Raw genomic sequence first — 124279 nt, forward strand, 5'->3', positions numbered from 1 at the left:
CGGCGGTGTGCGAGAGAGCGAGTTTGACGACAATTTGCGTTCGTATTCAAATACTTGCACTGCGTATGCGCGTGTGTGTATTTGAACCGGTCCTGGACCTCCCCTAGGTCGACTCAGCCTAAAATAAGTACCTGGTGCGGTTGTGTAAACATCGCTACTAGGGATACAAAGGCGACCGGGCGTGGTGTTGGCCACCCACCCCCTCGTGTGCCGTGCCGGCATTCATAGGGGCTCGCTAACAGCACTTGCTCCAACAGTCTGTTAAGGCTAAACTGGGGGATCTTTGTCTTTGTGTTGGGGAGTGGTGGTGTAGCGGTTAGCGCTCTGTTCGATTCGAGTTCCATTCCTGCTCACGGCCAACACCGGTGACGATTCGTCTGAACCGATCCTGGGCATCCCCTAGGTCGACTCAGCCTCAAATGAGTAAACCTGGTGTTTCGCACGTCGACCGTGAATGTGTGTACGGCACACTTATTGGGCGTGGTTTCTGGCCACCTCGTGTGCCGTGTCGGCCTTCACAGGTGCTACTCGCTAACAGCACTCGCCCCAACAGTCTGTTAAGGCTATATGGGGGGATATTTGTCTTTGTGTGTGTGTGTGTTCCCGTTCAATGCCAAAGACCAACACACCAGTCAGTGACGATTATAATCTGAACCAGCCGTGGGCCTGCCCTAGGTCGACTCAGCCTTAAATGAGTACATGGTTTTGGTGTGTAAAAACATCACCGGGGAGACAAAGGCGACCGGGCGTGATGGTTGGCAAAAACCACCCCTTCGTGGTTCGCTTGCAGCATTCGTGGGTGTTCGCTATCAGCACTTGCCCCAAAAATTTGTTACAGGACACGTGGGATCTTTGTCTTTGTATTACTTTATCGGTTGCGATTTCTCTATGTGGCCAATACCAGCGGATCATGTGAAAACCCATTTGAAATGAGCGAGGATATCAAATGATTCGCTCGCATTGGCCGTGTAAATGAGTCGGAACTACCAAAGATTGGCTACCTTGGGTGGGAGCAGTCCCTACTCTGGTTGCCACCTGTTAGCGGGCAGCTTTTAAGGCGCTTACCACCAGTGGTGGAAATTCCATATTCACATGGTGAGGACCTGTTCATCCATAATTGAACAGGGTAATAATAAATCTGTTTGTTGAAACAGAAAAAAAATACGAATGAAAAACAAAATTACTCGAAAGACGACCATGTAAATAGTTATTGAATTATTTTCATATCTTGTTTCATTCCACTGCTGGATGAAGGCCTCCCTCCCACACCGTGTTGGTGATAAGGTCTGTTTGACCATACTTCACCACGCTGGTCTGTGCAGGTTGAAGGGAGGCCGGCAAGACTAGTTCAGATATCGCCACTGATGTTAGCCGTGACCGGGAATCGAACTCAGGTCTCCAGGTTCATAATTAACGCTAACCACTGCGCCACCACTCTCCTATACAAAGGATAGGCAATTTACATTGGTAACAATTGTGATTTGAAGCCCGCGGGTTGTAAGGCCAAACAATGAACCGATCACAGATCTCCGATGTATCTTCAGGGTGTACCGCGTGTTTTTCGGCATGATGTCCGACGTTTCGCTCCGCGTGTTGGGGGCCTCTTCGAGAACTAAACTCATTTCGGTTGAATCCAAGTACAACCCGTGAACGCACCGGAGAGCTACAGAGGGCAATAGCGAAAGCCCCCCGGCACCCGTAAAGAAGACTAACGAGAAGGCAATACGACCCCTTCCTGTATTTCGCCTCTCCACATTCAAAAACAAAGCATTTTTTTTTACACAATCCCATCGTCCGCACGGCCTTCTGCGAGTGCATCGCTTTTCAGCAGCATTGCTTCAGTGCAAGCAAACTAACTCCGGAACGGTTTCGGCAAGCGGGTGTCTCTCTCATCGTCAGCAGCAGCGCAAGTCATGCTCGCGACTAAATCGTGCAATGCCGGTGGCCTGCCAGATGCTGATAAGGCAAGGACCCTCTCCGTGAGATGTACTTGTAATGAATCGATCAAGTCAGACGGAGTGAGACCCACTCCATCCACCAACGCTGACAGGAGGCCCCCTTTGTCTGGGCCACGCAAGGGGGGGAATTACCCGCCACTGGCCCACGATCCCAGTTAATGTTTTACGGGGCGATCAGTGGCCAACTTCCTAAACGGTGGGCCCCTGTGATGGTGCCGCGGGTCCCCCTCGGCGGTTAATGATCCACTCGCCTGCGTTTTGTGCGCCGAGGTGATCGGACAAGCCGAGACAAGAACTTCTGAAACGAAATTGTTGCGCCAATATCCGACAGCGTGTCCGCCTCCTCACAACGAAGTGGGGGGGGGGGGGGTGGCATCAATTTGTGAATGGACAGAGGGACATGGGGAGATGCTGAGAGGACGGTGGAAGAGGAGGGGGGTGGAGGTGGTTGGATGAAGGAGCTGGTTGGGACACGGGTGGTTGATTTGGTGAGATGTCTCTTCACCTTGATGGGTTGTCTTTTTTTTTAAGATGTTGGCTCATCAGTATCTGGAGGAGACAGTCAGTGAATGCACGTGGGACGTTTGAAGAGCGTGGTCGCGACGTGGGCGCTTCCTGCCCGCATCTCTTTGATGAGGGAGATGGATACAGAGAGAGAGAGTGGGGACATGGGTGAGGAGGATATTTGGGCGACGCACGGTGAATCGTGAATGCTTTTTAGGAACTCCCATGGTAGCCACCGGCGATGTTGTGAGACGGAGGCAGATTGTTCGTGGTTGTTTTGTTATTGTTATTTTGTCTGTGTGCCAATCTACTGTTGGATGAGGATCTCACGAACCCGTGGCGAGAGGGTGACCATAATTCACCACGCTGGTAATATGCGTTGGTGAAAGGGGAGAGGGAGCGCATAGGACGATAGAGCATAGGAGTACGGTACAACTGTGGATTGTAGTGAACTGCCCACAACACAGCCTCGCAGCAGCAGCAGCCTATAACCATGCTTTTTATCCAATCCTAGCACGAGGCAGGCTCAAATCTACTTAGATCTGAGATCCGACGAGATCATCCCAAATCCGATCCCCATTATTTTGCAGAATGTCGATTTAAAAAATAGTCGAAGTGATTTCCTGCTGAACGACTAATGAGGCGGTGCTCATCTTTCGTTTAGAACCCTCAACCAGTGATGGAAATTCCGCATTCCTATGACAGGGGTAAGTATATCCATATGACAACCAGTTGACTTTTGCACAAAATGGTACTTATTTTATTTACCCCGAAGGAATGATGGACCGAGTCAATCCATTACCAGGATTTGAAATAATTCCAATTGTGCTGTTATCTATTTTATGTTAAGAAAACGTTTACATTTGGAACTTCTCCGAGACCTGACACAAAACGTCGGACATCGTGCAGAATAACACACAACCCAAAAACTGCTGGTTTGTGGAGAGAACGACCAACTTTATGCAGCCTTTCTATGAAGTGATCGTCATTCTTTTTACCATTCCACGTCGGAAGATGATGGTGGGCTGACAGCGTGTGGACCTGAAACGGAACGTCGGACATCGTGCCGAACGACGCATGGCACAACCCAGAGGTCGGCAACCTGCGGCTCCGGAGCAGCATGTGGCTCTTTTAAGGACCGCTTCGTGACCGTTACTTACCAAGGAACCACCGTTCTCGTGTTCACGTGCACTGCGGCTCTTTAAATATTGAGAGTTTTTTTACCGAATTCGAAAAAACAATGACTCTGCTTGCTATTTTGGTTGCCGACCCCCTGGTACAACCCAGAGCCACCAGAGCAGTACAAGAGGCTGTGGAAGCAGTAGTTTTGTATTTCGGGTAGAGAGAGAGAGAGTCGTTGTGAGCGATGGCAAGTTTAATATGCAGAAATTAAACAATCTCAAGCGGCGATTGCACACTAAGACACGTTTTGGCACTTTCATGAGCACGGCGCAAAGAGACGAAGCTTGCTAACGAAGCCGGACAAGCCACGAAACGCAGCAACCACAGCGCGTGAGCACACGTCCGCTCCCCACTTGAGGGAGAGCCGGTGGAACCCTGACCTGGCCAAGCCGCAACAACAACAACAACGCAGATCACACTTCTCTCGCGAGTATCATCAGCGCAGTGGGGCGATGAGCAATAAACGTCGCTGGGTTCTCACACTCCAAAACATATATTTAAAATTCAGGTGGTTTAGAGACAATTCAAAGTTTCATACACACATCTTGAATTATTATTACAGTATCATCTTTGCCCGTGATACATCTACTGCTGAATGAAGGCCTTTCAAAGCCGGTGTTATTACTTGCGTTCCTGCGATGTTATCAATCATTCCGTCAACTGCACACGAACTGATTTCATCTCCACGGTGAATTATATTATCGGTGAATTTGAGTCGGCATGAACGGCTGCTGCTCGAATATTATATAGGCAGCCCATGAGACTTTTTCAGGCAGTCTGGATGCATGTTCAGGCTGTCTGCCGAATGGGATTGTGCTTTATGGCAGTTGTAAAGGGTTTTCTTTTTTTTAAGTAACTGTGATTGTCCTTTACTTGCATTAAGAGTTCAGATCTTATAGGCAAGAGCCATCATATGCATGCAAGTATTGTGGATGCACTGTTTCAGAAGGCCCATACGTCCATGGACTAAACATTATTTTATTTTTTTAAGTGCTGAAGACTCCCATTTCATATTTCTCACAGTATTATTATAATACATTTATTTACCATAATCCACCACGACAGCGTGTTATATATTTCCATTACATGCGGCTGTGTATAAATTTATGGGGAAAAATGTGCACGATTTATTTGGATTTTTTTCAATTGTTGGAGCATATTTCATTTAGTAGCCAGGTGAGACTCAGAACTCACCACATTCGCCATTAACACTGCCTTATAGAAACAAATATATAGTAGCCTGACGTTTCAGACACTGGCCCTTCTTCAGAGCAGAGAGAGAGGGAAGATATATTGATCCGACTGTTCGATTATTTGCTCAGTTTCACCGTAATCACAAACAAACAAAAACAATGTAATCCATCAGCCTAGTGGCTTTCTGGAACAATGTTTACACAGTCTTCCTGGAGTCCTCTCGCCTGCAACACCAGGCAACCCAGCAGTAATTGTTCAACAGGTCACATTCGGCTGATGAGACCCAAAGAGTAAAAAAAAAACCTGCCCAAAGTTTCCCTGCTTATGGACAAAAATGTGGTTTTAATTACATTTGTAAGCATTGAAACCGCCCTGTACACGTGTAACGTTGGCTCGACGTTGGGCCACCGGTTCCAACCACATACCGACGTTGGCCCAACGTTCCATGTTTACTGGGCAACTCTTGGCTGTTGACGTATTAATCATGACATCTAGATCGGGGGTCAGCAAACAACATAACAAGAAGAGACATTATTTTCGAATTCGGTAAAGCAACGCAATATTTCAGGAGCCGCCGATGCACGTGAATACGAGACGATGGGTCCCTAATAAATAACTGTCACGAAGCAGTCCTTTACAGAGCCGCACGCGGCTGCGGATCCGCTGGGTTGCCGACCCCTGGCCTAGATGTTATCATGGCCGTAGCCGTTGATGCCACCACTACCACCACCACCACCACCGCCGCCGCCACCACCAACCCCTCGTTGCCATCGCTTCCCTACCCTCCCGCCAGCTCGCGCGGGCAGCGGCTGGCTAAGGGGGGCCCAACGTCGACCCAACGGTTCACAAACCACGCGCACAACGTTTGTCGTGCTGACTTGGGCACCACCTCGGCAAGAGGGTGATCCTGGAGGCGGCCCGCGCAGCGTGTGTCCGCGGTCGTCCCGGAGTGTTTTCCGAGTGACCGCGGACACACGGGTACGGCGGTTGGCACTCTCGAACGGCACAACAAATGTTGAGTCCCGATTTTTCGCACGAGTTTATGTTTGCGTTGGAGCACCCTGTGCTGTAAGTGCGCGAGTGTGTGTGTGCGTTGGTTGCATTCCCCTTTGAGCACATACTATTTAATACATTTTTTTTATTTGCACGCCACGTAAGCCACTACCACTGCAGACACTGCGATGTAAAGTGCTTGAGTGTGCGATGGAGTAAAACACTGGATGCGTTTCTTTTACATTCAATACGGAAATACGTCTCTATGTATATATGCATAAATCATGAGTTACGCTTTTCAAGGGACGGTCATTAGTTATGAGGATGAGACGGTGGCATTATTGGCAGGACGATTCAATATGGGGTATTCCAGTGGTTTACCAAATTCACGTGTTAAATTTAGTCCAGATTTAGTTTTTATGATTCTATGTAGCTACTTAACATGGCTTGCTGTCGCCCAATAAACGGGCAGACTATTCGCCTCCTTCGCATATCCATCATACACACAGTCGTCTGATTGTGACATACACCGTCTCAGAAGCAGAATCAGGCTTGCCTGAAGCACTGCCAGTGGCGACGTTTATACAGTGAGGGAAAAAAGTATTTGATCCCCTGCTGAATTTGTACGTTTGCCCACTGAGAAAGAAATGATCAGTCTATAATTTTAAGGGGTACGTTTATTTGAACAGTGAGAGACAGAATAACAACAACAAAATCCAGAAAAACGCATGTCAAAAATGTTATGAATTGATTTGCATTTTAAAGAGGGAAGTAAGTATTTGACGACCCCCCCCCCCCCCCTCAAGCAGAAAGATTTCTGGCTCCCAGGTGTCTTTTATACAGGTAACGAGCTGAGATTAGGAGCACACTCTTAAAGGGAGTGCTCCTAATCTCAGCTTGTTACCTGAATAAAAGACACCTGTCCGCAGAAGCAATCAATCAATCAGATTCCAAACTCTCTACCATGGCCAAGACCAAAGAGCTCTCCAAGGATGTCAGGGACAAGATTGTAGACCTACACAAGGCTGGAATGGGCTACAAGACCATTGCCAAGCAGCTTGGTGAGAAGGTGACAACAGTTGGTGCGATTATTCGCAAATGGAAGATACACAAAAGAACTATCAATCTCCCTCGGCCTGGGGCTCCATACAAGATCTCACCTCGTGGAGTTGCAATGATCATGAGAACGGTGAGGAATCAGCCCAGAACTACACGGGAGGATCGTGTCAATGCTCTCAAGGCAGCTGAGACCATAGTCACCAAGAAAACAATTGGTAACACACTACGCCGTGAAGGACTGAAATCCTGCAGCGCCCGCAAGGTCCCCCTGCTCAAGAAAGCACATGTACATGCCCGTCTGAAGTTTGCCAATGAACATCTGAATGATTCAGAGAACACCTGGGTGAAAGTGTTGTGGTCAGATGAGACCAAAATGGAGCTCTTTGGCATCAACTCAACTCGCCGTGTTTGGAGGAGGAGGAATGCTGCCTATGACCCCAAGAACACCATCCCCACCGTCAAACATGGAGGTGGAAACATTATGCTTTGGGGGTGTTTTTCTGCTAAGGGGACAGGACAACTTCACCATATCAAAGGGACGATGGACGGGGCCATGTACCGTCAAATCTTGGGTGAGAACCTCCTTCCCTCAGCTAGGGCATTGAAAATGGGTCATGGATGGGTATTCCAGCATGACAATGACCCAAAACACATGGCTAAGGCAACAAAGGAGTGGCTCAAGAAGAAGCACATTAAGGTCCTGGAGTGGCCTAGCCAGTCTCCAGACCTTAATCCCATAGAAAATCTGTGGAGGGAGCTGAAGGTTCGAGTTGCCAAACGTCAGCCTCGAAACCTTAATGACTTGGAGAAGATCTGCAAAGAGGAGTGGGACAAAATCCCTCCTGAGATGTGTGCAAACCTGGTGGCCAACTACAAGAAACGTCTGACCTCTGTGATTGCCAACAAGGGTTTTGCCATCAAGTACTAAGTCATGTTTTGCAGATGGGTCAAATACTTATTTCCCTCATTAAAATGCAAATCAATTCATAACATTTTTGACATGCGTTTTTCTGGACTTTTGTGTTGTTATTCTGTCTCTCACTGTTCAAATAAACCTACCATTAAATGTATAGACTGATCATTTCTTTGTCAGCGGGCAAACGTACAAAATCAGCAGGGGATCAAATACTTTTTTCCCTCACTGTATGCAAGGACTCTCTCTCTCTGTTAGATATGCGTCCTATTTTTATACAAAACTACGAAATGCAACACAAAAATAGTATCGCCTGTAGTGAATAGGAGCGCCTCTGATGGCTAACGGGTTGGGCATGAACATATCACTCACAGCGTCAACAAATTGAAAAACACAGATGTCTTACACACGCGATTCGATGCGTGCATCCTGACCTTAAGAACCAATATCAAATTTCGATTTAAAGCTTTCGTGACTGCAAGGATTCATCCTCTTTGGTTCTTTCGGTAAAGTCACGTAGAATGAGAATAAAATAATAAATTGATAAAATAAAATAACACAATAAAATTCTCACGACGTTTCGGCCACAACACAAGCAGCCTTCACCTGATGAAGAATGAGAATAAAATAATTGATAAAATAAAATAAAATCACGACGTTTCAGCCACAACACAAGCGGCCTTCATCAGGTGAAGGCTACTTGTGTTGTGGCCGAAACGTCGTGAGCATTTTATTGTTATTTTATTTTATCAATTTATTATTTTATTCTCATTCTACATGACTTTACCGAAAGAACCAAAGAAGATGAACCAATATTAAACGATGCGCATCGATCCACCCCGAATTCAAAATAAGTCAGGATCATTTAATGTTCGAATTGACCTGTGTGTATTTAACACAGCATCAGCTCCATCATGATTAAGCAAAACTAAAATCTGCGGCAATCATCATTATGCTTGTTTATCCCTTGAAAGTCTCAATGCGTCTCCGGAGTCGGGGTTGAATGTTGCCAAGTTTCCACAGTACGGGGCGATGTTGCTGCTGTGCGGAATCCCAATTGAGTCATTTGCAGTGGACAATTTCCAGCACTGAAATATTTCAGAATTTTTAGTTTTTTTTGGTTTGTTTGCCGTGAGAAGAACCGGGTGAACACGAAGGCAACCCATGCGGAAGAGGGACACGATACGCAAACTTCACCACAAAAAGGTACCCGTGACGGGGATCGAACTCAGGCCCTTCTTGCTGATCAATTGACCACTGAGTGAAGGCTGCCACTACATCTATCAATGAAAGAACAAAACAATATATTATTCTCAAAACTTTCTGACCACTCCGAATTACAACACGCACACATATAAATTACAAACAAAACTCACACCTAGTTTTAAAGACTGAACACTATTTTGGCATTTGCAAAACATCTGAGGCACAATGTGTGAACGTTTGTTTTCTGTTTTAGAACAAACAAAATACTGGAGCAATAATAATACTGTAAACATAATAACAATATTAATAACATTCGTACGTGGAATTTGCTTGGATGCCATGTTTGAGATGGTAACAGTTGCCATGGTTGCAGGAAGAGCAAAGGCTCCTGGGTAATGACGCATAAAGGTGATGAGACTACAAAGCACCTTTGATTTCGCGTGACACCAGTTGACACGGTAACATGCACGGCACGGGTTCACACACATACCACCAATCGGCAGGCTCCTATCATACATTGGGCCAACGTTGGTCCAACGTTCATCCAAATGTTCCAACCATGCGCCAACGCTGGCCCAACATTAGTCCAAAGGTTCCAACCACATGCCAACGTTGGCCCAACGTTAGTCCAAAGGTTCCAACCACATGCCAACGTTGGCCCAACGTTAGTCCAAAAGTTCCTACCACATGCCAACGTTGGCCCAACGTTAGTCCAAAGGTTCCAACCACATGCCAACGTTGGCCCAACATTAGTCCAAAGGTTCCTACCACATGCCAACGTTGGCCCAACGTTAGTCTAAAGGTTCCAACCACATGCCAACGTTGGCTCAACGTTAGTCCAAAGGTTCCCACCACATGCCAACGTTGGCCCAATGTTAGTCTAAAGGTTCCAACCACATGCCAACGTTGGTTTAAACGTTGGCGAGTTGGTCGCGACGGCTTTTATTTTAAACGAATTCGCATTTTGCGAGATGGACGTCATGGTTCTTCTCTCGCGATTGATGATTTCCTCCCCGCTCCCCCCCCCCCCCCCCTTAGGAATTGTGTTCCGTGCTTCCTCGATGCCCTCAGCCATAGTCCGCCTTGATGTGCAACACGTTGGCCAGTTCTGGCCTTTTCTTCAGTGCCTGTGCAGTTCAAACACAAGAGAATCGTGGTCACACACAAAACAAAAAATCATGACAAAATCAAATAATCCACGATAAAGGTTTTTTTGTGTCGTTAAATCCACCAACCACCTGACACAGTCAATTAGTAAGGTTTGTCACATCAACAAAACGTGCTAATTAGTTACTACTTCAGCACACCGGTTGTGTGTTGGAGAGTAAACTCACAACATTAAAAAATTCGAGTACGACGTTTAGCTGGTGATTGCAACGAGCTTCATCAGGCGATGAGCCAGAATTGTGAAAACCTACGTGTTAAACTTAAGTAAAATAATTGATACGAATTATGATTAAATGACGGTACAAAACACACACGATAAAAAAAAATAAACTCCGTTCCTATAACAGTGCACCACATACTTGACGGGTGCAGGTTTCATGTTCGCGCGCTAGAAAATCGGCCTTATTATCACGATGTACATATCGAAAACGAATCTTCAAACGCTACAAAAAAACGACCCTAACAGCGACTGGCAGGCAGGCAGGCAAGCAAAAAAACCAACCACGGGAATAAAAGGCGGCGCTCACAACAAAGAGGGCGGGGCCGCTGGCGAGGGAGCCTGCCGCAAAAAAAAACGACGGTTCAATTTCCCTGAGCAGCAAATGTCTTGAGCCGGCTGTCATGTCCCCGCTTGATCTCTGAGCAATTACGCTTCGTCCGTCTCCGCGCCTGCCCCCTCGTGCTGGGAGGGGCGGCTGGGGGTGGGGCTGGGGGGGCAGTGGGGGGTTGCGAGGGATCCCTGCCCGACATAGTCTCGCCAACGCAACGAGCCTTCCCCCGGCGAGCCCACCACCCATCGGGGCCCGCGGGTGACGGATTGAGATTAAACAGACTGCGACGAGCGGCGTATTCCATCTCGCCTCCCCTTAGCGGCTGTCGCTCCCCCCCCCCCCCCCCTTTCTCTCCGAGTGACGCTCCCCGTGTCTCCACCCCCCCCCCCCTCCCGTCCAGATTCGCACACACTCGCGCTTTGTCACGTTGGGCGTCGTCAGGTTTGTGAAGCGCCTCCCACTGCCCGTCGCTGTTGGCCCCGCTCGTGCGATCGTAGCGAGGCGTAGCCCCCACTTTGTTGCGCTGATTTATTGTTTCCTACGGCCGCTGCTGCCCGTCCCCGAGCCTCACGCTGCTCCGCACCGGCCCACGTGGTTCCTATCTCAGCCCATCAACCTGGTTTGGGATTTTAAACTTAATGTTATTTTGTCAATTCCCCCTAATTTCATACCGATTGCGCTACGGGACGTGGCGTCACGGGGCCAAGGAACCGATGAGATCTCTCGGCGAACAGCCCACGGAAGCGGCTATGACAGAGAACGCCGGCTGGCGTATGTTGCCGTGGTGGCCACACTGACACGAGCCGGAACGCTCGAGAGCGCGTGTGCTGGGGTTTTGTAAGCGGGCGCCACCTGCAGCTTGTCCATGAGCTCCCTGTAGAGCCTCTGGCTCTCCGGGTCGTCGGCGTCGGTGAAGTAGTCGGATATCCCAACGTGAACCAGCACCGACTTGAGCGAAGGACAACACTCTGTGTGGAAGAGAGCGACGTGGGGGGGGGGAGGGGGGGAGTACAAAGGGGCCAGCTTTGCCCATCACGGCCTGTGGTGGTGACGAGTGCCCGGTTTCTTTCCCGGCCAGGTCCGTCCGGAGGTCGATGACGACCCCACCGAAAATATCTCCACATCCAGAATGCCGCATCAAGCCTCACAGTGGCCATGGCCTCTGCTACTTAGCCACGTGCAACCACACCACACGCGCACCGCACATTCAAACACGCACCGCACACTCAAACACGCACCGCACACTCAAACACACACCGCACATTCAAACACACACCGCACATTCAAACACACACCGCACATTCAAACACACACTGCACACTCAAACACATACCGCACAATCAAAGATACGATCCGGAAAAATTATCGGCCGTAAAATAATGCCCTGGCGATGATCTACAGCTCATTAATACTCTGGCTCTCAATGATTTATCCGACCCTGAGACGGGACAGATTGCCACGATTCAGGGTCCCAAGTGGATTTCAAAGTTGATTGTTTCGTCTCATTTTAACCGTTTCTTTCTATTTCACACTCTCTCTCGTTTGTTCTGTTGCCTTCGCCCCTTTCGGATGCGCTTCTGCAGCTATCTGGAACGCTCTTCCTTGCGATATTCGAGCTGCTTTTTGTGTGTTAGTTTGTTGTTCTTCCCCCACACCTCCGATTAGCACGGTTGGCTACGTACGGTGCAAAAGAAGTTCAACATACGTACTGTGCTGTACTGTATGTTCATTATTCCAAGTGTCACATATTGGCATTTTGTTCGTGACGAACATTTCCAAACATAATCTCGATTACTGGAGTGGGGAACGTGGGTCAGGGATCCTGTCGGTATTGATCAGGGTTGTGACGGTGCAGGGTGGGAGGGGATCGTCGTTAATCGTGCTTCATGGATCAGAGATCAGCAATCATGGATCGCTGCAGTGGGGATCAGGAATCGTGGATCGCGAATCATGCAATGGGGATTGGGGGGGGGGGGGGGGATCAGTGAGGGGGATCATTAGGGAATAGCGGAGCGGGGAGCGGGGGCAGGAAGCGCGTCGGTACCGGAGAAGTGCAGGAGTGCGCGCGGTGTGACGGGCGTGAAGACGAGCGCCAGCACCTCAAGGCAGCGCAGGCCGGGCGGCTCGCACAGCGCCGCCGCTCCCTCCTGGCTCAGCTCCAGCACGCGGTCCAGCTCCAGCCCCCGCAGCTCGCGGCAGCTACGCACTGGGTGGAGGGGGTGGGGGGAGCGGAGGGGGTGGGGGGGTGGAGGGGGTGGGGGGGGGTGGCGGGCAAAGACGACGAGTGGAGGGGGGCGATGAGGGTTGGGGAGAGCGAGGGATGAACGAGGTGTGTGTGCGTGCGTACCTTGTATGTGATGTGATGTGCACATGCATGTGGGTGTGTGTGTGTGTGCATAGGTGTGTATACGTGTGTGTGTGTGTGAATGAGTGCATGTGTGTGCAGCGCTACGAACCTGGCGACCCGAGTTCGATTCCCACTCACGGTCACCACCGGTGATAATTATCTGAACCGGTCATGGGCTTCTCCTAGCTCGACTCAGCCTCAAATCAATACCTGGTACGGTGTGTAACCATCGGCACTAGGGAGACAAAGGAGGCCGGGCGTGGTGCTGGCCACCCCGTCGTGTGCCGTGACGCCCTTCATAGGTGCTCGCTAACAGCTCTTGATATACAGTCTGTTAAGTCTATAGGGCGATCTTGTTGTGTGTAAGTGTATATATGTGTGTGTGTGTGAAAAAGCGGTAGAGTAGTGGTTAACACACCGCTACCGACCCATCGATCCAAGTTTGATTCCCGCTCACAAACAATAACAGTGGCGAATATTTGAACCGGTTTCGGATCTCCCCAGGGTCGACTCAACCTCAAATGAGTACCCAGCGCAGTCTGTAAACATCAGCATGGGGAAGACAAAGGCGGCCGGGCATAGTGCTGGTCACCCGCCAGTACTTGCCCCAACAGTCTGTTTGAAGGATAAACGTGGGATCTTTGTCTTTGCGTGTTTGTGTGATAAGTGGTGGTGGTGGAGCGGCTGGATCTTTACACACTCCAGCTAAGATCCGCAGCCACGGCAAAAACGTCAGCGGCGCCCCCCTCCTCTCCCGCAGCTACCACTTCGTCTCAACTCCCACAGCCACGCGACGCGTTCTGCCCAATCACGCGCAGCTGTCGTGCCAGCTCGTCTCAATCGGAGTGCCGTCGCCACGTCGGACCACGCAATCGTTGCGCCCGATCAAATCTAGGAATACAAAATGTTTTGTTTTTTTTAATCAAGCAACGCAACCAGAGCACAGCTCGCTCTTGAGTGCTCACCGAGAGCAGCCAGGCCCTGGATGTCACAGCCACGACCTCCGATCCCCAGCGCTCGCAGGTTGGGCCAGCAGCGACCGATCATCTGGAGGCAGCCGTTGTCGAAAAGCTCCTCCTGGGCGCTGGCACGTGGAGAGCAGCCGGGGACGAGTTGTGTGCTGTGAGCGTGGGCCGTGCACGGCGCGTGCCTCGTGCCGTGCCGTGCGTGCGTGCGTGCGCGGTACATTTGAGCGTGTTTATCGAGCGTGTGTGCGGCGTAGGTGTGCGAATTACGTGTACGTGCCGGTGGTGTGTGTTTATAAGCATTATGTGTGCGCGTGCGTGGTGCGGTGTGTGTTTGAGCGCGCAGTGTGTGAGTGTGCGGTGCGGTGTGTGTTTGAGCGTGCGGTGCGGTGTGTGTTTGAATGTGCGGTGTGTGTTTGAGCGTGCAGTGTGTGAGTGTGCGGTGCGGTGTGTGTTGAAGCGTGCGGTGCGGTGTGTGTTTGAATGTGCGGTGCGTGTTTGAGTGTGCGGTGCGGTGTGTGTTTAAGCGCGTGGTGCGGTGTGTGTTTGAGCGTGCGGTGCGGTGTGTGTTTGAATGTGCGGTGCGTGTTTGAGCGTGCGGTGCGGTGTGTGTTTATGCACGTGGTGCGGTGTGTGTTTGAATGTGCGGTGCGTGTGTGAGCGTGCGGTGCGGTGCGTGTTTAAGCACGTGGTGCGGTGTGTGTTTGAATGTGCGGTGCGTGTTTGAGCGTGCGGTGCGGTGCGTGTTTAAGCACGTGGTGCGGTGTGTGTTTGAATGTGCGGCGCGTGTTCGAGAGTGCGGTGCGCGTGTGGTGCGGTTTTCCCCCGTGTGCCTTGTCTCTCTTCACCATGGGTAGCCGGGTGCCACCTGCAGGGAGACGACATCCGGGCAGCCGGCGCTCAGCGACCACAGCCCCTGGGCACTCACGGGGTCCGTGCTGCTCCTGCAAAAAGCACACGGGCGCCGGTGTCGTGAGCACGCATTCGCGTTCCAACTTCCACGCTTATTTTGTTTAACGAGGTGGGGAACTCGAGAGACCAGGACAGAGTCACCATTCGTATGCATGTACGTATGTGCGCAGTCGACTGCGCTAATCGGAGGTGCGGGGAAGGACAAGGAATTTGCAGGAGGGAATTGGGTCGTCAACGTGGCAAGAGCAACAGCGCATAAAGAGAAGTCCCAATATAGTGAAGCGAATAGAAATCAGAGCAAAAACAACCGGTTTCGAAGGCAGTGGACAAGCACGCATCACTATGAAATAAAATACGTTGCAATGGAAATATTTATTTGGCTGTGGCCTGGTGGGTCAGAGGTCAGAGGGCTGAGCCAGCACCACCGAGCACTAGGATTCATGCTGGCTGCCTGCTGGCTGGCAGGACGTCACGTCCGCAGGGAGGGTGGGAGGGTCACATCCAAAGAATGTGTGGGCTGCTAGTTAACATTGAGAAAGTCGCTAAAGTTACCAGCACACCAGCAGGTACACCTCGATAGCACTGGTGGCTCGTACGTTAATACAGCGATGGCGCTATCATGTTACGAGGTGGCGCTCCTGAAATGCTATTTCAAGTCCTTTATTGTCGTGAGTGAAGTTTAAAACGCACGTGGAGTAGAGGAGACCAGGTGGCTCACAGGTCAGAGTGCTGAGAACCTGGGTTTTAACCCAGGATTTGGCCGCGTTCTAATTTGTAGCGAGATGATGGTCTCAACCCAGCCACCGGTGACTCGCAATCAAGACCAATGGACTCGTATTGACACACCCAATAGGCTAACACAAAGACCCACAGACTCACAAAGTCCTCATAGACCCACACAAGGACTTACAGACTTCCAGAGATACAGAGAAGCATAGGCTCGCAAAAAACCCATACGGTCATCTCGAGCCCTGGGAGATGACTTAACAGAACTAGTTCTGAAATTCCTCCAACTACCCATACGCGCATTCCTTGTTCATATAAAATTAACAGAGCTGGAATAAGCTAAGATAAATAAGCAACTAATTTAGGTTTTTTTGTTGTTGTTGCGTGTGTGTAATCATCGGTATCTGGGCAGAGGCTATCAACTTGAGAAACCGGTTGAAATCACTGGCGGCTTTTAAACCCGGATTCGAATATCCAAATATCTTAGCCGTGCCGGCTCAGTGCTCCGACAGGGCCATTATAAAGCCCCGCCACCCCGAGCCACGTTCATGCCACCACAGAGGCATGTGGCGTGGTTGGCATGGACCCTACGGTAAAAGGATTGAAATTGTGGACCCATCCTCCTGCCCTCCAATTTACACCTCCCCCGCCCCTTCGTTGCCCCTCCGAGCCGTGGGGGGGGGGGCAGTTGCACCGCCTGCGCACTCCATCGCCGCCAAGCCCAACCAACCGCCTTGGGCTGCGGTCGACGATTTCCACTGCGACGAGCCGCGTGGGTCCTGGCCAACGGGAAGTGAAACCACGGCGGTGATGTGCTGCCCTCTAGTGGTCACGTGCCAATGGCCCCAGGGGGTGCAGGCGAGGTGACTTCTAAATGTGCGAAATTATATCGTACATGGAGAGTCGTGTGCGGTGAATAATCATGTATGAATCTGTTAAAATATATAAAAAATGTAAATCCATATGGTAACTTAGAACGATATCAAACACCTTTCTAAAGTCACTGATCGTAAACGATGTTGGTTTCCGAGAGCAAGCAGCGAGCACGAACTGATTACGTCACGCAACGCAGAGCTTCCGTTGATTTTTGTATTCGCATGTAGTTACTCGCGAGTTAGGATACCTCACGGAATGGACAATTGGTTAAAATGTTGATGTTCATTATTCATACATTTATTTCTCAGAACCACGTTGGGTTAGGCAAGGGGCGGTACTCGGTTGAAACAAGATTCAACAAGGGGCGGTACAGTAGCCAAATAAAAGACTGAGAACCAAGTGGTCTGAACTTTATCTTGTGTCCAATTTTCAGCTTTCTAGCCCATGTGGAACATCGTGAATGTTGACATCAACTCGCCCAGTCAACTCCCATCATTATCACGCATGTGCTGCTCATGTCCATAGCTCATTTATAGAATGCAGCAGCAGTCATGATCAATCTACTGCTGGATGAAATCCTCCCAAAGCCATTGCCATGTGGATGTGGATCAGCCCTTTAATCAATCCACTGCTGTACGGGATTAGGGGGTTGTACGTATGTTGAACTTCTTTCGCATCATACGTGGCCAACAATGCTAATCTGAGGTGCGGGGGAAGGACAACAAACTAAACACGAAAAGCAGTTCTAAAGAAATGAGTTTTCAACCTAGATTATTTAAAAGTGCATAGCTCCAGTGGCTTCCAAATATCTGTAGGAAAGAGCATTTCAGATGGCGGCAGAAGAAGTGCATCTTAATGTAATGCCAGTTGGCAGAAAGTTGATAGCAAGTGTGACGTGATAGCTATTGTTATTATTTTACCAGGTAATCTCGCTAGGATGTTATCGGAAAGGTATGGGTGGGGGCGGGGCTTAAACATTCTTAGTGGTCCTTGGGAATTTGAACATTTCTAATTGGTACCATTCAAGGTGGCCAATGCTATCAAATGTTTTGTTGAATATTTTTTTCTCTCGATCGCAAATCTGCGCGATAGCAAAATCTGCGTGGTAGCTTTGTATGAGATGAATGTCTTTAAATGGCACCAGAGTATGTCGATAGAGAAGCGAGTTCGGAAACAAACAACAAGAATTTGATATGAAACAAATACGGATATTCAGTTTGTCTTCCAAACTCAATGTGTATGCTAAGCTCACTGCCCATGGTGAACACTGCCCATGGTGAACACTACCGATGGTGGACACTGCCCATGATAAACAATGCCTATGGTGGACACTGCCCATGGGGGACACTGTGGTAGCATTAGCCACTACAGGTGACACCAACCAACCTGTTTGGCTCGTGGCATATAGGGCCCCCAATGGGTGAGCCCCACTGCTACACATTGACCTTTGACTTCCGGCCATGAGAGATGCTCCCGAACCTCCCTCGACCTCCTATCCCCCCCCCTCGCCCCTTCCCCTCCGATGACGAAGGAAACGCGAGTGGGCTCGGTGACGCACGCACACAGGTCGTAGAGACGAGGCACTCTCTGGAGAATAGATCCCCTGCCCGGCCGCCGCGGGCCTCTCCGCACACACCCACAAGGCGTGCGCCATCGACCCGCCCGGCTAACATCGATCCACGCGCAGCTGCGGGCCAGGACACAGGAGCCTGCACAGCCAGATTTGTTTCGGGGCAAAGGCGGCACAGCGCGTACTTGAGCCAGGACCGGTAGCCCCCCCACCGCCCAACCCCACTACCACCCCGCCCCCCCACCCTACTGCCTACCTCTGCCCACCTGCTCCCTCGACCCCTTCAATGTTTTAACTCGGACATCACAACACGGCTCCCGCCTTAACGACGACGCGTGAATCCAGTCACCCATAGCAAGAAGCAAACGCTCCAAGCGCAACTAGATGTAGGAATACGCAGCCGGCCGTGGTCGATCCACTGCCGGATTGAGGCTTCCCCTCGTGCCTCTCGGACAAGCTGGCCTCGCGTCGGTGACTCGCTGCTACGCCCGTCGCCGCTCATTATGTGTCAATCGCCTGATGATGCTGGCTTAAAATCATGTTTTGGTGGGAACGCTCGATCCGCATTCGCCGCTACCCGAAGGAAACCCGAGAGACGGTGAAGGGTCGGAGCAGCGTCGCCACGGGAACCGCTCCTCTGCATCCACCAGAAAAAGGCGAAGTGTGCTTTCAACTTCATTTATTTCGTGCATCCTTTGCCGTGTTCTGTGAAAGCGGCCACTGATAAGCGCGTGCGGCTAATTGGCACCGTTTATTTTGATAATTTACCGGTAAATTAGTCCGTTGGGAAATTCACAGCGATCGTCGCCCAGCGCCCCCCCCCCACCACCCCCCGTGCCCCTCCCTCTCCAACCCCCAATTGTGAAGCTTATGCAGGACCCTCCTGAGAGCGTCCTGAGGCTCAGCCAACCGTGCTAAGCAGAGGTGCAACCTCGCATGTTGCGTGCCATGGTCAGTTATTGAACCAGGCTGGCCGGGAACCATAGCCCATTGCATTTCTTGCCACACGACTAAGTGCATGTAAGAGGTATCAAACCAACTTTTGCCGAGAAGCGTTGAGAATCCCATCATAAATTAGCAGACATTGCGCCTCCTTCCTGCCATATTTGTCCCTCAACGTTTTTTTTATTTTTTTACACATCACATCAGCCACACGGCCTTCTGGGAGTGCGTCATTCCATGGGCGTTGGTTCAACGCAAGTGAAACTCTGGACATCCGGTGCCTCATCACCGGTCAGCCTTGCCTTGCGAGAAAATGTTTATTTGCAAAAGAATGCCCCATTCGATGTGCTCGAAGAAGATTTCATGCGGGCAATAATGGGTATATGCACGCATGCCTTGGCGCTGACACCGCGCACTGGCGATTCCCGTTACTAATTCGTGGCCCCGATGATTCCACCGGTCCCTAGAGCCCCCACGACAACACGCCTGCTGCGGTCGAAGCCATGGCGATAAAATTATAGCGGGGAAAGAACGTCACGGGCATCGCAACAAAAAAATGTGAACCCACAGCCGGCGTTCGACTGCAGCCCGGTCGACGCACACAGGATGGGACGGCCTCCCGTTCCGGCTGCCACTTGTCACTTTCTCGCCCCCCCACACCCCACCCTCCCGCCACCAACAGCTCCTCACCGATCCATACCGCGGCCTCACTCAATGCCACAGCGCCTCGCCAAATGCAACAGCATCGACCAAATCCTGCCGATTGACGACGATCCGGGAAACGTCGCGGGTCCTCGGCCGCTTTGTAAGAACACGCGGCGAAAGAACTGCGAGAGGTAAATTTCATGACGGGAATGACGTGGACCGAGTCGTGGGCTTCTAGCAACGTGCTGATCAAACAGCTGATTAATTAGCGAGCCCTCCACCAGCACACCGCCTGGCTTTCATCGTGCGAACGTGTCTGTATGTGAGTGTGTACATGCGTACGTGTGAGCTTACCTGTAGGTGAGCGTGTATTTGTGTGTATAGTACGTGCGAGCGTGCCTGTAGATGTGTGTGTACGTGCGTGCGAGCGTGCCTGTAGGCGAGTGTGTGTACGTGTGAGTGTGCCTGTAGGTGTGTGTGTACGTGCGTGCGAGCGTGCCTGTAGGTGAGTGTGTGTACGTGTGAGCGTGCCTGTAGGTGTGTGTGTACGTGCGAGCGTGCCTGTAGGTGTGTGTGTGTGTGCGAGCTCGCCTGTAGGTGAGTGCCTGCAGCTTGCGGCTGTGACAGCCGGCGAGCCACAGCACACGCTCTGTGAGTACGTGGGGACAGTCGGACACCCTCAGCGCCAGCAGGCGAGGGCCAGCCACCTTCATCAGCGCCTCCAGCCCAGCCTCCAGGCAGCCCCTGCCCGCAACAAGGTACTGATTTTAATCTGAGCAGACCTCCGTGTGCCGGTGTGCCGATGTGCCGATGTGCCGGAGTTCCGGCGTTCCGGAGTGCCGGCGTGCCCATGTGCTGGCGGTGCCGATGTGCCGGTGCGAGGGGCCCAAGTACCGCGTGGTGGCGGCGTGCTCCTCGCGGCTCTCCCCCTTGCGCCGCGGCCGTGGTTTGAGGTTGTGCAGCACGAGGCTCCGGCAGAGCGAGCAGCGTGCGGACAGCGACACCAAGAACTGTGGCCGGGATGGCGCGGCGATACGGGGGCAGCGCGGGAGACCGGCAAGTCACCCCGGAGACGACGCAGCACACATCATCATCGTCATCATTACCGTCGTCATCAGTTTGAATTCGTTAAGCGCTGAACGTCTGTAACAGCTCTCAAAGTGCAAAATATACACACATTACAGTATATATAGTGTGAATATCGCACATCCGACTCACTGGGGACTGTGATATAGGCGATTGTGTGAAACGGTGAGATGCGTAAACATCGACAAGGAAATTACGGTTACACCACGCACAAATACACCACTGGGTACGGGCGGACAATTGGTCAAGGTGGATATTTGACGGTCGCATTATGCGTCGCCGTACGGCCTATACAGTCTGCGTATGATTATTTCACATTTATCCTGAACCGCGACAGGTGAAATATTAACCGGCGGCAGAACCAACTTAAGCAAGCGCTAATGAATGCGACGCGGGGTGCCCTTAATCGTGACGCGTGTGTGTGCTGCATGCTGTGTGTGCTGCGTGTGTGTCCACGCCACTCCGACGCCGTGCCTCCCGCTAAGGCGTCTCACCTTGGAGGAGACGCGAGCGTTCTCCAGGACAACTCGAGCCCAGAGCCTGGGGCTCCGCGCCACCGTGTTCCACTCCACGCACACTTCCCCCGCCTGGCGCAACAAGGACGAGGCTCTGCATGAGCGGCATCGCTGAAGGCAAACCTCGGCACCCAGAGGGCAGACTTTACGGCGGTGAACAGCGGCGACTACACCGTGCTGACGAGTCCCAGCGAGAACGAAACCACGTCCACAGTCGACTATATCGCTGCCGCTGCCGATGCTGCTGCTGCTGTTGTCAGTCGGTCGCATTTGCTCAAATCGATTTGGATGGTGATCTTGGACGAAGAGGGCCACAGTGCACTTCTTCAGGCAATACTGGTGGCGCTTAGCCGTGTGCCGTTTGTATGTACGTACGTATGTTGAACTTCTTTCGCACCGTACGTAGCCAACCGTGCTAATCGGGCGTACGGGTGGAAGGACAACGGACTGTTTACCCATTTCTTCCGTGTGTCATTTGAAAAGAATGGGATTCCCGGCCTGCACGACGATTATTCTGCGGTGCTGGTTTTTTTTTTCTCGTCGTGCACAGATTTGATTCGTGAGCGGTATCGCTTGAACATCAACATTTGCAGTGCACACGTACGCCCGGGATGTGGCCTCTCCACCACTCGACTCCTCCCGCCCCCCGGATAATGTATTTTTTTATCAAACGATTTGAAAAAAAAAATCGAAAATCAGGCATAGAGATAACATTTCAGATATATATTCTTGGTTCTTTCGGTAAAGTCACGCAGAAGGGAAACAACAAAACAATAAAAATATAAAACAATAAAACACGAATTTTATTGTTTTATATTTTTATAAAACACGAATTTATTGTTTTATATTTTTATTGTTTTGTTGTTTCCTTTCTGCGTGACTTTACCGAAAGAACCAAGAATATGGATTGATCAGAAAAATGGCAGTGACGTCAATAAAAACGATTCCGTTCCGAGCACAGAAGAGCGTGACATTGGATTTTGCTGCACGACCCTCTGTTACCTACCAACGTTTCGAACGACGATTTCAATTACCGCGTCATTCATTTATTTATCTATCCGGGAGCACTGCCGCGTGCGTACATTGTTCACGACATTTCAGATCTCGGTCGTCTTTTAATTTAGTCCGCGCATTACTCCGCCGAGGACAGGGGTCGGTGACAAAAATAGCACGAAGAGCCATTTTTTTAAAATTCGGTACAAAACTCAATATTTCAAGAGCCACAATGCATGTGAATACACACAGACAAAGATCCCACATATCGCCTTAACAGACTGTTGGGGCAAGTGCTGTTAGCGAGCGCCTATGAAGGCCGGAACGGTACACGAGGGGGGGGGGGGGGTGGGTGGGCCAGCACCACGCCCGACCGCCTTTGTCTCCCCAGCGGCGATGTTTACACACCGCACCAGGTACTCATTTGAGGCTGAGTCGACCTAGGAGAGGCCCAGGACCGGTTCAGATAACCGTCACTGGGTGTCGGCCGTGAGCGGGAATCGAGCCCGGGTCGCCGGGTTCATAGCGCAGCATAGCGCTAGACCGCTTCGCATCTGGCTCCGGAGCTGCATGTTGTGTAGGGGGGAACGGCGATGACGTGGGGCTAACGCAACGTGCCAAGCGAACCCAAGTGCGATTTCCGACCGCAGCTAACATCACTGGCGAGTGAGTGCCAGGGCCGTCCCTTAACCAACCCCGGACAGACCAGCGTGGCGAGAGATGGTCAAACAGGCCCCATGACTCAAGTGGCTCGGGAGTGTGGATTGTCTGTTATAAACGAAACTAAAACTAAACTGTTTTTTTTTATTTTACCAGGTAAGGCCCACTGAGCTATATAGCTCTTTCTCAGAAGCGACGTGGCCATAAACTACAGCTCAATTAAGTGACCGATCACGTGGACATTTATAGCGGTCAAATACTCTAAACGAGTGATGCTAAATGTGGAGGGAAAAAACCCGAGGACCTGGAGAAAAATCCACTTGACCACGGAGAGAGAGAGAACATGCAAACTCCAAATATACAGCAGGTGCCAGGGTCGGGATCGAACCCACCACCTCCTGCATACCAGGCGAGGGTGTTAACTTGATGTTGCGAGATGTTAACTCGCCGCCCAGCAGCGGGTGGGTCTAATACCACGAGGAGGGAGCGGACGTCCAGGTGGGGTGATTAGTTAAAATCTCCTAGCCACCGTAGCTAGGATATTTTCATTAGCAGCGGGTGAGTCTGTGATACCACAAGGAGGGAGCGGACGTCCAGGTAGGAGAAGACGAGGCAGAGGGCATCCTCCCCGCGTCGCGAGCGGCCAGCTCCACGCGGCAACCCAGCGCCCATGCTCGCCGGGCAGTGCTGGATTCCTGCGAGCAGCAGTAGGAAAAGCAGCAGCAGCAGCAGCAGACATTAAGATGGGTGTGAACAACACGCAACAGTAAAAGTGAGACTCGCATCGTCTTACAGGAAGATTTATCCCAATAGAACACAAACTGCTCCTATCAGGCTGAGTGTGTGCTGGGCTGCCACACGCGAGCTTGAAGAAAAGGTAAATAAGACTTTGAAGTGTCTGGCAGTAGCAATTGAGTACTGACGCTACATTGTATTGGAAATTAAAGATTTACATTGAACTCAAGTGGCACAACAGAAGCACTGCAGTGACGTCACGAGAGCGGCTAAAATTGGCGCCACTGCAGTGGATCACCCGCTGGTTCGGAGCGTCGCCGGGGGTCGCGGGCACCACCGCCGCGACTGCCACCGGGACTCCCGGAGCCGGACCCCGACGCCTCGGAGACTCCGCTCTCCGTGCCATCGGAGAGGGCCGCCGAGCTCGCCGCGGACGCGCGGGGACACCGCGAGCCGGAGCGCGAGCGAGACGCCGCCGGGGGGGGTGCCGCACGCAGCGACGAGGGGGGGGCGCTCCCCCCTCGCCCGGCCCCGCCCCGAGACCCCCCGGCGGCCTTGCCGTCGGCGTCGCCGCCGCCGCTCTCCGCGCCGCTCTGCGCTGCCGCGGGGCCCTTGCCGGGCTGGGGGCTGTGGCGGTGGCGGAGGGAGGAGGAGGAGGGGGAGAAGCCAACGTGAGAGAGGGGAGCGAGATGTTATACCGAACAACGAAATCATTCCGCTTCATGTGAATTTATTTAGCGCGAACTTTTAAACGCACAAGATGCAGCTATGTAATTAATGAATACATATACGTATGTCGATGTTATGTTGTGAGTGGACATCAGCCCACATCGCCACAGGGCCATGCGACAGCCTCCTCCTCCTCCTCCACATGCAGGGCAACCAGTCCGCCCGGCACGCCCTGGCGGAAAATATTAATGATTCGTGATGACTTTCAGCCAAATGTCAGAGCACTGTTGTATGAAGGCCTCCCCGCACTGTGACAGTAATGGGGGTTGTTTGACCATACTCCACCACGCTGGTCAGTCCGGGTTGGCGAGGTTGCGGGAGAGAGCGGGCAAGACCGGTTGAGACATCGCTCGATGTCGGCCGTGACCGGGAATCGAGCTCGGGTTACTCGGTTCACCGGAAAATTCCACGTTACTGTGGGAGGGGCAAGTTTATCCGAATGACAACCGATGACGACTTCCCAGCAAGTTGTACAATAAATGTATTGACCCCCGGCCAGGATGATGAGCCGAGTCGACCCTTGACCAGGACTTGAATTCAGAATCTACTCAATACAAGTCAACGATCTAACCAGAGTGCTCCCCGTCCAGTGAGAAACGGGACAACTATGGGTATACAGAAAGACATCAGCCATCATTCAAGACGTATCATCAGAGAGCAGCCTGAGATGGGTTTACAATGCTAGAAAACACAACACACTAACGTGTCGTGTGAATATGTGAGCGTTGTAAGTTTCTCTCTTTCATATGGAATTTGAAAGGCCACTGACAAAACATGACAGCTGCGTGTTGAGCCTGGTACGGGAATCCATGCACAGCACCCCTGCCCCCCTGTGTAACGTAGACTGGGCAGTTGACAAAAAAAACACATTGGTCAAAACACCATGGACAATAACACCATCAGAATCAGAATATGTATTTATACTGGAGGAATCCGATGAGCTGTGAAGCTCTTTCACTCAGACGTCCAGTATTAACACCATATATTATAGGTGACGTGTCGAGCAATGGCCCTTCTTCACAGCGCAGAGAGGCCAGGATATTTAAGGAAAACATTCTCAAACTTTCAGCCAAGCAGTTCAAACTGCTGTGCCATTACAAATATTCTATAAGCGATGACAACATCACGTGTAATCCAATTGTACTACGTTTCAACCGATACAGATACTGTACTTAGCACACACACACACATCGACCAGAGCTTGGCACTCGTGAGCCATGCAGTCAACTTCCCTTCCAACATGCAATCCCCGATGACCGAGGAATTCATTTGCACAGAAACTTGGTGCGAAGTGCAACGGCAGGAGAGAGGGGGGAGGGAGGGAGGGCGGGCCAGTGAGAGGTTCCGGGAAGGGTGCTATTTGCATGATGAAGATAACGTCTGCACCACAAGAATTCGCTCAGCAAACCAAATAGATATCCAGTGTCAAATATGTTCGTGGAGAAGGGAGGGCCTGGGTTTGTTTTTTTGTAGAGCCCATACGGAAATGCTGGGGGTGGCGCGAGGCTTTAGTCACGTCGCGATGATTTCCTGCTCGAATGTGCAGGGAGGCATCGCTCTCCATCTGCTGATTTTACAGCCCTGCTGCAGAGCCAGTGGTGGAAATCGCACGTTCCTATCGTGGAGAAAAGTCCCTCAATGATACAACCACGTGTTTACTTCCCCCGCAAAGTGGTTACGCACTTTATGGACCCCCGTGAAGTGCGTAAAAGCAAAGTTTGTGTTGAATAATAAGCCATTTTCTACACTTTTGAGGCATAAGCAATTAGACAATAACACTTACTACCCAGGAACAGACTAAAGCCAACTTGCAGACCACGTGGGCTTTAGTCACCCTGTACCACGCAGGGACAGCTGCTACTTGGGGGGTGCCATTCGAATGCTCCAGATGCGATGCAAGGCGTTCGATTAGCAAGATATTATTGATCAACGTACGTACATTATTCCTTCGATGAGTCAATATATATGTTTAAAAACACACAACCTCAATATTTTTTATTTTTATTTAAAGCTTTCGTGACTGCAGTAATTCATATTCTTAGTTTTTTTCGGTAAAGTCACGTTGAAGAGAAACAACGTGACTTTACCGAAAAAACCTCTATATTGTTTGCACAAATTATCGACGTGCCCACGACTAGGATGCAAACAGGTTTGAGCTGCGGCGGCGCTGCACTCGAGGTCGGGGGCGAGACGGGAGCGGTGAGCTCATCGCCTGTCGTGACCGGGTCGCGATTTTAGCGCCACGCGGTGGCAATCGCTGACACGCGCGCCCTCAAGGTGGAGATTTCCCGACATCGCAAATGGCTTCGTAAGAAGCAAGCCCTCCATCTGTCAAAACATTCCATTCCCCGAGTGAGCGAGAGAGCTATCACCATGTAGTCGTCATTGTCATCATCATTAGCAGCAGAAGCAGCATCAGCCGTGATCTACTCACTGCTGAATGAAGATCTCTCAGAGCCATCACCACCCCCTCGCGGTTTCGCAATGCCACAATCCACCCGGCGCAGCACCAGCCGATCTCACAGAGCTCCGTGTCCCCAGAGGACGTCCTCTTGGGTGCATTCCCTCCTTTGGCTGCCCCTCCTTTGTTCGTCTCGACCACCGGACATCATCTCTTCTGGCTGCGCGTCCTGAGCCAAACCCACTTTTCCTGAGGTTTCAATACGATGTCTCCAATCTACGTGTTTCTTTTTGTGCATTTCTAGAAATGTATTTGTACACATTCACCTATCCACGTTGCTCCGCAATCGTTTTGGCCTCAGTTCCATTTCCTTGTCGGCGATCATCCTTCTGATCCATGCAGTGGCAGGACACATGCACTGATAGCAAACATTGTTCTTGAGGCCACAATGTGAAGTTGTTTTTGATTATCAATAAACCTAACACATTCGTCAATAATACCTTTGCGGCCTTTAAAGGAAAAAAAATAGGTAACAGGTGATTTTCGGGCAAATGCCATAGCACATGGATAGAGGGGCCAGAGGGTAAGATTGGATCCATGTGCTATGAAGAAGGACCATTGCCCAAAACGTTGGCAATAATATATTTTCCCTTTGAAGTGTTACTGACAAATCTTTTCAGTTATTTGTGCTTGTGCACTCCTACCAATGCAGCAGTAGCATCACCAAACCATTTGTTTTCATTGTAAGCTTCAGTTTTGACCTGAACAATGATGAAGTCCTCCCCCGTGTCTTTTTGTCTTGGGGGTGGTTTGACCACACCACGCCGATCACAGTGCGGGTTGGCAGGAGGGGTTATCCAGAACCAATTTTCAGATATCACCCGCCACCAACGTTAACCTTCACCGGGGACTCAAACGCGGGTCGCACACAGCTCCACACCTCGGTTTCTCGTTCTTGAGCTCAAAATACCCCCCCCCCATCCTCGCACTCCCGCGAGGTAGTTAGTGAGACCGAAGAGAGCCAGCGCCAAGCTTCTCACAGCCATGGTGTGGTTGGTTGTGTCAGGAGGGGGTGAGGGGCGGAGGCCAGAGTTGGGGTGGGGAGTGAAATCGGGGACAAAGTGCGAGGCTACAAATTCAAACCTTTCCGAGAAGTCGTTCTTGCGTCATTTATTTGACAGCGGCTGAGAGTGATGGGCACTGGCGGAGGGGCCGCTGCTGGAGTAAAGACCACGGTAGGAAGGATATCATCGATTGTGATGACGACGACGATGACGGCAACTAACGCACATAACACCCGGCGAGACCGAGTTCGTAGAGTGGCTGGCCTGGTGATAGTTATTGGCGGGGGGGGGGGGTGGAATTGCACAACCCTCACACTAACATTTGTCAACTGTCCTATTCACGCGCACAGCAATACGTTCAGGAGCTGAATGCCAATGTGGAAGACTGATAGCCACGGGAGGGCTTCATGAGGGGGTTTGTGCAGTTTTGCTATTCGTCCATTGAAAGAGCGCAGACTAGTGGTTTACTATGCCGTGCCGTATTATCGACTGAGAGTGTTTGACTAAATTGTCGACTGCATTCTCACTAACATTTTATTTTACCAGGTAAGGTCCCACTGAGCTGCATAGCTCTTTTTGAGAAGTGGCTTATCATGTGGAAATTTATCGCAGCCAAATACTCTAAATGCGTGATTCTAAATGTGGTGGGAAAAACCGGAGGGCCCGGAGAAAAGTCCACGCGACCACAAGGAGAGAGACACGCAAACTCCAAATATACAACACGCGTCAGGGTCGCAATGGAACACACGACCTCCTGCATACCAGGCGAGGTAGTTAACATCTCCTAGCCACCATAGAGCGGACGAAGAAGAGACCGACGACACCGTGAGATACACAGACTCGGACTCGACAAGAATTCTGGAAGTTGTCATCGACGAGACCAAAGCCGGCCAGGTGGTGACCGGGCGGCAGAACGAGAGGCTCGCAAGTGGAAGGTTATAAGTTCAAATACTTTTGGAGGGGGGTGGAGGGGGGTTTGACTCAGCCCATCATCCCGCTGGGAATTAATACGATAAATACAACTTTGTGCAGTCGTCCGAGGGATTGCTGAATTTCCACAACTGGATTAGGGGCTGTAAAAAAAAAAAAAACAGCCGCAATGTTCATTTGAACAGGAAATCACTTTAGGCGTTTTACTTTTTACACTCAAGACGAAGAATCTGAAATAAAAATATCAATACATCAATACAGAAGCTCGCTAAGTGAAGCCCCGGGATTGTCGTCGCCTGTGCAACTCACATTCGTGGCATCATCACCACGCATGCCACTTCTGTGCCAATGACGTTCCCATGAGTGATGCAGGATTGCACAACACGACGGTGCACTTTCTCCTCTGCATGCAAATCGACGGTTTACGATAAACGATTCGCCGCACCCCCACTTTGCTTTTCTTGCCAAGCCATCCTCCAGTGTTGGGTTTGTTTTTTTTTACCACCACCACGCCCGCGAAGTGCAATGTAGCGTAATAAAATCACGACGCTTTACGGCGTATTATGCCCTCTCTGTAAATTTGCTGATGTCCTGCTTCCGTAAAATAAGCGCTGTGGCCCATATCTGGATGCATAAAACCTAGCTTGGGTCTCTTGGGAATGTATCCTTAAGTGACATCGTCAAACTTGCGACAACCGAGATGTTGGTTTCAGTCCAGACTGGCTTTAAATCTGTATTTAAACCTAGGGCATGGGGGTAGTCTTCAAGCAGCAGTGGATAAAGAATGGCTGATGATGAGGATGATAGAAAGACATCCAATCGAAGGATTTGAATTCATAAACAGAGTCGTGCTGGCTCAGCCTCACCGACACGGCCATTATGAACCTCATGAACCACTCGGCCGGATATTGTCCGGTCCACACCTGGCAAAACAGCGGAGCTCTCTAGCGCTCACCTCGAGTCGTGGCGGGAGCGAGGCATTGCAGGGCTGATCCTTTGAGGGGCCATCCATTTCGTCCGTAAGCAAAAATCTATCAAAACTTGACCCCTCCTCCCCTCCCTGTACGCACGCGGACTTTTTACAACCCCCCCTCCCACCCCCCCCCCCACTTGCATACGTGCGCTTGACGTACCCCCCCCCCCCCGAATCCTATAGAACGGCCGATGTTTAATCCACGCAGAAACGAAGAATATTAACGTGCTTAAGCAAACAGTCCACCGCTGGCTGCATTAAAGAATTAAGTTGCGTACCTTTAAAAACTTGCCCGCTAGGTTCAATCGCCGACTGAACCCAGTCGAACAGGTGACGTACTATAGGGATGTCGCCAACAGGCGCAGTGTCAGGCTGAAGCACAGCAGCGTGATAGCTCGCAGCCAGGGGGACACGGTGGCATAACAAGTGACACCTCTCCCACAGTCCCACTTCTCCCGGTTGTACTTGTTGTCTGACAGCTGAAGAAACTGAACTGTGGCTCATTTGAAGGCCAATGTAGACAAATTATTATCGAGGCTTCACCCCCCCCCCTCCCCCCCGTATCCTATGCGTAAGCACATTGTCAGTAGACCTCCCATACGCAAGCGTAGGCATTTGGGTTAACCCCCCCTCCCCCTTCCATGCGTACTTACTAAATGGATGGCCCCTTACCTTTACACCTCTGTGTGTATGTTGAACTTCTTTCGCACCGTGCATAGCCAGCTGTGCTAATCGGAGGTGAGGATGTGCGAATGTGCGTGTGATTTGGATTGCTCCTGGGAGAGAGACTGGGGGGAGCAGCGTGGGCGGATGTGGCATCGCCCACCTGCGTCCACGTGCCCTGTCGTGTCGTTTCTTGCTGGTGGTGGTGAAATCGCTGCCCTTGGTCTCTTCTTTCCCCTCGCCGCTGTTCAGGCGAGCGCGGGCCTGCGTGGCCCATGGTGGTGGTAGTGGGCCCAAGTGTCAGAGTCGCTCACTCACACACAAAGTCTGACGGTGAGAATATTCTATGGGGGGGCTGAAATAATTGTTCGGGGGGAGGGACAGAGCTGAAATTGCCATCATGAATATGAAATAACATTTTCAATACGTAGAATTATTTGTTAAATACGTTTTAAAATCTTTCCAAAAGCGAAAGGCGCACACGGCTGCCACTAGCAGAGCATATGGTACACAAGGTTGCCGCTGGACATCTGATTTCTTCAGGATAAATAAAGATTCTGATTCTGACATGGTGGATTGGCGCGTCTCACGCAGGGGGTTTACTGATAGCGTGGGTCTACCACATGGACTAACAAAGTGCTTGAGCGTAACGTTACCACGAAAATTGTTACAAAGTTTATTATTGTTCTCAATCAGCTCATGTGCAGGCGGCTGGGTTAGATTGCTACATCACATGGCCACCAGAGATGGTGACGGCTTGGGAAGACCTTCATGCATCCAGCAGTGGAATGACCATGCCGATGATAGAAACAGGTGTATCGTTTTTTTTGGTTTTTTAAATCAATCACTTCCATAAATGCATTTTTATAATTCGCAAAATTAGGCGCAAAACAATTAATCGATTCTGACATTTACAAAACAAGTGCCACGTCACATGGAAGTCCCGGCGTCTACGGTTCTAGACATGTCACAGTCTGTGTAACGTGACTTCCTAAATCAAGGGTTCAGTAGTACCTGCTGCTCAGAGCCAGAAGTCGTTGGCTCTGGCCCACCGGTCTGGGCCACCGCTGCGGTCCTGGCATCGACGCTGGATGGCGCGGGATTGTGTCCGGCGGCGACGGTGGCGGCGCCCAGAGCCAGGAGTCGACCCTCGGCCCTCTCCGCTCGGTCGAGCAGCCCCTCGATGAATCGCTGCAGCTCCACCTTGGCCTGGCCCTCACGCTCTGCCGTGGCCTGCAGGAACTCGGTGAGTCGAGCCGCCTCCCTGCTCACAGGCACACACGAATTATTATTATTCCAATCCATCCTCCAAACGTATTTGGCAGTATAACAAAATTACCGTAGTTCACACACACGTAATTGTGTTCCACCGCGACAATGTGTCTGTGTTAGCAACAGTGTGTTTGTTTGTCATCTATATACACATTTTAACACGTAGGAAGAATATATACACATTACATCTTTATTATTCCAATCCATTCTCCAAACTTATTTAGCAGTATAACACAATTGCCGTAGTATACACTAACACACACACCACACACGTAATTGTGTTACACTGCGACAATGTGTATGTGTTAGTAACAATGTGTGTGTGTTAGTAACAATGTGTGTGTGTTAGTAACAATGTGTTAGTAACAATGTGTTAGTAACAATGTGTGTGTTAGTAACAATGTGTGTGTTAGTAACAATGTGTGTGTTAGTAACAATGTGTGTGTTAGTAACAATGTGTGTGTGTTAGTAACAATGTGTGTGTGTTAGTAACAATGTGTTAGTAACAATGTGTGTGTCATCGCGTTACTAAACCCTAACCCCAACACGAGCAAAATAAAAAACAATGGTCACAGACACACAAAGATACAAATAAAAGATCCCCCGTTTAGCCTATTAACAGACTGTTGGGACAAGTGCTGTTTGCGAGAACCTATGAAGTCCGGCACGGCACACGAACGGGTCGGTGGCCAGCACCACGCCCGGCCGCCTTTGTCTCCCTGTTGACGATGTTTACACATTGCACCAGGTACTCATTTGAGACTGGGTCGACCGAAGGGTAACCCAGAACCTGTTCAAATAACCTGTTCCAATTGGCCGTGAGCAGGAATCGAACACGGACATAGACAACCAAAGGCAAAGACACGGTGTCTTAGAGTTCAAGCCATCACGATGACTGATAAGGTACCGTACGCGGACTTGTACACGATACGCTGCTATGAAGGATGACAGCCGGTGGTCGAGACCGATAACGGAACGGCAGCCAAAGGGGAGATGTCTGCGATGCCGTCTACTGTGGAGATCGTCCAGGAAAGAAAAAAACAACGCCCTACCTAGGTACCTCGGCGGTGCCGGATGGTTAAAGCTCGTGTCGTGGATGAGGCATGAGCGAGAAGGTTTTTCCTCTGATGGTGCTCGTAGCCACCACAGCTGCCAGTGGGGGGCCTCTGGACGGGTGCGAGGGGGCCGGTGACCCCTTACACTTACTGACCAATAAACAATGTAACAAAATCTTGACTTAAAGCTTTCGTGACTGCGGGAATTCATATTCAGTGGGTCTTTCGGTAAAGCCACGGTGATGACGGTTGCTTGTGTTGAGATCGAAACGTCGTGATATTTTTATTATTATTTTCTATCTACGTGGCTTTACCGAAAGACCCAATTATAACGTCACGAAGACTTCAGCTTGCCGACACTTCACGTGGCCTTAAAGTGCACATAGCCTGGGGTACGAGCGCCGAGGTGACGACGTCGCCGCCACTTAGTGGCGAATGGCGGTTGTTTGTTGTTGTTGTTGTGTAGAGATTGGAGACGGAGTGTCGCCGTCTCCTGGCCACCTCACGGCGCCGTCCCTCGGACGCGACGCGCTTGCCTCGGACGCGAGCGAGGGTTGATGGATCACATCGAGATTCGTGACTCTCCAAAACCCACGAGGAAGGACAACGCGTTGGTTTTGTGAACCTGTCTGTGCGGACCTGTGGCGAATATTCGAACCGGTCTTGGGCCTCCCTTGGGTCGACTCAACCTGAAGCGATGCGTGAACATCGCCACGAGGGAGACAAAGGCGGCCGAGCGTGGTGCCCGCCACCCACCCCCTCGTGTGCCGTGCCGGCCTTCATAAGTGCTACTCGCTCACAGCACTTGCCCCAAAAGTCTGTTACGGCTACACGGGGGATCTTTGTATGTGTGTGTGTGGTGGGGTTTCGCATGGTGCTGCGGTCTCTTAACAAACACAGATGTCTACTTGCCAAGACTTTTTTTTTTCTCAATAAGATTTTGATTCTCTCTGTGGCGTGAGACTCACATGACTCAGAGTGCGCCGTTGTTGTTGTTGTTGTTGCTGCTATTCTTTTTTAAGTCAGGCCGATTGCATCACAACGCAACGAGTAGTCTCTCATTCTGAGGCCACAATCTTGAACCGTGCCAAACGCCATCGTCACCTGCCGCCCTCCTCCCTCGAAAACTAAATTATTTTTTCCAACTCAGGGCGATGTCAAGCAGCCAGACATGAACCACACCTCGCGAAAGCAGGACGAGACTTCTCTGAGTAATCGAGATTCGTAAAACGATGGCCATACAGGTGGGAGTTCCGAATCCGTTCCGTGTTTTGGTTGTAAAAAAAATTTAAACGCATGACATCAGACGTTCGTTAGTAACTTCTCCTTTTTTTTACAACCAGACCTTTGGGGTGAGGCAATGGCGCTCGAATGCAAATGCCACACGAATAATCTGGCCGCACGCACATTGCACGCGAACCCCTGAAAACCGTGACCATGCTGAAGACATGCGTGTCACGTTTGTGTCATGCGTGTGGCAGAGCAGGCACTGAACACTGCTGAGGTGTGCCATCATCATCATCAGCCACGCTCAATCCACTGCTGGATGAAGGCCTCTCCCAAGCCGTCGCCATCTCTCACGATCCTGCGATGTTATAATAATAATCCACCCTGCACACAGAGCTGATTTTGTCGCTCCATCTGCTCTGTGTATACTTTCTCGGATGCGTTCCGCTCCTTGGCTGCCACTTCCATCGTTATTCTTGACCATCGGCAGTCGTCCCTTCTGGCTGTAACGTGCCCTGCCCAAAGCTCGCCTTTCATAACAGTTTCAATAATGTCATTCATGGCCGTACATTCTGTAATCCACGTATCCCTCTTTATGTCTCTTCACTTTCATTAAATCCACGCAGAAACGATCAAGCATGCATCCCTCTCACAAGATGCAAGTACTGTATGCTGAACTTCTTTCGGACCGTACGCAGACAACCGTGATAATCGGAGGTGCAGGGAAAGGATAATTAACTAAACATAACAAGCAGTTATGAAGACATTTGTTTTCAATCTAGGTTTAAAAGTGGCTTTCTAATATCGGAGGGAAGAGTGTTCCAGACGGCCGCAGCAGTGTGTCTGAAAGCGCGCGATGCAGTGACCGTTTTTGTTATATGGACGGTGCGTAACGTGGCGTATATATTAAGGGCTCAGTATCTTGCCTACTGGCTTTCGACACTTTTCAATTTTCCCCTTCACATTTAAAAACACGCGATATGCAACTTCGTTGAGCTATCATTTGTGGCCATGTCGCTTCTGAAAAAGAAGCTAATGGCTCAGTGGGTCTTAGCTGGTGTAATTAAATAGTTTAGTTTAATTTGTATTTTTTTTATTTCCTTACCTTTCCTGTACTTTGCACTCCTGTCATTTTGTTTTTATTTGTTTGTTGTTGCAACGTTCTGATCTGTGAAAAAGAGCTTTGCAGCTCATCGGAATCCTCCAATATAACATAAATATTCTGATTTAAGGTCAACTAATCCATGTTTTATCGTTTGTATGAACGCATTCGTAGACGCTCCAGGCAGTGCAGACTTGTGCATGCAGTTGGCACGCTGAGAAAAAAACTTTTGCTCAAGCTGTGCCAAAAAAACGAGGCGTCTCCTGGAAAATCCACCCCTGACTCACCGAGCTCCCCTTCCGAAGGGGTTTCACCGGCGAATTCTGTAAAGCGAAGGAAATTCTAAAAGTTGGATTCTCAGAAAGAATGAAAAACTCACCCACGATATGACTCAAGTGCATGCCTCAAGTCACGTGACCACAGGCGGCTTCCCCATCGACTGCACTCTACAGCCCCAGCAACGTTTACTGCTGCTGCTGCTCAGAGTACAGAGTTCACGAGAATCTGGTTTTGCTTCTGGTTTTTTTCTTGTTTCAACAAATAAGCATATGTACAGGCTCGGTACTTTTGTAAATCCACTGTTGGTGGGTTGTTTGACCATACTTAACCACTCTGCTCAGTGCGTGTTGGTGATTTGAGAGACCCTCACAGGACCGGTTCAGATATAAACTGATGTTAGCCGTGCGCCGGGAATTGAGCTCAGATTACCGGATCCAGTATCGCGATGCCCTAACCACTGTGCCACCACTCCAATGAGGATGGCATGTACACAAAAACAATGATAAAAAAATCTCGTCTAAAGGTTTCTAAATGCTCAGACCAACACTGTTTGGAGATTACGCAATGCTATGACAGGAACTAGGCCATCTGTGAAACAATCCCGCATCCACGTTTACTTGCTGTAGTTTTGAAACACAGGGTCGGTGGCTGAAGGCTCTAAAACAGGCGTTAACTTTATTGGCTGCAGAACGTGAAATAAATAAATACAACATTCAGACTCAAAGGTGTGTTCAGTGCGGAGAGGGAGTTCTAGAAATCTGCGGAAGCTCTCACTTCCGCCACGACATGATATTTCAACCATTAACAGCCTTGTGTTTACCCACTGCCTCTCCCACGTGGAGTAGATCATGGGGCCTTGTTTGACCATACTTCACCACGCGGGTCAGTGCAGGTAGGGCACTGTAGTACCGTTTCGGATATCACTCGCCGGTAATGTTAGCCGTGGCCGGGAATCGAACTCCTCACGGTCGACAGGCTCAGAGTACAGTGTACTAACCACTGTGCCACTGCTCTGTTATGTGTGTTATGAAACCGGGTTGTCACGTGTAATGAGCTGAAGGCCTTAGTCCAGTCACCAATGGCTGGCATTGACACCCAGAGACATACATAGGCTGATTTATTTTAAACCAGGTCTCAAGCGTAATTGTATGATCTTTAGACCAAGTCACCATGACTATGGGAAGCAAAAGTATTGGCTTGCTGTCATACGAAGAATAATTATCTGGAACATGACGGGTGGGAATGCGCTACCCTCTAGCGAGGATAATAGGACAATTGCAGGGATCTCGGGAGTAGCTCTGTGATATGTCTCCACGGACCGTTCTCTAACACAGGAGAGACGCATTCCTCTCCTCTGCAAGAGTTCCGAATTTATTCTTCGTCACAGTAGCACAAATCAGAATATTTGAAAAACACTCAAAACTAATTCTAAGAATTCCACGAACATTTGTATTACTCAGTTGGAATATGCAGAGCACGCTCGCCCCCTAGTTGCGAAAACTTGACAAGAAACCTCCGGACGACGAGGCATGCCACTCAGCGAGGCTTTCCTGGCTTAACAATAATCATAATTTTTTATTTAAAGCTTTCGTGACTGCAGGGATTCGTATTATTGGTTCTTTCGGTAAAGTCACGTAGAAGGGAAACAATAAAATAATAAAAATATAAAACAATACAATTCTCACGACGTTTCGACTGCAACACAAGCAATCATCATCAGGTGTGAAAACCACAGCAAGAAAATGCGGCGGTTTTTTTTAACGTTAGCACCTCGGAGAGCGATTTGACAGTTTGTTCAGATGGACGAGTCCATCTATGTTCGGAAAAGAGGAGGCGGGAGACGAAAATAATGGATGCGGTCTGAAAGCCACCGTAAGCGTGAACAATCAATTAAGACCCGAAATAATCATAATAGTTACATATCACCAGCCATTTTCTATCCACTGCGGGATAAAGGCCTTCCGCTCCATCTCCACGGCGGGCATCCTCGCAGGCACGTTCCCTCCTTTGGCGTGCCACTCCGCCACCAGTCTCGACCATCGGCAACCACTCCTTTGAGTGGTTGCCGAAGGCCACTGAACACCCATAACAAAAGTCGCCATAATGTCCCCGATTCATATTTGTTCCATAGGAATGTGGACTTCCCGTCACTGGTTCAGGGTCGTCGACAAACGCGAGCGACATTCTTCCTTCAATTCAGCAGTGGGGGTGCTTGCATTTGACTTCTCACATTTCAGATAATTTTTTTACTTTAAAAAAACTTTCTTCTTTAAAACGAAACATTCTAAAACACTGACCCTTGCCGTGTTGGGCAACGTTCAACGTTTGGAATGGCAATGTCGTTTCTGTTCTTCTCCTTGTTTTGTTATTTGTTTTGTGGCCAATACACGTGCTCCTGGATTCTGAGTCTGTTTCACTTTTCAAATCACGTCTTAAAACTCACATATTTGTACTGCAGGCTTTCCCTGTAACTAAAGATGTGAAAAAGTAATGTTGTCCAATTGGATTATTCTTCACTTATTCGCTTTTATCATAGCTCTTCATACTATTGGAATTTCGGCAGTAGTCATTGATTTCGTTGTAAATCAGCTTTCGACTTCGCTTATATTATATATACTTGTGAGTGTAGTTTTATTTTTACGTCCAGCGCGTTGAGGTACTTCAATATGAACGGTGCTTTATAAAAAAAAGAATAAGAGATTATAATTATCACATTGCCCCTTGTTTCACCAGTGCCGCCTTGCACGACAGGTTAGGTGACCGTGTTGTTGTGTTCAGCTTTCTCTTCCCTTTGAACGAACGATTGTGGAACCGTAGAAGCGACGGCTTCGGGGCGCGCCACTCGCTCAACACCGACGCCGCCGATGGGCGGGCTGGCGTTGCCACCACAAACTAATAAATCAAAAGGCTTCTGAGAAATTCTGCTGAGAGGAAGTGTGGCAGCGTCTGGCCTTCTTCGGTAGTTTGCGGTGATGCAACACGGGCAGAGGCGACCCGCGGGTTGTTTCCGATCAAAGGCGGGAGAAAATTGCTCTTGGACTCCACACGCAAACTCAACGACGTACAGAGAGAGTCGGATGAGACGAACTCTCGTGTGGGAGTGAGACAGATTGTGCCATCACAGGACTGACCCTATCAGGGGTGGCGACGATGGCATGGGGGGGGGGGGGAGGGGGCTTCATCCAGCAGTGGATAGACCAGGGATGGTGGTGGTGATGATGACGGTGTCAGGAGACAGCTCTCGCAATGACTAAATTGGTGTAGGCGTTTAGTAGCGGAGGTTAGCGCATTGTGCTACGGATTCGGTGACGCGACTTCGATATTATCGGACGGTGCTATGATCAGTGGCGAGTGATACATCAGCTGGTCCTGGGGGGCCCCATCACCCCTTCACCAACCCGTACCTGACCAACGTGGTGAAGTATGGTCAAATTATCCCCATGACTCGCATGGCATTTGAGGAAGCCCTCATCCAGCGCGGATTGACAAGAGGGCTTTGCACGACGATGAAAATATTTTTTTCTCTTTTCTTCTCATTCACCATCACGCATAAAAACGTTTCAATTGTGTAACTTAGGCGTTGCAACAATGCATCCAATCAAAGAGTCGAGTGGGTTCCAACATTGACAATGCACGCAACTGCATCGAGCGCGAGAGAGACCGCGTTACCGTACCGTGATTACAGTACGAGTACAAGTTGCAAGAGCGCGGTACGTTATTTGCGAACGTCACATACCCTGTATCGGCAAAATTAGCAGACACAACTCAGCCACACGTGGAAGGAGGAGACCGGAGGAAGCCGCGGAGAAAACCCACTCGCTGCAGCCATCTCCTGGCCACATTTCACCATCCCCACGTCCTACAACACCTGGCAAGCTCCGAATCGTGGCCGCCCATCCAGAGGACCGGCACGCCTCAACCTCGCTTGAGCTTCCGAGGTGCAACGATATCGAAGCGCCTGTTTAGAAACACGTTTAGAAAACGTGCGTTTATTCGAAATGTGGCTGCTATACATTTGCACGTGATAAGCCACTTCGTTGAGCTGTCATTTGTGGCCAGGTCGCTCCTGGAAAGGAGCTCCGTGGCTCGGCGGGTCATAGCTGGTAAAATAAGAGATGCCGGGTGCATTCAGGGTGATTTGGTGTCGAGGCGAACTCTTAAATTAGACGTGCGAGCAGGTAATTGGAATGCAGCGTGGTGCGTCAATTAACGTTTCACACCACGCGTCTCCTCTTCCTCCCCATCTGCACAGAGAGGGGGGGGGGCATTGCTGTGGGGGACATGGGGAATTCGCTGACAAAGTCTTGGATAACGAACGATCGCTCTTGGGGGGGAGGGGGTTCTGTTGTTGTTTCATATTTGTGAATATTAATTGAGGACAATGTCTTTAAGCGAGCAGGTGAAGGTGCAAGATCAGTTTGATGCGTGTCGTGGTTCACGTAGCTGAAGGCAGACGGCCGAGGACTTTGAAAGTGTTTCGCACTCACTGTATAGGGTGGGCCAGATGTCTTGTGACCCGCATTTAATTCTCTAAAACTTCACGTCTTTTTTAAAGTAAGGTTTATTTAAAAGAGAAATTAATATTCAAAGGAAAAATAAAATATTATTTGGGTATCTCGGTAAAGTCACGTTGATAGGTTATAACAAAAAACTACGACGTTTCGGTCGCTACACAAGCAGTTATCGGATCATCAGGTGACGACCGCTTGTGTTGTGATCGAAACGTTGTAGTTTTTTTTCTTAACCTATCTACGTGACTTTACCGAAAGACCCAAATAATATAAATTCCTGCAGTCACGAAAGCTTTAAGTAAAAAAATGTTACAGGTAAATGAATTGGGGGGGTCACAAGACATCTGGACCACCTTCTGCAATCTAAAATAATCATGGAAGTCTTTCGTATAGGTGTTGAACTTCTTTCGCACCGTACTTTGCCAACCGTGCTAATCGGAGGTGCGGGAGAGTTGCCTGATGTGTGGGTTGGCAGTGGAGAACCCCAAAACACTCAACACATACCTCAATAACACAGGAAAAATATATAATAGACGACGTTTCGGGCAATGGCCATTCTTCATGGCACACTTGGTGATTCCAAACAAAGATGTGCAGTACACAAAGTGCCATGAGGAAGGGCCGTTGCCCGAAACGTCGACTAATATATTTTTTTCCTTCTAAGAAGTTTTTTTTTATGGTTGTTCAAGGGCAAATAACTCAGAATTGAGGTCGAGTTTAGACTGCCTGAAACTTTGAGAAGTCTGCCTCCATTTGTAAGATTTTTCGCTCAACATGCCTCAATTGTATCACTTAAAGTGCACAGTTAATGGACATAATATTGACTGCAAACAAGCAAGTCGGCTTGGGCAGGATAAATGTGGGCAGGATCGATGATGTGGGCAGGATCGATGATGTGGGCAGGATCGATGATGTGAGCAGGATCGATGATGTGGGCAGGATCGATGATGTGGGCAGGAGCGATGATGTGGGCAGGATCGATGATGTGGGCAGGATCGATGATGTGGGCAAGATCGATGATGTGGGCAGGATCGATGATGTGGGCAGGAGCGATGGCTACATGCGAGATGGCTCGATGTTAAAATGGTCTCGATGTGAGATGATGGCCCGGTAGTGGCCGGGGTTAAACTCGGAAATACGTCCGAGAGGCCGTCCACCGCGGAGCTGGATGGATCACAATCAGAATCAGTATTTATACTGGAGGAATCCGATGACCTATGAAGCTCTTTTCCACGGATGTCCGGTAGTTTTCACAGATGTCCAAAATCCGTGAAGTGATGGCGGCGGCGGCGGCGGTGACTGCTCGCGGGATGAGGCCATCATCCATCAGTGGATAGATAATGGCTCACGATGACGATGTCGACAATCGTCGCAGCAGTCCCAAGAACAGTGGAGAGGAGTGATGCGAGGTCACGCTGACAGAGAGAGAGAGAGACCTGTGTTTACCGCGCCGAGACGCCCGTGATGGAGGAATTCTGACAATTCCAGTCGAGCGGGTTGCAAGCCAAGAGAGTGAGACGCGCGGTGTTTGCGCACCCAACGCACCCCCGGGGGATGCCAAAGAGAAGGCCCGTGATGCGGTGATGCCGCCGCGTGAAGTTTGTCGGTTTCGCAACCGCCCAGCGTGGAGATTTCAACTCCCAACACTGGATGACCATGAATGAAGGGTGCAGGGAGGAGGGTCAGGGGGAGGCACGTCCGTCCATCCATCCCTCCCATCCTTCCGCCCGCCCCGTTGAATTGACACCGAGTTGTGGTGCACGTGTGTGGGGGGGCCTCCCCTAGGTCGACTCAGCCTCAAATGAGTACCTGGTGCGGTGTGTAAATGTCATCACGATGGAGACAAAGGCGGTCGGGCGTGGTGCTGGCCACCCACCCCCTCGTGTGCCGTGCCGGTCTTCATAGGTGATCGCTAACAGCACTTGCCCCAACAGTTTGTTATAGGCTATCGGGGATCTTTGTCTTTGCCTTGGGGGGGGGGGGGGAGCGGTGGCGCAGCGGTCAGCGCGCTACGCTTACGAACTCGGCGACCCTCCACCCCCCCCCCCCCCCCCCCCCCACAGCTCGAATCCCAAATTCACAGGAAACACTGGTGACGAATACCTGAACCGGTCCTGGGCCTCCCCTAGGTCGACTCGGCATTGAAATGAGTACCTGCTATTGCGTTGTAAACATCGGCACTTGGGAGACAAAGGCGGCCGGGCGTGGTACTGGCCACCCCACGGTGCTACAAAATCGGCCACCTGATGTCGTACAGCTCTTTTTGTCGACCCACGGCTGGATGGGAGCCTGCCCATGCCGTGCAAGTACATTTGACCACGCTTCAGCACGCTGGTCAGTGAGGTCTGGTGAAGGCGGGGAGCATAGACGTGGGAGTGTAGAGTACAGTACGTCAATGGGATTGTCTCCACTGCCCTCTGCTGCCCACCGCATAGCCCCGCAGAAGTCCCTGTGACATTAGAGTTTGTGTATGGTGGTCACCCAATCAAGGCTCTAGCCAGGATCAAAAACCCCTGCTTGGCTTAGGAGATCCGACGAGAATAAACACATTTACGGGTTCGCTTTGCTCACAGCTTCCAATTAGCACGGTTGGCTACGTACGGTGCGCCTAAAGAAGTTCCAACATACGTACGTACGTTGGCAATTTAGTGTCGACAGCACGTGCTGTCGGGTGAGTCTCTCGACAGCACGACTCGGACTTAGCGTGACTCTTTACAGAGCTGGCGTGATTTGCCCCACCACGCAACTATGATTCACCGGGAGTTACATGGCTTTGAAGTATGGCACAACGTCTGATCTTTGTCCACGTGTTGTCACATTCAACGGTGGCGGCAGAAACTCGAAACAATAATTTTCTCTCCAAAATTGGAAGGAAAAATAATACACCGCAAATTCCTGAAGTCGCTTTGGAATCTAAATGGCAATCATCGCCCCCTTCTCCCTCCAAACTGCGGAAAATTGGCAAGGACCGTCATGAAAACGAGTCGCCTTGAGACTCAGTGAGCCTTTCCTGGCTACATAAGCGAAATAATAGTAAATAATGATACCATAGCGCATCGGTTCTTCATTGCAAGGCCCGCAGGCCATCCGTGGACCCTGGTGGCATTTAATGCGGCCCCTGACGCACCCCATCATTGTGCCGCTGTCAAATCCAAATGTGTTCAAAAGTGTGGTGGCCCCCCTCTGAAAATTAGCTCATAATCCAGCCTTAACGCGACTGCCATCGGCACCACGCAGGGCCCGGATTTCATAACAACCGCGTTTAGTTTCTTTTTTTATATATACCACATAATTTCCGCGACATTTGTAGCTGTTGATCAAGCAAACGTCGAAGTGATTTGTGCTCAAACGCGCCTCGAGGCATCGGTGCTCATCTCGTGTTTGCAACGCTGAAAGAAGTGGCCATTCCACATTCCTCTGGCTTGCATATGACAACCACTGTTAACGTGCCCACAAAGTGGTTATAGGTTTAACGACCCTGGAGGGATGATGGACTGTATGGCAAATCCGGCCATCTGAATTAAATTCCTAACCTCGGCTTACATCAATGGCAGGTGGTATCAGAACTGGTCCCGGGCCACCCCTTGTCGACTCAGCCTTAAAAGAGTACCTTGCGCCGTGTGTAAACATAAGCACTGGGGAGACAAAGGTGGTCTGGCACGGTGTCAGCCACACAACTCCCTCATTGTACGTTGTTCCTACCTTAATAGGTGCTCACTAACAGCATGTATAAGGTTACACGGGGGGTATTTATCCTTAATACCGAAACTGGAAGACTTCTTTACAATTCTGGCAAATGGCCTGATGAAGCTGGTTGAAATCAGCAGCGAAACGTCGTACTCAAATAGTAAATGTCGTGGGTTTACTCTCCAACACCGATGTGCTGAAGTAGCAACCAATTGGCACGTTTTGTTTACGTGACAAACCTCACTAATTGGCTGTCTGGTGGTGGCGGGGTTAAAGACACAATTTATATTTACACGATGTAACCCAAGCCTACTACGTGTTAAACTTGATAGCTATCAAATTTTTACATTCTTGGTTCTTTCGGTAAAGTCACATAGAAGGGAAACAATAAAATAATAAAAATATAAAACAATAAAATAATTTGATAGCTATCCTTGTGTTGTTTTGCTTGTTAAGGGGGGCTGTTTATATGGCATGCCCCAGAGAGGACCGGAAGCTGCTGCCTGGCGTCAGAAGCAACTGCCTTGGCCTCTGTCGCCCTCTTGTGACCGCTGGCCGCTATGAGAAATCTCTGCCACACCAACATCTTGCCCAGTGTTGAAACGGGCGAGGTTCAATTTGTTGTTTGGGCCACCGTGATTGACGCTGCTGCTCCTGAAGCGGACTGCTCACGCAAAGGTGGAAGAATTCAACTATCGCCTCCCCTCCCCGCCACAATAATTTGGTTTGCTTCCGTCATTTCGGTGACCCAGGCAAAGTCTCTCACATGAGACTCGATCTATCCCTGGCCTCTTTGGTTCTCACCTGGTTCAACAAAATAGACTCGCCCTGACTTGGTTTCGAGGGATTGTCATGACTCAGCAGTGGCGGATCCAATTGAGAAGGGGGGGGGGGTATTATTAACCAACTAATGTATTAATTATAAATAATAATAATTTATAGCGTTTTGTCAATACACTCCCCACCCACTGGCATTCTGTATCAGTCATGGGAGTTGGTTAACGATACTTCACCATGATGATCACTGCGGATTGGGGAAGGTGGAGGCCCAGAACCGGTTCAGACATCACTCACCACTGATGTTAGCCGTGGTCTGGCATTAAACTCAGGCCTCTGGATTCATAGCGCAGTGCCCAAACCGCCGAACCGTCGCTCCCCTTAGGAATCACAAATCCTCAGCGTCTCTCTCTCTGTTTCTCTAATAAACAAAACATTACGTTTCTGTGTTGGCAGTGGTGTGCTGGTACCACATTTGATTTATAGCAGAAGCGTTCTTCTGTATTAAAACAACTCCGTCACAATTTGAGAAGTGTCTTTTATGAGGAAGCGTTGATTTTGAATATTATTCATTTTCCTGTTTGTCTCTTTCAGGGTCTGTGTGCCTTTGACTGTGTCTCCATCCACATTAATGTGTTGTTCTCGCTTTCTGTGCCTGTCGCTGTATTAATTTTTTCTCTATGTGTACGTCTATTGCTGTGGCAGTCTGTCTCTTTTTCTATGCCTACGTCTCTCTCTCTCTCTATTGTTGTGTCTGTCTCCCTGTGTCTGTTGCTCTATCTGCATGGCCCTGTTAGTGGCTTTCAGTCTGTCTCTGCCTCTCTCTCTGTCTCCATGTGTCTATATTTTGCATGAATGTGTCTGTCTGTATTTATGTTGTTCTGTCTCCGTGTCTCTTTCTCTCTTTGTGTTTGCCTATATCTGTCTGTGTCTCTAAATCTGTCTCCCCCTCAGTCAATCTGCACAAGAGACACTCAGTGTTGAGACGCCTCTCTCAATGTGCCCGATTCACGCCTTTGCAGAAGGCCCGTTGCCAGAAATGTAAACTACACAACTATAAACAGTTTTTTTTTTATTTTACCAGGTAAGGCCCACTTAGGTATGCAGCTCTTTTTCACACGCAACCTGGCCACAAAGGATCGCCCAACGAAGTGGCTTATCACACCACGCGTAAATTTATAGCAGCCAAATACTCAAAACGGAAGTTGATTCTAAATGTGGAGGGGAAAACCGGAAGACCCGAAGGAAAATCCACGCGACCACGAGGAGAGAGACGCGTAAATTCCAAATATCCAGCAGGCGTCAGGGTCGGAATCGAACACGCGAACTCCTGTACACCAGGCGAGGTAGTTAACATCTCCTAGCCACCGCAGCGCCAAAAGCGCCTTTGTCCCATCACACGGTTAATGCACGTTTGTGTAAACGTACGGCTCTTCCGACGGGCAAAGTAAACCGTGAGCTCACAAACCGCCAGGGTAATGATGGGAAACACGTGGGGACGTGACGGCAGAGGCGATTTCATAGCCGTCGAGCCACCACTAAAAACGACTCCGGCTCGGTTTAGAATCGTCATCGTCGCCGGTGACATCCCCTCCTTTGACAGAAGGCATCCTAGGAGGCAACGTCAGAGCGTTGCAACTCCGCTATCCGTCACGCAATCATCTGGCTCACTGGCCGCCTCAATGTTAAATTGCGCATAATACTCACAATAAAGTATTGTTGGCTTAGATCACGTAAATATAAATATGTCGTTAGCCCAAACACACCCGACACAGACAATTAGTAAGGTTTGTCGTGTAAACAAAAAAGCGCCAATTAGTTACGACTTCAGCATACACCGATGTGTTGGAGAGAAAAAGCCACAACATTTACAATTTGAGCACAACGTTCCGCTGTTTTGTTTTTGTGTTTTATTTCAATCGCGGGCAACTAGAGCCCAGCACGCGGGAGTTTTCGACGTCGCGTTGACCGTTCAGGCTATCGGTGAGCTGGGCGTGGGGAGGGAGGCCAAGAACGCGACGCTGCAAGGGGAGCGACAACGATGGCGAGCGCCTGAGAGACAGAGACGAGGCGCTGGCAGCCACAGGGAGGGCACGCGCCGGCCAGAGAGGTGTTGCGTCCGCCACGGAGACAGTGGAATCAACCACCGTGCAGATGGAATACTATGACATTCGCAGGACCATAAGTGATGGCGATGGTGGTGGCTTGGGGAGACTTTCATACAGCAGTGGATTGATCATGGCTGATGACGATGGCTCACATCAGGATATAAAGGCAGCAGCTAAGTGGTTTTCGTCTAAGAGTGTCTCTGTTGCTCAGAACCACGTGGCCGCCTTGCAGCAGTGATTTCTAAAGGAGATCGCTTTGGCAATAAAACGCACATCCACCACCTCGTGTTGAATGGAAGCTGTACTCAGGGGGAGCGTAAACAAGAGGCGATTTGACTTCTCAAGTGCTTCCGTGACATCATCTTCCACGGGCTTTTCCTCTGAACACGACGTGATGTTAACCCCCTACAGCCATACCATTCAAAACAAAATTCTCAATGAGAAATCTTCGTCTCTTGTCAATTGTGCGGACATCACGAATGGTATTCAAATTGTGATTTAAAAAATATCTACATCAGAAAGAATACACACGAGATTATGAGAGAAAACTATCGCTAAAATGCCAGATGTGGCGCGAAGTAACCGCGCCGAGGTTAACGAGGTGAGGGTTTGAGGTTATCTTACCAAGGTTAACGAGGTGAGGGTTTGAGGTTATCTTACCGAGGTTAACGAGGTGAGGGTTTGAGGTTATCTAACCAAGGTTAAGGAGGTGAGGGTTTGAGGTTATCTTACCAAGGTTAACGAGGTGAGGGTTTGAGGTTATCTTACCAAGGTTAACGAGATGAGGGTTTGAGGTTATCTTACCAAGGTTAACGAGGTGAGGGTTTGAGGTTATCTTACCAAGGTTAACGAGGTGAGGGTTTGAGGTTATCTTACCGAGGTTAACGAGGTGAGGGTTTGAGGTTATCTTACCAAGGTTAACGAGGTGAGGGTTTGAGGTTATCTTACCAAGGTTAACGAGGTGAGGGTTTGAGGTTATCTTACCAAGGTTAACGAGGTGAGGGTTTGAGGTTATCTTACCAAGGTTAACGAGGTGAGGGTTTGAGGTTATCGCTCCGAGGTCAACGAGGTGAGGGTTTGAGGTTATCTTACCAAGGTTAACGAGATGAGGGTTTGAGGTTATCTTACCAAGGTTAACGAGGTCAGGGATTGAGGTTATCGCTCCGAGGTTAACGAGGTGAGGTTTTGAGGTTATCTTACCGAGGTTAACGAGGTGAGGGTTTGAGGTTATCTTACCAAGGTTAACGAGGTGAGGTTTTGAGGTTATCTTACCGAGGTTAACGAGGTGAGGGTTGAGGTTATCTTACCAAGGTTAACGAAGTGAGGTTTTGAGGTTATCTTACCGAGGTTAACGAGGTGAGGGTTTGAGGTTATCTTACCAAGGTTAACGAGGTGAGAGTTTGAGGTTATCTTACCGAGGTTAACGAGGTGAGGGTTTGAGGTTATCTTACCAAGGTTAACGAGGTGAGGGTTTGAGGTTATCTTACCAAGGTTAACGAAGTGAGGTTTTGAGGTTATCTTACCAAGGTTAACGAGGTGAGGGTTTGAGGTTATCTTACCGAGGTTAACGAGGTGAGGGTTTGAGCTTATCGCTCCGAGGTTAACGAGGTGAGGGTTTGAGGTTATCTTACCAAGGTTAACGAGGTGAGGGTTTGAGGTTATCTTACCGAGGTTAACGAGGTGAGGGTTTGAGGTTATCTTACCAAGGTTAACGAGGTGAGGGTTTGAGGTTATCTTACCAAGGTTAACGAGGTGAGGGTTTGAGGTTATCTTACCAAGGTTAACGAGGTGAGGGTTTGAGGTTATCTTACCAAGGTTAACGAGGTGAGGGTTTGAGGTTATCGCTCCGAGGTCAACGAGGTGAGGGTTTGAGGTTATCTTACCAAGGTTAACGAGATGAGGGTTTGAGGTTATCTTACCAAGGTTAACGAGGTCAGGGATTGAGGTTATCGCTCCGAGGTTAACGAGGTGAGGTTTTGAGGTTATCTTACCGAGGTTAACGAGGTGAGGGTTTGAGGTTATCTTACCAAGGTTAACGAGGTGAGGTTTTGAGGTTATCTTACCGAGGTTAACGAGGTGAGGGTTGAGGTTATCTTACCAAGGTTAACGAAGTGAGGTTTTGAGGTTATCTTACCGAGGTTAACGAGGTGAGGGTTTGAGGTTATCTTACCAAGGTTAACGAGGTGAGAGTTTGAGGTTATCTTACCGAGGTTAACGAGGTGAGGGTTTGAGGTTATCTTACCAAGGTTAACGAGGTGAGGGTTTGAGGTTATCTTACCAAGGTTAACGAAGTGAGGTTTTGAGGTTATCTTACCAAGGTTAACGAGGTGAGGGTTTGAGGTTATCTTACCGAGGTTAACGAGGTGAGGGTTTGAGCTTATCGCTCCGAGGTTAACGAGGTGAGGGTTTGAGGTTATCTTACCAATGTTAACGAGGTGAGGGTTTGAGGTTATCTTACCAAGGTTAACGAGGTGAGGGTTTGAGGTTATCGCTCTGAGGTTAACGAGGTGAGGGTTTGAGGTTATCTTACCAAGGTTAACGAGGTCAGGGTTTGAGGTTATCTTACCAAGGTTAACGAGGTGAGGGTTTGAGGTTATCTTACCAATGTTAACGAGGTGAGGGTTTGAGGTTACCTTACCAAGGTTAACGTGGTGAGGGTTTGAGGTTATCTTACCAATGTTAACGAGGTGAGGGTTTGAGGTTATCTTACCAAGGTTAACGAGGTGAGGGTTTGAGGTTATCTTACCAAGGTTAACGAGGTGAGGGTTTGAGGTTATCGCCCCGAGGTTAACGAGGTGAGAGTTTGAGGTTATCTTTCCAAGGTTAACGAGGTCAGGGTTTGAGGTTATCTTGCCAAGGTTAACGAGGTGAGGGTTTCAGGTTATCTTACCAAGGTTAACGAGGTGAGAGTTTGAGGTTATCGCTCCGAGGTTAACGAGGTGAGAGTTTGAGGTTATCTTACCAAGGTTAACGAGGTGAGGGTTTGAGGTTATCGCCCCGAGGTTAACGAGGTGAGAGTTTGAGGTTATCTTACCAAGGTTAACAAGGTGAGGGGTTGAGGTTATCTTACCAAGGTTAACGAGGTGAGGGTTTGAGGTTATCTTACCAAGGTTAACGAGGTGAGAGTTTGAGGTTATCTTACCGAGGTTAACGAGGTGAGGGTTTGAGGTTATCTTACCAAGGTTAACGAGGTGAGGGTTTGAGGTTATCTTACCGAGGTTAACGAGGTGAGGGTTTGAGGTTATCGCTCCGAGGTTAACGAGGTGAGGGTTTGAGGTTATCTTACCAATGTTAACGAGGTTTTTGGTTTGAGGTTACCTTACCAAGGTTAACGAGGTGAGGGTTTGAGGTTATCGCTCCGAGGTTAACGAGGTGAGGGTTTGAGGTTATCTTACCAAGGTTAACGAGGTGAGGGTTTGAGGTTATCTTACCAATGTTAACGAGGTGAGGGTTTGAGGTTACCTTACCAAGGTTAACGTGGTGAGGGTTTGAGGTTATCTTACCAATGTTAACGAGGTGAGGGTTTGAGGTTATCTTACCAAGGTTAACGAGGTGAGGGTTTGAGGTTATCGCTCCGAGGTTAACGAGGTGAGGGTTTGAGGTTATCTTTCCAAGGTTAACGAGGTCAGGGTTTGAGGTTATCTTACCAAGGTTAACGAGGTGAGGGTTTCAGGTTATCTTACCAAGGTTAACGAGGTGAGAGTTTGAGGTTATCGCTCCGAGATTAACGAGGTGAGAGTTTGAGGTTATCTTACCAAGGTTAACGAGGTGAGGGGTTGAGGTTATCTTACCAAGGTTAACGAGGTGAGGGTTTGAGGTTATCTTACCAATGTTAACGAGGTGAGGGTTTGAGGTTACCTTACCAAGGTTAACAAGGTGAGGGGTTGAGGTTATCTTACCAAGGTTAACGAGGTGAGGGTTTGAGGTTATCTTACCGAGGTTAACGAGGTGAGGGTTTGAGGTTATCTTCCCAAGGTTAACGAGGTGAGGGTTTGAGGTTATCTTACCAAGGTTAACGAGGTGAGGGTTTGAGGTTATCGCTCCGAGGTTAACGAGGTGAGGTTTTGAGGTTATCTTACCAAAGTTAACGAGGTGAGGGTTTGAGGTTATCTTACCAAGGTTGACGAGGTGAGGGTTTGAGGTTATCTTACCAAGGTTAACGAGGTGAGGGTTTGAGGTTATCGCTCCGAGGTTAACGAGGTGAGGGTTTGAGGTTATCTTACCAAGGTTAACGAGGTGAGGGTTTGAGGTTATCTTACCAAGGTTAACGAGGTTGAGGGTTTTGAGGTTATCTTACCAAAGTTAACGAGGTGAGGGTTTGAGGTTATCTTACCAAGGTTAACGAGGTCAGGGTTTGAGGTTATCTTACCAAGGTTAACGAGGTGAGGAGGGGTGAGGTGATGAGGGGGTGATGTTTAGAGATTCACTTCTCACGCGACATTAACGGTGTACGGTAAAATATGTTGGCGTAAGGCACTACTAGCACTAGAGTACATAATGGAACGTTTATCCATAATAATCCGATATTATTGTACCCTACAATTTTGTAATCATATCAGCAGGATGCAAGATGTATGTATGTTGAACTTCTTTCGCACCGTACATAGCAAACCGTGCTAATCGCAGAGGTGCGGGGTGAAGGGCAACAAACGAAACGCGAACAAAAAAATATCCCAAAAAGGAAATAAAAAAAACCACACAAGACGATGCGGTAGCCGTGGCGTGGCCAAAAAATCATCCCCCGGGGGGGGGTGGGGGGGGCAGTGTTCCGGAATGTTCCGACTGCAGTTGAAGCAGTGCCGGATGATCCTAGTAGCACAAGTAGCTACACGTGCTACGGGCCCCGCACTTTCAAGGGCCCCGCGCTAAATGCTTTCAAGCTATCAATTCCGGTTCAGTGATTCTGCACTTGCTCTATTACTACAGGACTATACCGCCTTCAACTTTTATGAACGACTGAGTGTTTAAGGTTAGCGATTTGTCGTATTATCTGGCTCTATGGGAAAATGAAGAAAAAAAACAATTACTTTACTATGCGAGTAAAAAAAATTGTGTTTTAATATTTGCTTTTTTATATTTAGGGCCCCTTCATAACATATGCTACATGCCCCGCAACTAGCTTAATCCGGCACTGAGTAGAAGGCACTGGGTGAAGTTACTAAGCTAAACGTTGAACTCAAACCGAGGGCGGCCGTAGAGCCCCCCCCTGCCCCCCGACTCTGGGGCGGACAATCAATGGAGCAGCTGGCACAACCTTCCCCGCCAGGGAACACGATGGCCCTCACTCGACACCGTAGAACCGGCCTTAACGCAACGCCACTTCACGACTCCTTCACATACTTTGAAGCAGATGCAGCACATGCAGCGGCAGTGAAGCGGTTGAAAAATCTGCAGCAAAAGCAACAGTTGGCAGCAACGGTAAGAGAAGAAGCAGAAGCAACGACAGCAGCAGAAGCTGCTGCGTCGAAGCCCTGTGTAAAGTAAACATTCGTCCCGATAAAAAAAAATGTTTCCATGCGGGTGTGTAATTTGCGAGTGAACGACTGCTGGCAGTGAGCCTTTGGTACGACCTTCCTGTGCTGTTTGAACCGTGTGGTTTTCGGGCATGCAAGGATTTTTTTTTTAACTTTCCGTTATGATGATGGCGGTGGTGGTTTTATAGGCGAGGAATGGAAAATCTGCAGGATTCCTATAAAAGGCAACCCGGTACATTCGACTACACTGTGGTCTGAATATAAAATATATATAAAAATGGCTGATGTTTCGGATAATGACCCTTCTGTATCACACGTGATTAATAGAGCTTACAGCAGGGAATTACACTTTTTTCCTTCATATGTTTCTGGTTGAACGATAATTTTTTTCCCAACCACCGGCTTGACCAGAATAAAAGTCACAATTAATTTTCATCCGCATCACCCAGCTCAATTGTAGCCATACTTCACCTTCGCGATCCCAGCAGCAGAACTGTGCATTACCATTGTGTTATCACGGACGAGGTGTAAAGCTCCTAAAACTGTGGCCTACGCTGTGGGCATCAGAGAAGGCGTATACTGCAGATCGACATCAATCGTCGTACTGTATTGTACTTCTATGCTTCCCACCTTCGCCAACCCAGACTACGTACGTGTGTGTGTGTAAATCTGCTGCTAATACTGCTTCAGCTAGCGTCATCACCATAAATCAGCCATGGTCAATCCACTGCTGGATGGAGGCCTCCCCGTGGCTGCCGGCAGTAGCCTCCCCCTCTCAGTCCTGTGATGTAATTCGGTGGGTTGGCACAATAAATGAGGGGTTATTTAAAATGATAGCAGGGATTTCCACCGTTGCTGAGATAAAAAAAAAATAATCAAACTATTTAAAAACAAAACAACCTGTTATTATTGCAAAATGCCCGTCATTTTACAATTAAACAGACGTGCCAAGACTTGTCAAGAATTAATGGCATTGAACATTTATGATGTGGCGATATCGTCGACTGAGATTGAAATAGATTGTTTAGCCATGAGACACATAATGAGTGAGAATCAATGATTGATTATCATTTATCCCAATTAAATTCTAAGGATATGGAAATGTTACATTTAGGGCAATGTAATAAGCAAATCTGTGGAAATGAGACAGAAAAATGACGAACAATATATAAGCAGGATGGAAAATATGAGACACGAAAATGAACTGATTCTTTAATTGAATGTTGAATTACAACGATGCAAAGAATCAGTGCGGTGAGCTCGATCGCTGCTCAATCACACAGACACGTATAACGAATGTCACTGCTCGATCACTGCTCAATCACTGCTCGATCACACAGACGCACGTATTCAGAATGTCACCGCTCGATCACTCACTGCTCCTTGGTGTGCAGCTCCCTCTCCTTGCGCAGCAGCTCCTGGCGCAGCGCGGCGATCATCCCGGCGCTGGCGTCCACCTGGCGAGACAGCTCTTCCACACGCCGCGCCAGCTCCTCCTTCTCGCGGCCCAGCTGCCGCGAGCGTGCCTGCGCCTCGCCCAGGTCGGCCGCCTGCCGCACCAGCTCGGCCTCCAGCCGGCACGTGCGGACCGCCGGCCCCCGGCCTCCCGAGGACTCGCTTGCCGCCTCGTCCTCGTCCCGGTCGTCATCGTCCTCCTCCTCCTCATCCTCATTCTCCTCTTCCTCCTCCCCTGCCGTGCCGCGGCCGCCGACGCCGCCGCTGTCGCGCTCACGGCAGTTGTCTCGTCCGGGCGCGGGCGGCGCCGCGAGTGGCCGTAGGCGCGCCGCCGCGCGGTAGTGCTTATCCGGCGGCTGTGGGGGGGCCGGGGAGGTAATTGGTGATGGGGGGTGGGGGGCCACGGTCCCCACCCCCCCCCCCCACCGCCAAGAGGAGGGTCGGGGTTAGTGCTTGCGAGAGTCGTCGTTGGGGGCGAGAGGGCTGGGGCGATGGCGCACCGGTGTAGTGGGCTTGGCTACGGCAGGAGGGGAGCTCGTGCGGAGAGGCTGCACGGCTTTGCGGTTGAAGGCCATATTTATATTTATAGTAAGGAATTTGGTCACAGTGGTTAGGGTCGGGTTGAGATGCGCAGTAGGTTGAGTGGACAGGGTAACTGGTTAATGGCAAGGAGGTGGAGGTGGGGGGTAATGCTGCGAGGCTGGAGGACACACCATTGGTTCTGTGCCAGGCAGGACTTAATTTTAGCTCATTCTCAGAATTAGAATCAAAATATGTGTTCATACTGATGGGCTATACATATATTTTTCACAGATCCCCAGTAGGGGCGGGTAAGAACGATTCTGTCTGGGTTAGCGACCCAAACACAATGTTCCTACATCCTAGCACACCACATCCGGCACACCGCATCCAGTATACCCCTTGGTATGACTGCAGCTACTCGTCACATGCTTTTTTTCTGGCGACCGGCAACCAGGAAAATATTCGGTGAGACATTACACCGCGGTGCAGGATGGCGTTTCCATAGGCCACCCCAGTGAGCTGGTGGCCTGTGGAGACGTCACCCTGGGATCTGCACAGTGCACGAGCCTTCAACAGCACGGACTGTAGCCCGCACTGCCGGGATCTTACTGCTCGGTGCTCATGGCCCAATTTTCAACAACATTAATTTCGCACGATAACATTCATTTTTCCGAACCGTAACTCTGTGCCTTCTTTCATTTCATCAGGAAAGCTTCTCTCTTTCAGGAATTTCCTGGTTGTAAAAATAATGACGCCACTTTTCAATTCCACTGCTGGATGAAGGCCCTCCCCAAGCCGTGTTAGCGGGTGCGGACCACCAGGAACACTCAGCCCTGGCAACAAGGGCCAAACGTGAGTAACCCCCGGGGGCGCTTCAGCAGAGCTCTCGGTCATTTCGTGATTTTGGTCTGGGTGTCCGTTAGGGTCAGAAGGTTTGGACACCCCTGATACAGACGCACAAAGACACAGATCCCCCGTGTAGCCTTCACAGACTGTTGGGGCAAGTGCTGTTAGCGAGCACCTACTGAGGCTGGCACGGCACACGAAGGGGTGGGTGGCCAGCACCACGCCCGGCCGCCTTTGTCTCCCTAGTGGCGATGTTTACACACCGCACCAGGTACTCAATTCAGGCTGAGTCGACCTAGGGGAGGCCCAAGACCAGTTCAGATAATCGTCACTGGCGCTGGCCGTGAGCGGGAATCAAACCCGGGTCGCCAGATGCATCTCGCAGCGCGGTAACCGCCGCACTCCCGCTCCCCGTGATATAGACGCACGCACGCGCAAGCTCCACTCACGTCGCTGTACCACGCGTGGCGCGTGGGCCGTCGCACCAGCACCTCGCAGAGCATCTCGCCGGTCTCCGTCGCGGGCCCCACCTTGCGCACGGGCCCCTCCACCCAGAGGCGCGCGTCCCCTCCCAGCCGGCCGGCCCTGCGGCCCGCCAGCTCGGCGCCGGCGGCGGCGGCGGCGGCGGCGCCGCGCTCGTACGACGAGGCGGCTCCTCCTCCTCCGGTCGCCAAGGCCAGCGGCCCGCGGCCTCCTCCTCCCACACCGCCGCCTCCTCCGCCGCCGCGGGAGGCCGCGCCGCCGGCCGCTATGGCCGACGCGGCTCGGCCCGCCCCGGTGAGGCCCAGGCCGCCCGGCACGCGGCACGACTTGGAGAGGACGTAGAGCGTCTCGTACGTGTGGCTGTACTCGAGGTGCGCGCGCAGCGAGGACAGGCTGCGGAAGCGCTTGTGGTCACCGCAGCGGGGGCAGCGGTAGGGCAGCTGCCCCGACATGGGGGACGGAGCACCGGGCCGGCGGGCCAGGGCAGAGGAGGTCGACGGCGGTTGGGATGGTCGAGGAGGCGGGTGCTCACTCGGTGGTGAGTGCGACGACCACCGCGACCACGACGTTGTCGTCGTCCCGGGGTTCGTGGCGCTGCCAAGTCGAGTGAGGATGAGTGGGACCTGGTTCAGGATGGCACAGAATATTCCCGTGCGATTATGCACTTTTAAATCTCGATTGAAAACTCATTTCTTGAGAACTGCTCTTTCGTGTTTAGTACTGTTGTCCTTTCCCCGCACCTCCGATTAGCACGGTTGGCTATCTACATCTATTTGTACGTGGATGTTTAAATGTAGTCGCACAGTCTTATGGAAATTTGGTTTAATATGATGGTTTGGGTTTTCACGGGGGTTTGCTTTTTTACTTTATAAATGTTTCTTTAGTTTTCTCCCCAATGTCATCCCGATTGCTTTCCTGGTATCCCGCGACCGGCACACAGAGAACCCGGTCACAACTCGCGCAGAGCACTGCGTCGCCCCGCGTAAGGGAATGGTCTGCCGAAGGGAATATCACAGAACTATATCCGAATTCTGGCAACTAACTAATTACGCTTATTGTACTTACCAGTGAAATGTCCGTACCCAAGTGTTAAGTGTGTGTGGATCGCTCTCCAATGTTGCTTGCGGTGTGCTTCAGTGATAATAAGTTGGCACGTTCGAATCACGTGACAATTTTAATAACTGGCTGCTTCGGGTGGAGGAGGGCATACAACACACGTTTAGATTATTTCGATTACTTGGCTGCTATAAATTTCCACATAAGCCACTTCGTTGAGCTATCATTTATGGCCAGGTCGCGTCTGAAAAAGAAGCTAATTGCTCAGTGGGCCGTATCTGGTGAAATAAAAATTTATTGTGATTTGTTTACCTTTCCTATACTTTGCACTCCTATCGTGTTTTTGTATTGTTGTTGTAACTTTCTGACCCGCCCCTCGGTATATTGGTTACTGTGTGCCGGATGTAGGAACATTGTTTGGGTCACTGACCCAGACAGAATTTTTCTTACCCGCCCCTACTAGACATCTGCGATGAAGAAGCTTCGTACTCTTTGGTTCTTTTGGTAAAGTCACGTAGGTATAAAATAAAATAAATCACGACGTTTCGGGCGCAACACAAGCGTCCGTCATCAGGTGGGAAAGCATGGCCTGCTGCTGATGCAGACTGTTATAAAACAGTCAGTTGTGTTGTGCCCAAAACGTCGTGATTTATTTTATACCTACGTGACTTTACCGAAAGAACCAAAGAGTATGGATTCCTGCAATCACGAAAGCTTAAAATCAAGAAAGAGCTTCATAGCTTATTAGATTCCTCCAGTATATAAAAAAAGGTTCTGATTGTAACGTGGCAATCTGACCCAAATATCAATTATGAATCATATTGACCGCGAAATGCTACGTGTTGTTTTAATACTAAATATTAATATTATCGAGCAATGCTTATATTATCAATTGTGATTTACTTAACTACGTATGTGAACCTCATATATTTCAGAGCAATACAAAGTTTTTACGACGCATTCATCACCGTAGCCAACACTGACGACTCACTGCGCTCCTATCAGTGCAAGCGAGTGAGAGCGCGTGAGTCAACGCGTTACCCCGAACCCCCACACCTCCCAAAACAGCGAGCCAGACAAAGACAACTCAAGGCGAGATCCAAAGTTAATTTGTACCTTCTCCGAGCCCCGGGGCTGCTGGCAGTGCGAGCTCACGGGACGTGACTCAAGGTCTCACATCATTGCTCACAAGGGCCCCCTCTGACGAGCAGGAGAAGGCTTGGAGTCTAGACGAGGGGACGAGGGTGGGGGCTGGAAGGGTTCGGTGGGGGTGGTTTCGGGGGGTGGGGGGAAGATGACCGTGGGGTTGGGAGTAATAGAGAGAAACTTGATTTGTCGCTGAGAAAAAAAAACATCATTGCGATACTGCTGCGTTGGGAGTGGTGCACACTCGTCAATAGCGCTGTACCGAAGGAAGACGCGATGCATGATGGAGCGAAGGCCCTTCCTTCATAGCTGCTCTGCTATGAAGAAGGACCAGAGTCTAACTTTCTTCAGGCTGGAACTGCCCAATCAGTGAAGCTCATCGACCTTTGAGCCATAATTTATAGTGGCCCAAATTCCAATGTTTTGGGCTTTCAATTTTTTTTTTCTAATCGTCGACGATATTTTTTACGGCGAATTTCTACTTTCGTAACCCCTTCCGACAAACATCGCCACAATTCACAGCGGTCAGTCGGTAACAATCGTCGACATACGAGTAGACTAAACTGACTTGGAACAAAACTAAAAAAAAACAGGCAAGTTTCCAACTTCGTGACAAGCGTTTTTGTATTAGACACAACAGAACTGACGTTTGGGCCAACCCTACCTCGAGCCCTGCCCCTTAAGCCTCGAGCGTAAAGGGGCAGACGTCTCAGCCGGTCCCCTGCTCGAAGCCAGTCCAGCTCCCATGCATGACTCGGTGAAGCTGTCCTGTAAAACAAACATAAACACATTGTTCAGGGATACTGCATTGGCCATTGCCCAAAACGTCGCCCATGCTATGTTTTGTTTCCACCCTTTGAAGGAGGCCCTGTGTGTGGCTAGTGATGTGCTGAGTTTCCTGCGCAAATCAGATCATTAAGCGGGTCATAACTGAGAAGTTACACCGTGAACCCGGTCACCTGAGTTCACGGCTAACATCAGTGGTAAGTGATATGTTGAACTTTGAACCGGTACTGGACACCCCCGCCCCGCCCTTCCACACCCCACCCCGACTTCTCCTGGGCAGTCCGCGCCGAGCGGCCTGAAGCGTCGTCACACTACGGCTCAGTGGATTTGCAAAACGAGTACATCTCCATATATATAACAGGCAAAGTTGTGATTATGTGTGCCTGTTCAAAATGTTTAGCGTACTTCCCGACATGCAACAAACTTGAAATTTGCCATGTGGGTACTTTCCAGACTGTACACCATGCAAAAAATATATAAATACACTTTTTTTGTGGGGGGGGGGGGAGCTCAATAATGCATATATATATTTTTTCACGGCAAGTGAGCTGTGATGTCAAATCTGTCACGTGACCTGCGCACGTGGAAGCGTAACGCATTGTAGTGTAGTGGTTAGCGCGCTGCGCTACGAACCCGGCGACCCGAGTTCGATTTCCGCTCACGGCCACCACCGGTGACGATTATTTTTACCGGTCCTGGGCCTCCCCTAGGTCGACTCAGCATCAAACGAGTAACTGTTCTGCTGTGTGAACATCGCCCTGGGGAGACAAAGGCGGCCGGGCGTGGTGCTGGCCACCCACCCCCTCGTTATGTATAAAAAAAATCAAAATTGCATTATTGTTGTAATTTTTAACAAGTTCTCGTTATTCAATGCATCCTAACGGTATTATAAATATCATTGTGTGTGTGTGGTGCGTGTATATATGGCCTAGACTTTAGTTCTATATACACATTACATCTTTATTATTTCAATCCATTCTCCAAACTTATTTAGCAGTATAACACAATTGCCGTAGTATACACTAACACACACACCACACACGTAATTGTGTTACACTGCGACAATGTGTGTGTGTGTTAGTAACAATGTGTGTGTGTGTTAGTAACAATGTGTGTGTGTTAGTAACAATGTGTGTGTGTTAGTAACAATGTGTGTGTGTTAGTAACAATGTGTGTGTGTTAGTAACAATGTGTGTGTGTGTTAGTAACAATGTGTGTGTGTTAGTAGCAATGTGTGTGTTAGTAACAATGTGTGTGTGTTAGTAACAATGTGTGTGTGTTAGTAACAATGTGTGTGTGTTAGTAACAATGTGTGTGTTAGTAACAATGTGTGTGTTAGTAACAATGTGTGTGTTAGTAACAATGTGTGTGTGTTAGTAACAATGTGTGTGTTAGTAACAATGTGTGTGTTAGTAACAATGTGTGTGTTAGTAACAATGTGTGTGTGTTAGTAACAATGTGTGTGTTAGTAACAATGTGTGTGTTAGTAACAATGTGTGTGTTAGTAACAATGTATGTGTGTTAGTAACAATGTGTGTGTGTTAGTAACAATGTGTGTGTGTCATTGCGTTACTAAACCCTAACCCCAACACGAGCAAAATAAAAAAAACAAAGCTCACAGACACAAAGCTACAGATTAAAAAAGATCCCCCGTATAGCCTTTAACAGACTGTTGGGGCAAGTGCTGTTGGCGAGCACCACAGACTGTTGGGGCAAGTGCTGTTGGCGAGCACCACAAAATACAAAGATCTCCCGTATAGCCTTAACGGACTGTTGGGGCAAGTGCTGTTAGCGAGCGCCGACGAAGACCGGCACATGCACGTACACACAAAGACATATCCCAAGGCAGGCAGGCGCGCGCACCCACACACACGCACACCGTGATTAGGCAACACAAAAGCGCCCGTCAGTCACGCAGCGTGCGTGGCGCGCCGCTCCCCGCAGACTCTCACATTCCAGCCTCCCTGCACCGTGACTCGCCCGGCTCGTGACCTCTGACCTTTGTTCCCCACGAGAGAGGTCACAGATTCATTTGACCCCGCGCCCGGGTCGCCACACACCTGTCGACTGCTGCTGCTGCTGATGATGATGATGCTGCTGATGATGCTGATGATGCTGCTGATGATGATGCTGCTGCTATTGATTATGCTGCTACTCCCGATGCTGCTGATGACGATGCTTCCATGCTGCTGATGATGATAATGTTGCGACTGACGATGCTAATGATGCTGATGCTGCTGCTACTGATTATGCTGCTACTGCCGATGCTGCTGATGACGATGCTTCCAATGCTGCTGCTGCTAATGATGCTGTTGACATGGATGATGCTAATGCTGATTTTAATGCTGCTGCCCTGGTGATGATGATACTGCTCTTAATATTGCGAATGATTATGATACTGTGATGATGTCGAGGCTCATAATATGGTTGGTTATACATATGCTTCTATGATGACACCGCTGTTGTGATGCTAATATCGCTGCCGCTGATGGTCCTATTGCTGATGCTGCCGATTATAAACACCGCTTTCTGATTAAGAATTTCTTGCTGCTGCTGCTGCTGCTGCCGACGTTGACGAGCCTCGCCGATGCAATGCATTGACTCACCCAACGTTGCGCAATTGCGAGAGGGACTTCTCCTGCAGAAACCCCACGTCCAACGCTGGACGTGATCGGTTTGATAATAACACCACGGGGCGCAGCCGCGGGAGTGGCGGCGGTGGCGTCTCCTGACCCATGCGGGGAAGCGTTTTTTTTATTTTCTGTTACATTTCCCGGGTCTCCCCTTGGTATCATAAGCACGTTAACCAAATAAGTAACTGGGGCCTGCCAACTTCTTAAGATAGAAGATGCATTTTTTATATATATATAAGTGGAGTCGGTCATGATGATGATGATAATAATTGTTGAAATATAATTAGTATTATTATTATGATCATCAGAGCTCAAATTCTCACGCCCAGACTCCACGGACCCGCCACGGAAGGTGGCCGGGGGGGGGGGGAGAAACATTTCCCGGAGCTCAGCCCCGGGGAGCTCCAGCTCTCGTCAGGTATTGCTGATGGTAACGAATTGTCAGCGGCGAAGACGCCGAGAGGGAACCCCCGGCAGGCCGTTCGTGAGTGATGAGTCACGCGGCTTCGTCCTCTCTGACCTCAGATCACCATTGTGAAGGTGCTGACGCGCACGTGTGTGTTTGTGTTGTGTCCTACCATAGGTCGACTCAGCCTCAAATGAGTACCTGGTGCGATGTGTAAACATCGCCACAAGGGAGACAAAGGCGGCCGGGCGTGGTGCTGGCCACCCACCCCCCTCGTGTGCCTTGCCGGCCTTCATAGGGTGCTCGCTAACAGCACTTGCTCCCAAGTATGTGAAGGCTATCGGGGGATCTTTGACTTTGTGTCCTACCATAGCCTCCTCCGCATATAGGTCACCTCATCGCACTCCTTACACTCACAGCCACCTCCTCACAACATCTGTCAGATCGCTCCTTGCAGCCTCTAACCCTCACCCCAACCCTCACCCAACCCTCACCCCAACCCTCACCCCAACCCTCACCCCAACCCTCACCCCAACCTTCACCCCAACTCTCACCCAACCCTCACCCTAACCCTCACCCAACCCTCACCCCAACCCTCACCCCAACCCTTACCCCAACCCTCACCCCAACCCTCACCCAACCCTCACCCCAACTCTCACCCCAACCCTCACCCTAACCCTCACCCAACCCTCACCCAAACCCTCACCCTAACCCTCACCCGAACCCTCACCCCAACCCTCACCCCAACCCTCACCCAACCCTTCACCCCAACCCTCACCCACCCAACCCTCACCCTAACCCTCACCCAAACCCTCACCCCAACCCTCACCCCAACCTTCACCCTAACCCTCACCCAACCCTCACCCAAACTCTCACCCTAACCCTCACCCGAACCCTCACCCCAACCCTCACCCCACCCTCACCCAACCCCTCACCCCAACCCTCACCCCAACCCCCACCCTAACCCTCACCCAACCCCTCACCCCAACCCTCACCCAACCGTCACCCAAACCCTCACCCCAACCCTCATCCAACCCCTCACCCCAACCCTCACCCCAACCCTCACCCTAACCCTCACCCTAACCCTCACCCTAACCCTAACCCTCACCCCAACCCTCACCCTAACCCTCACCCAACTCTCACCCCAACCCTCACCCTAACCCTCACCCAACCCTCACCCAGACCCTCACCCCAACTCTCACCCCAACCCTCACCCTAACCCTCACCCAACCCTCACCCAAACCCTCACCCCAACCCTCACCCCAACCCTCACCCTAACCCTCACCCAAACCCTCACCCTAACCCTCACCCGAACCCTCACCCCAACCCTCACCCCAACCCTCACCCAACCCCTCACCCCAACCCTCACACTAACCCTCACCCAACCCTCACCCAAACCCTCACCCCAACCCTCACCCTAACCCTCACCCCAACCCTCACCCCAACCCTCACCCAACCCCTCACCCCAACCCTCACCCTAACCCTCACCCAACCCCTCACCCCAACCCTCACCCAACCCCTCACCCCAACCCTCACCCAACCCCTCACCCCAACCCTCACCCAACCCCTCACCCCCAACCCTCACCCCAACCCCTCACCCCAACCCTCACCCAACCCCTCACCCCAACCCTCACCCCAACCCTCACCCAACCCCTCACCCCAACCCTCACCCAACCGTCACCCAAACCCTCACCCCAACCCTCATCCAACCCCTCACCCCAACCCTCACCCCAACCCTCACCCTAACCCTCACCCTAACCCTCACCCTAACCCTAACCCTCACCCCAACCCTCACCCTAACCCTCCACCCAACCCCTCACCCCAACCCTCACCACCTCACCCCAACCCTCACCCCAACCCTCACCCTAACCCTCACCCAACCCTCACCCAAACCCTCACCCCCAACTCTCACCCCAACCCTCACCCTAACCCTCACCCAACCCTCACCCAAACCCTCACCCCAACCCTCACCCCAACCCTCACCCTAACCCTCACCCTAACCCTCACCCTAACCCTCACCCTAACCCTCACCCCAACCCTCACCCTAACCCTCACCCAACCCCTCACCCCAACCCTCACCCTAACCCTCACCCAACTCTCACCCCAACCCTCACCCTAACCCTCCACCCAACCCTCACCCAAACCCTCCACCCCAACTCCTCACCCCAACCCTCACCCTAACCCTCACCCAACCCTCACCCAAACCCTCACCCCAACCCTCACCCCAACCCTAACCCTCACCCAAACCCTCACTCTAACCCTCACCCGAACCCTCACCCCAACCCTCACCCAACCCCTCACCCCAACCCTCACACTAACCCTCACCCAACCCTCACCCAAACCCTCACCCCAACCCTCACCCTAACCCTCACCCCAACCCTCACCCCAACCCTCCACCCAACCCCTCACCCCAACCCTCACCCTAACCCTCACCCAACCCCTCACCCCAACCCTCACCCCAACCCTCACACTAACCCTCACCCCAACCCTCACCCAACCCCTCACCCCCAACCCTCACCCCAACCCTCACCCCAACCCTCACCCAACCCCTCACCCCAACCCTCACACTAACCCTCACCCCAACCCTCACCCAACCCCTCACCCCAACCCTCACCCTAACCCTCACCCCAACCCTCACCCTAACCCTCACCCCAACCCCTCACCCCAACCCTCACCCAACCCCTCACCCAACCCCCTCACCCCAACCCTCACCCAACCCCTCACCCCAACCCTCCACCCAACCCCTCACCCCAACCCTCACCCCAACCCCTCACCCCAACCCTCACCCAACCCCTCACCCCAACCCTCACCCCAACCCTCACCCTAACCCTCACCCAACCCCTCACCCCAACCCTCACCCAACCGTCACCCAAACCCTCACCCCCAACCCTCATCCAACCCCTCACCCCAACCCTCACCCCAACCCTCACCCTAACCCTCACCCTAACCCTCACCCTAACCCTAACCCTCACCCCCAACCCTCACCCTAACCCTCAGCCAACCCCTCACCACCCCAACCCTCACCCAACCCCTTCACCCAACCCTCACCCCCAACCCTCACCCTAACCCTCACCCAACCCTCACCCAAACCCTCACCCCAACTCTCACCCCAACCCTCACCCTAACCCTCACCCAACCCTCACCCAAACCCAACCAACCCTCACCCCAACCCTCACCCTAACCCTCACCCTAACCCCTCACCCTAACCCTCACCCTACCCTAACCCTCACCCCAACCCTCACCCTAACCCTCACCCAACCCCTCACCCCAACCCTCACCCTAACCCTCACCCAACTCTCACCCCAACCCTCACCCTAACCCTCACCCAACCCTCACCCAACCCTCACCCCAACTCTCACCCCAACCCTCACGCTAACCCTCACCCAACCCTCACCCAAACCCTCACCCCAACCCTCACCCCAACCCTCACCCTAACCCTCACCCAAACCCTCACCCTAACCCTCACCCGAACCCTCACCCCAACCCTCACCCCAACCCTCCACCCAACCCCTCACCCCAACCCTCACCCAACCCCTCACCCCAACCCTCACCCAACCCCTCACCCCAACCCTCACCCAACCCCTCACCCCAACCCTCACCCAACCCCTCACCCCAACCCTCACCCCAACCCCTCACCCCAACCCTCACCCAACCCCTCACCCCAACCCTCACCCCAACCCCTCACCCCTAACCCTCACCCTAAAATCACCCCAACCCTCACCCCAACCCTCACCCAACCCCTCACCCCAACCCTCACCCAACCGTCACCCAAACCATCACCCCAACCCTCATCCAACCCCTCCACCCCAACCCTCACCCCAACCCTCACCCTAACCCTCACCCTAACCCTCACCCTAACCCTAACCCTCACCCCAACCCTCACCCTAACCCTCACCCAACCCCTCACCCCAACCCTCACCCAACCCCTCACCCCAACCCTCACCCCAACCCTCACCCAACCCCTCACCCAACCCCTCACCCCAACCCCTCACCCCAACCCTCACCCTAACCCTCACCCTAACCCTCACCCTAACCCTAACCCTCACCCCAACCCTCACCCTAACCCTCACCCAACCCCTCACCCCAACCCTCACCCAACCCCTCACCCCAACCCTCACCCCAACCCTCACCCTAACCCTCACCCAACCCTCACCCAAACCCTCACCCCAACTCTCACCCCAACCCTCACCCTAACCCTCACCCAACCCTCACCCAAACCCTCACCCCAACCCTCACCCCAACCCTCACCCTAACCCTCACCCTAACCCTCACCCTAACCCTCACCCTAACCCTCACCCCCAACCCTCACCCTAACCCTCACCCAACCCCTCACCCCAACCCTCACCCTAACCCTCACCCAACTCTCACCCCAACCCTCACCCTAACCCTCACCCAACCCTCACCCAAACCCTCACCCCAACTCTCACCCCAACCCTCACCCTAACCCTCACCCAACCCTCACCCAAACCCTCACCCCAACCCCTCACCCCAACCCAACCCTCACCCAAACCCTCACTCTAACCCTCACCCGAACCCTCACCCCACCCTCACCCAACCCCTCACCCCACCCCACACCACCCTCACCCAACCCCTCACCCAAACCCTCACCCCAACCCTCACCCTAACCCTCACCCCAACCCTCACCCCAACCCTCACCCAACCCCTCACCCCAACCCTCACCCTAACCCTCACCCAACCCCTCACCCCAACCCTCACCCAACCCCTCACCCCAACCCTCACCCAACCCCTCACCCCAACCCTCACCCAACCCTCACCCCAACCCTCACCCCAACCCCTCACCCCAACCCTCACCCAACCCCTCACCCCAACCCTCACCCCAACCCTCACCCTAACCCTCACCCAACCCCTCACCCCAACCCTCACCCAACCGTCACCCAAACCCTCACCCCAACCCTCATCCAACCCCTCACCCCAACCCTCACCCCAACCCTCACCCTAACCCTCACCCTAACCCTCACCCTAACCCTAACCCTCACCCCAACCCTCACCCTAACCCTCACCCAACCCCTCACCCCCAACCCTCACCCAACCCCTCACCCCAACCCTCACCCCAACCCTCACCCTAACCCTCACCCAACCCTCACCCAAACCCTCACCCCAACTCTCACCCCAACCCTCTCACCCTAACCCCTCACCCAACCCTCACCCAAACCCTCACCCCAACCCTCACCCCAACCCTCACCCTAACCCTCACCCTAACCCTCACCCTAACCCTCACCCTAACCCTAACCCTCACCCCAACCCTCACCCTAACCCTCACCCAACCCCTCACCCCCAACCCTCACCCTAACCCTCACCCAACTCTCACCCCAACCCTCACCCTAACCCTCACCCAACCCTCACCCAAACCCTCACCCCCAACTCTCACCCCAACCCTCACGCTAACCCTCACCCAACCCTCACCCAAACCCTCACCCCAACCCTCACCCCAACCCTCACCCTAACCCTCACCCAAACCCTCACCCTAACCCTCACCCGAACCCTCACCCCAACCCTCACCCCAACCCTCACCCAACCCCTCACCCCAACCCTCACCCAACCCCTCACCCCAACCCTCACCCAACCCCTCACCCCCAACCCTCACCCAACCCCTCACCCCAACCCTCACCCAACCCCTCACCCCCAACCCTCACCCCAACCCCTCACCCCCAACCCTCACCCAACCCCTCACCCCAACCCTCACCCCAACCCTCACCCTAACCCTCACCCTAACCCTCACCCCAACCCTCACCCCAACCCTCACCCAACCCCTCACCCCAACCCTCACCCAACCGTCACCCAAACCCTCACCCCAACCCTCATCCAACCCCTCACCCCAACCCTCACCCCAACCCTCACCCTAACCCTCACCCTAACCCTAACCCTAACCCTCACCCCAACCCTCAACCCTAACCCTCACCCAACCCCTCACCCCCAACCCTCACCCAACCCCTCACCCCAACCCTCACACCAACCCTCACCCAACCCCTCACCCAACCCCTCACCCCAACCCCTCACCCCAACCCTCACCCTAACCCTCACCCTAACCCTCACCCTAACCCTAACCCTCACCCCAACCCTCACCCTAACCCTCACCCAACCCCTCACCCCAACCCTCACCCAACCCCTCACCCCAACCCTCACCCCAACCCCTCACCCTAACCCTCACCCAACCCTCACCCAAACCCCTCACCCCAACTCTCCACCCCAACCCTCACCCTAACCCTCACCCAACCCTCACCCAAACCCTCACCCCAACCCTCAACCCCAACCCTCACCCTAACCCTCACCCTAACCCTCACCCTAACCCTCACCCTAACCCTCACCCCAACCCTCACCCTAACCCTCACCCAACCCTCACCCCAACCCTCACCCTAACCCTCACCCAACTCTCACCCCAACCCTCACCCTAACCCTCACCCAACCCTCACCCAAACCCTCACCCCAACTCTCACCCCAACCCTCACCCTAACCCTCACCCAACCCTCACCCAAACCCTCACCCCAACCCTCACCCCAACCCTAACCCTCACCCAAACCCTCACTCTAACCCTCACCCGAACCCTCACCCCAACCCTCACCCAACCCCTCACCCCAACCCTCACACTAACCCTCACCCAACCCTCACCCAAACCCTCACCCCAACCCTCACCCTAACCCTCACCCCAACCCTCACCCACCCCAACCCTCACCCAACCCCTCACCCCAACCCTCACCCTAACCCTCACCCAACCCCTCACCCCAACCCTCACCCAACCCCTCACCCCAACCCTCACCCAACCCCTCACCCCAACCCTCACCCAACCCCTCACCCCAACCCTCACCCCAACCCCTCACCCCAACCCTCACCCAACCCCTCACCCCAACCCTCACCCCAACCCTCACCCTAACCCTCACCCAACCCCTCACCCCAACCCTCACCCAACCGTCACCCAAACCCTCACCCCAACCCTCATCCAACCCCTCACCCCAACCCTCACCCCAACCCTCACCCTAACCCTCACCCTAACCCTCACCCTAACCCTAACCCTCACCCCAACCCTCACCCTAACCCTCACCCAACCCCTCACCCCAACCCTCACCCAACCCCTCACCCCAACCCTCACCCCAACCCTCACCCTAACCCTCACCCAACCCCTCACCCAAACCCTCACCCCAACTCTCACCCCAACCCTCACCCTAACCCTCACCCAACCCTCACCCAAACCCTCACCCCAACCCTCACCCCAACCCTCACCCTAACCCTCACCCTAACCCTCACCCTAACCCTCACCCTAACCCTAACCCTCACCCCAACCCCACCTAACCCTCACCCAACCCCTCACCCCAACCCTCACCCTAACCCTCACCCAACTCTCACCCCAACCCTCACCCTAACCCTCACCCAACCCTCACCCAAACCCTCACCCCAACTCTCACCCCAACCCTCACGCTAACCCTCACCCAACCCTCACCCAAACCCTCACCCCAACCCTCACCCCAACCCTCACCCTAACCCTCACCCAAACCCTCACCCTAACCCTCACCCGAACCCTCACCCCAACCCTCACCCCAACCCTCACCCAACCCCTCACCCCAACCCTCACCCAACCCCTCACCCCAACCCTCACCCAACCCCTCACCCCAACCCTCACCCAACCCCTCACCCCAACCCTCACCCAACCCTCCACCAACCCTCACCCCAACCCTCACCCCAACCCCTCACCCCAACCCTCACCCAACCCCTCACCCCAACCCTCACCCCAACCCTCACCCTAACCCTCACCCTAACCCCTCACCCCAACCCTCACCCCAACCCTCACCCAACCCCTCACCCCAACCCTCACCCAACCGTCACCCAAACCCTCACCCCAACCCTCATCCAACCCCTCACCCCAACCCTCACCCCAACCCTCACCCTAACCCTCACCCTAACCCTCACCCTAACCCTAACCCTCACCCCAACCCTCACCCTAACCCTCACCCAACCCCTCACCCCAACCCTCACCCAACCCCTCACCCCAACCCTCACCCCAACCCTCACCCAACCCCTCACCCAACCCCTCACCCCAACCCCTCACCCCAACCCTCACCCTAACCCTCACCCTAACCCTCACCCTAACCCTAACCCTCACCCCAACCCTCACCCTAACCCTCACCCCAACCCCTCACCCCAACCCTCACCCAACCCCTCACCCCAACCCTCACCCCAACCCTCACCCTAACCCTCACCCAACCCCTCACCCCAACCCCTCACCCCAACCCTCACCCAACCCCTCACCCCAACCCTCACCCCAACCCCTCACCCCAACCCCTCACCCCAACCCTCACCCCAACCCTCACCCAACCCCTCACCCCAACCCCTCACCCCAACCCTCACCCCAACCCCTCACCCCAACCCCTCACCCCAACCCTCACCCAACCCCTCACCCCAACCCTCACCCCAACCCTGGCGGGCGGGGGGAGCAGAACTCGAGAGCGGACGCCTGCTCGCCTCCCCCTCTGCTGCTGTCTGTGTGTGTCTGTCTGTGTGTGTGTCTGTCTGTGTGTGTCTGTCTGTGTGTGTGTCTGTCTGTGTGTGTCTGTCTGTGTGTCTGTCTGTCTGTGTGTGTGTCTATCTGTCTGTGTGAGTCTGTCTGTGTGTGTCTGTGTGTGTATCTGTCTGTGTGTGTCTGTCTGTGTGTGTCTGTCTGTGTGTCTGTCTGTCTGTCTGTGTGTGTATATCTGTCTGTGTGTGTCTGTCTGTGTCTGTCTGTCTGTGTGTCTGTCTGTGTGTGTGTCTATCTGTCTGTGTGTGTCTGTCTGTGTGTGTCTGTGTGTGTATCTGTCTGTGTGTGTCTGTCTGTGTGTGTCTGTGTCTGTCTGTGTCTGTTTGTGTGTGTCTGTCTGTATCTGTCTGTGTGTGTCCTATCTGTGTGTGTCTGTGTGTGTCTGTCTGTCTGTGTTTGTCTGTGTGTGTCTGTGTGTCTGTTTGTATCGGTCTGTGTGTCTGTGTGTGTGTGTGTCTGTCTGTGTGTCTGTGTATCTGTCTGTGTGTCTGTCTGTGTCTGTGTCTGTGTGTCTGTCTGCGTGTGTGTGTCTGTCTGTGTGCCTGTCTGTGTGTCTGTCTGTGTGTCTATGTGTGTGTCTGTCTGTGTGTCTGTCTGTGTGTGTGTCTGTGTGTGTGTCTGTCTGTGCGTCTGTCTGTGTGTGTGTGTTTGTGTGTCTGTCTGTGTGTGTCTGTGTGTGTCTGTCTGTCTGTGCGTCTGTGTGCTTGCCTGCCCATTTCTCCGTGCGCGTGTCTAGCTATTCATTTGTCACAAAACAACCACGGCGGTGGAGGCACTCACTCCCGTCCGCCCGACCAGCCCGTGATAAATAGCCCATCACGGACCCAACACCACCTCCTACAGACACGAGACAACACGGCACCCACACACACCCACACGCGTTTAACACGGCACCCACACTCACCCACACGCGTAAACACGGCACCCACACGCGCGCGTTCCAACTCCGCCCGAGACCCAGGCGAGAGAGGCGTGAGTAATGAGGTGTCGTGACATCATCCGCGAGTTGTTCCTTGTGGGAGGAGGGGGAGGAGGTCACTTGATACTTACCCCAATTCTCGACGGAGAAGTCCAGAGCCGCTGAGTCCATCAGCGGACAGATCTTCTTCCATCCCGTCCGACGCTTCCATTTACGCGTCGCCCGTCCATCATCCACAGCTATCCGTCCGCGCGACCGGCACGACCTCCGTTGTTGTCGCTGCTGCTGCTGTTGGATTCGATAAATCCACGAGGATCGAACGAGAGGCACGATCGCAGGAATTTCAGACAGGTCTGTGCGTTTTCATCATCACCACCATCATCACCGCTCCTCCTCCTCCCTGCTGCTCATCCTCCTCGGCCCCGCACGCCGTCTACTCCTCAATCAACCTGTGCGCGCCTTAATCAGCGGGTCGCCGCCGCATGATTCCTGCGCTGATCCCGCACGTTTGTGTCTCCCTTGCAGAGGCGCACTCGCTCGTCTCCAGTGCGGAGAGAAAGAGAGCAGAGGGAGAGAGCACGGAGAGGAGATTGCGGAGAGAGCGCCCTTAACGCGTCCTCTCTCTCTCCCCCCACGCGCCTGCGCCTCTCCGAACCTCGCCTCCTCCTCCTCCTCTCCACTCTCCTTCCTCCACTCTCAACCTCTCTCCCTCTCCTCTCTTCCCCTCCCCACTCTCCTCTCTCATCCGCCGGAGTCGTAGAAACTTGTACTAGCAACGAGATATGATGGCCTCCTCTTCCTCAACCCCTTCCGATCCTTCATCCTCATCTCGCACAGCCTCCATCTCGCCCTGCACCTCTTCCTCCTCCTGTCATCCGTCATCATCGTCAATCGTCGCGGCCACCTCGTTCTTCTCCCATTTCTCCTCATCGTCACTCTACCTCCCCGGGCCGTTCACCCGCGGAGAGAGGACCCGGGCCACGGTCGCCAAGTGCTCGTCGCTCGAGATGGAGCTCAGGAGGAAGAGGATTCGGGAGAGCGCGCTCTTCCCTCCGCCAGTGGTGAGTGCTTTACGTGTGTGTGTGTGTGTACCTAGCCTGGTACACAAGCGCCGTGATGGTGTGGAGGGAGCGGTGGTGTACGCGGTTGGCGCTACGCCGACCCAGAGTTCGGTTCCCGCTCGCGGCCAACACCGGTGACGGTTATCTGAACCGGTCATGGGCCTCCCCTAGGTAGACTCAGCCTCAAATGAGTACCTGGTGCTGGCCACCCGCGACCTCGTGTGCCGTGCCGGCCTTCATAGGTGCTCGCTAACAGCACTTGCCCAACGGTCTGTGCAGGCTATACGGGGGATCTTTGTCTTTGTGCCTAGCCTGGCACAAGTGCCGTGCTGGTGTGGTAACGTCAGCTCGGGGCGATTTTCCAGTCGTTGTTTCGTGCGTATTAGCGAGCAGCTATTCAGTAAAGATGTGTGCAGAGGCACGGTGCTTGTGACGTTCACCCGGCCGTCTTTGTTTCTCCGGCGTTGGTGTTTGAGCTCGGCGTAAGTTGTTTAAGGACGAGGCGACACGGGGGCGTGGGAGGTTGCGAACGCATCTCTGAAAATGAATGGAGACTACAGTATATCGTGCGTCTACGAAAGCAACGGATCTCGGTGACGGTGGATGTTGGGCGCTTCAATGTACAACTTCTCCGTTAAAAGTGGACAAGTCATTGAACTAAGAATCTCCATAAAACGCATTGAATGCGGGTGGCGTCGGCGAACAACTTTTCGATGAAAGTGAATAGCATTCATTTGAATGGACACACCCCGCACCGAACTTTGAATGAGAACGGACCCCTCTCCCTACGAGAGTAAATATAGGGGCGCCTTAGCTTGCATAACTCACACGTACCCCTCCCTCCACACGTACCCCTCCCTACACACGTACCCCCCCCCCCCCTCCACACGTACCCCTCCCTCCACACGTACCCCCTCCCTCCACACGTACCCCTCCCTCCACACGTACCCCTCCCTCCACACGTACCCCCCCTTCCACACGTACCCCCCCTCCCTCCACACGTACCCCCTCCCTCCACACGTACCCCCCTCCCTCCACACGTACCCCTCCCTCCACACGTACCCCCCCTCTACACGTACCCCCCTTCCACACGTGCCCCCCCCGTCTTCACAGTGCCCCCCTCTCTCCACACGTGCCCCCCCCCGTCTTCACAGTGCCCCCCTCCTCCCTCCTCAACACGTGGTGGGTCCTGACTCAAGTTCTGCCATCAATCAGCCGTCGCCACGGGAACTCGCGCAGGAATGCGGCGATTCCTCTTTGCGGTCTCTCTCACGGCACAGGGCCCCGATGAATTCACACGGCTGGGGGGAGCAGCAGCAGTAGCAGCAGCAACAGTAGCAGCAGCAGCAACAGTAGCAGCAGCAGCAGCAACAGCAGCAGCAACAGCAGCAGCAACAGCAGCAGCATCAGCAACAGCAGCAGTAGCAGCAGCAGCAACAGTAGCAGCAGCAACAGCAGCAGCATCAGCAGCAACAGCAGCAGCAACAGCAGCAACAGCAGCAGCAACAGCAGCATCAGCAACAGCAGCAACAGTAGCAGCAACAGTAGCAGCAGCAGCAACAGCAGCAGCAACATATTCTTTGGTTCTTTCGGTAGATGGAAAAATAATAAAAATAAAGCGATTAAAATTTTTAAATAAAAAATGTTAAACTGCAACCACTAATGTAGACTGTAGCCTGATTCTTAATCTGAGTGAGTGTACTGGCTTACAAGCTTAAAAACCAGGCTACAGTCTACATTATGGACTGCCAGTACGCTCGCCGAGGTTAAGAACCAGGCTACAGTCTGCATTAGTGGTTTTATTTTTTATTCACTTTACTTGTATTATTATTTATTTTATATCTACGTGACTTTACCGAAAGAACCAAATAATATGAATTCCTGCAGTCACGAAAGTTTTAAGTCAAAAAGTAGCAGCAGCAACAATTGCAGCAGCAACAATTGCAGCAGCAACAGTAGCAACAGTGGGAGCAACAGTGGGAGCAACAGTGGCAGCAGCAACAGTGGGAGCAGCAACAGTGGGAGCAACAACAGTGGGAGTAGCAACAGTAGCAGCAGCAACAGCAGTAGCAACAGTAGCAGCAGCAACAGTGGGAGCAGCAACAGTGGGAGCAACAACAGCAGTAGCAACAGCAGTAGCAACAGTGGGAGCAACAGTGGGAGTAGCAACAGTGAGAGCAACAACAGTGGGAGCAACAGCAGTGGCAGCAGCAACAGTGGGAGCAGCAACAGCAGTAGGAGCAGCAGTAGCAACAGTGGGAGCAACAGTGGGAGCAGCAACAGTGGGAGCAGCAACAGCAGTAGGAGCAGCAGTAGCAACAGTGGGAGCAACAGTGGGAGCAACAACAGTGGGAGTAGCAACAGTGGGAGCAGCAACAGTGGGAGCAGCAACAGTGGGAGCAGCAACAGTGGGAGCAGCAACAGTGGAAGTAGCAACAGTGGGAGCAGCAACAGTGGGAGCAGCAACAGTGGGAGCAGCAACAGCAGTAGCAACAGCAGTAGCAACAGTGGGAGCAGCAGTGGGAGTAGCAACAGTGGGAGCAGCAACAGTGGGAGCAACAACAGTGGGAGCAGCAACAACAGTAGCAGCAGCAGTAGCAACAGTGGGAGCAACAGTGGGAGCAACAACAGTGGGAGCAGCAACAGTGGCAGCAGCAACAGTGGGAGCAGCAACAGTGGGAGCAACAACAACAGTAGCAGCAGCAACAGTAGCAGCAGCAACAGCAGTAGGAGCAGCAGGCGAACGAGAGCGCGAAGCCTCTGGTCCCATCTCTGGGGGGCTCCACGTGGTTGTTTTTGTTTGTTAGCGCTCTCAGTCTCAGGGATGATGTTTGTGAGTAAATACCAAACGTAAATACGCGTCACGTGACATTCTGTTGACGCTGTTGTGATTGGCTCCACGCTTTCCAATTAGGGCTGCCTAATGTTGCATATCCATCGTAGGGGACTGGGCGGCGGGGAGAGGTTCACTGCGGAGTGAATCGATCGATCTACGATCGATTCTAGGTCAAGGCTGAATGTCAGTGGCGAGTGACATCTGAAAGTGTTAGGGAGGCGCCTTCCCTTCAACCCGCACTGACCAGCGTGGTGAAGTATGGTTACACCCCCCCACCTCCCCCCATGAGACCGATATGGCGTAGGGAGATTTTCGTCCAGCACTGAATTCGACATGATTGTTATATCATTATAACGGGAATGAACGATCACAATAAAAACATGTTATCAAATCAAGGTCGTAATCATCATCTACTTCATCAAGGATGTCATCGTCAATTAAATCGAACGTCATCATTTCTATCTCAAATTCAGTGTAAAGATCATTTGCAACGTTATGTTTCAAGTGGAGGTCATTCTCATACGTTACATCACGTCAATCATCAACATCCACAGCCTTCATCGTGCCTTTTCTCATTCTGACCCAGTGCCGGATGATCCTAGTAGCACAAGTAGCTACACGTGCTACGGGCCCCGCACTTTCAAGGGCCCCGCGCTAAACGCTTTCAAGCTATCAATTCCGGTTCAGTGATTCTGCACTTGCTCCATTACTACAGTACTACACCGCCTTCAACTTTTATGAACGACTGGGTGTTTAAGGTTAGCGATTTGTCGTATTATCTGGCTGTATAGCAAATGAAAAAATACAATTACTTTACTATTCAAGTTAAACATTTATGTGTTTTAATATTTGTTTTTTTTATTTAGGGCCCCTTTATAACATATGCTACAGGCCCCGCACTAGCTTAATCCGGCACTGTTCTGACCACATATTTTGGGGAGGGGGGGGTGTAATTCCACATTCCTATGGCTACCAACGCTGACCCCCAGTCTTTTCTCGACGTGCTTCACCTCGCGGACGCGTGGACAATTTGGCGACTCAATCCAGCAGAGGGCAGCCTTCACCCGAGCAGCGTCAACGAGTAACCACCCCAGCGAGTCGTCTACGATCGGCATGGTCGCGTGTGGGTGGTGAGGTGCAACGTGGGCACTAATTCTAACACGGCTAACCCTGAGTCAACGTGGGAGAACTTCGGCCTCATACCCTCGGCAGTGAAGGGACGCCCTTCCTCCAGCAGGGCACGCGAGTGAGAAATTACAGGGCGAGCAAATTGCCCCTTGAACCCCGTGATAAAAATGGGCTTGAAATGTGCGGCGTCAGTACAGTATCGAAGTAAAAAATATATATAACACAACAACAATAATAATTATTGGCGTCGCTTGTCAAGAACTGTAGGAAAGGAATTCAAGAAGCACACCGTTCAAACGCGCATCCTTCCCATACATGCCCCATATCTGTCCGTCCACATACAAACACACAAAAACGTGTGTGGGTATTTATTAGCACGTGATGACCTGAACATGGATGGGTTGCGCGAGCGCAGCGAGATTTACACTCCGAACTCGCTCCTCTTCCTGCTCCACCTCCTACTCCTCCACCTACTCCTCTTCCTGCTCCACCTCCTACTCCTCCACCCACTCCTCTTCCTGCTCCACCTCCTACTCCTCCACCCACTCCTCTCCCTGCTCCGCCTCCTACTCCTCCACCTACTCCTCTCCCTGCTCCACCTCCTACTCCTCCACCTACTCCTCTTCCTGCTCCACCTCCTACTCCTCCACCTTCTCCTCTTCCTGCTCCACCTCCTACTCCTCCACCCACTCCTCTTCCTGCTCCACCTCCTACTCCTCCACCTACTCCTCTTCCTGCTCCGTCTCCTACTCCTCCACCCACTCCTCTTCCTGCTCCACCTCCTACTCCTCCACCCACTCCTCTTCCTGCTCCACCTCCTACTCCTCCACCTACTCCTCTTCCTGCTCCACGTCCTACTCATCCACCTACTCCTCTTATGCTCCACCACCTACTCCTCTTCCTGCTCCACCTCCTACTCCTCCACCCACTCCTCTTCCTGCTCCACCTCCTACTCCTCCACCTACTCCTCTTCCTGCTCCCCCTCCTACTCCACCTCCTCCTCTTCCTGCTCCACCTCCTACTCCTCCACCTACTCCTCTTCCTGCTCCCCCTCCTACTCCACCTCCTCCTCTTCCTGCTCCCCCTCCTACTCCACCTCCTCCTCTTCCTGCTCCACCTCCTCCTCCACCTCTGGCACAGAACGAGCCCGCGCATCGCGCGGTGCTGCACGGGCCCCGCGCTCCGCATGCGCTCTTGATCGACCCCCCCCCCCCCCCCCAGAGGGAATCGATATCACGCTGCCACAGATTAACTTCCACTTTACTCGCTGTAGCACCACCACCCCCATCCCCTACCCTCCCTACCCTCCACCCCACATCGTAACCCAACCCACCCGCGACCACCACCAACCACCATTAAACAAAACGTGTCTTTGTGATAGTACTGCCTTTGGCAGTGGTGCCCGAGTAACACAGCTAAAGAAATAAACTCTCAACACATTCGCCTAATAGGATGGGCGACTTTTCGGGAAATGGCACTTTTCGTAGCAGAGAGACGAGAGACCACCTCCGTACTTGTGTTTATACTGCCGATCGGAACACCGGCCGGCTTTGGAATTCCCTCCCAGTGGATCTAGTTCCCAAGTTCTCATGACCACGTTGAACTAAAAAAAAATGTAATCAATGCTATCTTCAATACACCTTCACGAGCGCTGTTTGTTGCCGGTCGTTTGGCGTGTTGGGCCTTTGTGACCCTGTGCTCGGCAACCGTGGTGTAGGGCGCCGTGGTGGCGAGATGTTAACTCCCTCGCCTGGTATACAGGAAGTCGTGGGTTTGATCTTGATTCTGACGCCTCTATATTTGGAGTTTGCGCGTCTCTCTCCCCGGGGGTGGCGTGAATTTTTTTCTCCGGGTCCTCCGGTTTTCCCCTCTACATTTAGAGTCAACATCACGCGTTTAGATTACTGTTGCTGCTGTACATTTCCACGTGATAAGTCACTTCGCTGAGCTATCATTTGTGGCCAGGTCGCTTCGGGAAAGAAAAATACTGCTATATAGCCCCTTACCTGTTAAAATAAATAAATATACACAGCTATCTACCAGTCCACCACCACAGTCGCTCTCTGTAACCCAACACAACCGCTCACAACTTTGCGCCACAAGACATGTTGCACAAAAAAAGTTATTGTAACCGGACGGAGTTCGGGGGAAGGGGGTATTGGGGGAGGGAGTGGGTGGGTGGGTGGGGGAGCTGATGGAGTGGCTGTGTAATGGAGAGGGAGTAGTGGGGTAGCGATGTACATCTGTCCGAGAGAAAGGCGGCATTGTTCCGTGACAACCTCCGGGTTGCCTGTGAGCGAGATGCCCCGCGTGGTACCCATCGCGCCGCTCAGTGACGCAATCTCGCGACCGCCTCGAACCCCGGGAGGTTCACAGAACGCGCAGCAAATGTGTCGAGAGGGCACCCGCGTGGCCCCCCCCCCCCCCCCCCCCGTCGCACAACACTGCGCGGGCACCATCAGCTGTTGCTGCGAAGCAGTGCATTGTTAATCCCCACGTCTTTGGGCGCCGTCAAGGTGAAGTTGAGCAATTGTGAGCCGACTGACAGTCGAAACAGTGATGCAGTGCTCGACCGCTGCGCACCGGTTTGACACTCATTAGGACTCATCAGCACAGAAGAGTCGCTAATGCCCGTGTGTGTGTGGGTGCAAAGAAAGTGGGGAGTGGTGGTGTAGCCGTTAGCGCGCTGCGCTACGAACCTCGCGACCCGAGTTCGATTCCCGCTCACATCCAACACCAGTGACGATTATCTGAACCGGTCCTGAGCCTCCCCTAGGTTGACTCAGCCTCAAATTAGTACCTGGTGCGGTGCGGAAAAACATCGCCACTGGGGAGACAAAGGCGGTCGGGCGTGGTGCTAGCCACCCACCCCCTCGTGTACCGTGCCGGCCTTCATAACAGTTTATTTAGAACAGTTTGAACAGTGTAGGTGCTCGCTAACAGCACTTGCCCCAACAGTCTGGTTTGGCTATATATTTTTACAAAGACAAAGATCCTCGTATTGCCCACATGCGTGCTGGTCGTAGGGGTTAGCTGACCATACTTCACCGCCACACTGTCAGCGTGGGTAAAGAGGTGGGGAGCACGGACGTAGGAGCGTAGAAGTGCGGTACAACAATGTATGTGGCGGCACTCCCCTCTTCTGTACCCATCACGTGGCCCCGCACATACACACAAATGTACGTGTGTGCGTCTGCACACACATTAATTATCCCGAAGCGCCTTAGGACTCAAGCCGATAAACATTTTACAAGTTTAGCCAAGGAAGAAAAATCATGCATATAGATGGATGGAAGGTCACTGTGTCTGATGGGTGGTCATTGTGCCTGGTAAGTGGTCACTGTGTTTCTGATGGGTGGTCAATGTGTCTGGTAAGTGGTCACTGTGTTTCTGATTCCGGTCACTGTGTCCGATGGGTCACTGTGGCTGGTGGGTCCTCGTGTACAATGCATCACTGTGTTTGATGGTTCACTGTGTCAGTGGCATAGCATGGTTGGCATGGGCCCTGGTGCAATTTAACATTCCCCCCACCCACGCTCTCTGTGGGGCCCCAGTGCAGTTGCACCACCTGCACACTCGATAGCTACGCCACTGGATGGGTTCCTAATGTTGCGATCTGCATCGTGTCTGATGGGTCCCTGTGGTATAATTCCTCGCGACTACCATATGGAACCCCTGGCTCGAATGGGCACTCTACGGCTATGACTGTTGGGTCCCACCCATCCATCCCAGCTTTGTGAAACGCAAGGCCAGAGAGTTCCAAGGCCGCTCCGCGTTCCAAGCGCTGCGTGAGATCACGGTGCATCCAGCAAGGGTGTGCACGTGAGCCCCCCCCCCCCCCCCCCCGCGGGCTGTCTGAGCTGAAGGGGAATTTTACTGCTCAAATTTGAGGAGGAAATGGCCCACTTTCAAGCAAATATTCCAAAAATGTCGCTTTCTCAACCATTCTTCACGTGAGGGATTTTTTTCAGTCCATTATTAGGAAAATATGCACTGTAGTACTGTACAGGGGGTTAGCTTTTTAGCCAGGCTTGTTTACAAAATTATATTCTCCGTGCGTTGCAATAATCGATTATATCGGCGGTTGCGTAGTGACGTAAAAAAAACTATGCGCAACGGGACGCTGAATACATTGCCCTACGATTTAGCCTGCCCCCATCATCGCAATGTGGAATTAGCAGCACTGGCTGATGGCCATTAATGGAGGTCAGGGCTACAAAAGTTCGATTCAGTTGGAGGGAGAGGGGGGGGTAACTGGGGGAGGGGGCGGGCGGAGAGGACAGATTGACTCCGATGTTGAATGTTGCTGCATAAATATAAATAAACAGAATTAATAGCAATGCACAAATTGCATCGTTAACGTATACGATCAGATTGCAATTGACATTCCATATTCCTGGCACGCGAATGTGTGATTAAGCCTAATCGGTGACCTGTGATCACTGGCGGAGCCAGGGGGGGGGGGGGTGGCACGTGCCCCCCCCCCCAATGGTCTGATCGAAATCCCTCATTTCGATCGGATCATTGGGGTTTATTAGTAATAAATCGGAATTTTGCGATCCCCACTGCCACTGTGAAGCATATTATGACGTGCCAGGGACTCTATGAGATGATAGGACAATAGTCTGACTCCAAAATTGGCAATAAGTAACGGCAAAGCAGTTATAAGTGACTCACAGAATTGTGCGCAGTTGCGTATCCAGTCCACGACTTCCCTGAAGGCATCAACACCTTCAGCGAGCGCGATGCCGATCACAAGTCCTTACTTACTAACAACTCCTTATATACTAACAACTCCTATCATTTTTCATTGCTGGAGGGGTTGCCCCCCCTACCTGAAAATCCTGGCTCCGCCATTGCCTGTGATATTATTTATTGTGCTCAATTACTGCATCGCTAATGTGGTTCGCCGTGTAACATTGGCTGCGATTGAAGATAACGGTATTTAAAATTTCATCATAATAGTCTTTTAGTTTTACAATAAACTTCACTGGGGTTGTTTTGAGTGGTAATGATTTAGGTTCATCTCGTTACTTACACATTCAAGTCCAGACCTCAACATTCGTTGCCGTTTGTAGCAGAGCTCATTACAATGAAAGCCTGCAGAGCCTAAACAGCTGACTCGCTCAGGAATTGATACATTGAGCCAGCTATCCTGAGATTATTATTATTCCGAGTCTCGTAACTCTTTCTCATGCGGGTCCTGATAACATTTTTTGCGGTAGGGGCGATGATTGCAATTTTGTACATTCCAATTTATTCTTTTTTATTCTCTCATTATGGAGATCCTCAGTTCGAATCACGGTGTCAGCTGCCTGTGATAAAACTGGGTTCTGTTAGGTTGATGGGCTCATCAATGAGTGCACACACACAAAAAAATATACATTTGGGATTATTATTTTTTTTACTCTTAATTGCCCAAATATTCCAGCAGTGATATCTACAAAAGTAAAATGCGCTTTGAGCGCCCTGCGACGAGCGTCTCTGCAGCAGGGCACGTGATAAAAGTGCAGCGCCCTCTAGTGTGCATCAGAAGATCTCAGAAGTAGTTATGTCACGTCCACTTCTACTGCCGACCGACTGCTACGCGAGAGTTTCCACACAATCGCTTGGTCTGATGGCGCGAAGCCGTTGGCAAAAGGCTGGAGTACTAAAATAGAAAAAAAATACAAAGAAAGGATTTTATGAAGAAAATAATTGGCCACATCTTTGTCTCGGAATCCCAAAACTCCCTCGCTGTGCTCCACGAGAGCTCAAATCGCGGCAGCTGACGCCCCACACCCAGCCCCTTGACGAGCTCACAAATCGGCGCCTCTGAGAGCCAACAAAAATAATAACTTACAAATTAACGGGGCTTTCTTAATTTCACCCCCAACATGGTCGGAGGCATCCCTCCCCCTCCAACGCCGCCTCTGCCCCACACTCACTCATGCCAACCTCTCCTTCTCGCTCTGACCCCCTTTCTCTTCCCAGACGTGAACGTGGGTGGATTGGAACACTGAGTTTAAACACGTGCACAGTCCTTGACGGTCGCGTCTCAGGTTTTAATTTGACGTCAAGACGTGCAGCCTGTGTAGTGAACAGAGAATGTGAATGCGTATGCACGGGTGTGTTTGTTGGGGGGGGGGGTAGCGATAGTGTAACGGTTAACGCGCTGCAGTACGAACCCGGCGACACGAGTTCGATTCCTGCTCAAGGCCAACATCAGTGACGATTATCTGAACCGGTCCTTGGCGTCTCCTAGGTCGACTCAGCCTCAAATGAGTACCTGGTGCGGTGTGTAAACTTCGCCACTAGGAAGACAAAGGCGGCAAGGCGTGGTGCTGACCAGCAGCCCCCTCGTGTGACCGTGTCGACATTCGTAGGTGCTCGCTAACAGCACTTGCTCCACCAGCCTGTGAAGGCTATACGGGGGTCTTTGTCTTTGTGTACCGATGCAATGGGGGAACAGTTAAGGTAGTGGTTGTGTCCGCTGCGAACCTGGAACGATTGCTGGCCTCGTGGTGGCCATGCACGGCCCTGGATGGTAAACAATAATTAATTTCAAAATCCACGGGGAGGGAAAACACGGAACAAAAAAAACACGTTGAAGAGTCTTGAATTTGTATGGAAAAACAAAACAGGTAACTTTTGTTTATATATTTTTTTTATGTGAACACAATGAAGATGTTTTGCTAAACACTCGCGGATATTGACGTCTTATTTGGTGGGGGGGGGGGGGGCGAGGGAAATCCGTGTAATGTTTATCAGAACCAAGTTAAACATGTGAACGGCACGTCAAGCGCCACACTCCGTGGTGATACGCTGAGCCACAGGGTCCAACGGAGGGGTCAGAGGGTCGCAGCTGACCTGAATTCCATCGCCACCACCACAGCAGGGGGGAGGGGGTGGGGTAAGTCTCATGCGTGTAGGGGGAGGGGGGGGGTTCCCCCCTCTGTGACTCAAGCGAGCGAGTAACGAGCGCCTCGCTTGGCTCAATGAGTTACCCCATCGTCGCTCGAGGCGACTCTCAGTGGATCGCTTTGCGGGCGCGCCCCGGTTAAAGTCGCCCAGCTGTGCGCGAACCGCGAGCGCAAAGAGAGTCGAGGCAAACGGAGAGCGCGCACCGAGAAGCGGAGCAGTCAAGCCGCAAAAAAAAAATGTGTCACCTTCTTGTGATGTGAAGCACCCCCTCCCTCCCACGTGCCCCTCCCCCCTTCCCCCCAGTGCCCCCCCTCCCCCTGTGGTGAGTTGCGTTGTTGAACCAAGCGGCGAGCGAACGGCGCGGGGGGGTGGGGGCAGAGGGGGCTGCCCGCGTGGCTTTGTGTGGGAGATTGAGTGTTGGGTGCTGTGGTCTGTGCGACGACTGGCAGCGGGAGAGCTTTATTATTATTATTATCGGGGAGGAGGGGGCTAATGGGAGAGAGGGGGGGGGGTGCTAGTGGGGGAGGATTGTACAAGGTGGCTCATTGATCGAGAGTCCCGAGAAGTTGCGAAACCTATGGAGAGCCGCTTGAAGTGTGGAGGGGACGGTGGGGGTCATGAGTAATGGGGGCGGGGGGGGGGCTCCGGATGCCCCGTGGTGGCGGTGATTGTGGTGGTGGTGGTAGCGTGCTCATTAACAGCACTTGGCCCACCAGTCTGTTAAGGCTACACGGGGGATCTTTGGTGTTGGTTGCTGTGCGGGTGATTGTGGTGGCGGCGGCAGTGAATGTCGGTTATTGTGGTGGTGGTGGTAGTAGTGATGGTTTCTGTGACGATTGTAGTGGTGGTCATTTTGGTGATGGTTGTTAGTTCGTGGTGGCAGCGGTGATTGTGATGGTGGTGGTGGTGACAGCTGCAGTAGCACCTCCGATGAGCGCGGTTGGCTACGTACGGTGCGAAAGAAGTTCAACGCACGTGCATGCGTAAGCACAGTAGCCGTAGTGACGATCGTGCCAGTGATGGCAGCCGTGGTTGCGGCGTGCGTAGATTCATGCAATCGTTATCGATGACTGTGACGATAGCGATGGCAGGCAGTCGGGGCAATAGCGGCGATGTTATTAATATCGGTGAGTGCAGCGGCCGGCCGCGATGCGCGATGTTCATCAACAACGCTGGGGCAGCGAGCTGACAACTGGGAAGGAACTGCGAAACGCAGCGGAGTTATTAACAATTTGGCTTAGCGAGAGGGGGGCGAGGCGGTGTGTGTGGGGGTGGTGGTGAGAAGCAGGATGGAACTTTAACGGGAGTAGGAGGAGGAGGAAGAGGGGAAGAGAAGGGGATGTAGGTTGGGTGGGGGGGAGTGCTCAGAATCCTGGCATAAATACACAGCGAGCACAGCTGCGCGTGTCTAAACATAGAAGGCGGCCTAAGTCTCGTCTCCTCTCCGCCGTCACTGCCCGGCTCCACCGGCGCTGGCGAGAGAGTTTGGCGGCACGCGGAGCGCGGCGATGCTCGTGGGGGGGGGGGGATGGGGGGGGTGGTTATAAGGTGACGAAAGCAATGATGATGATGATGACGGCGAGAAAGAATTGAAGAGGTGCCCCTGTCGATCATTGAGCGATCTATGGACCCTGACTGCAGCAGCGACGTCGGTGGTTGTTTAACCGTGGGTGAGCGAGGGGCTACCGATGCATCGGTGCAGGCGAAGGCTGTTTTGTTGTTTCCGAGTGTTTCAAACAAATCGAAGCGATGACGAAAACCAGGAGGGCTTAGGGTGGTCACGTGGCTTTAGCTGCTCAAGAAAGCCTCGCAAGCGCTCGCAAAGGACCTTGACTCGGCGTAAAGAAGATTTGGATTTAGGCCCCCGATTACCTGGCAGCAGCTGCTGCCGGGTAGGATGAAGCTACCGGACTTCGCGGTCCACGAAAGTTGCTGCACGGTTGCTGTCCGCGGTGGCGTTGGGGAGGGGGGTTGTGTGCGCGTTATTCTTCATCTTATCTGACCACGTGGGTGAATGATAATCCCGTGAGTTTGGACCAGCGAACTGCAGTGAGGTGCAGGTGTCTTCCCTGTGTGGTGTCCGCCTGCCGTGGAAGGTGTGTGCTCCTCGGCGGATGCGATTGACCGACAGTGAAAGATAGACGCACAGACAGGCAGACGACTCGACAGACGCATGGATAGATGGGCAGGTAGACGGACAGACACAGTCGAATACGCAAGACAGATGGACGAATAGGCAGATGAACACGCACATATAGCTAGGCGATGAGGGAGCCAGACGGACAGATATCCACGCAGACATACAGCTAGACACACAACTAGACAGCGAGCCACATAACAAGTCAGCCAAGCGGCCAATCGGACAGCCAGACAGCCAAGCCAGACGGACGACCGAAAGAGCCCAAGAAGCCAGGCAGCGGTAGACGGACACGCGGAGAGACTGCCCCGGCGTGTCCCGGGCGAGCCCCATGCTGTCCCTGCTGTGCGGGAGGACCATGCCGGCCGAGCGGGGTGCCGCCCTGTGCCGCGAGGACACGATACGCATCGTGGAGGACATGAATATGCTCTACATCCGCCAGCTCGCCACCAGCCTTCAGGTACTCGCCGGAGTCGGGGGGGGGGGCTCAGCACCCCCTCCTGCTGATAGCTGGGTTGGGTTGGGCTCCCCCAACCAGTATGGTTAAAAAAAAGTTGATACAGCCCTCCCCCGTAGACTGTACACAGGCAGTGAGAGCTAGAACAGCAGCATGCACGATAGGTAAGAGCCGATCGTATATCGTTACTCGCTCTGTTTAACATTGGGTTCGTCGTGCTCCAATTCCGTCCCCTGAATGTTTGCCCCCCGCCCCCTCCCCCCTTTTAAGCAAGGTCACACGACAGGGTTGACAATCTGGCCACCACCAGGTTATTCCCCCCACGGGCCGCGAGGCAGGGATTAATTCAAGCCAGGTCTGTCCGGATCAGCGACAACGGAAAACAGTTCCACGTCTGGCACACCACATCCAGTATACCACTCGGTTCTCGTCCGGGTTAATAAAGGGCACGTGTGTTGTATGTTATAACATAGGCCGTGGCGTTCGTGTAAGGGTAAGCGAAAACACCTGCGTAGTGGAGTGAACGTGTTGTTGATGGTGGTTGCGCCAATAGTGGTGGCAGTGAAGATTGTGGTGCCTGGTGGCTATTAGCACGCTTGGCTACGTACGGTGCGAAAGGAGTTCAACATACATACACACGGAGGTGGTGGCAGGTGAAGCGGTGGTGGTGACAGTGCTTGTGGCGACCCGGGTTCGATTCCCGCTCACGGCCAACACCGGTGACGATTATCTGAACCGGTCCTGGGCCTCCCCTAGGTAGACTCGGTCTCAAATTAGTACCTGGTGCTATGTGTAAACATCGCCACTGGGGAGACAAAGGCGGCCGGGCGTGGTGCTGACCTCCCACCCCCACGTGTGCCGTGCCGGCCTTAAAAGGTGCTCGCTAACAGCACTTGCCCCCAACAGTCTGTTAAGGCTACACGGGGGGTCTTTGTTTATTGTGGTGGTGGTTCTGGCTGTGGCGATTGTGGTGGTTGTGGTGGTTGTGGCGGTGGTGGTGGCTGTGCTGATTGTGGTAGTGATGGTGGTGGCTGTGCTGATCGTGGTGGTGATTGTGGAAACAGTGCGTAACGTGGAGGCGGGCCACACAAACACAGCTCTTGTCTCCTCGCGCTGACAAGCGGCTCAGACATGAAGTGACGGAATCACTGAGACATCGTGGAGAGAGGAGGGGGCATTTGTATTCGGGAGTGGGGGGGGGGCATGCCAAGCGTATGAGCCACATCGCCACGCAACAAAGAACACAGCCTCCTATATATAACCTGCAGACACACACAGCATTACAACTACCAGCATTCACAATACACCAATACATTCCCACAGTGTCTGCACGCACACACTCAGTGGCTTTTAACAATTTGTCGGGTTTATGTAAATGCGTGACAGTCTTTTGGGTAATCCATTGCTGGATGAAGGCCTCCTCAAGTCGGTGTCGGTAATGGGGCTTGTTTGACCATACTTCACCGCGCTGGTCTTCAGCTAAAAACATTTTTTGTTATTTAACCAAGTAAGGCCTTGTGAGATATACAGCTCTTTTTCAGAAGCGACCTGGCCACAATTGATAGGTCAACAAAGTGGCTTATCGCGTGGAAATGTACAGCCCCCAAACACGACCAGTGCCTGTTTCTAAATGCGGAGGGAAAAATCGGAAAGGCTCAGAGAAAAATCCACGTGACCATGTGGAGAGAGACACGCAAACTCCAAACATTCAGGCGTCAGGGTCAGGATCGAACCCCCACGGCCTCCTGCATACCAGGCGAGGGAGTTAACATCTTGCCACCATCCAGCAGTGGATTGACAAAGAGATGTACGTCATATCAGCTCTCAGAAGCTAAGCAGACTTTGGTTATTACTGGGATAGAGCTACATAGCTCTATGGGTGAATAGTAGTACTTCCTTCCTGAGTAAGTCATGTGGGTTGTTTGACCATACTTCACCACGCTGGTGAGTGGGATACCCTCAACCGGATCAGATGTTAGCCATTGCGTACTTCTGAAACCACTGCACCAAGACTCCCGCCCCATATATTGTACACACAAAGACAGAGATCCCCGTATAGCCTCAACCTACTGTTGGGGCAAGTGCTGTTAGCGAGCACCTAATGAAGGCCGGCATCGCACACGAGGAGGGTGGGTGGCCAACACCACGCACGGCCGCCTTTGTCTCCCGAGTGGTGATGTTTACACACCGCACGAGGTACTAATTTGAGGCTGAGTCGACCTAGGGGAGACCCAGGACCGGTTCAGATATTCGTCACTGGTGTTGGCCGTAAGCGGGAATCGAACTCGGCCCGCCAGGTTCGTAGCGCAGCGCGCTAACCGCTACACTACCGCTCCCCATTGTATATACGCCGACATATACACATGGCCCTGTCCATATACACACGGCCCTGTACACACACACATGGCCTTGTACATATACACACGGCCCTGTACGTACACACATGGCCCTGTACACACACACATGGCCTTGTACATATACACACGGCCCTGTCCGTACACACATGGCCCTGTCCATATACACATGGCCCTGTCCATATACACACGGCCCTGTACGTACACACACGGCCCTGTACATACACACACGGCCTTGTACATACACACACGGCCCTGTACATACACACATGGCCCTGTACATACACACATGGCCCTGTCCGTACACACACGGCCCTGTACGTACACACACGGCCCTCTACGTACACACACGGCCCTGTACATACACACACGGCCCTGTACATACACACATGGCCCTGTACGTACACACATGGCCCTGTACGTACACACACGGCCCTGTACATACACACATGGCCCTGTACGTACACACATGGCCCTGTACGTACACACACGGCCCTGTACATACACACACGGCCTTATACATACACACACGGCCCTGTACATACACACATGGCCGTGCACACGAGTAAACGTGTGGATTGTGTTCCCTGCGTCTTCGCGTCCAACACAATGCTGGGCCTTGTCCAACCTCGCTTTCATCTTCTCGACATTGCCCCCTCGCCTCCTGCCCCTCCGAAACACTCACGCACACTCACACAGGCTCACTCACACACACAGGCTCACACTCACACACTCACAGGCTCACACTCACACACTCACAGGCTCACACACACAGGCTCACACTCACACACACACAGGCTCACACTCACACACTCACAGGCTCACACACACTCACACACACACAGGCTCACACACACACACTCACAGGCTCACACACACACAGGCTCACTCACACACACAGGCTCACACACACACAGGCTCACACTCACACACTCACAGGCTCACACTCACACACAGGCTCACACTCACTCACACACTCTCACACACACACAGGCTCACACTCACACACTCACAGGCTCACACTCACACACAGGCTCACTCACACACACTCACAGGCTCACACAAAAGACAAAGATCCCCCATATAGCCTTAACATACTGTCGGGACAAGTGCTGTTAGCGAGCACCTATGAAGGCCGGTAACGGTACACGAGGGGGTGGGTGGCCAGCACCACGCCCGGCCGCCTTTGTCTCCCCCTAGTGGCAATGTTTAAACACTGCACTAGGTACTCATTTGAGGCTGAGTCGACCTAGGGGAGGCCCGGGACCGGTTCAGATAATCGTCACTGGTGTTGGCCATGAACGGGAATCGAACCCGTGTCGCCGGGTTCATGGCGCAGCGCGCTAGCCGCTACACTACCCCCTGCACCGTGGGGCCCCCTGCACCGTGGCCCCCCTGCACCGTGGGCCCCCCCTGCACCGTGGGCCCCCCTGCACCGTGGGCCCCCCGCTTTACAATCTCCGTAGCTGCGCGGCTGCCACAGTCGGACCAGGCCCTTCAAAGGGAGACGGCGGCGAGGCTGAGCTCGCGTGAGGCTGTGCCCGTTGTTGTTGTTGTTGCTGCCACTTGTTGCGTTCACAATGGGTTTGTTGTGCGCGTTGATGGATTTTTTTGGATACATTTTAAACCGTTGTTAATTTTGCGCGGTAAACGTTTGAGCGATGCTTTTTAAAAATAAAAATAAAACATCCCCCCTGTAGGCCGTATCCCAGATCTCCCTTGTAAGAGGCGCGCGTGTGGGGTGGTCTGGGAGCGAGACGAGTTTTCAACAGTTCAGGCATGAAATGGAAAAGAGCGGTAATCCTTGTTTTGTTACAGGACACCAGATATTGGCAGACCACGGCCCTTACAACCACAGAGGGAACCAGGCCACATCATGTCTCAATGAGCTCCCACACCATTATGCAGATAGGAGATGGATTGTAAGACACTCAAGGGGGTAACGGTGTGGAGTGGGTGGTGGGGAGGGGGGGGGGCAAGAGCGTAGCTGCCCCCACCCTCCCCGAAACGTCTCCACAGGGTTGGCAAGCCATCAGCTGTGGCCCCCCTCAATGACTTCCTTTATGGGCCCCCTCCTCCCCCCCCCTCCCCATGGCCACTTAACCAGGAACCCACATGGCTACGAGACGAATAAGAAAAAAAACCTCTTAAGAGTCGTTCCCACGCCTGAAATTCACTCACGAGCGCCGGGGTCTCTGCTCGGAGGGAGGCGGGGAAGTGGCTCAGGAGTGGAGCTTTGGGATTTTTCGTTGCCGGCCTCGGCTTGAGTCTTGGGAGTGTTGGGGTCTTGGTCGCTGGGTGGAGAGCCATGGGCGTGCGGCCTTGAGGAAGGCCGTCAATTAACAAAATAATTAAATTTCTGTTTTTTGTCTCGTCTTCTTCCGAATTGTATTCCCATTGCGCTGAAGAACATATGTCCGTGTTAGAGAATAGCCCGTGCAAGGAGACGTCAAAGAACTACTGCTGAGATCCGTTCAAGTGATATTATTCTTACCCACACACACGAGTTGGAATGCGCTTTTCCACACAACATTGCATTCACCCAGCTGCAGGATATCACCATCCAGGAGTGTTGCGTTTTTTTTTGTTTCAAGTACCATTATTAATACTATTAGGATGATGCGCGTTTGCCTAGGAAAGCCTCGCCGAGTCTCAAGATTATTTGTCAGGAGGATCCTGTCAAGTTTTCCGCAGTAGGCGGCAGAGTTGCTGATGTGTGTGTATGAATCCTAATTTGCCTTTACTTTTTTAACATCGGAATGTATGAGGTTTTTTTACAACTACAGTATGGCAAAACAGGGGGTGAGAAAGTACAAACTCCACAGAGAGAGGTGCCCCGAGTACACTTTGAACTTCTTTCACGCCGTGCGGGCGAAGGACAACAAAAAAACAGGGAGTCCGGGAGTCGAACCCAGGTCCAGCTTTGCTGTGAGGCACGATTGTTACCACTGTGCCACTCTGCCAACCTGCACCAAACGCAGTGCAAAACCAAACTGACCGTCATTTTTCTTTTTGGTCTTGTTTCTGCTGCTTGGTCATCGGCGTCCGCGCCGATGACCATCAACCCTCGCTAGCCACTTGAGAAGGCAGTTCAAGAACGGGCGGCTTGTAAGTCGGGATCACGGAACGCAGGGCTCTCACCCCCTGAGCCACCCAACCGGGAGGGCTTGGCACTTCGCCGCTGGCGAAGGGGGCGCCTGTATTTCGGAGCGCGTGGAGAAATCTGCCGCGCCGAGGAATTCGGGGCCAGGTCCCCCCCCCGCTCACCCGCCCACCCGCGCGTGCCCCGAGAGCTTTCGTGAAGAATAAAAAAAACTCCACACGGAAGGGGGCGGCCAGCACCAGAGGCAACAGCTGCTCTGGAATTAATTGTTAAATTAGTGGGGCCGTTCTGTTGTAATTAAAATAGTAATTATAAAACACGAGTGATTTTGAGACTAAGCAAGGAGAATAACAAATATTTATATGCTTTCGATTAGTCTCCCAATATATATTTTGGGTTGTGCCTCGTGTTGTTTGGTGTCATGTTATGACGTTCGACGCAATGTCTGAGGGGCACCACGGTGGCGAGATGTTAACTACCTCGCCTGGTGTACAGGAGGTCGTGGGTTCGATCCCGACCCTGACGCCTGCTGTATATTTGAAGTTTGCGTGTCTCTCTCCCCGTGGTCGCATGGATTTTTCTCTGGGTCCTCTGGTTGTTCCCTCCACATATAGTATCAACATGCGTTTAGAGTATTTGGTCGCTCGACATTTTCACGTGGCCAAGTCAATTCTGAAAAAAGAGCTATATGGCTTAGTGGGCCTTACCCTCGTAAAATAAAAAAAAATGTTCACTACACGTGCTGGGAAAGCACGTGGTGCCAAACGTCAGACACTTTGCCAAACAAACGCTGTGGTACTACCTGAAAACCCATCGGAGAGCCGTGGAACACAGCCGGTAAAACCTATGCAGCAATGACTCAGAATCTGAATCAGAATATTTATTTATACTGGAGGAAATCCGATTAGCTATACAGCTCTTTCTCACAGATGTCCGATGTCTTATGCTCTTCTAGGTACTGTATTCCATTTCTCAAGTGCAGAAGTTGACATGGCGATGGCTATCATTCAGTTAGTCACGGGGAAGGACCGATCGTGTGTTGGTAGCCAGATGATTCCATGGTGGAGGTTTGAAAGGTATTATTTGCTTGTTTAAAAAAATGTTGACATTCGCCTGTTAACTCAAATAAGTGTTGTCATTGATCAACAGCTGTTTTTGTGAGCAGCTGTCTTCTCCAATCCTTATTTTCCTTGAATTCACCACATTTCTGGGACGTGTTTCACTCCCCCCATTGCGTTTTGAAGTTCTCTCTACCTCTGAAATCTGGTTTTGAGTCGACACTGGTAATCCTCTTAGAGGTGTAAATGTAAAATGCTAATGTATTATAACCCTCTGTCATTCCACTGCTGGATGATGAGGGCCTGGTTCTGGTGGGACCCGTACCGGTCCAGATATCTCTCACCACTCACATTATAGCCACAGCCAGGAATCAAACTTTCGTTCGCTGGATTTACGTACTATGCAGCGTAGCGCGCTAACCACCGCGCCACCACTCCACCCCATGTGTATCTGTGTGTATATCGTGTGTAGTGTATACACACACACGGGCAACACCAGTGACGAATATCTGAACCGGTCCTGGACCTCGCCTAGGTCGACTCAACCACAAATAAGTAGCTGGTGCGGTGTGTAAATATCGTCCTTCGGGAGACAAAGGCGGTCGAGAATGGTGCTGTTCAGCCACTCCTTCGTGCGCCGTGCGGGCTTTCATCGGTGCTGCTCGCTAACAGCAATTGCCCCCAACAGCCTGTTAAGGCTGTATATAGCGTGTGGTATATACGGGCACGGTTATAGCGCGTGCGTGTATACATATCACTACTATGATGAGCCAAGAATGTCTGTGCGTAATGCGCGTGATGTCACTCCACGTCGACCAACCCCCCCTCATTAATAATCATGAACAGGTGACGTCACTCCGCATCAAGAAGGTGGAGCGGAAACGAAAATTTGTTTACGCAAATTTGCTTTAATTTTGACCTTTCTTTATGTAAAGTAAAGTTAATAAAGAAATCAACGCAGCAACTAATATAACGAGCCAAAAAAGGCTTTGTGTGTATGTGTGTGTCCCGCGCGTGACGTCACTCCACGCGCCCCCCCCCCTCATTATTATTCACGTGTGCCTGGATTATTTGACTAACGCAGAAGAAGAAAGTGAAGGCAGTGAATAATTCTATGCCGCAGACGTTGTATCGAACTCCCATTTGTGTTCAACCCCAGCGAGCGAAAGCGAAAGTTAAGTAAGCATCAGAGCAGTGGATTGCAAGTAATTGAACGTCCGTTAAAGGCAGTGCTACTGTGACATTCCGTCAGGTGTTTGATGACTTTGTTGCGTGCAACAACCACTGCCATTAATGCAGTGATGTGGTCAAATGCTGTGAGGTGTTTTATGACTTCCTTTCGTGCAACATTCACTGCCATTAATACAGTGCTACAGTGAAATGCAGCGAAGTGTTTGATGACATTATTTTTTCAATATTCACTGCCATTACATTTATACAAGATGCAATCATACTCTGATCAATTTATTCGTAGCTCTAATGCTTCTCTTTGGTCTTCGTGATTTTCTAAGTTACTTCAGACAGTATCAGCATTCAACTTTCTTCACTCTTCACTATCAAGCGTCCATCGGTGAAGATACATTTGTCAATACTCTTTGGTTCTATTCGGTAAAGTCACGTAGGTAAAAAATAAAACAACAAAAATCACGACGTTTCGGCCACAACACAAGCGGCCTTCATCAGGTGAAGGGACCAGACTGTTTCGAAGACTGCGCTGGAGTCTTCGAAACAGTCTGGTCCCTTCACCTGATGAAGGCCGCTTGTGTTGTGGCCGAAACGTCGTGATTTTTGTTGTTTTATTTTTTACCTACGTGACTTTACCGAATAGAACCAAAGAGTATGGATCCTTGCAGTCACGAAAGCTTCAAATCTAGAATACATTTGTCAACTTCTTGGTTCTTTCGGTAAAGTAACGTAGAAGGGAAATAATTAAATAATACCAATAAAACAATAAAATAAAATTCCCACGACGTTTCGGCCACAACGCAAGCAGCCGTCCTCAGGTGAAGAAACAGAGCTGTCGGAAAGGCAGCGTCCTAATGAACACTCCCAAGCTTAGCAGTGTTCACTGTCAAGCCAAGCTTAGCAGTGTTCACTGTCAAGCCAAGCTTAGCAGTGTTCACTGTCAAGCCAAGCTTAACAGTGTTCACTGTCAAGCCAAGCTTAGTAGTGTTCACTGTCAAGCCAAGCTTAGCAGTGTTCACTGTCAAGCCAAGCTTAACAGTGTTCACTGTCAAGCCAAGTTTAGCAGTGTTCACTGTCAAGCTTAGCAGTGTTCACTGTCAAGCCAAGCTTAACAGTGTTCACTGTCGAGCCAAGCTTAGCAGTGTTCACTGTCAAGCCAAGCTTAGCAGTGTTCACTGTCAAGCCAAGCTTAGCAGTGTTCACTGTCAAGCCAAGCTTAGCAGTGTTCACTGTCAAGCCAAGCTTAACAGTGTTCACTGTCAAGCCAAGTTTAGCAGTGTTCACTGTCAAGCTTAGCAGTGTTCACTGTCAAGCCAAGCTTAACAGTGTTCACTGTCAAGCCAAGCTTAACAGTGTTCACTGTCAAGCCAAGCTTAGCAGTGTTCACTGTCAAGCCAAGCTTAGCAGTGTTCACTGTCAAGCCAAGCTTAGCAGTGTTCACTGTCAAGCTTAGCAGTGTTCACTGTCAAGCCAAGCTTAGCAGTGTTCATTAGGACGCTGTCTTTCCGACAGCTCTGTTCCTTCACCTGAGGGCGGCTGCTTGCGTTGTGATAATTTCCTAATAAAATTAAGAACCAAGAATATGAATCCCTGCAGTCACGAAAGCTTTACATCGAAAAATAAATTTGTCAGTTAACAGCTTCAGGTGATTTGGAAACAGTGCTAAAGTGAAGTTACGGGGGGTTTTTTTCAAATTATACAGCCACAGAAATTGTTTGCCTTTGCCTATTGTGTAAGATACTGAAGAGTTCCTGGTCAAAAAAATAAACAATTTTAATGCTTCTGTTGCCTCTATGCTAGCTAGATTTGGCCCCTCTGCAGATCACACTGCCACTATACAATCTAAAAAGCGCTGTCTAGATCTAGATATCCTCAGCGGATCAAAGTGCTCATCAAGGATAGCAACTGCAGGGAAACCTTTTGAACAGTGATAAGAGATTCACACAAAATATCGTATGCCGAGAAATCTTCCAAAGTCCTTAATTTCATTTGATAAGTGAAGAAAATTGTATTTACGTGCTACATTTCCTAAAAAAATTAACAATCGCACAATAAAACGTTAATGTGCATCTTTAATATCACAGCTTCCGTCCTAGGACGGGCTAACAAGTGACATATTAACGCACTGAATAGAGTGTGCGCTTTTGTGCGCGAGCCCATTGCCAATGAATCCCAGCGATTTAAATGAATAATTTCCACGGCCCCCCCCCCCCTTTCGCTACTGGCTCGTTAAATAAACCGCTGCTGCTGCTGTACACTCGCGGCGACGTTCAGCAGCGGGCAAGTTGCCGCGCGCGTCTGACGCACGTGGCAGCCTCGTACTGGCGGTGTTTTACTGCCTCAATTAAATTCGCCGATGCACAGGGAACGGGGGGGGGGTGGTGGGGGGGGGTGCTCCGGTGCTCAACAAGCACCGCGCAGAGAACATTAGCGGCGCTTCCTTCAGCCGTACGTGTGGAGTGCGCGCCACGTTATGCGTTTAGCTTTCACTTCGCGAGAGAGGGCTTAACCCACTCCTCATCGAAGGTTTTCCGGGTCCCTGGTAGACTGGAGAAGGTGGCTCGTGACGACTGTAATAGCCAGTCGTGGTGATAAGTATACTGGATGTGGTGTGCCGGGCGAGGAATAATTTTCCCGGTCGCTCGTAGGCTGGAGTAGGTGGCTCGTGACCACAGTTGCAGTAGCCGTATTGAGAGGTATACTGGATGTGGTGTGTCGGACAGATCCGGCGGACGATATTTTGGGGTCGAGCACGGGGTTGGGGACGCTCCGCCACTCTCTCCGCACTTAACATTCTGCCGGGGATTTAATTTTGTTTTGTATTTTTGTCGGTGGTGGCTGTCGCTTAAGCCCAGCACCTGCCCTGCCACCGGGTCCCACTAGGGGATTTTAGATTTTTTTTCTTTCTATTTCGATCCATGCCACGGTCACTCACGATCACGACGGAGCGCGCGAGGGTGCGCGTGCCCCCCCCCCCCCCCCCGGTGCCACGCCACCCACCCCCCCCAAACTCCGCGGACATCGAGCGCCGTCCGGTTGTGTTGCTCACGCGCGGCGGTCCTCACGCACGACCGCATCGCCGGGTTCAATTTGCCCCGTCCCCGATTAACCTTGCGCGTCTCCGCCAAGGCTTCGTCATCACCGCCTCTCACACTCTTGCGATGCAACCACGTTCATTTTACACGAGCCCGCATTCTTTCCTCTCTGTAGAAGGGCCGTTGCCCGAAACGTCAGCCTTGTGTGCATGTTTCTGAGACCAGTATTAATGGCAAACGGTGAAGCGTGGTTTTGGGGATGCTTTGTGGTCGGGTTGGTGGTCGCTGCTCTTGGGTGCGGTCATCCCAAGGGATGGACACATGCGCTTCCGATTGAAATTCCCACGGAGGCCGCCTGTAATGCGCGGATTCGCTACCGGGGGTACAAAGCGGGGCGTGAACCCATCCCACTGTCAGAATCAGAATATTTATTTAATATTGGAGGAATCCGATGAGCTATGAAGCTCTTTTTTTTACTCAGATGTCCAGTCGGGGCGGGTCAGTGAGTTACAACAATGAAACGATACAAAAAGACGATACGAGTGCAAGGTATGGGAAAGGTAAACAAATGGCACAAAATTGTATTTTACAGGTAAGGCCCACTGGGCTTATTAGCTTCTTTTTCAGAAGCAACCCGGCCACAAACGATTGCTCAACGAAGTGGCTTATCATGTGGAAATTTATAGCAGCCAAATAATCGAAATACTCCGAACGCACATTTTTAAACGTGGATGGTTAAACCGGAGGACCCGGAGAAAAAAATCTACACGATCACGGGGAGAGAGACGTGCAAACTCCAAATATACAGCAGCAGGCGTCAGGGTCGGCATTGAACACCCGACCTCCTGTATACCAGGCGAGGTGGGTTAACATCTCCTAGCCACCGCGGTGCTCGCGACCTCCTGCCTCCTTTCACTTCTCATGAGTCACCCCCCCCCCCCCCCCCTCCAACATGTTTGGACATGGCGACGATACACCAACGACTCTTTCCGTCCCGGTCCACAATTGAGCCATCATCTTATTGTGGGCGGGGTGGTTTCGGTGGGGGTTGACGGGGGCTGGGAGGGTTGGTTACGTGTAGGATTGGCGGGGGGGGGGGTTAGCGAGCGTGGGTTCGCGTGGCTTGCCCCGGAATCCGGACTGAGAGGGACCCCACGCCGCTTGGATTAGCGGTGCTTAACGCGGCTCGACCGCTTACGACAGCTTCGCGGGATCTTGAGTTTTTGTCACTGGGCCGGATCCACCGGCAGAACACACGAGGGTCCTGGGCGGTGGATTTTTGTTTCGTCATCGTCGTAACCATCACCATCACCACCATCGTCACCGTCACCATCTCTCACCATCATCATCATCATCATGTGTGGGGAGCGGTGGTGCAGTGGTTATCGCACTGCGCTATGAACCCAGTGAACAACGTTCGATTCCCGCTCACGACCGATAACGGTGGCGAATATTTGAGCCTGCCCCTGCGCCGCCTTCAGGATGACTCAGCCTTAAAATGAGCTACCGGCACCGCGTGTATAAACATCAACACTAGGGAAACAAAGGCGGCCGGGCGTGTTGCTGGCCACCCACCTCCTTGTGTGCCATGCCTGCCTTAATCGGTGCCAGCTAACAACATTTTCCCCAAGAGCACGGCGCAGGATGTACGGGACACTTTTGCCTTTTGTGTGTTGCCTGTCGCAGTCACGGACGACCTCCCAACCTTGAACTCGGTTTTGACGGCTGCTCTAACGCCCCCTCCGTGTCCCGTGTCCCGTGTGCCGTGTGCCGTGTGCCGTGCGTGTCGGCGAGCAGGACGCGGGGCTGCAGGCGCGCATCGAGCGGGAGATGCGCGTGCGGGAGGGCGCGTGCCGGCTGCTGGCGGCCTGCTCGCGCGCCGAGCAGGCGCTGGACGCGGCGCGCAGCCTCCTGGTGTGCGACGCGCGCGTCCTCGCGTGCATGGCCGAGCTGCAGCGGCGCCAGGAGGCGCAGGTGCTGCGGCGCGCTCAGCGCAGGTCGGTTGCGAGACCAACGGCCCTATCGAGCGGCGCTCGAGATTCAAAACCGCTCGGGAAAGCTCGCGCGATCGCTCGATCGCCCTTGCGCGGACGGGCGCCGCTTGCGCTCATTGGGCTCGCCCGCTTGCGGCCGCCGCTGGGGCCGCCCCGCTCACAGCGCGCGCCGCAGCCAACTCTTGCGTTGGCAGGGAGAGAGGCCTGCCACTCGCACGTGAATTTCGCAGGGTCCTACACAAGTGGGCGTCTGATATTTGCAATTGCGAAAAGAACGATCGGGGATAAAAGAATGCAATGTATTCCTCTCAACAGTCATCCCCGGCTCCATTTGTTTTCAAATTCCACTTGTTGACTGACCGCATCAGATCGACGACAGCCGCCAGCAGAAGATGCTTCTACTTGAAATGTGTTACGATATAACCCCCCGCGGCAGACAACTCCCAACCTTCACTCAGTCTGCACGAATGACGTCCCTTCGACTCCCCTGCGGATCTGCTCATGGCGGGGCCCATTTATCCACAATTAAACAAATGCTTTGCTATTATTAGCGCCGTTAATGGGATTACAGAAGGATTGTAATTGCCACGGTCACTGGTTTCTAAACGACCCGGAATAAGCGGATTTACGGCGACGTCCAGGATGGACTCGTGAGCTACTGTCACGACGTGCGACGGCCTTCGGGATAAATACTGCTGCGTAACCTACAGCTCTTTATCGATCCACTGCTGGATGAAGGCCCCCTGCCCCCCGACTGCTTTGTTGACGTGGGCAGGGCCACGGGCACTGTGAGGTACGGCTAAAAGACACCCGCAAAATATTGGGACGAAAATAGTGGCGTGTCTTTCAGTTTGCGTTTTGCTCCGTTTTGACGAACATCCTCCCGTGCCCAGGGGCGCAGCTCCACTCTGGAGGCAGCGGAGGGCCGACGAGTGAATGGTTATTCATTAGGCTACCCGTGGGCATCCGTGGGTACCCGCTGGTAGGGTTACACCGCGGGTACCGGACCCGATGCAGAAACCACGCGACGTCACACACAGAAACGTCTCTTGAATTGTCCGCACATACCGAATGTGTGCTTGTTGAACTTCTTTCGCATCGTACGTAGCCAACCGTACTCTTAAAATTGTCCTCCCTCACCACCCCCCTTCACTCCACGTCTCTTCCTCCTGTCCAGGTCATCGGACGGGGGCCCCCAGGAGAGAGTTTCCTGCACAGGCACCGTCGCCATCACAGGTGCGAACAGCTGTGAGCCGCACCGTTCCTGGGTCTATGATAATAGTAGTAATAATAATAATGTACTTTGTAGTCATCACGGACGATCGTGATCTCTCCACTGCTGGGCGAAGGCGTCCCCAAACCGTCGCCACCTCTCACGGTCACGCGATGCAACGGTCCGTCTAGCTTGGGGGTCGGCGACCTTTCAAAGAAAAATAAGGAGAGCCATTTCTTTTTTGTCTTTGACCAAAATGGTTTGCGAGCCGCATCACACGCCGAACTGCCTGTACACAAACATAGCGGGTATACAGCAGACGACAAACACATTCTGCAAAAGCAGGAATAAACTGCGTCTGTTTGGTTTATTTCACCCCCCTCGGTTATACAAAACAGTTTTACTTTTGTTGTACATTTTGCTTGTCACCGAGACATTCCATAGTGACCCATTCCCTGCCATATTTAAACAATAATCTTTATGTTCAATTATGTTTAAGAATGTTTACATAAATATATAAATGTCTTGCCCGCAAGGGGACAGCCAAAAAGCTGCACGGGGCTCTGGAGCTGCAGGTTGCCGACCCCCCTGCAGCCAAGCTGCTGCACGCGACGGCTAATTCCGTCGCTCCGTCTCCGCGGTGGGCGTGCTCGGAAACGATTTTCCCACCTTTGACCTCCGCTCGGTCGTTAGTCTCGACTACCGGCGATCGTCAGCTCCCAGCCGTGAAGCGTGCTGTCCAAATTTCGTGACGGTAATTGCTGCGGAGCTCATGGTTGAGTTTATAAACTAAAACTGACCGATTTTTTTATTTTACCGGATAAAGGCCCACTGAGCTATATAGCTCTTTTTCAGAAGCGACCTGGCCACAAATGATAGCTCAACAAAGTAGCCTATCAAGTGGAAATTTATAACAGCAGCCTAATGCTCTAAATAGAGTTCACGTGTAACCTGGTAGAGTTGAGGGGGTTTTTTTTTTGGTTTAATTCTTCTGTGTCCCAACAGATATCCGAATTCCGTTGATGTGGAAGGATACGCAACACTTCAAGAACAAGGGCGGTGAGTTTTCATTTCGATTGTTATGTTTTTTCAGCCAGCCAGCCAGCCAACTGGAGCACAGCTGAGGCTAAGTGTTACTAACCTCACATTAAAACTAACAATAACATATTTTTGGTTCTTTCGGTAAAGTCACGTAGAAGGGAAACAATAAAATAATATTAGTTGTATATTTGTATTATTTTATTGTTTCCCTTCTATGTGACTTTACCGAAAGAACCAATAATATGAATCCCTGCAGTCACGAAAGCTTTAAATAAAAATTTAACAATAACATATTTAAGAATCACAATTAAGAGACAAACTGTGCATATACTATATAAAAATAATAATTTATAAGTAAGATCTCACCAGTGATCCTCAAACTATCCGGGAGACTTTTCCAGTACCCAAAAAAGGCAATAATTTTTATTTGCAATCCTTCCCCCGCACCTCCGATTAGCACGGTTGGCTACGTACGGTGCAAAAGAAGTTCAACATACGTACAGCCGTACATTTATATCAGTGGCGGGTGATGTTAGACCGGTCCTGGGCCTACGCCCGGTGTGCTGTGTAAACATCGGCACTGGGAAGGCAACGACAAAGACGGCCGGGCGTTGTGCTCGCCACGCAACGCCGCTCGTGTGCAGCGCTGCTGGATCTTCACAATATTGAAATCGCGAGTTCGTTTTGTATCGGCGCTATCGTTCTCGCAGTGCAAGGCGATCGTCACGAAGGAAGGCGCTGCCGTGTTTCGCAGACGCGGGGCTGCAGTCGTTCCGCAGTAAAGGGCGATGTTGTAACTTGTTTTCCCAAACGACAAATCCGCGGTGTGATTTTTTTAAGTCCACAACTTAGGGGTTTTTTTTTTTTTGGGGTGGTTAGGTCGCGTGAATGTAAATGTGTCGTTAGTGAGGTTCGTCACGTGAACAAAGCGCGCCAATGAGTTACTCCTTCAGCACACCGGTGTGTTTGGAGAGCAAACCCAAAACATTTACAAATTTGAGTACGACGTTTCACTGGGGATGACAACCAGCTTCATCAGGCGATTAGCCAGAATTGTAAAGAAATGCTCCCGCTTCAGTCTTAAAACGAGCAATGGTGATGTCATCACTGTGAGCTTCATCACGTGCGAAGACCAGAGAGGGGTTAACGTCGTCATAGAAGTAACAATGGATCATGATAATCTGAGACTATGCAGTACCTACGATTGGTTGGGATAATATTGGTCACAAAAGTTGGCAAATTCGGACCGTGACCTCGGCAGTGCATTAATAGATGCTCGCAAACTGCACTTGCCCCAGCTGTCTGATAAAGGCTACGTGGGGGGATCTTTGTCTGTGTTTGCGTGTGGCAGAGTCTCCGCGGCACGCCGTGTTTTGCCTGCTGCGTCTCGGCTCCGAGATCGTCGACACGGAGATGGTCCTGGTCGACCGCTCCGTCACGGACGTGTGCTTCGAGGCTCCCGCCGTCTTGTAAGTCGCCCCACCCCACTCTCGCAAAGCCACGTGTACCCCTAGCACAAGATCCACGTGTGCACCCCCGGCAAATATTTGCAACCCCCCAATGAACCTACAAATACCACACGTTTCCCCCATCACGGTTCCTATTCTGATCATATCTCCATTCGAGTTGACGACGTCCACTTCGCCCGGGTGACGGGTCTTGGTTGTGACGAAGGTGACGCGAGGAACTTCCGGCCGGGTGGAGAGCCACCGCGATGAGAGAGTACCGCCTCCCGCCCCACCGTCGTAACAGTCGGCCGTGATCAATCCGCTGGCAATATAAAGGCCTCCCCTGAGGTCTCCGCCGCCGCCTCTCGGTTTTCCTGCGATCCGTCGCGAGACTATTCCATCGCTCCGTCCCCCCTGGCCGGGACGATGCCCCTCGGGTGCGTTCCATTTCGTCGAGGTCCCGTTCCGCCGTTTTTTTGTTTTTCTTCCGCGCTGGGATCCAGGCTCACGGCCGTCGCAGCAGCGCCTCGAACGAGGCGGTTGCTTTTGTTCCCGCTCTGAGCTCAGCGGCCTGATCTGGGAGAAAAAATAAATATTCCTTGGCTTGAGACGGCGGGGAAAAATGAAATCTCGCGCCGACGCCCGATCCTCACACGTGTTCAATCAAATCTCGTGGGAATAACTCGAGCGCCTCCCCCCGCCACCCTCACCAGGGACGAAAACCTACGCTAAACATTAATACTCTCAAAATGAAAAGCACGTTGCTCGATATTAAAATGTACTTTTTATTTTACCACAAGAGAGGAGAAGAGTTGGTATTTTTTTAAGCGCCTGCACAGCGATATTTATAGTTGCACGAGATGAAAGGGAGAGGCCGGCTTTGCCGCGCGAGTGAGCGAGTGAGCGTGTGTGTGCGACACGTGTGCAGCGGTAAGCGTCGTGCGCTAACGAACCCGGCGACCCGAGTTCGTTTCCCGCTCACGGCCGCGCCAACATCAGTGACGATTATCTAAACCGGTACCTGGGCCTCCCCCCAGGTCGACTCAGCCTCAAATTAGTATCTTGTGCGGTGTGTAAACATCGCCATCGGGGAGTGGCGTGGTGCTGGCCACCCTCTTCTCCGCTGTGCCAGCCTTCATAGTCGCTCGCTAACAGCACTTGCCACCAAAAGTCTCTTGAGGTTATCCAGGGGATCCTTGTATTTGACACAAGTGTGGCCAGTATTGCCACGCTAGAAGCCGTGGTGCATTCGGGGGACAATTTTGCGGCAATAGCCGTCAGAATTTTGTCACGGGAAACGCATTTAGAGCGAGCAACGATGGCAACTTGGTATGGCAATGGCATCGAGGAGACAAGCGTCTGGTGGTCTGATTGGAAGCTGCCATCCCAGTTGCCCACCAGGGGCAGCAGCGATCAGATTTAGTAATCTTTTACAAACAGAAAAAGGGTGGAGCAACCATTGCCGTTGATGATGATTGCTGGCAATTAATTTCCTAAAATGTCCTCTTTTTTTCGTGCGGTTAACCGCCAATTCTTTCCGGGGTAATGTGGTGGGGGCAGGAGTGGGGTGGCGGACTGGCCCGGATAAAACAGGAAAAAAAAACGGACAAAACATAAAGAGTGTGTGTTGTTTAATCTACAAAACAATGGGGTGAAGTCATCTGTTGACATTGTAATCGCTTTGTAATCGGTGTTTACGTCGGCACTGACCCCCGACGAGTGAGGAGCAGCTCACAGTTAAAACATCTTACTCAACGGCACGAATCGGCCCAAGGGTTCATTGAGAATCAAGTGCAACGTTACGAATGATCACAACTAATTTGACATTGCACCCATCTATATTCTTGTTTCTTTCGGTAAAGTCACGTAGAAGGGAAACAATACAATAATAAAAATATGATTTTATTGTTTCCCTTCTACGTGCCCAAGAATATGAATCCCTGCAGTCACGAAAGCTTTAAATCAAAATATTGCACCCATCTGTCCGTCTGGCCATCTGTCCGTCGCGTGCAGCCGCGAGGCGAGCCCCGCGTTCCGCCTGCGCGTGGAGGTCTACAGCTGCTGCGCCGCCGAAGAGTCGTGCCGAGTGGGAGGCGGCGCGGCCGGCACCCAGGTGGGGCCCAGGGGTCTCGCCGGGCGGATCAGCGGCTCGCTGGGCCGCTCGGCCGGGCGCAGGGCCCGGGCCGCCCTGGACACGTCGCCTCGGGGGGACGCGGGAGCCTCCGGCACCGCCGCCGCTACCTCGCCGCCCGTCACCACCGTGGTCAGGTGAGGCCATCGCTACCGGGACGGGTGCTAGCCCCCTTGCACCCCACCAACCGTGCCCACTCTTTACTCATCACAAGTCGAGCATACGGAACCGCGTGAACTCCAAAACGCTTTTTTGCGTGTGTTAGTTTGTTGTCCTTCCGCCGCACCTCCGATTAGCACGGTTGGCTACGTACGGTGTGGAAGAAGTTCAACGTGCGTACGGACGTGAAGCCAGAGCATTCTGAACTGGTGCAAAAAACAAATCTGAAAGCGGTCCGAGCCAGAGAACTCATCACGACTGGCGGAGCCTGCGATGCCTGTGCAGCTGCGACTTGAGCCGTCCCGTTCACGCAGGAGCCAGGCAACTTGCGTGCGGCTCTTGAAGGACCGCTTTCGCGCATTGCGACTCTACGTAGTCTTGGCTCTTTCGGTAAAGTCACCACGTAGAAGGGAAACAATAAAATAAAAAAATACATGTTTTTATTATGTTATCTTTTTATTATTTTATTGTTTTCCCTTCTACGTGGTGACTTTACCGAAAGAAACAAGAATATGAATCCCTGCAGTCACGAAAGCTTTAAATCAAAATGTATTGGCTCTTTGTTATTTTTGTTGCCGACCCATATGCCTTGATGAGTTGTTGCTTATAAAATCGAAAACTTAGGCTCACGGTACACGCAAAAAGAATCGATTCTTGAGTTGAGTCGCGACCACGAATCGCGACAACTCACGGAATCGCTGCTGGGACGATGACCCCAATGCCCAATTGAGCAGAGAAACAATTTTAAGTTCGACAAAGCCCGAGGCTTAATCCTCGATTAACACCTCGTCGCCAACCTGCGTCACGAGAACGATTCATCGAGATGGAAAAACAAAATTATTTTTGTTATCTTTCTGTTTTTTTTTTGTCTTCCGTCTCTCTCAGCGGGCCCAAGTATCAGCTCCTCGCTCACACCTCCCTCACCCTGGACGACGTCCAGGACGGCTTCCGCACGCACGACCTCACCATCACGGCCACAGGTGAGCGCCCTCCCTCACGTCGCTCCCCAACCTCCCACGCACCGCCATCCCGTCCGCCTTCATCCAGTGCCGGATTATTGTAGCAGCAAAAGTAGCTGCTACACGTGTAGTAGCTGCAGCTACACGTGTAGTAGCTACTACATATATAGTAGTTACTACACGTGTAGTAGCTACCCCGCACTTTCAAGGGCCCCGCGCTAAACGCTTTAAAGCTATCAATTCCGGTTCAGTGATTCTGCACTAGCTCTATCGCTACAGTACTACACCGCCTTCAACTTTTACGAACGACTGGGTGTTTAAGGTTAGCGATTTGTCGTATTGTTCGGCTGTATAGCAAATGAAAAAAATACATTTATTTTACCATGCGAGTTATAAATGAGCGTTTTAATATTTATGCGCGGTTTTTATTTATTTATTTAGAAGCCCCTTTATAACAAACACAACGGGCCCCGCCAACTAGCTTCATCCGGCGCTGCCTTCATTCCCTCGGTCACGCGGCCCGCCTGCTCGCACGCTGCCACTGACAGGGCGCTAACTCAGGTCACCACAAGGCCAGGGGGCCGGCGACGGCGGCGAGGGGCCGATGGGAAATGCGAAGCGGAGAGCAGCGAGCGGCCTTGACGATGCGTGGGTTTCCTTTGAAGTGCAGAAAACTTGGTTCGTCGTCGTCCTCGTCGTCCTCGTCCTCGTCGATGTCCCGAAGTTAATCAAATGTCCACGGTCATAAACACAGAGATATGAGCCCAGCAGCGGTGGTTACAGTGGCGCTGGCTGAGGTGGAGGAGGGGGGTCGGTGTGGCTGGCGGCGCAGGAGGGCGGCGGGTCACGCCACGGCGAGTGTGGCGTCAGAAACGCGCCAGGCTGTTACGCTCGCTCCGTCTCTTGTTACCGATGGGGGGGTTGGCTGTAGGGGTGGGCGGTGTGGGGGGGGGGGGCGCTGGCTGGCGAGTCGTCTCACACGGACAGAACTCCCTCCCCAGTGCACCAGTCCCCAGCCTCCCTCTCCGCGTGCGAGCGTGCGAGCGTGCGAGCGAGCAGCGTCTGACTCTCGCGGAGCTCGGGTTAAGAAGAGAGACGCCGCCGACTTCATCTCGACGATATTCCGTCACCAGGTTGCGTCAAACGTTCACCATCGGCAGTGGTCGGTCCTCTGCCGCTGGATGGCGATGGCTTCCCACGGACCGTCGCCCATCTCTCACAATCCCACGATACAATAATCTACCAGACACCCGCGCGCAAGCCGATGTCGACGCTCCGTCTCTCCGTCGGACCGTCGGACATGCCCTCCAGCGCGTTTCTACCCCCGCCACCTCCGTCTTGACTGCCATTCCACCGTCATTATCGTACATCGTCCCTTCTCGCAACTCACTACGTCTCACAATCTCCAGCACTCGTCTCAAGAGTCGCAACGACGTCTTTGCGATTGGCACTACAAAGTGCACATTAGGATTTTTTTCCCCACCCAATTTAAAGAGCACTGCGTCCTGTTATATACATTTTTTTTTTTGCCGAAGCTGGAAAAAGTATCCGCGCAGTCTGGGGTTTCGCAAGGCTTGACGCTGCTGCTCTTTGCTGCTGCTGCTGCTGCTGAATCCTAAATCTGTTTGGGATTTGTTGGTGCGCCGTTATTGGGGTTTTCGGCGGGTGAGCGCCAGAACCTCCCGCGCGTCTCGCTCTCTCCTCACCACAGAACGCCTGCAACCCAGAGAAGGGCCTCTTCCTGCCGGCCCCGCCAAGGGGTCGCGACCCCCGTGGGGGTTGTAGGGGGCGGGGGTTGAATGGGTTGTGGCGAATGATGATGATATCATCGGGTCTTTGGGAGAATACGAGTCCCGTTCAGTTGTTCCCATGACAATTAAACATTCTCGGTCGACGCATAATGATTTACTACCCCAACCCCACCAACCACCTCCACCCCGAGATTCAATTACTCGACGAGATTTGAGAGAGTTGCAGTATCGATTTTAGTCTCACCCGTGTCGCTTCTCGTTTTGTTACCCTCTTGTTTCCAAACGTAAGCTTTAGCAAAACATGTTAGAGGTGCAGCCCTGCAATTCCCTGCTCACACCACTGCTGTAGCGGAAAGGCCTCCACTACAGGGAGCTCGAGAGAGAGATCCCCTGTAGAGGGTGTCTTTGGCCTACTCTTCCACGCTGTCCAGGCGTCTTGGAATTTTAGAAGGGTTTGGATTACCCACGCTCTCTGGGGCGGGGGGGTGGGGGGTAGGGGGTAACCCACACTCTCAATAGAATTCCTACAAACATTAACTAATCGACTCTGAAGCCCAGAATTCACTGCAAGGATGTCGCGGGCAAGAGAATGGATTTTAACGGACGAGCGGATGTGCCGTTACGTGCGGGGGGTGCGTGGACGGGCAGCGGGGGGGGCACTATGGGGGATGTGGGAGCTTGTGCGATGAGGAGTTAGGCGAAGGATTTGAGTCGCTTCTGCCTCGGACAGAGAGCGCTGCCTCGTTACCTCGATGAGCTTCCGCCCGGCTTCAACGGGACATTTCATTCCGCTGGAGTGAGATTGAAATGTCAAACATCAAATGCGTTGGCACGGCAGCGGCTTATAATTATTTGATCAAAGCTGCTCTTGAAGTGTACGGGCCCCCTTGTGTTATTTGATTATTTATTTGTCACGCTTATTGACCCGGGGGAAGCCTCGCTGACTCTCAAGACTCATTTTCGGGAGGGTGCTGTCAAGTATATTTTTTTTCTTTTGCGGTTGGAGGGGGGGAGGTCGATGCTGCTGCCGTGTGTAAATCCCAATTGAGTAACGTGCAGGTAATCTTTCAGCGTTGGAATGTTTTGTGCAGCACCAGTTACATCGGGGGTGCGTGTGTGTGTGTGGGTTTAGCGCTACGCTGCAAACCCTGCCGCCCAAGTTCGATTCCTGGCTCACGGCCAACACCAGTGACCATTATCTGAACCGGTCACGGGCCACCTCTAGGTCGACTCAGCCTCAAATTTGTACCTGGTGCGATGTGTAAACGTCACCACTGGGGAGACAAAGGCGGCCAGGAGTGGTGTTGGGCCCCCACCCCCTCGTGTACCGTGCCGGCCTTCATAGGCGCTCAATAACAGCACTTGCCCCAACAGTCTGTTACAGGCTATACGGGGGATCTTTGTTTAGTTATGCCCAAGCAGCTTCTGTTTGGCCATATAGAGGGGGCTAAATGGGCGTGACACGGGCTGGTACAGGAGGATGTGGAGCTGAGTAGATTTGCCAATGACCGGTGTCAAGATCGGCCTTCATGGACGAGGCTCGTGAAGAACGCTCCTGGAGAGTTGGAGGCAATTGCCCTCCAACAACAACGGAGGGCAGAGTAGCTGATGCTCGCAACGAGCGCGGAGGCAGGTAGCTAAAATGCAGAAAGTTGACAGGAGGGGAACAAAGCTGGTGCATCTGCCAGTCATCTCAGTCAGTCAACCCATGGCACCTGAGTATGTCCCGTGACCTCCAGCACAGCGAGCCTTCAACACTTCACATGACCTCAAGGTGCACCTGGCCTGGCACAGGCGCCATGGTGACGTCACCGCCACTTAGTGGCGAATGGCGACAGTTTGTGTTGTTTAGCCGTGGGAGGAAACTGGAGAACTCTGAGAAAACTCGCGCACAACAGGCGGAGAAAACACAAACGCCATCACGTGGAAGGAAACCGCTATGTGGACGGATCCCATCACGTGGACAGAATCCATCACGTGTGACTTAGTTCAATGTGAAACTCATTACCCTGCATCCTACATCGTGTTTATTGGACAAAATGACGAACCTCCCCTGGAACCACTTCCTGCTCCGTTGTGGGCGCACAAGACCTGAGGACATTTTCACAATTCTGGCAACTGCTTGACGATGCTGGTTGTAACTAACAGAGAAGCATCCGTACCCAATTGTTAACTACTTACTGGATTGCGCTCCAACAACAACCCAACCGGTCCTGCTGAAGCAGTAACACCTGGCACGTTTATTCATCACGTGACAACTTATCCATTGGCCGTGTCAGGTGGTAGAAGGGTTCAGGGGCGGAGCCAGGATTTTCAGCCCGGGGTAACATTCAACAAATTTTAATTTCAAGAATGATTAGAGAGTCAGGCTGTTGAACTAGACGCCATCGGTTGGCGACACACTCTGACAATGCAGTTGCACGGAGTCCGCCAGACCGAGTGTCGTACACTTATATGCAAGAATGTTTCAGATTTTCGATTTTTTATTTTTTTTCGGGGGTGACAATTGTCTACCCTGTCACCCCCCTGGCTCCGCCCCTGGAAGGGTTCATGACACACATTTCACTCCCGTGATCTGACCCACATGTTACCAATGCTTCGAGCGAGTAGGGCGCCATGGTGGAGAGTTGTTAACTACCTCGCCTGATATGCAGGAGGTCGGGGGTTCCATCCCGACCCTGACACCTGCATATTTGGAGTTTGCGTGTCTCCCTCTACGTGGTCACGTAGATTTTTCTCTGGGTGCTTCGGGTTTTCTCTCCACATTTAGAATCAACATGCATTTACAGGATTTGGCTGCTATAAATTTCCACAGGATGAGCCACTTCGTTGAGCTATCATTTGTGGCCAGGTCGCTTCTGAAAAAGAGCTATATAGTTCAGTGGGTCTTACCTTTGTAAAATAATAAAAAATAGTTCCGTTTAACTTAAATAGTTTTAAAAGCATACACTGAACTATTTGCCATACGAAAATAAATTGTAATCCCATTCATTGAAATTCAGGGAACAAAATAATGAATAGGATTGTTATTGGGGATCACAAATGAGGGACGTGGTGGTGATGATGATGATGATAACGGATTGGCGATGAAGGAAAGCCATCAAAGTTGGAAGCAGCTTTAAGGATTTTGGACATCCGACCCACATCCGTCTGGTGACGCAAGCCATGATGTAACCGCAGCCTTCGTTTTTCAATTGTTCGGTTTGCAAACACCCACTCGTTTCACTAGGAGCAAAGGGGCGTTTGTAGCCTGAGGCATGAGTCACAGCCACCGCATGAGTCGCTCTCATTCCATCTCATCTCTCTGTCATTCCCTCTCATCTCTCTCTCATTCCATCTCATCTCTCTCTCTAATTCCATCTCATCTCATCTCTCTCATTCCATCTCATCTATCTCTCTCATTCCATCTCATCTCTCTCTCTCATTCCATCTCATCTCTCTCTCATTCCATCTCATCTCTTTCTCTCATTCCATCTCATCTCTCTCTCTCATTCCATCTCATCCCTCTCTCTCATTCCATCTCATCTCTCTCTCATTCCATCTCATCTCTCTCTCATTCCATCTCATCTCTCTCTCTCATTCCATCTCATCTCTCTCATTCCATCTCATCTCTCTCTCATTCAATCTCATCTCTCTCTCATTCCATCTAATCTCTCTCTGTCATTCCATCTAATTTCTCTCTCATTCCATCTCATCTCTCTCTCATTCCCTCTCATCTCTCTCTCATTCCCTCTCATCTCTCTCTCATTTCATCTCATCTCTCTCTAATTCCATCTCATCTCATCTCTCATTCCATCTCATCTATCTCTCTCATTCCATCTCATCTCTCTCTCTCTCATTCCATCTCATCTCTTTCTCTCATTCCATCTCATCTCTCATTCCATCTCATCTCTCTCTCATTCCATCTCATCTCTCTCTCATTCCATCTCATCTCTCTCTCTCATTCCATCTCATCTCTTTCTCTCATTCCATCTCATCTCTCTCTCATTCCCTCTCATCTCTCTCTCATTCCATCTAATCTCTCTCTCTCATTCCATCTAATTTCTCTCTCATTCCATCTCATCTCTCTCTCATTCCCTCTCATCTCTCTCTCTAATTCCATCTCATCTCTCTCTCACTTCCGCACTCCCTACGCTCCTCTTTGTTCCTCTCTCTTACCCCCCCCCCCATCTCTCTCTCTCTCTCTTACCCCTGACCTTCTCTCTCTCTGTCTTACCCCTGACCTTGTCTCTCTCTTACCCCTGACCTTGTCTCTCTCTCTCTTACCCCTGACCTTCTCTCTCTCTCTTACTCCTGACCTTGTCTCTCTCTTACCCCTGACCTTGTCTCTCTTACCCCTGACCTTGTCTCTCTCTCTCTCTTACCCCTGACCGTGTCTCTCTCTCTCTTACCCCTGACCTTGTCTCTCTCTCTTACCCCTGACCTTGTCTCTCTCTCTCTTACCCCTGACCTTGTCTCTCTCTCTTACCCCTGACCTTCTCTCTTACCCCTGACTTCGTCTCTCTCTTACCCCTGACCTTGTCTCTCTTACCCCTGACCGTGTCTCTCTCTCTCTCTTACCCCTGACCTTGTCTCTCTCTCTTACCCGTGACCTTGTCTCTCTCTCTCTTACCCCTGACCTTGTCTCTCTCTCTTACCCCTGACCTTGTCTCTCTCTCTCTCTTACCCCTGACCTTGTCTCTCTCTCTCTCTCTCTTACCCCTGACCTTGTCTCTCTCTCTCTCTTACCCGTGACCTTCTCTCTCTCTCTCTTACCCCTGACCTTGTCTCTCTCTCTCTTACCCCTGACCTTGTCTCTCTCTTTTACCCCTGACCTTGTCTCTCTCTCTTACCCCTGACCTTGTCTCTCTCTCTCTCTTACCCCTGACCTTGTCTCTCTCTCTTACCCCTGACTTTCTCTCTCTCTCTCTCTTACCCCTGACCTTGTCTCTCTCTTACCCCTGACTTTGTCTCTCTCTTACCCCTGACCTTGTCTCTCTCTTACCCCTGACCTTGTCTCTCTTACCCCTGACCTTGTCTCTCTCTCTTACCCCTGACCTTGTCTCTCTCTCTTACCCCTGACCTTGTCTCTCTCTCTTACCCCTGACGTTGTCTCTCTCTCTCTCACCCCTGACCTTGTCTCTCTCTCTCACCCCTGACTTTGTCTCTCTCTCTCTCTCTTACCCCTGACTTTGTCTCTCTCTTACCCCTGACCTTGTCTCTCTCTCTCTCACCCCTGACCTTGTCTCTCTCTCTCTCACCCCTGACTTTGTCTCTCTCTCTCTCTTACCCCTGACTTTGTCTCTCTCTCTTACCCCTGACCTTGTCTCTCTTACCCCTGACCTTGTCTCTCTCTCTCTTACCCCTGACTTTGTCTCTCTCTCTTACCCCTGACCTTGTCTCTCTTACCCCTGACCTTCTCTCTCTCTCTCACCCCTGACTTTGTCTCTCTCTCTCTCTTACCCCTGATTTTGTCTCTCTTTCTCTCTCTCTCTTACCCCTGACTTTGTCTCTCCGCCTCTGCCGCCGTCCTCTCTCATCGTTTCCCTTTTTTTACCCAATTATACGAAACATTTATTTCAGTTTTTTTTCTTTCCATCATGCTGTGTTGACCCCCCCCAATCCCCCAACTCCTCACCTCACCCGACCCCGCTATGTGTCTCTTAGCTACAATATAAGAGTGGTGGTGCTGTGAAGCTGGTGACCCAAGTTCCATCCTCAGCCACTACTAAAGCCGGTGTTGAATGAGACCTGAACCGGTCTTGGGTACCCCCCCCTCCCTCCACCTCTTTCACCAACCCACACTGACCGGTGTGGTGAACATTGCCTGTCACTGACAACCGAGTTCAAATCCTGGTTGGGCCGGGGGGGGTGGGGGTGTTGACTCGATGAGCTTCCGCTCATCATCATGCCACTGGAGTCAATAAAATAGATACCAGTTTGTGGGGATATGAACAGTGATTGTCCTACAGAGAGGCTCACCCCTGCCATAGCGGTTAGCAAATTCCACTACTGGTTCAGGGCTGTAAACGGGAGATGTGCACCGATGCCTCATCGCTCATCCCATCTGAGCTGATGACATCACGTTGAACTTTCTATGTATGTTGAACTTCTTTCGCACCATACGTAGGCAACCGTGCTAGGTGCGGGGGAAGGACAACAAACTAAACACAAAAGCAGTTTTAAAGAAAATAGTTTTCAATTTAGATTTAAAAGTGCACAGCTCCGGTGGCTTCATAATCCCGGAAGGAAGAGCGTTCCAGACGGCCGCAGAAGCGCATCTGAAAGCGCGCGATTGCAGTGACCATCACCGTTTGATGGCCAGCAGCCAAAAGTCGCTGCTGCGAAAATGAGCAGAGTTGGTGCTTCTAGACCTTGTTCGCTGCGCTCTGCGCAGGGCCGCCCCCCACGCAGCTGGAATGGAACGTCCCGCGCGGCTGCGACGCGCGGGAGCGTCCCACGTCATGGCAATGGGAGGGGGGACGCCAGGCGCGGGAGAGCGGGAGAGTGATCGGGGCGCTCGTAACGTCTTCAACCCCCTCTCTGCGTCTCTCTCTGTGCCGCGACAGAGGAGTGCTCCTTCTGGCTACCGCTCTACGGGAGCATCTGCTGCCGCCTCGTGGCCCAGCCGCTGTGCATGACCGACGTGCGGATGTCGGGTTCCCTCACGCTCCAGGTTCGTTCTCGCGTCCTCCCCGCGCCCGTCGCTCTCGACCCTTGCCGCGACGGCGCCGGCGTTCTCGGGAACGGTTCCTCACCGGCGGCGTCACCGCCAGTCGCAGCCTCACGTCAGCGGCGAAAACGTCGACGACTGATCCCGTTCTGTTCCTGCGCACGGTGGCAGAAGCGAGATGCTCGGGAGCTAAATGCCCGCTTGTCAGAGTCAGTCTTTATTTAGACCGGGGGAATCCAATGATTCCGATAAGAAACCCAATGGAGGAATCTGATGAGTTATGAAGCTCTTTTTTTTTTACAGATATCCAGTATGGCCGGATCTGCTGCTGGCCACAACGAGAGGGCTTCAGCAGAGAGAGAGAGAGTTTGCGTCGTTATGTGCTGTTCCTTCTCCTCCGTTGAAGGAGTGCAGAGGACAGTGGTTTACTCCATCGAGTCCATAGTTTGGGTTGCATGGCCACAATCGTAGTATTGTGGCTTATCTTTAATGTATCTCTGTGGGTCTCTTTGTCGCTATGTTATGTGTCTCTATGGGTTTATCATATGCTCCATAGTTTCGCTTGCATGGCCCCAATTGCAGCACTGTGGCTTGTCATCGCACAACGATGACTGCACTAATTAGTCCACAGCAAGAGAGAGACTGGTCTACAGTTGTCTCTGATGCAGCTGTTTTTTTCTCTCATTTTTATTTGCTTTGTCGCTGAAGTTAAATGTATTTATATTATTGGTTCTTTCGGTAAAGTCACGTAGAAGGGAAACAATAAAATAATAAAAATATCAAACAATAAAATTTTTACGACGTTTCGACTGCAACACAAGCAATCATCATCACACCTGATGATGATCACACCTGATGATGATTGCTTGTGTTGCAGTCGAAACGTCGTGAGAATTTTATTGTTTTATATTTTTATTATTTTATTGTTTCCCTTCTACGTGACTTTACCGAAAGAACCAAGAATATGAATCCCTGCAGTCACGAAAGCTTTAAATCAAAATTTAAATGTATTTGTTGAGATCGTTTTATTTTGGTGACTGAGATCGATCACTCATGCAAATGAGACCTGGCCTCTTGAGTTCCTACCTCCGATTATCACGGGTGGCTACATATGGTGTGAAAGAAGTTCAACTTACATACCTGTTTCAACAAAATAAACCTAAAGCTTGAAACTGCTGCCTGAAGGGACGGCCACACTTTCAGCTCTCTTGAGTTGGTGGTCTACGCAAGGCTGACAGTATTATACAAACAATGTGGTGGTCACATGACATGCACGCAAGGCATGATGGGAGTCGTGCTGTGCAGCTGTTTGCGAGCAGCACGCCTGCGCGTGCTGTCATGGCAGTATCGCTGCGTCGAGCAACTTCTTATCGATTCAAGCACAGGCTCGAGACTGTTTTCTCGCTTGGTTAGGGATGCCAACTTTGAGGTACAGAAGGCTATCTCACAATAGTGGAAGAGGGGAGAAGCTCACGTTCATGCATCGTTACGATTACGCAACCGACAAAAACCGGGAAGATGGACAGATATCCCAGGAGAGGTACCGCAAACAGCGAACGCCCCGGGGAAAACCAGAACAGGTGGCAACCCTGACTGGAGCCGCAGTTAAGCAACCGTGGCACCGCATCGACGAGCCGTCGGGAAGGCCGCTGGTTGTGACGCGTTCTCTCTCCCCCCGGGCCGTGACCAACGCAGCAGCAGCAGCAGCAGGGCCCCTCCGCTGAGTGCCCCCTCACGCCACTCCACGCCGCACTCAGGGCCGGCGCTCTCTCAGCCTACGCGAGCCGGACGACGCTGGACGAGGGCCGGGCGCCGCTGCTCAGCATCGCCATCACCAAGGCAAGCAGCCGCGGAGTCGCGCGGCCATCGGTTGGACCCGCGGGGCGGGCAGACGCTTGAACGTCGTCACACTGCAGCTAACAGGGGAGACGTTTGAGTGGAATGCTACGCCAAACGGTGGACATTCCACCCGCTCGTCCACCCGCTCATATACCCATTCACCCACCCGCTCAACTATCCACTCGTTTGACCATTCAGCCATTCACCTGCTCGCTCAACCGTCCGCTCAATCAGTCGCCCATTCTCTCACCCACTCCACGCGCTCGCTCACTCGCCCACTCACCCACCCACTCATCCGTTCACCCTCTCACCCACTCGCCTAACCACTCACTCGCCCGCCCGCAGGAGACGCGTCTGCGTGTCCTGGAGCGGGACGCCTCGCGGCACCGCGGGCCGGGCTTCACCGTCACCAACGTGGAGGCGGGGGCGGGGCGCACGCACGCCCTCACCACGCCGAGCCCCGGCGACGCGCACCGCTGGCTCGAGGCGCTGTGGCAGCACCAGCTGGACACCGGTGAGCCGACGACACTCGCCGTGCCGCTCGCACCGCCTCCTCTCGTTTGTGTCGTCTGGTCCGGTCGTTCACGATCCCCGTGCCCCACCCCCCCTCCCAACCCCTCCCCCCCCCCTCTCCTGCCGTGTCACTCACAGAGTCGTGGAGGCAGTGCTGCAGCAGCCTCATGAAGATCGACGCCTCGGCACTGAGGAAGCAGCCGTCGTTCGGGGGCCACAGGGGAATCTCTCTCTACGAGCAGATGCGTGAGTACAGCACGTGGTGTGAGAGCACAGCACGTGGTGTGAGGGCACAGCACGTGGTGTGAGAGTACAGCACGTGGTGTGAGAGCACAGCACGTGGTGTGAGAGTACAGCACGTGGTGTGAGAGTACAGCACGTGGTGTGAGAGCACAGCACGTGGTGTGAGAGCACAGCACGTGGTGTGAGAGCACAGCACGTGGTGTGAGAGCACAGCACGTGGTGTGAGAGCACAGCACGTGGTGTGAGGGCACAGCACGTGGTGTGAGAGCACAGCACGTGGTGTGAGAGTACAGCACGTGGTGTGAGAGCACAGCACGTGGTGTGAGAGCACAGCACGTGGTGTGAGGGCACAGCACGTGGTGTGAGAGTACAGCACGTGGTGTGAGGGCACAGCACGTGGTGTGAGAGTACAGCACGTGGTGTGAGAGTACAGCACGTGGTGTGAGGGCACAGCACGTGGTGTGAGAGTACAGCACGTGGTGTGAGAGCACAGCACGTGGTGTGAGAGTACAGCACGTGGTGTGAGGGCACAGCACGTGGTGTGAGAGCACAGCACGTGGTGTGAGAGTACAGCACGTGGTGTGAGAGCACAGCACGTGGTGTGAGAGCACAGCACGTGGTGTGAGGGCACAGCACGTGGTGTGAGAGTACAGCACGTGGTGTGAGGGCACAGCACGTGGTGTGAGAGTACAGCACGTGGTGTGAGAGTACAGCACGTGGTGTGAGGGCACAGCACGTGGTGTGAGAGTACAGCACGTGGTGTGAGAGCACAGCACGTGGTGTGAGAGTACAGGTGCGCGAGTACAGGGGCGCGAGTACAGATGAGCGAGGACAGTCTCACGGGCCCCCAAGATTGCTCGCGAGCCCGTATGGCCCTCCGTCCCCGCATGGTAGCACAGCTGAGCTAATCTTCAGTCAGCACCTTGACAAAAACGACGACGAGCCCCAGGGGCAGCCAAGGTGGCACACCCGAGAACCCAGGGGGCAGTGAGGGGTCCCACAGCATCCTCGAGCCAATGCTCGCGCAATTACCTGCGACGAACGATTGCCCCGTTACTCGCATTCACGTGAACATGTCTTCTCTGAAATGGAAGCATTGCTGAGAATACTGCCAACCGGCCCTTTGTTTCCGTCGCTCAAACATACCGATGGTATTGACTCTGTCGGTTGTTTACGTACACAGATACAATTCCGTTGATGGTCGAAATGTAAGCGTTCGCACGCATACCGGTGTTGAAAGAACATGCGCAAAAATGTTGTCCGTAGGAATCGACCTCCCCGAGATCCCAGCGGAAAGCAGGAGCGACCCGGAGACTCAGGCGGACGAGGGGGCGGCACCGAGCACCAGCGGCAGCTCCCACAATGCCCTGCGGCGCCCGCCAAGCAGGGGGCGGTACTTCCTGCCGGCGCCGTCGGCGGCTCCGGCGGCGGCGGATTACGACAGCTCGACGTCCGACAGCGACACAAGCAGCCCGGCGCTCCGGTCCAAGAAGCGCCGGGCGCCACCGCCACCGCCGGGCGGCCCGGTAGACGAGACGGCGAGCGCCGACGACGCGGAGCCCGTGTGGAGGCCACGCTCCATGTCGCTGGACCCCAAGCTGGTGAGTGGACCGCAACGCCCGGGGGGCGCCGCGCCGGCGCGCCGCGACGGAAAGGGCGCCATCGACGCGACGGCGGCGGCGGAAGAAGAAGAAGGAGGCGAAGCCGCCGCCGCCGGCGGCGCCGGCCGTCGTCACCACGCTTCGTCGGGCAGCACCGCTTCCAGCGTCGGCAGTACCGCATCCAGCACGAGCAGCGGCGTCGGCAGCAGCAGCAGCGGCGGTGGAAGCTCGGCGAGCGAGGCCGCGCTCGCGGAGACGGACAAGGGATCGGACGACGGACAGAGCGGAGACCGGCGCCGCTCAGCTCTGGCGAGCACCGATCGAGGAGCCGCGCCGTGGCGCCGGCGGGACGAAAAGTCCGAGCCGGATTCCGCGAACCGGAGCGGGATGATTGACGCGTTTGGCAATGGCGGGCGCGGAACGCGGTGCCTGCAGACACCGGTGTGAGCGCGGCCGAGCCGGGACGCTCCGTTTCAGCTTCGTTTTCATTTTGTGTTTTGAGCCGCTCTGAGTTGCTGGTACAATGACGGTTTGTGACGTAGTTTTGTTTTCGCGCTGAATAATTCACGTAAACCACTCGGGAGGGGTGTAATGATTAAATCGCCTGATCGAATCGATTGCTAGTCTAGCGTGGAATCGCGAGTGCAAGAATCGTCTGATTCTGATAGGTGTATGCAGTGCTGTGACGCGGTGTGCAAGCAATGCTACCACTACGTAGGGTTCTCAGTCGCATACATAAATAACCAAGCCTAGATCGAGTTGTGACTATTCATCGAATCGGAAGAGGGCGACTCGTTACATCCCAACCACTTAGCGTTGTCGCGTTTTCGTGAAGATCAAGTTCTAATTGGTTATCGTGATTATTATTGTTGTTCTTGTTTTTGGGTACTTGATAATGAAGCACGCTAGCCTGCAACAGAGTGCGTTCTTTGTGATTCGTGATCGGTTGCATCATTATCGGTGTGTCAGTTGAGCTCATCACAATACAGCATTATTATTACCACTTCATTACCTTTATTTATCGTCGACATGCAATGGATTCCTGTAGACTGAACGGTTCACTAGGTGCTAAGACAATAACTTACGATTAATATATATTTTTTTATATACGATTAGACCAATCCTATCGAATCACCGGAGCCAACGTGGGTTGAGCCTGGGCAAGCGCTCGTTCGGGTGACCCGTCGCGCACTCTCGGTTGTCACAGGCTGCCCTACGTTGCGGGCAGCACCGCGCAATTCCACCCCTCTGCTTCCACGGTCTGTGCTCCCCGCCTTCACCAACCCCCCCCCAACCCCCCACTTTGGCCAGCGCAGTGAAGTGCGGTCAAACAACCCCCACGACCGACACGGTGTGGCGGGAAGGAGGCCTTCGTCCAGCGGAGGATTGACGAAAAGAGAGCGGCACATGCAGATATTGTTTTTGCTTGTTGGAATAAAGAGAGTGCCATGAGCAATTGCACAACAACAACAACCGCCATTCACCACTAAGTGGCGGTGACGTCACCACGACGCTTGTGCCAGGACATGTGCACCTTGAGGCCAATTGCACGCACACGAGGAGACACACACACACACACATTGGCACACGGACGGACGTCCGCTCGTGACATTTACCCCCTGCATGAGCAGGCCCCATAAATCCCATTAGAAGCGAGATTTACGTGACCGCAGAAGAACTGCCGAGTATTGTTTTCACGTGTCGCGCCCGAAACGGGAACCGAATTCGGTTCCTGAAGTGCGTAGAACGAAACGTCGGACATCGCGCCGAGCAACCCATGCGACGCGACCCCACAAACGCCAACGGAGAGAGCGGCCGTAGGTTGGTTCGTCGTCGCGTCAACTTCACAACGTGTCTGGTCGCGCTCCGTGAATGCTTTTAACGCTTTCCCTAGCAGGGGAAGCACAAAAGCCGAAAACGTCAGATTCACAATTTCAACGAAAGGGCCCGGGACTCATCGTAACGCCCCGGGCGCCCGGTCTCCCCTCCGTTGGTGGTGGTGGTGATGCAGACGTCGGTGGGTTACATAAAAAATATATATAAATGGGATCAAAACGAACGTTCATCAATGACGCGCGAATCACTCTTAACAAAACTCATCTCTGTTGGCACCCCTGAGCCAGTGGTGGAAATTCCACATTCCTACGGTGGGAGCCCCCTCCCCCCGAGTCTGTTAAGTGTCTGTGTTGTGTCCAATTTAAATAATGCGGTGTTAAGCTCTGGAGAGTAAACGGTTAAATATGCAGTAAAGTCTTTTCGCTTTCCAGTGTTTTTAGTTTAAAAAAAAACGAGACGTGATGTTGGCTGCACGTGTGGGCGCGGTACGGATTTGGCAATAAAGTTTAAGGGTGCAGGATGAGCGCGCGTGCTGGGTGTGGAGTTTTGCGCGCGGTTCCGAATTTCGTTACGATTGCACCACGACGTCGTGTGCGTCCAGGAGCATCGCCCTGTTACAGGGCGATGCTCGCGGAAGCATACTTCACAGAACTGCGTTTTTGAGATCCCTTCAAGCGAGAACTGCGTTTTTGAGATCCCTTCAAGCGACCGTTATTCTGAAACGTGCACACTTCGGGCGCACGTGTGCTTTCCCACGTGCCCTACTGCATCGAGACGTGGCATTCAAACCAATCCAATGTTTGAAAATTCTTAGAACCGAAATTAGTCCGATTTGAATCTTCATCGTACGGCCGATGCTGATGTATGGCAACAGCGGTGTAGCTGTGCACGAGAAGGTGGTGGTTATTATTCCCGTAGGTGTCGTTGGAGCGGCAGAGCGATGGGTGTCCCCGTAATCTTGTGGATGCTCCCGGGTCGTCACGGCATCACGTCAGACGTTAGCCCCCTGGGAGTGATGTAAAACTATAAATGTAACTATTTTTTTTACCAGGTGAGGCCCACTAAGCTACATAGCTCTTTTTCCAGAAGCGACCTAGCCACAAATGGTAGCTCAACGAAAGTGGCTTATCACCTGGAAATTTCTAGCAGCCAAATACTCTTAAACGCATCTGTTATAAAAGCCCGGCGTTCCACTTGTCCGTTTGTCCATCAACTAAACTATAAGGGCCTTTCAGAATGCCTCAATCAAAAAGTTACAGAAAGTGGACCCCCCCCCCCACCCAGATGTGGGGGTAAAAAGTTGATCCAACAGGTTTACTACAATTGCCGACCCCCCCAAAGAAATACTCTTCCCCCCCCCCAAAATATATGTATTTGTAGGCATATATACCTACACATCCTACATACTGTAGTATCTGCACACATTGGGAGGGGGTTGAAGAAGAGACGGAATTTTATTCTCGCGTTTCTAAATGTGGAGGGTAAACCCGGAGGACCCGGAGGGAAAAAAAAAACACGCAAACTCCAAATATACAGCAGCAGGCGTCAGGGTCGGGATCGAACCCACGCCCTCCTGTACACCAGGCGAGGTAGTTAACATCTCCTAGCCACCGCGGCAAAGCAGGAAACCACGGTAGTGGGGTTGACCTCAGGGCGTCGCCGCCACCTCCGAGGATGACACGAAGTGCGGTGTTGATTTCGGTGTCCACAATGTTTGAGTGAGAGCTGGCACTCCGCACTGGAGCAGGCCCCGTGAAGCTTCATCGCTAAGCCCACGGGCCACTGACGGACCCTGGCGGCCTTTTAGTGCGGTTAACCCGACAATAACACAAGGGTGAAAACACCACCTCCCCCCCCCCCACACACACACACATCATCATGCTGCTGTCAACCCCCAAATGGTTTAAAATGTGGCGGCCTTCACACACTACTGATGTCTCATCGGCGAAAGTGGCGCTCGCTCTGATAATGAGTGAAGACTGCACTGCCTTCAACAGATGAGTCACGATGATGAGTCAAAATGAAGTCGAAACACTCCACACAGCCGTCAGCGATCGTAACCCATCGATCGTAACCGGGCGTGCTCACATTTGTTTTCCTCACAAGGCAGCGACAGCACCTTCGCCAACAATCCGCATTGACCAGCGCGGTGAAGTATGGTCAAAGGATTCCCCCACCCCGTGACCCGCGACGGCGTGTTGGTGGGCGGCACTGGTCCATCAGTGGGAGTGATCACGTGCGGCAGGGGGCACTGCAGGGGGGTCAAGTGTTTGACGGAGACTGCTCCGGCTCCCACGTCTCAAGGCTCTTCCCTGCTGCCTTCACCAAACCTGCACCGACCAGCGTGGTGAAGTATGGTCAAATAACGCCGCTCGTGCATGGCGATGGCCAAGCCAAGCACTGTGCAGACTCAAGCATGCTGAGACTGGCTTAGGGTCAATCCTGGGGCGCCACGGTGGTGAGATGTTCAGAGGCGGAGCCAGGATTTTGACTTTGGGGGGGGGGGGGGGGGCTGATGTCTTCAATATTCTAAGATATCCAGTGTAATGTTTTTTCCAATGGGCGCCACAAATGTATAAAACAATTTTTTATTGGATTTGAACGCGGAGTTTATTAATAGGTTGGAGCCGCTGATGTGACTAATGAGTTCGATAAGTTCGAAAGGCTGCCGCTCAAGCAGCCCGCAGGGCAGCACGAGGTGGCAGCCTGCAGGGCAGCACAAGGTGGTAGCCTGCAGAGCAACACACAAGGTGACAGCCAGCAGGGCAGCACACAAGGTGGCAGCCAGCAGGGCAGCACACAAGGTGGCAGCCAGCAGGGCAGCACACAAGGTGGCAGCCTGCAGGGCAGCACAAGGTGGCAGCCTGCAGGGCAGCACAAGGTGGCAGCCTGCAGGGCAGCACAAGGTGGCAGCCTGCAGGGCAGCACGAGGTGGCAGCCTGCAGGGCAGCACACAAGGTGGCAGCCTGCAGGGCAGCACACAAGGTGGCAGCCTGCAGGGCAGCACACAAGGTGGCAGCCTGCAGGGCAGCACAAGGTGGCAGCCTGCAGGGCAGCACACAAGGTGGCAGCCTGCAGGGCAGCACACAAGGTGGCAACCTGCAGGGCAGCACACAAGGTGGCAGCCTGCGGGACAGCACGAGGTGGCAGCCTGCAGGGCAGCACACAAGGTGGCAGCCTGCAGGGCAGCACGAGGTGGCAACCTGCAGCATTTTGCAGCAGCCGGATATCCCGATTACCGACTTTCTCAAAATTGCAGGGGGGGCTAAGCCCCCCCCCCCCCCGTATCTCCGCCCCTGGAGATGTTAACTACCTCGTCGAGTAATACCAGGCGAGGTATTTGGAGTTTGCGTGCCTCTCTCCCCGCGGTCGCGTGGGGTTTTCCCTCCACATTTCAAATCAACACGCGTTTCGAGTACATGGAGGCTGCACATTTCCTCGTGATAAGCCACTTGATTGAGCTATCATTTGTGGCCAGGTCGCTTCCGAAAGAGCTTCACTGTATAGCTCAGTGCGCCTTACCTGGTCAAATAAAAACAGTTGCTTCCAAGTTCGGACCAGATTGGGCGCAGTCCGGGCGATTTTGGTCAATTTAGTCAATGTTGGAGTGCCCTCTCGTGGCCACGCGAAGCAATGAGAATGATCCTCGGTATGAATGGTGGGCCGGGATCCCTGACGGGGAGTTCATTCTGGCCGTGCCATGAGTCGCCAAGCTTGGCCCGCTACGATTCTGGGTTCGAATCCGGGTTTCAGCCAACCGCTATTTAGCCGGAGTTAGGCGATATAAAGTCTATACTCTTTGGTTCTTTCGCGTAAAGTCACGTCGGTATAAAATAAAATAAATCACGACGTTTCGGGCGCACACACAAGCGTCCGTCATCAGGTGGAAAAGCATGGCCTGCTACTGAGGCAGACTGTTTTAAAAGGTTTGAAATGGGTGTAGCCTAAGGGTCATAAAGTGGCCGGGGCTAGTTATGTTAATGTGAGAGATTAGTATGTAACTGTAAGATAGGAGAGCGGCCTCCTCGACGAGGGAGTGCAACCCAACGGGTGCAATCCAAAGGACATGTGAGCATGAGAGTGCAATCCAAAGGACATGTGAGCATGAGAGTGCAATCCAAAGGACATGTGAGCATGAGAGTGCAATCCAAAGGACATGTGAGCATGAGAGGCGCAATCCAAATGATATGTGAGCATGAGAGTGCAATCCAAAGGGCATGTGAGTATGAGAGTGCAATCCAAAGGACATGTGAGCATGAGAGATCTAAGAGAGGCAGAGAGAGAGAGATACAGAGTCAGAAATAACAGCTGACATAGGCAGGTAGGCTGGAAATATCAGTCAGTTAAGACTTTACCTGGTTATGCTTTCCCACCTGATGATGGACGCTTGTGTTGCGCCCGAAACGTCGTGATTTATTTTATACCTACGTGACTTTACCGAAAGAACCAAAGAGTATGGATTTCTGCAGTCACGAAACCTTCAAATCAAGATATAAAGTCTATCGAGTTGATGTTCTCAGACTGGTCACCAATGGCTGCGCAAAAAGCCATCACATTAAATTTCAGTTTGTCACTTGATTGGGCTAAAATCCAGTGCAGAGGACTAAACAAAAGCTTGATAAGATTACCTCGACAGCAGGACGTGTTGCAAAATGCAGAGACGCCACCGAGTGTGGATAAGAGGCGATTGCAGGGAATTAGTTACGTGATATTATCTGCCAGGATCATTTATTTCTCCGACACGGGGTCAAGTTTCACTTGGCGAGAGTTCTCAGTGGAAATGTCCCGTGGTGGCAGCAACTGCAGCGTAAATTGCGGTCACAAAAAAATCCATAGCCCAGTTAAATTCTGGTGGTCATAACCCACAATTTCAACCAACACAGCAGCCAAATAATCAAGAGAAAAACAATAT

The 124279-nt window shown here is 52.0% G+C and overlaps 2 protein-coding genes across 8 annotated transcripts; one reads left to right on the top strand and one right to left on the bottom strand.

Moving 5' to 3' along the window:
* Positions 1–3819: 3819 nt before the first annotated feature.
* FBXO41 (F-box protein 41) lies at positions 3820–70992 on the bottom strand. Of its 5 annotated transcripts, none has more exons than XM_076065833.1 (17): positions 70862–70992; positions 58124–58227; positions 57430–57564; positions 55224–55880; positions 53329–53762; positions 31474–31723; positions 30623–30723; positions 23998–24326; positions 23538–23659; positions 21291–21383; positions 20605–20720; positions 20302–20454; positions 14888–14983; positions 14040–14158; positions 12827–12933; positions 11580–11695; positions 3820–10136 (listed from the first exon to the last, which is right to left on the bottom strand). In XM_076065833.1, the coding sequence occupies exons 4-17, from the start codon at positions 55707–55709 to the stop codon at positions 10130–10132; spliced, it is 2529 nt and encodes an 842-aa protein (XP_075921948.1). In that variant the 5' UTR covers positions 55710–55880; positions 57430–57564; positions 58124–58227; positions 70862–70992; the 3' UTR covers positions 3820–10129. The 5 variants fall into 5 exon arrangements, with proteins under 5 accessions (XP_075921948.1, XP_075921944.1, XP_075921947.1 ...); XM_076065829.1 differs by having other exon boundaries at positions 12772–12933; XM_076065832.1 differs by lacking the exon at positions 70862–70992 and adding an exon at positions 70716–70779 and having other exon boundaries at positions 12772–12933.
* A 520-nt stretch (positions 70993–71512) lies between these two features.
* RTKN (rhotekin) lies at positions 71513–119890 on the top strand. 3 transcript variants are annotated; one of them, XM_032950801.2, is made up of 12 exons: positions 71513–71791; positions 97785–97984; positions 99159–99217; positions 100200–100253; positions 101587–101704; positions 103697–103951; positions 104859–104953; positions 113232–113338; positions 115031–115174; positions 115520–115688; positions 115826–115933; positions 117197–119890. In XM_032950801.2, exons 1-12 carry the CDS (start codon positions 71513–71515, stop codon positions 117976–117978), a joined length of 2370 nt encoding a protein of 789 aa, XP_032806692.2. In that variant the 3' UTR covers positions 117979–119890. The 3 variants fall into 3 exon arrangements, with proteins under 3 accessions (XP_032806692.2, XP_032806694.2, XP_032806695.2); XM_032950803.2 differs by having other exon boundaries at positions 115034–115174; XM_032950804.2 differs by lacking the exon at positions 71513–71791 and adding an exon at positions 83328–85255.
* The last annotated feature ends 4389 nt before the right edge of the window (positions 119891–124279 follow it).

The sequence above is a fragment of the Petromyzon marinus genome, chromosome 9, assembly GCF_048934315.1.
Source record: "Petromyzon marinus isolate PM22_M1 ecotype Great Lakes invasive population chromosome 9, UKy_Petmar_22M1.pri1.0, whole genome shotgun sequence".
Taxonomy (NCBI): Eukaryota; Metazoa; Chordata; class Hyperoartia; order Petromyzontiformes; family Petromyzontidae; genus Petromyzon; species Petromyzon marinus.

Excerpts from the sequence above, each read along its gene's own strand:
- FBXO41 (XM_076065829.1), bottom strand. The coding sequence starts at position 55,709 with ATGTCGGGGCAGCTGCCCTACCGCTGCCCCCGCTGCGGTGACCACAAG. Across the intron at positions 31,724-53,328 it reads GAGCTGCACACCAAGGAGCA|GGAGGCGGCTCGACTCACCG; the intron begins GTGAGTGATCGA and ends GCCTGTGAGCAG. Across the intron at positions 21,384-23,537 it reads ACGTCCGCTCCCTCCTTGTG|GCGGGGGAAGTGTGCGTGGA; the intron begins GTATCACAGACT and ends TTGTTGCGCCAG.
- RTKN (XM_032950801.2), top strand. The coding sequence starts at position 71,513 with ATGATGGCCTCCTCTTCCTCAACCCCTTCCGATCCTTCATCCTCATCT. Across the intron at positions 103,952-104,858 it reads CCCGTCACCACCGTGGTCAG|CGGGCCCAAGTATCAGCTCC; the intron begins GTGAGGCCATCG and ends CGTCTCTCTCAG. Across the intron at positions 115,689-115,825 it reads GCAGCACCAGCTGGACACCG|AGTCGTGGAGGCAGTGCTGC; the intron begins GTGAGCCGACGA and ends TGTCACTCACAG.